The 121896-nt window shown below is 30.7% G+C and overlaps 15 protein-coding genes across 24 annotated transcripts; 9 read left to right on the plus strand and 6 right to left on the minus strand.

Moving 5' to 3' along the window:
* Positions 1 to 5268: 5268 nt before the first annotated feature.
* Positions 5269 to 10323, plus strand: LOC124847975 (ribonucleoside-diphosphate reductase large subunit). Its single transcript, XM_047325573.2, has 17 exons — positions 5269 to 5770; positions 5855 to 5916; positions 5997 to 6084; positions 6373 to 6636; positions 6753 to 6993; positions 7077 to 7153; positions 7285 to 7455; positions 7557 to 7649; positions 7746 to 7895; positions 8005 to 8091; positions 8217 to 8381; positions 8470 to 8589; positions 8749 to 8951; positions 9027 to 9176; positions 9255 to 9402; positions 9713 to 9796; positions 9875 to 10323. Exons 1-17 carry the CDS (start codon positions 5543 to 5545, stop codon positions 9971 to 9973), a joined length of 2430 nt encoding a protein of 809 aa, XP_047181529.1. The 5' UTR covers positions 5269 to 5542; the 3' UTR covers positions 9974 to 10323.
* A 3384-nt stretch (positions 10324 to 13707) lies between these two features.
* Positions 13708 to 16254, plus strand: LOC124847985 (ethylene-responsive transcription factor ABR1-like). The gene is made up of 2 exons (XM_047325586.2): positions 13708 to 14632; positions 14802 to 16254. Exons 1-2 carry the CDS (start codon positions 14257 to 14259, stop codon positions 15449 to 15451), a joined length of 1026 nt encoding a protein of 341 aa, XP_047181542.1. The 5' UTR covers positions 13708 to 14256; the 3' UTR covers positions 15452 to 16254.
* A 141-nt stretch (positions 16255 to 16395) lies between these two features.
* Positions 16396 to 22160, minus strand: LOC124848013 (26S proteasome non-ATPase regulatory subunit 12 homolog A-like). 2 transcript variants are annotated; one of them, XM_047325618.2, is made up of 12 exons: positions 22047 to 22160; positions 21611 to 21796; positions 20901 to 21008; positions 20713 to 20817; positions 20553 to 20609; positions 20260 to 20456; positions 17999 to 18098; positions 17788 to 17900; positions 17532 to 17682; positions 17365 to 17442; positions 16848 to 17096; positions 16396 to 16694 (listed from the first exon to the last, which is right to left on the minus strand). In XM_047325618.2, exons 1-11 carry the CDS (start codon positions 22047 to 22049, stop codon positions 16878 to 16880), a joined length of 1317 nt encoding a protein of 438 aa, XP_047181574.2. In that variant the 5' UTR covers positions 22050 to 22160; the 3' UTR covers positions 16396 to 16694; positions 16848 to 16877. The 2 variants fall into 2 exon arrangements, with proteins under 2 accessions (XP_047181574.2, XP_087959488.1); XM_088103362.1 differs by having other exon boundaries at positions 17532 to 17900; positions 22047 to 22136.
* A 717-nt stretch (positions 22161 to 22877) lies between these two features.
* On the plus strand, positions 22878 to 27461 carry UBP27 (ubiquitin-specific protease 27). Of its 3 annotated transcripts, none has more exons than XM_047325611.2 (10): positions 22878 to 23318; positions 23423 to 23540; positions 23696 to 23796; positions 24007 to 24237; positions 24846 to 24914; positions 25026 to 25154; positions 25288 to 25425; positions 25530 to 25592; positions 25829 to 26161; positions 26929 to 27186. In XM_047325611.2, exons 1-10 carry the CDS (start codon positions 23112 to 23114, stop codon positions 26944 to 26946), a joined length of 1407 nt encoding a protein of 468 aa, XP_047181567.1. In that variant the 5' UTR covers positions 22878 to 23111; the 3' UTR covers positions 26947 to 27186. The 3 variants fall into 3 exon arrangements, with proteins under 3 accessions (XP_047181567.1, XP_047181554.1, XP_047181562.1); XM_047325598.2 differs by having other exon boundaries at positions 22892 to 23318; positions 26925 to 27461; XM_047325606.2 differs by having other exon boundaries at positions 22892 to 23318; positions 24136 to 24237; positions 26925 to 27461.
* A 6826-nt stretch (positions 27462 to 34287) lies between these two features.
* On the minus strand, positions 34288 to 34865 carry LOC124847908 (uncharacterized). Its single transcript, XM_047325502.2, has 2 exons — positions 34716 to 34865; positions 34288 to 34621 (listed from the first exon to the last, which is right to left on the minus strand). Exons 1-2 carry the CDS (start codon positions 34855 to 34857, stop codon positions 34470 to 34472), a joined length of 294 nt encoding a protein of 97 aa, XP_047181458.2. The 5' UTR covers positions 34858 to 34865; the 3' UTR covers positions 34288 to 34469.
* A 6410-nt stretch (positions 34866 to 41275) lies between these two features.
* On the plus strand, positions 41276 to 48739 carry LOC124848023 (uncharacterized). The gene is made up of 12 exons (XM_047325629.2): positions 41276 to 41641; positions 42033 to 42512; positions 42595 to 42674; positions 42900 to 43046; positions 43130 to 43283; positions 43455 to 43564; positions 45186 to 45361; positions 45946 to 46009; positions 46117 to 46235; positions 46599 to 46688; positions 48128 to 48242; positions 48429 to 48739. Exons 1-12 carry the CDS (start codon positions 41386 to 41388, stop codon positions 48600 to 48602), a joined length of 1965 nt encoding a protein of 654 aa, XP_047181585.1. The 5' UTR covers positions 41276 to 41385; the 3' UTR covers positions 48603 to 48739.
* A 90-nt stretch (positions 48740 to 48829) lies between these two features.
* LOC124848122 (putative serine/threonine-protein kinase At1g54610) lies at positions 48830 to 56011 on the minus strand. The gene is made up of 7 exons (XM_088104633.1): positions 55583 to 56011; positions 51968 to 52252; positions 51570 to 51887; positions 50859 to 51080; positions 50225 to 50319; positions 49944 to 50061; positions 48830 to 49456 (listed from the first exon to the last, which is right to left on the minus strand). Exons 1-7 carry the CDS (start codon positions 56009 to 56011, stop codon positions 49127 to 49129), a joined length of 1797 nt encoding a protein of 598 aa, XP_087960759.1. The 3' UTR covers positions 48830 to 49126.
* Positions 56012 to 59212: 3201 nt separating this feature from the next.
* Positions 59213 to 63670, minus strand: LOC124848044 (TSL-kinase interacting-like protein). Of its 3 annotated transcripts, none has more exons than XM_047325655.2 (8): positions 63541 to 63670; positions 62520 to 62734; positions 62129 to 62340; positions 61785 to 62023; positions 61516 to 61690; positions 60627 to 61019; positions 59965 to 60084; positions 59213 to 59867 (listed from the first exon to the last, which is right to left on the minus strand). In XM_047325655.2, exons 2-8 carry the CDS (start codon positions 62647 to 62649, stop codon positions 59778 to 59780), a joined length of 1359 nt encoding a protein of 452 aa, XP_047181611.1. In that variant the 5' UTR covers positions 62650 to 62734; positions 63541 to 63670; the 3' UTR covers positions 59213 to 59777. The 3 variants fall into 3 exon arrangements, with proteins under 3 accessions (XP_047181611.1, XP_047181619.1, XP_087959489.1); XM_047325663.2 differs by having other exon boundaries at positions 63590 to 63659; XM_088103363.1 differs by lacking the exon at positions 63541 to 63670 and having other exon boundaries at positions 62129 to 62333; positions 62520 to 62652.
* Positions 63671 to 65036: 1366 nt separating this feature from the next.
* On the plus strand, positions 65037 to 66827 carry LOC124847918 (uncharacterized). The gene is made up of 4 exons (XM_047325513.2): positions 65037 to 65278; positions 65538 to 65651; positions 65755 to 65825; positions 66355 to 66827. Exons 1-4 carry the CDS (start codon positions 65153 to 65155, stop codon positions 66635 to 66637), a joined length of 594 nt encoding a protein of 197 aa, XP_047181469.1. The 5' UTR covers positions 65037 to 65152; the 3' UTR covers positions 66638 to 66827.
* Positions 66828 to 69464: 2637 nt separating this feature from the next.
* LOC124848065 (uncharacterized) lies at positions 69465 to 71968 on the minus strand. The gene is made up of 3 exons (XM_047325679.2): positions 71710 to 71968; positions 71273 to 71353; positions 69465 to 70106 (listed from the first exon to the last, which is right to left on the minus strand). The coding sequence occupies exons 1-3, from the start codon at positions 71866 to 71868 to the stop codon at positions 69696 to 69698; spliced, it is 651 nt and encodes a 216-aa protein (XP_047181635.1). The 5' UTR covers positions 71869 to 71968; the 3' UTR covers positions 69465 to 69695.
* A 6019-nt stretch (positions 71969 to 77987) lies between these two features.
* LOC124848078 (small nuclear ribonucleoprotein SmD3b-like) lies at positions 77988 to 79923 on the plus strand. Its single transcript, XM_047325695.2, has 5 exons — positions 77988 to 78271; positions 79090 to 79142; positions 79275 to 79341; positions 79427 to 79483; positions 79617 to 79923. Exons 1-5 carry the CDS (start codon positions 78113 to 78115, stop codon positions 79674 to 79676), a joined length of 396 nt encoding a protein of 131 aa, XP_047181651.1. The 5' UTR covers positions 77988 to 78112; the 3' UTR covers positions 79677 to 79923.
* A 4180-nt stretch (positions 79924 to 84103) lies between these two features.
* On the plus strand, positions 84104 to 87698 carry LOC124848087 (UDP-rhamnose/UDP-galactose transporter 4). 5 transcript variants are annotated; one of them, XM_047325715.2, is made up of 7 exons: positions 84104 to 84437; positions 84771 to 84831; positions 85224 to 85392; positions 85603 to 85787; positions 85871 to 86071; positions 86592 to 86753; positions 87243 to 87698. In XM_047325715.2, the coding sequence occupies exons 3-7, from the start codon at positions 85257 to 85259 to the stop codon at positions 87567 to 87569; spliced, it is 1011 nt and encodes a 336-aa protein (XP_047181671.1). In that variant the 5' UTR covers positions 84104 to 84437; positions 84771 to 84831; positions 85224 to 85256; the 3' UTR covers positions 87570 to 87698. The 5 variants fall into 5 exon arrangements, with proteins under 5 accessions (XP_047181671.1, XP_087959491.1, XP_047181663.1 ...); XM_088103365.1 differs by having other exon boundaries at positions 84771 to 84813; XM_047325707.2 differs by having other exon boundaries at positions 84104 to 84416.
* A 643-nt stretch (positions 87699 to 88341) lies between these two features.
* LOC124848102 (mediator of RNA polymerase II transcription subunit-like protein) lies at positions 88342 to 91269 on the plus strand. The gene is made up of 4 exons (XM_047325726.2): positions 88342 to 88481; positions 89048 to 89238; positions 90673 to 90785; positions 90878 to 91269. Exons 2-4 carry the CDS (start codon positions 89061 to 89063, stop codon positions 91010 to 91012), a joined length of 426 nt encoding a protein of 141 aa, XP_047181682.1. The 5' UTR covers positions 88342 to 88481; positions 89048 to 89060; the 3' UTR covers positions 91013 to 91269.
* Positions 91270 to 92101: 832 nt separating this feature from the next.
* LOC124848116 (neutral/alkaline invertase 3, chloroplastic-like) lies at positions 92102 to 97935 on the plus strand. The gene is made up of 7 exons (XM_047325754.2): positions 92102 to 92317; positions 92840 to 93613; positions 94170 to 94335; positions 94424 to 94635; positions 96412 to 96905; positions 96986 to 97034; positions 97339 to 97935. The coding sequence occupies exons 2-7, from the start codon at positions 92906 to 92908 to the stop codon at positions 97654 to 97656; spliced, it is 1947 nt and encodes a 648-aa protein (XP_047181710.1). The 5' UTR covers positions 92102 to 92317; positions 92840 to 92905; the 3' UTR covers positions 97657 to 97935.
* Positions 97936 to 113092: 15157 nt separating this feature from the next.
* On the minus strand, positions 113093 to 115072 carry LOC124826279 (putative WRKY transcription factor 13). The gene is made up of 3 exons (XM_047299068.2): positions 114574 to 115072; positions 114191 to 114415; positions 113093 to 113522 (listed from the first exon to the last, which is right to left on the minus strand). Exons 1-3 carry the CDS (start codon positions 114861 to 114863, stop codon positions 113351 to 113353), a joined length of 687 nt encoding a protein of 228 aa, XP_047155024.2. The 5' UTR covers positions 114864 to 115072; the 3' UTR covers positions 113093 to 113350.
* Between the last annotated feature and the right edge of the window lie 6824 nt (positions 115073 to 121896).

The raw sequence follows: 121896 nt of genomic DNA on the forward strand, positions 1-121896 counted from the left end.
AAGAGAGTTAAAGTGAAAAAACATAAAAAAATGAATTAAAATAATCAAATTTTGTGAAAATTGTGACTGATACAACTGAGCGATAAAAATGGTGTCGAGCACCACAAAAGCAGTTAAGGAAATCCTCGCAAAGAGAAAACCTCAAGCACCCACTTTTGAAAAATTTGGAATGTAATTTTTATAGCTCGAGCCCAAAATGTGCAGCTTAAGCCATAAGAAAGATTATTTTGAAAGCTCTATGACAAAACCTTTGCAGTTGAGCATCGCCTTATATCGTTTATAAATACAAACCTCATGTCCTTATTTTATGCATTGAATGGAGAATAAAATATGTGATAGTAGAATATGAACACAGTGTTGGAGGCTCAAGAGAGATGTTTTTATTGTAAATCTTTTGTTTAGATGTTGCTGGATTGGAATTGCAATATTTTATGAGTAATTGAACTATCTCGTGTTAAGGTTAGATGTAATCAATTTTAATTCTATGTACTTCTACTTCTTGGATATTTATCTATACTTTCATTCAATTTGTTTGCGATTAGCCCATCTTCAAGTTAGAACTCCACGTGCATGAAAATTGAGGAGTCACTGGAAGTATGAAGACGTGAAAGCAAGTAGAATGGAAAATAGATGATTCATTGATGATGATTTGGAGTAGCTCTCAAGTATGGTTAAGTCAGTAATCAAGAAAGGAGGTTATAAAAATTTGTGAAGGGAAACTTTAGCTTGGACTAACTCGCAAAAGGAGAGTAATATGAAGTCATCTCAACTTAATAACTCTACTATGTTCATGAATGATTTTACATGGTTTAGATACCTCTAATTATAGGAGAAAATGAGAGCAAGGTGTCTAAAAAATGGGAGGGAAAAATGGTATAGAAAATTGAATTTTAGAGCTGAAAGAAGTCATGCCACAAGTGTGACTTGACACATAAGCAAGTCACATGTTCTATGCTTGTATGCGCACAAGAGTAAGCATTAACCTTAACTTGCTCTCCAAACTCCATTTTAGGCCCAAAACTCATCAAGGCCCAAATACATGGCCCAAATAAAGTCTTATGCTATTGGGCCCAAAATACAAAGCTTGTAATGAAACCTACTCTAATTTTTACTATTACAGACTTTTAGACTAGGTATTCACATCCTTCTTAGCTCCATATGAATTTTAGCTTAAGCTTATCATGCTCAGAAGATGTCTAATCCTATTGTATCCTCCTAGCCATAACTTTGGTTATAGTTTCCTTGGCTAAAGGTATGTGTTAAAGGGTTCGACAAGTGCACCAAATCGTTTCAAGTAATAAATCATGGTAAGACCAAGTATCATTTTCCCAAGAGACTCGTAATACTAGAGAATTGTGCGATTAACAACTCATCTAGACTCAATAGAACAACATTAATTGAAAAACAAGTGCAAAGAAGATAAAATTTCAACTATACAAGTTTGGACTTTGGTGCTTGAAGACACTTAAGAATGGAATAGATTAGAAATTATATGAAATGACATTGCTAAGGTTAGGTTTCACCAATCTACTCTTGTGCATGCACAATTTCATCTCCTATCTATCGATTGACTAAAGTCAATCCACAAAATTACTATAGCCCTAATCACTTAGGTGAAAGAGCCTAGCTTTTACCTATTAACTATCAATCCCTTGTTTAATTAACAAGCAAAATCCGCATTAAGAACTAGGATCTAAGACAACATGTGAATCATCTTCCATCCCTATAATCAATGAACCATAAGAACTCTTGTTTCAGTTCTAGGTTCCATCTTATGTCCCCATAACCCATGAAACCCCAAAATCAAGACATGAACGTCCCCATTACATGCAAGCTTTAAGATTATAAACAAGAACACTAGCAATTGATAGAAAAGGCACATACACACACACACACACACACATATATATATATATATATTCAAATCATTCAACAATTACACAAGATTCAAAGGCTACAACTAATCCCAACAATATGGGCTTGGCTCTCCATTTCCATGGAAAGCCTCCAAGTTTACAACAATGGAAGATGGAAGAAAAAGGAGACCCAATGGGGAGAAGGAGATGTTCCCACATGCTTCACGCAGCCTCCAAGAGCTCCAAACAGTGAAGTCGCGCCTCCAAACCACCAAAGACCCAAACCCCTTCGCGTTTTAGGGTTAAATAAGCTCAATCTGCCACATCAGCGAAGGTCGCGCTCAGCCCCCTTCTTAGGGCGCCCGGGCGCGAGATTTGCGCAAAGACTGGCGCTCAACCCCCTTCCTTGGGGGCTCGGGCCTGATTTTTCTTCACTGCATCTTTTTCTCTTTTTCTGCAGATATGCTAGCTTCTTATGGTTGGTTCAGCTCTATACATTGTTGGAGATTCTTCCAAGCACATTATTAGTTACAAAATAAGGGATTAGAGATTAAATTACATCAATGTAGCCCAAAATATAAATAACATTAAAACAAGATAAAAGAGAGGATTTAAGCAAGTAAAAAGCTAAAGAGGAGTTGATTTTGTCTCTAAAATGAACCTCAGATAATGGTAAGAATTGTCGTTATTAGTATGTCATCATCCTCTCTCCTTTTAGAAGGATTTTATCTTAAATTTGAAGGGTCTGTGTAAGACCCTTGAAAATAATTACATTTTTTTAAGATATTTTTAGAGTGTTGTAAAGTGCTGCAATAAAATACATATAATGCTATAGTAAAATATGTATAATGATATAGCAAAATACCTCGTGAAACACGTGTTGCTACAATATTGCAACAGTAAAAATATAGTATAGATACAATAAAGATGTAGTACATCTATAATGCCACTACAATAAAATGTAATAATGCTATAGTAACCCTAATTTCAACTATAAATCAGAATGGTGAAATGAAATTTTTCATCATTGCAGTGAAAGTAGTGAAGATAAAGCAAAAATTTAATAGCAGATAATGAGATTTAAGGGTTAGAATTTAAGTTATGGAGAAGTTTGTGAGAGCTTCTGAAAGGGTGTTTAGATTGAGTTGAAAGGAGAATTGTTTATAGAGAGGGTTTGTCTTTGTGAGTGTAGAAGGTTTTAAAGGGTATAAAAGGGAGGTGATGTCCATATTTCGTAAAGAATGGATCAAAGTATTTCATTAAGAGGTAAGGGGAGCTAAATCATGCTCTTTATTTTTGTGAAAAGATGATGATATGAGCTTGTTACTTGGACATGAATGTCTGTTGTTGTTTAGAAAATATACCTTGTTAAGTATGATAAATAAAAATTATGGTAATGTGTAGAAGTTTGTCCACGTGGTCATACAAAATGAGTTTGAAATGGAAAATAAACAACTAAATGAGTCTTTGGTCCATAAATCATGTATATCATAAGAGACTAAATGGAAAATAGACAACTAAATGTTGGATTACTATTGCTTTATCCATAAATTGAATATATGTAAGTAAGAGACTAATATATTGGTATGTTATTTGTTGAATCTTAATTTTGAAATGAAAAATTGTTCATTTATGAGTACGTGATGTATATATTGTGATGTTGGAAAAGATGTCAACCTTTGAGTGTTTTTTGTTGAATGTTTGACATAACCAATGTTAATAATCTTTGGTAAGATTGATGTTTTGACAAAAGTGGACTATTTGAGAATACTTGTGTGTTATTTGGATGGTTACCTTGGATTAACATGGAAGTGACTAAAGATGAGATATGCATGTGTGAAACTATGCGTATGGATTTGATGAATTAATGTTATTGTGATTAGTAACATGATAATGAGAGTGATATGTCTTTTCAGTTGTTATCGAGGAATGATTCTATATGGTGTGTTATCATGTTGATTGTTGAAATCATAATTAAGTATACGATGAGTATGTATATTGTCCGAGTTGTGGATTATTGATAAATTGGATGATCTATGTCAATGCTATATATTAAATCAAGAATAAGTATTATTGAGTTACAATTTATTCAGAGAAATGATTTTCATATGTTATGACTGTATTGTCGCCGTGGAGTTAAATTTGTTGGAGTTTTCTAAATAGTGACTCCAAAAAGCTTAGTATGACCATAAGGTTTATAAAAAAAATGTATGAAAAGAATGTATCTCATCTACTTTTACCAGTATATGAGAAAAATATATTCTATCAATTAAATGTATTTTACTGGAACCAATTTATGCCACAAGAAAATGATAAGAAAACAATTCGTTATATTCACATTATTTTAAAACATAATTATGGAAAAGTTTGATTTTTTTATATACATTAGGAAACACATGAGTTATTTTTAAAATAATAAAAGATTAGATTACAATTATAAAAATAAAGCAAAATAATTTTTTATAATAAATGCCATATGTTATTTTTTATAATAATAAAAATAAAATTATAATTATAAAATCAAGTATAAATAATTTTTATAATAAATTAATGAATATTTGTTGTTATAATAATAAAATTACTAAGCTATAAAATAAGTGTTAATTATTAAAAGAATATTAATAAACTATAAAATAGTTTTTATAAAAATTTAATTAATTTTTTTTTCTTAGAAGAAATTTTTATTATGTTAATATTTTTTATTACGACTAATTATTTGAATTTAAAAATTAATTATTAAAAGGATAGAAGTGAAAAATATATTTTTATTAAGTAATTATTTAAATTAAAAAAAATTAATAAGATAAAATTAAAAAAAACTTGTTTAGATAAAAAAATAATCCCTTTAACAATAATTTTTAAAAATATTTTCTTTTTATTTTATAGGTAAATTTTTTATTATAGATATTATTTTAATTTAAAAAATAACTAAATTGAAAAAAAAAACTAAATGAAATGAAAAATGATTACTTAAAAATAAAACTGATAAATTATTTATTTTAATTTAAAAAATTATTATTTATTAAAAGACAAGCTTGAAAAATAAAATATGAACATGAATCCTCTTTAAATAATGGTATAAAATTAAAAAATAATTACTTATCAAAAAGTAAAATTAAAAAACAAAATATGTATAAATGATATAAATTAAATTATTAAAAGGTAAAATTGAAAAATAAAATAGGTATAAAATGATATAGGTAAAATATAAAAAAAACTAAAGATAACCAAACAAAAGACAGGACAGAATAAAAATATGGTAACAGGGATAATTAATTCTCTACCTTCCCATCCACGCTAACCCTCATCACTGATGAAACAGCATTTCAGTATCCAACGGTCCTCGGTAGATAGATAAGCGGGATGAAGAAGTGTATAAAAGATGGAAAGGAAATGAGTCCAAGAAAACAGCTTCCCCACTTTATTTTCAAAAGAACGTGGTCCCGCATCAGGCGTAACCCGCGCTGTGAAGCTCCCACCATTTCATTCAAGTTCCAAATCCAACTTTCTCGCGGGAAAATTTCGAATCCAACACATTTGAGAGGGAACCATCATTATTTGGTAAAAACAAATCAAAAACCCAAACAACTATCACCCTATACTCATCCTATTTATACACTTGTGCCTGCGTCGAAACTGTTCGACGAAATTCTCCACTGACAAACACAAAAAACAGAGTAGAAGAAATGTATGTGGTGAAGAGAGACGGGAGGCAAGAGGCTGTGCATTTTGATAAGATCACCGCTCGCCTCAAGAAACTGAGTTACGGTTTAAGCACAGAACACTGCGACCCCGTTCTGGTGTCTCAGAAAGTGTGCGCTGGTGTCTACAAAGGCGTCACGACCAGTCAGCTCGATGAGTTGGCTGCGGAAACCGCTGCTGCCTTGACTGCTAACCACCCTGATTATGCTTCTGTCAGTTTCCTTTTCTTTATCGTGATTTTTGTAATTCCTATGCCTTGACTAAAGGCTGACATCCGTGTTTTGTGATTTTGTCAGTTGGCTGCGAGGATTGCCGTTTCTAATCTGCACAAGAACACGAAGAAGTCATTTTCTGAAACGTAAGTGTGATCGGGAATTGTTTTTGTGTTTTTGTTGTGATGATTTGTTCTTTACAGTGATTGAATTTTGAACATTTCAGGATTAAAATCATGCGTAATCATTTTAGTGAAAGATCTGGAATGAAGGCTCCTCTGATTGCTGATGACATCTATGAAATTATTATCAAGGTAATTATACGTTTGTTGCCATTCGGAATTTGAAACTTGTCTGTCTGAATGTTTTATTTGTTTAACTGTTTATGTATAATGGATCTGCTGTTGTAGTTGGGTCAAGTTTCAAAATTATGAGTTGTAGGCTATTGAGTGTTTTAGTATAATCACTTATTATGGCTGTTATACTGTGTGCATTTTCTGATTTGGTTTGTATTTCTGATGTTATGTGCTTTAAATTTTGTCTGGCTATTGTTTTGGTATGACGGGATTTTCACTTTTGTGTTGTTTTCTGTTATGCTTCAGAATGCTGCTCGATTGGACAGTGAAATAATCTATGATAGGGACTTTGACTATGATTATTTTGGTTTCAAAACCCTTGAGAGGTCCTACCTCTTAAAGGTTCAAGGCAAGGTTGTGGAAAGACCACAACACATGTTGATGAGGGTTGCTGTTGGAATTCATAAGGAAGACATTGATTCTGCTGTCAAAACTTACCACCTGATGTCTCAACGGTGGTTCACTCATGCATCTCCAACTCTTTTCAACGCGGGAACACCTAGACCACAGGTACAGTATATGCTAATGCTCTATATCTCCAAATCTTCCTCTTTTTGTAACCATGCGTTGTGATATTTGATAATCCTAGTTCTCATTTATGTGGATCTGCTCATGTGCTTTTGCAGTTGAGTAGTTGCTTCCTTGTGTGCATGAAAGATGATAGTATAGAAGGAATATATGACACTTTGAAGGAGTGTGCTATCATTAGCAAATCAGCCGGTGGAATTGGTGTTTCTGTTCACAATATTCGTGCCACAGGCAGTTACATCCGTGGCACAAATGGGACATCAAATGGTATTGTTCCAATGCTGCGTGTGTTCAATGATACTGCTCGTTACGTGGATCAAGGGGGAGGCAAAAGGAAAGGTATATTGTTTATACTTTATTGAGAACACATTAGTGAATATTTATTATTTGCCTCTACTTACCATGTCACATTCTTCTTGTAGGTGCATTTGCTGTGTACCTGGAGCCATGGCATGCTGATGTATTTGAATTCTTGGATTTAAGGAAAAATCATGGAAAGGTATGACTGAAGGGATTCTAAAATGTAGTAATTCACATCATATGTAGTTATGGCCCTAGTTTTTAGTTCCTGATTGTTAAAAAGTAGTCCTATTATACTGATATAGCCATGTGTTAATGCTATCTGTGTAGGAAGAGCATCGTGCTAGAGATTTGTTTTATGCTCTTTGGGTGCCTGATCTCTTTATGGAAAGAGTTCAGAGCAATGGGCAATGGTCTTTGTTTTGCCCCAATGAATCTCCAGGTTTGGCTGATTGTTGGGGTGAAGAATTTGAGAAACTCTACACTCAGTACGAAAGAGAAGTAAGCTTGGTCTATGTTGTTGGTTTGTTTTGCATGTTTTGAATGCCTTCTTGGTTATTTTTTTCCCTACTTTTTATTTTAACAAATTTATTTGTACACAGGGAAAAGCAAAGAAGGTTGTTCAGGCACAGAGCCTCTGGTTTGAAATTTTGAAGTCCCAAATTGAAACTGGAACCCCTTATATGCTTTTTAAGGTGGTTTACAAATGCTTATTTGACTTTGTTTAACTTTCTAGTTTAACGCATTTTAGATATGTTTTTCATTGAATCTTTTCATTTTCAATATCCTAGGACACTTGCAACAGGAAAAGCAATCAACAGAATCTGGGAACAATCAAGTCATCAAACTTGTGCACTGAGATAATTGAGTATACAAGTCCAACGGAAACTGCTGTGTGCAATTTGGCATCAATTGCTCTACCACGATATGTAAGAGAGAAGGTAGGAAATCCTTGGGTTATTTTGTGTGTTAGGTTCGCTTATATTTGATTTCTGTGTGACTAGGCTAACCTGTTATTTCTGTTTTTGAATGTTTATCTGATCACCAAAGGGTGTGCCCATGGAATCTCATCCATCTAAGCTTGTTGGGAGCAGGGGCTCAAAGAACCGATACTTTGACTTTGACAAATTGGGCGAGGTACAATATCTAGTTATTTCCGAACTATGCACAATGCTGGATGTTTTTAACATGTTTCAACATATGCACTTATATTGGTATTATCATTATACGGCTATGTTTGTGATGGTTGCCACTAATTATAGGTTACTGCAACGGTGACAACAAACCTTAATAAAATAATCGATGTTAATTACTACCCAATTGAGAATGCTAGAAGATCAAACTTACGACACAGACCCATTGGAATTGGAGTTCAAGGTCTTGCTGATACTTTCATACTACTTGGCATGGCATTTGATTCACCAGAGGTAAATAATTTTAGTTGGATTGCACATTCGTTTACAGCTTAAGCTAGATGTTCTTCAATTTGATAGGCTACATGGTTATGTGATGCAGGCTCAACAGTTAAACAAGGATATATTTGAGACAATATACTATCACGCACTAAAAACTTCTTGTGAATTGGCTGCAAAAGAGGGTCCCTATGAAACATATAGTGGGAGTCCGATGAGCAAGGTATATTGTTGTGAGAGTCTTTTCTACTCATGCCTTTTTGTCTGAGTTATATTCATAATGCAGTGAATGTATATTGAACTTAATTTTTAGGATTTCAGTTAGAAATCTAAACATCAGAGATTCTTTTATGTTGTGACTTAGGTGATTTTGTATGTGCAGGGAATTCTTCAGCCAGACATGTGGGGTGTGATACCCTCAAGTCGTTGGAATTGGGATGAACTTCGGGAAGTGATATCTAAGACGGGTGTGAGAAATTCACTTCTTGTTGCCCCTATGCCAACTGCATCCACTAGCCAGATTCTTGGCAATAATGAGTGTTTTGAGCCATATACTTCTAATATCTACAGTCGCAGAGTTCTAAGGTTTACTCCCATGCCATTTTATTGTAGTTTGATAACTTGTTGATCTATCTTGCGTGTTAACTGTTTGTATTTTAGTGGTGAGTTTGTTGTAGTGAACAAGCATTTACTTCATGACTTGACTGAAATGGGACTTTGGTCTCCTACAATCAAGAATAAGATAATCTATGAGGACGGTTCAGTTCAGAAAATTCCAGAAATAACTGATGACCTAAAAGTCATATACAAGTATGGGAATTGTTATTTTGTAAATTAGCTAAACATGACTCTTAAGAACTTCATGCTAACTCTGCCTTAAATTGTCAGGACTGTTTGGGAGATAAAGCAAAAGACATTGGTTGATATGGCTGTTGATAGAGGATGTTACATAGATCAAAGCCAAAGCTTAAATATTCATATGGATCAACCCAACTTTGGAAAGTTGACTTCTTTGCATTTCTATGCCTGGTCAAAGGTATCAACCTTTATCTTGGAGCGAGTTAAAATTCTAGCCTCATTAGATTATGTTCACGATTTCTCTATCGGATTGTGTTAGGTGATGTTCTTTTAAGTTAGATTTATGTTTGCTTTTACAGTTGGACTTTTAAGTGATAATTTTAAATATATAAATCTATACACTGCCTATGGCTGTGTTTATTTCTCGGGTTTCCTTTTGAATTCAGATTCACCACTAGATTAACTTTATCTTGCTAGAAAGTAGATCTCTTGTGTGAATTTTTATACCAACTGTTTGATGTTTATTGGCTTTTGCTTTCAAACGAAAGGGTTTGAAGACTGGGATGTATTATCTGCGATCACGTGCAGCAGCTGATGCTATCAAGTTCACAGTTGATACCTCTCTGCTCAAAGTAATAAGAATTTATTGTCATCAATCTTGTTCATTTTGTTTATACATTTGATATTGACCATTTCTATTGTCTATGCAGGAAAAACCTACAGTTGAGGAAGAGGATGATAATACCAAGATGGCGCAGATGGTGTGCTCTCTAACAAACAGAGAAGAGTGCTTGGCTTGTGGAAGTTAAGGGCATTCAAACTTAAAGTTGCATTCTTACTGATTAATTTTGTGCAAGCCTCAACAAGTTATTCTGAAAGAGCATTACTAGCAGCGCAGGCTTTGGCATTTGTGATACAAGGTCGAATCCATACATGACTATCTCAATCATTCTAAATTATCTTTACTTTGTATAGTAGTTGTGATGTTAAGTTTCATTTGTATTATATGTTAAATAGTTGAAGAATGTTAGGATAGTGGGATGTCTTTCTATATTTAGATTAGATTCGTCATCGAATAGATTAAGTTAATGTTGGTTCAATGTTTAATGATTGAATTAAAATGTTTTTATTTTATAAATGATTATAAGTTTTTATTTTATTTTAAGCTCATGTGGTGTATAAACCAATAATTTTTAAGATTCAAAATTGGAGGACGACATAAACCAATTTTATAATTTTTTATATAAAGTATAATAAAAGATTTAATAAAATGTTTTAAATAATTTTTAACAAATAATATATTTGGGATCCCATTCAAAATAAATAAAAGAAAAAAGAATGTGAAAAGTGATTTAACTTGAACTAACTTTGTAAATGAGAAAAATGAAGAAATGGCGTCGGACACAATATGTGGTTGATGCCTAACCAGAATATTGAAAACTTCAATTCTCAATCTTATACACAAATTTTGTATAAACTTTATTTAAAAAAACAAAATGATGCGTTGAAGAGAAACAAAAATATATTTATATATATATAAAAAGCAATAAAGATCTTTGGTCCAATATATGATTTTGACGGTAATATTATCTCCCCGAATATTTAATGTAATTACATAATTAAAATTAAAACTCAAGTGATATGGTTGACTGTTTAGTTTTTCATTTAAAATGAAATGCGTTTGAAAAAATGAAGTTACAATCATTTTAAAAATGAATTCTGTTTTTAATCAAAACCAGATTTTTACCGGTAAAGTTAAACTAGATGGAATGTAAGATTTAAGCTTTATTTCTTTCATAGAAAAAATAAATTAATAAAAAACACGAGGTGCTCTAACTCTTTCATAAGAATACTATATACAAATCATATCTTGTATAAATTTTAATGACTAAAAGATATCTAAATTAACTCTAAATCATATTAATTTGTTTATGAAGTATTTTCCTTCTAATATAGATTTTTTTCATAATGTTACATTTTCTTTTAACAGAAAATAACAACTCGTCAGTTCTAAATTTAAGCTTTCATCATACATATATTACATAATAATAATAATAGAAAAAATATTATATAATTATTTAATACACTTAGGCTAATTATATAGTGGCATTTGAAAGATGTTTAACTGAATAACAGATTTTTAAACAAATTCACAAACTAGATTATCATGCATCTTAGGTTGAGCCTAAAAATATTTATGAAAAGTAATAAATCGGATTTAAACTTTATTTCTTTCAAATAGGCCTCTAAATGTCAATTTAATTATTTTATTTCAACTCTAATAATCATTTTAATATCATTATTTTTATTGTTGTTGTTACAACTTACAAGTACAATTAGTATGAATATTATCTCCACTTTAACCACCATCTCAATTTTCTCTTTAACATTTCATACTTCCCATTAAATTCAAAATACATTTATTTCACATTACTTTTATTACATATTATTCAATCTTTCATTTTTTTTTATTTTGCTAATACAATATGATGTTTTGAATTTTAATTTCTTTAATAAAATATTTCAATTACCACAAAATATAAAACTTTATTTAGTATTGAAAAGTATTTCATAATTCAAAATATTTAATTATTACTTCTATAGATATGGGGAACTTCTACAGGGAATATCAAAATTTAAATTCGTATTAATCAAAATTTTGATATCTAATTAATTATAACCTTTCGGACTGTAATCAAGAGTTATAAACTTTATGACATTATTTTCAATAAAAATAGATAAATATATTCTATATTAAGAATGTATATATTATATTTTTTTTATAAATATCTTAGGAGTATATAATTACTACGAATAAGTATATGAGATCTAATTGTAAAATATTATTGTGAGAAAGAAAAAATAATTACAGTAATAGTTAAAAATATCACATCACCCGAAATTTATTCTTATCCGTGTAAGTCTATTCTTTATTTTCATCAAACTTTATGCATCTTCAAATTCATTTTTATCTCTTTTTCATAATAAAACTTTTGGCTTTTTTCTTTGTTATCAAGGTTTCTCATCCCTCTTTTATATAATCTATATTAAACAATACTCTACATTATAATAAGAATAATAATAATAATAATAAATCTTATAGTAAAAATATAGCTTTGTTTTAGCAACCAAATAAATAAAACACACGATACAATGTTCTACTTTTAAACATTTGTTGGTTACACTGTATTTATTCCTTTTAAATATCTTCAAAAATATATCACATATATTCTAAAAAATTTGTTCTAAATAACTCATTCTATTCTATAACACGTTTATGTATTTTATAAATTTTATCCTGAAAATCTTATAACAAAATTTAATCTAAAAATTATGTTCTAAAAATTTAAAAAACTTGTTGTGAAAGATTTTCAGAACAAAAATTATCCAAAAACCATTTTTGTAAAAGATGAAATGATTATTTTAAAAATTATAGATGTGGAGTTAAGCATTGTGAAGGTGCAGGAAAAAGAAAATAAAGAAGTATTTTCTTTTACAAACACATGTTTATATTCATTATAAAAAAGTAAATTTTTGTAATTTTTAAAATAATAGAAAAATATAAAAAAAAATAATATCTGTAAAAGATTCATGAATGTCAAAATTTTACGTCAGTATTCGGAATTTTGATAGATAAATATCTTATTTTTATTTGTCGCATTCTTTGATCTAACATAGGCTAGTGTGCTGTGACAATTGACCCACGTGTCGATTCTATTTCATTAAAGTTTGTTTGAATTCACAACACGACAAATGATAACGCGTTATGTCTTCCGAAAAACAAAGCGTTGACCAAATCTTCTCAAACCTCTATCCACTTTTCACCAACAATAAATAAATAAGGCTGCAAAATACCAATTTTTCTCTACTAAGTCGGCAAAATTTAATACCAAATTATTGTTTAATTATTTCTTAATCACTTACTCCTATGATAAAAAAAAGTTTAAAAACCCTGCCGATTTGAAATTTTAAAACTTTTACCGCTTGGCTTAATTTTATTTGTATCCCATTTTTTTTTTAAATTTTCTACCATATAAGGGTGATGTAAATATGTTGGCGATTAAAAATAAAATATGTAAAAGTTAAAAATTAAAACCTACTATTTTAAAAGGAAGTCAAAAGTAATAAGTTAGTAGCTGACTTTTATTAGATTCGAATCTCTTAATTTAGGTTGAGTTTAAATATAGTAGACAAAAAATCAAATTTATAAAACACTTCACATGGAAACTATAGTATACAAAAATTACCAATGTATAATTATACTTTTTTTTTTTCATATCCAATGCATATAATATAAAGAAAGCGACAGTCATTGGGTTATTTGTGCTGACATAGTTTCCATTATTGGTCAACCATGCGGCATTACGAAGTAAAAGTATAGGATTGAAGGAATGACGCCATTTAATGTAAAAAATGTAAATAATAAATTAAATGGCAAGCTGCCGCTTTTACGACAGTGAAGGAAAAACATTAGATTAAATATATTTGAATTTATTATCATTAATATTATATGTAAACAGCTAACTAATATTGTTGTCTTGAATATTTTCTATTAGAAATAAAATAATCTAATTTAATATAAAGCAAATAAATTAGATATTCTGGAATAAACCATGGACGGTGGTGGTCCCCAGTTTGGTTTTGGATTAACGTACGGCATTGTGTACGTATATATCCAATAGAGAAGTTGGATTTGAAAACTTGATCTGATGGTGTAAATAATAATATCGTATAGAAATACAACTTTTCAATCCGTGGATAAGATAAATAAATTAAGATTTTGTGTTTTGAAGTCGGCCGTCGCTACTGTTACCTTTTTTAGTCTGAGCACCGTCAACTTGGTTCTCTCCACACATATGCAACTGGGTTTTCAGTTTCACACCTTCACCCTTTGACCCATAATTAACCCATCAACCTCCATCTGTTTCAACTCCTTGGATCCTTTTTTCTTTCTTCAGACAGTCGTGTATAAGTTAGTTCTTCATTTCTTCCATTGTTTTACGAGTCTTGGTTGCTACCACGACCAGTTCGAAATTTTGGTTGCTGCGAAGGGTTGGGTTAAAAGCATAGAGGTAAAGTTTTAAGTGTAAATATGGCGAATAATAGAGAACAGGGTAACGAGGGTGACCGGAGTTACTTGGGTAAAGCGAGAAACTATCATTCGTTGTCAATGCCGATGATGTTTTCGGGATTGGATAGGGAGAGGGAGATGTCAGCCATGATCTCTGCTTTGACTCAAGTTGTCACCGGAGAGGAACATGATCACGATCACTCGCTTCTTCATCAAAACAATGATAAAAGTGGTGGTGGTGATGGTTTTACTATAACATCAAACATGGATTCTGGTTCCATCGCACCATCTTCTGCATGTTCATCTTATTGTGGAAACTCTGTTCCAAAGAGAAGGAGGGAAGGTGACGATACAAGTGATCTCCCACGTGGAACTTCTTTCCCTGCTATTTCAACATGTAAGCACCAAAATGAGTAATAAAATCCATTTTTCTTTCTTTTTTTTCTATTAGTGATGTGTAATATAATATAATTTATACAAGATAGGACGTTACGTGATAGAAAAGTGGAAAAAGATATATATTTATTGTAATGTCTTACGTTGGATTTGATTTGTGTGGAATACAGATGGAGTTGGCGAAAGTTCAAGCAGGATGAGGAAGGAAAGGAGAGAAATGGAGAATAAGGTATACGATTACGAGTACAGGGCAGAGAAGGTGGGAATGGAAGAGGAACCAAAAAGGAAATACAGAGGAGTGAGGCAGAGGCCATGGGGGAAATGGGCTGCGGAAATAAGGGACCCATTCAAGGCTACCAGAGTGTGGTTAGGAACATTCGAGACCGCTGAAGATGCAGCCAGAGCCTACGATGAAGCTTCCTTACGTTTCAGAGGCAACAAAGCCAAACTCAACTTCCCCGAAAATGTCAGGCTCAGACACCGATCACCGGAACCACCACCAGCCGCACCCCTTTTCTCCATTCCGTCTACAACTGAACCCATTGTTCACACTCAACCTCAGGGTTCACATGATTCCGGCAACTTTTATGAATATTGTTATTCGCATGTACATGAGTTTCCCGTGAGCCTCTATGATCAGGTTGCCGTCTCATCATCATTCTCTGTGGCGGCTTCTCATCTTCAATCTTCACCTTCATATTCTTCTTCCTCAACTATCTCTTCTTCCCAACCGTCTCTACTTTCCCCTCATGCTACGCATCTATCCCCATGGTCTTCTGCGCCTGATTACACTAAGACCTCCCATCCTTCCTCCTCCTAGCTATATACTCTTTATTCATTTGTTCAGGACGTTAATTACGAACAATTTCACTTGTCACTATTTTTGCGGGATATCCCTTTCCAACAAAATTTTATTTAACACGAGTGTTAAATTTTAGAACTTATTTTAAATAAATTTGAAGTGAGTTGTTTGAAATTGTCCATGTAAAAAGTCAACGAATAAACGTCGTTTGCATGCGTTCTAAACTTCACCTTTTTGATGCACAAATTTGGAACAGGATATGATCAAAGTTGATAAACAATGCATTCCCAACGTTGAAAGCAAAACGCATCTTACGGAGGTTTGACCCTCCTCACACGAAACCATTGTCAAACTGTGTATAACATACAAAAATATTGCGCCGACACGTTGACATTTTATTAGCGATGCCGGAGTTGGTTAGCAACTTCAGAACAAGAAAAATACAAAAGGTGAAACCTGGACTCGCACGTTTCTAAAACCCGCTAAATGATATGGTGTACGATCTATAGAGGTTCTAAATTACGAAAATGGAGGTTATAAAAAGATTTCCAATTTAATTATGACTTCCGTCTGCGCAGGGTAATTTCAATTTATTTATAACTGATGTATTCTCCAAACGAGGAAATGATGCAAAGCCACATCACACGTTTACAAAAAATTCATATCCGTGATAGCACCAGAAAAAAGTATTCTGCAACAAAGAGCCGTTAACCAAAAGACTAGATCGTTTCATGATAATTTGATAATTACTTTTCCCCTTCTTTTTCTAATCCAAACAACAAAGTGGGAGTTTAATACTATCTTCCCCCGAAACTCATCCACCGACGTAGCCTTCGAAGATCCCCAAATTTACGTACTCGAGCAATAGATGCATTGCACGCAGCTAGCAAATTGTCATTCAAGAATATCATGTCTAAATTGCACCCAAAAAAAGTAATTTAAAAAAAAGTACAAAAGGGAAAAAAATCAACCAGGCAAAAGAATATAAATGAGCAAACAATCAGTTTCTAGCCACTGCTTCAATCAAGATCGTTCAGGATCCTGTCTCAGGCAATGGTGAGGTATGAACCAGTAGTATACAACATTGCTACTTACTAATATGCATATATCCAGCTCTACCCTGAACGCATGCACCACAAAAATATAAAATTAAAAAGGAATCGCGTTCTGTGAAATTCCTCACCAACTCGGTCGGTGACGATTTAAAATGATTCCTGAAATATGCAACTTCAGTACAAAATCACGTCTATATTAGAGTGCCCTGCAATTACCAGAAACCAGAATTATGGCAAAACATACTGAGTCGAGAACAGTCACGATTCTACCATTTTCCTTATACAAACTCTCACTCCCGTGTCCCAACCATTTCTTAAAACTGCGATAAAATAATTTTGAAGGGAAAAAAGGATCTTACCTGTGATTGTAACTGCTGATATAGATCTTCTTAAACCTTCAACACAGCTTTATGGACCATGGTTTCCTTGTGTATTTGATGACAACTCTTCTCCACAAGATCAAGAAGTTTATCCAGGTTTGCTGCCCATGAGTTAAGAATATCATTGCTATCCTTTGCGGTTTGGAAACAGACTATTCCCATTGGCCTATCAATCTTTGCCACCAGCGCCTTAGACACTACCATATCTGAAAGATGCTTCTCAGCTTCCTGAATTTTGCATGAAGTATAAACTAGAATCATCACACTAAAAGAAATAGCATTTTAATAAAATGAAATAAATTTGGTACAGCATCCATATTCGTAAGCAACAAAATAAACCACAAGAGGTAAACACACTCCAGCAGCACACCAAGATCATAATTTTTCCTTTGAAACACTAGCATCCAGTGGCAGGTTAGGTAACACCACAAACATTCAAAAAAATCTCCATGGTAACACTAGACTCAAAAGCACAACCACGACTAGAATCACAAACCTGTACACTGAGACACAAAAGCTCTGCAAGTCTCTTCAAGGTAATTCTTGCGTAGTATTTTGAAACAACAAGAATGTTCTGAAAGGAAAAGGTTCCGTATTAATGCTCGCAAAAAGTACAAAACATAAAACATATCACACAAGACCAATCAGTTATTTTGTATTTACATGTTCAATTATTCGTTGCTTCAGATCCTCTGCTGCTTTTTCACCCAAAGATTCCCCAGAAGCTTTCTCATTCTCAAAATCGTTCTTATATGTATCCCATAGAGTTGTCCATTGGATAACTTCCATGGTAATCAGCTGTTTCAAAAGTAACCTAGGCACAAAATATACATGAACAGGCACACCAAATGACAAGGAAATCATAAAAAAAATAAAAGAACATGACTTGGAAGACATGATAAAACTGGGGATGGCATACTTGAAGCTTGGAATCTCAGATAGATTCTTATCCTCCAGAGTGGAATTCAGAAGGCTTGACTGCATCGGATCATGTGGTGCTAGAACCAAGTACCAGCATATTTTCCTTAGGATCTACATGTACAAAGTAATATTAAGAAAAACATAACATTACAAAACATCTCACATTAACAAAAAGGGTAAAAATAAACTAAAATGAGGAGAAAGCTTACAGGAGTCCACTTTGCAGGGTCTTCTTTGACAGATGGAATCTCATATATTGATTTGTAGCAACGGCAAATCTCAAGATAATCATTATTGTGGGAATAATACCTTTAAATACAAACAAAACCAGCATTAGAAAACTAAGATTTTGAAATATCATCAACAAGCAGCTTCATAAAATAAGTAGTTAAAACATAAGTAGCATTAAGGTATATCATTTCACATTACTTAAGTCTGAAAGTATATATTAGCGGGTACAATGTCCCAACTATGGCAATTCCATACACTTCACTACTGTCTAATTTTACAAGCCATTTACCAGACACATTCAAAATCTTAATTCATATGAACGATAATTGATAAATAAAGCACCGAGCATTACACATTAAATCTGCCTATGGTATCATAGCTCGTCCCAAACCCATATAAAAGATGGTCTTTTAAACCCCTGGCAGCCAACATAAAGCACATTGATATACTGAATTTGGATCACTCACAACATCACACAAAATTGTTATGAACATTAATGCGAATTACAAAGTTAATTTATCAGAGAAACGAACATAATTCATAGAAGCCAAAGTAGGCCCATTATTATAAATTAATTCAGTGCAAAACACACTATCAAAGAGGAAAAAATATGTTTTTTTCACAATATTAACTAACAGTTAACTTTGGGGACAATTGCATACCTAACAATTTAAGTAAAATATACAGATTAATACATCTTATTTCTGTATTTAGGACTGACTTGTTTGAGTTTTAGAACAAAAATGCTCGAACAATGCTTCAAAAAAATTATAATAATTAAGAAAACCTCTACAATTATTGTTATAGTACTTTTCTAATTTGTGAATTAACTGTGGAAAAGGAATAGTTTAATAATTAATTATCAATTATTTTTATAATACTTTACAAAAAATGTTTAGTGTTTGGATATGCTAGGCGATAAGTAATTTTAAGAAAATATACTTCATTAGGATTGTCTAAAATATCACTTTTTAACAACAAAATTACAGCAAATGGGTAATGAAATATCATGTAGCTTATTAGTTGATTTTCTATTTGAAAATATTAATTGTTATTAATAATATGGGAAAACAAAAAACCTAGGCAATGATCTCATATCGTGCAAATTGCACTAATGAAATTTTTTTTTTCCACTTCAGTTATTTTACCAAACACTCAGGAGTTTTAAATGGCTCTACCACCACTCCAAAGATCATCCTATCTAAAAATGATAATAAGCTAAAGATAGTTACAGAATTGAATCTGAAATCAGTTACGAATCCCAAAGGCAGTTTAGCTTATTCACTATGGTGGGCACAAAGAGTAACGTTGCACTATTTTGAGATTATGGTACAAAATAAATAAATTATTTAACACATAAATGTTCGATAAAAAAAAACCCCAAAAATAAAGACATTCATAATTAAAGTAGAAGTTATAAATTTCAAGCTAAACAGAAACATGGCAATGTCACGAAAAGGAAGGGAATAAAATAATTTTAAACTTCTAACAGAAGGGTAGAAGAGGTGCCACCACTGCTGTAAAGTTAGAATGCCACAAATTATGGAAGAAATGTGGTTTACCAAAAAAAAAAATACATGTTAACTAGAATTGGAGTTTCAAGTTCACCAGAATTGGATCGTGTAGTTATTTGTGTATGTTCTCTTTACAGAAAGAGACACAGGTGATTTCTCTATACTCTTCCATTTCAACTTACCAAATTTAGTAACAAGACTGGTTTAACCCTTCAACAAATTATTTTCCTTTCCAAACCATCACAGAGAGAATAAAATCTAAACATGTTGCAAAAGAAAAGAAGGCCGTGTTTACCAATCTGCATTTTATCTTTAAATACCATTGAAACAAATCACTAGAATGGTCAACAAAAGTTAGTTCCATAGATATAGTTATTAAAAAGGACAATGCATGAATTGTTAGATGCACTGATAATCCAAATTGTATTTAAAGAAACTGGAACAAATGCAAGCAAGAGATCTTAAGAGAGTGTGAACACATATTGCAGGTAAACAGTCATAGCAAATATGCCTTATTTTGGAGACCTAGAATGCACCTATTGGACTGACTAGCAGCAATGTTTCTAGAAGCCCAAACGAAATAGCAATTTTCACTTTTTACTTGATTAGACTTATCTCAAATAGAAAGGAAAGAGATATCAAATATACAAGGGAAGACATAATATTTGTAACTGCATCATGATAGAACGAAAAAGTAGGGTAACATAAAGCACATACTCAATTACCTAATCATTAGCTCATAGTAGATCTGCTTCAACTCCAGCAAAGAGGGTATATCTGCAGGGGCCTCTTCAACAACATTATCACCTTCTTTAGGCTTTTTCTTTTCCTTAGATGTATCGGCATCAAATACTCTTGGACTAATTTTTCTAGAAAGTATTTGTGCACGAACATAATCCTCACGGTCCAGACACAAACGAACCTATAACACATACAATATTCTTATGTCAGCTACTGAATTGCAACACAAAAAATGAATGACCTGCTATTGCTCTAAGCACAGAAAAATGTCTCATACTTGTTCGAGAATGAATGCAATCTTCTCAGTCTTGGCCATGGCACCAAAAGTTTCAACCTGTTAATATTATCCATTCTATTAGTAAACTGAAAACTAATTAGTTATGTTAAAAAAATTCAGGTCACATAAAAGCAATAAAAAATAACACATCACCACTGACCGCAATTTCTTGCATCAAATCAGCAGCTTCAGCTATATGCCCTTGATCTTCCTTGATCTTTGCAAGTTTCTTGATCAATCGTGCTCTCTCTATTTCCACGTATATCTAAAAACAATACAACATTTTAAAAAGACATGACGGTATAACAACAATGATTAAAAACAAACAAAAGGTTCAAAATTACTCACTTTCCCTGCAGACACACTGTTTAATGTTTTGATGAGTTCTATGCGAGTTTCAACATCTGGTGTCTCATCAATATATTGCATAGCTTGCTGTACCATAGCTGTTACAGCCTGCAAATATAGAACCATCTCATTAATGACAAACAAATCCATGCTTCATGAACCAGTAATGGTTTTAAAAAGAATTACGCCACAACATTACGATTTTGGGACCCTCCGTGACCGCATTGTCACTAATTATGATTGCATCTGTCAGCAATTTTCTACAATGTCCAACGATCACGACGAATCTACGACCCCAACTTAAAACCTTGGTCCGTTTACAAAAACAAACAGAAAACATCTGAACTGTAGACTCTTATCTACGAAGAAACCATACATGTGGTTTTTAACACAGCCTACTCCGCCGAGACTAAACAGCAGAGAACTAACATTCCCATAAAAACCGATAGTTCATATACATGCTTTGTGTTCAAAATTAAACTTCCGCCACTCATTTGCCCAAATTTACTTAAAACACATTTATATGTAGACATCTCCCATTCTAAATGCATAAACAACTACCAATATTTCAGAGCCAAGTAAAACCCTAAACCTCCTCACAAAAACACACCACTGCGCGATCACGAAACCTAAGAGGTCTTTCCACACACGTGGAAAACAAAATAAAAATAGCAACCGAAGCTCAGAATAAAATCAGCGGAAGCGAGAACCTGTTTAAGCTGGCCCCGGCGTTTCGACAAAACGACAATCTGGTCGTTGAGGGTTTTCCAGGCTCGCGCATCAAAGCAGAGCTGCAGAATGTCAGTGACCGCCTTTCTCGTTCCTGCCACTTCACCGGCGAGTCTCATCTGCTTCTCCACGTTCAGCAATTGCTCTATCGCCGCGTCTAAGTTCGCCTACATAAATTTTCAGAGGAACCGTCAGCGCAAAGAATCATTGAATTTCGGTTCAGAGATGAAAAATTAGCAATAACATTGGCAGAGCCATTGAAGGAAAAAAGCAAGTGCGAGGCAAAATTAACGATGGAAGTCTGGGAATAAGAGTAGAAGACGCATGCGGCAACAAATAAAAGAGAGAGATCTGAAATGGCTTCGATCCATGAAAGAAATGAGTGAAAGGGGAAGAAGCGTGAAGAAGAAAGAGTACCATGGTAGGATTGTGGGCGAGTGAGAGATCTCCGAAGGAGTTGTCAATAATTGAAAATTGAAAATAGCACGAAAAGTGGAAGAAGGTAGAAGAGGGTGGAGAAATAGATGGATGCTCATCTTATACACTGCTAAGGCCCACCCCGGCCCAGCAACGATCTTAATTCACTGGCCCAATCCGCTACCGTGTTTTTTTTTTTTCATTTTTGAGTTAATTAATTTTGTTTGAATAAAAAAAAATGCATATAGATAAAAGATGAAAATTTGTACAAAGAAATCACAATTACAAATATTTAGATTCATAAACGAAAATTTTTTCAATAACATTTTTACAAATTTAAATTAGTATTTTGATGTTTAAAAATATATTAATTTTTTTTAAAATATTGATATTAATGTATCTTAAAGCTTCAACAAAAGTAGAACAAAAAAAAAATCAATAAAACACTACACTCACTATAGGTTAAATTTACATTGAGGGGTGAAACAACAACCATATTAGGTTAAAAATAATCATTTGATAAATACTATAAGTTTATTATAGTTTTAAAATAGACCTCTTGTTTAAACAACCATGTATTTTCATTTTACTTTTGCTGTTGCATCATTCCTTGATTTCTTTCTCCCATCATTCATATCTGGCATCACCATATAGCTTCTTTTTACCTTCTACAAGAACTAAAAGGTTGGTATTTGAGAGTGATCACAACAACCCCATATAATTCTCATGGTTAATTTTTGCAGATGTTTTGTTTTTAAAAAATAGCTTATGTAAATATGAAATTGGAAAAAACGTTTAATTATCCCTCAACATCCTTAAAAAAACAACATTTTCGTATTTTCTTAAAATTTAAACACAGTACTTATGGTTCTCACGCAAGAAAAGAGGCTCCACAGAGAAGATTAAAAGCAAGCTGAGATGAGTTTGCTGAGTCTAACTTGGAGACGTACATAATATCTTGGAAGATCATTTCCTTTCACTCTTCACTATTTCTCTAACCGTTTGGTTCTGAAGCGATCGCTGGGCGCGGAAAAATCCCAAACGGAAAGTGGAATCTGAAAAAGGATGAGGTTTAACGAGTGCCCTATGAATTGGATTGGCGTAACGGTTGGTGGTGTCGTGGGGGTAGTGGGTGCGATATTGACACTAAAAGATGGCAAAGTGGGGATTCCATTAACCTTCGCTACGCATAATAGTAGCTCCGACAAGTCTCTCTTTGTTCCCGGTTTGCAAAACCTCCAAAACAATTGCTTTCTCAACGTAGTTTTGCAGGTAAGCTCTCGATGTTGTTTCTCCTTTTTCTTCAATCCCCAAATGATTGTTTATGCTCGTATTATGCAAAAGATTATATTTTTATTGTTATTTCTTTGTTGCAGGCTCTAGCCAGCTGTTTTTACTTTCAGGGCTTTCTTCACGTCGTGATGGGAGAGTGTGGGAATAAGGACCTGGATGAAAACATGCCTCTTTCGCTTTCTTTGGCTACTTTATTAGAAGGTAGAAGAAATTTGACTAAGTGGATAAACTTCTCTTTAAACATTTACAAAAGTTAATGAGTAAGCTGAGCTGAAATTAACAGATGGATAAACTAAAGATTTCTTGTTATAGTTTCTCTAGAAGATTATTTTTGTGATTGTGTTATATATGTGCAGAGTTGAGTTCAGTTAGTGGGGAAAAAGTTACACTGAGTCCACGAAAGACTATGCTCGCCATGTCGAATTACATTCCAGACTTTAGTCTGACTAGTCAGCAGGTAGGATTGTGTGTTTTTATGATTGATTTATAGTGTGTTTGCAACTGCATCGTGCCAGCTAGTACTCAAGGTGGAAGCTACTCTCAGTAGATTCTGATTTCCATGTTTTTAACGCAAATGTTGAGCTTTGGATGTGGAACCAAACACATTGATAGTGGCTTATTGATGTTTTAATTCTGTATCAATTGTGTTTGGTTTTTGTTATTGTAGGATGCTGCTGAAGCTTTTCTCCATCTGTTATGCTCTTTGAGAGAAGAATTTGGAGATTGTTATGCTCCAAAGATGAGTTCTTTAGCAGACATTTTTGCTTCTAATTATAGAATTCTTACTCCAATACAGAGGGACTGTCAAAGTGAGCAGGACCGATGGCAACAACACTTCCTTGGACCTTTTGATGGGATTCTTGCAAGCAGCTTGACCTGTCAAAGTTGTTCATCTCAGGTGCATGAAACTTTTCTCAATGCAGTACAAAAAACTTTTTCCCATTAGTTGGACATACACTGCATGGTCTTTGTAATTGTAATGTGAGACTGACTAAAGAAGATCGTAATTGATGAGTACCTAAGCTCTTGGGGAACCCACCCTAAAAAGCTAGCTATTAAAAGAGGGGAAGAATCAAAGACTTTAATACCCAGACAGGCATCTCATATTACTTAATTAGGGACTTAGGCACCCCATAATATCCAAGTTCTTGTCACTAATTTAAAATGGTTAGCGATGAAGAAAAATATTGGAAATAAGGTTAGGATGTGATGACTTGGGTTTTAGATGCCACTAATGACTTACTTTGACATGCAAGTTATGGAAATGACTAGCGCCAACTAACTTAATTACTCCAAACTTGCAATAAAGTTACTAATGATTTGATAATGTAGTTATTGGCTGCATGTTTAGCTGTGTTTACTACTATTTAACTTTACATAACATCTATTTTGTTTTTAAAATAACTTACCAGTTTCCTCTATCATTATTCTCAGTGTCGTTGTGATAATATCTCCTTTGTAACATTCATTTATTCCATTTTTTAACTTTATATTTATTCCGTGCAGATCTCAATTAACTTGGAACATTTTGATTGTTTGCCTCTTTCACCTGTGCTCAGTGATAGTTCCAACATAGTAAGTTTTGAAACTAATCTAACTCATATGTGGCTGCAATGCTATTTCTTTTATAATTGAAGTGCTGCATGCCTACTTAGCTCCCTGATCATTAAATGTGACATGTTACAGAGATTTGGTTGTACACTGGTGGATTGCCTGAAGCAGTTCATTGTTGCTGAACATGTTGAAAATTATCGGTGCAGCTACTGTTGGCATAATGCTGCAATCAAATATCTTTCTGTAATGGAAGGAAATGAGGTCCTCCCTGTGTGAATATTTTATTCATTTAGAGATTGATAAAGGCAGCTTAGGGATGCATAGTTGGTGGTTGCCGAATCCAACAACTAATCTTTGTGTTGTCCAATATGATTTCTGTGCCATTGTTACTCAGGTAGAGCTTGAAAAACTAAGGAGATGCTCTGAGCCAGAAATCTGTGATTGCCGAAAAATGTATAATCTTGATAAACTACCTTGGTCAAACAGGTTTTCACATACGCTGAAGCAGCTAAGTATTGCTAGGTGTCCAAGGGTATGCATACTATGTTTTCTGATCAAACATTTCTAACTTTCTCTAGAATCTTTTCTTTTGTAGTTCAATGTCTGAACTACTGAAACATGATTGCCTGGTTGCAGATTTTATGCATACAATTGAAAAGAGTTTCAATGAATGCCTTTGGAGAGCTAGTCAAACTACAGGTACTTGAATCTCTGACATTGGATTTATCTCAGTTTTTGTCTCCCCTTCCAAAAGGAAAAGAAAAGTTCCCTGGACGTAATGCCAATTTGATTGTGTTTTTATTTATGACGTAAACTTGACTGTTATTCTATGGTATAGATTCAATGAACTGAACAAAAGAGGGTAATAACTGAGTAGCATATGAATCTTCATTGTGTTTCACTATAGAATTTTCTGTCACGATATGGTAATGCAGGGCCATATTTCTTTTCCGTTGATTTTGGATATGTTGTCATTCATGACAACTTGGCTGGGAGTAAAGACACAGGACATAGATGTACAAAGTTTGTCATTAAATTTGAAGTACAACAGAAGAAATATTTTGCCAAATCACTCTGATATGCAATCTAGAACATTGAAATTTAGTGGCCTTTATGAAGCAAGGAGGGAGCAGATAAATTCATATGCTCTTGACGATAGATTTATCTCCTCTAAAAATGGACTGGAACTTCACAGTGACACTGTATTTCCCTGCTCTGGCACTTCAGAAAGTACTCACTCAGATGCACATATGCAATCCAATGACAAGGTTGGTTTAGGGTTTTTTTTTTTCTTTTTTTATGTTGATGCATTTAATTTACACCGAACCGTGAAATCCCATATCCTTGCATCTTGTTTCTGTCCATAATATGCCCCTTTAAAGAAGCTTCATGTATCTATCCATCAAGTTGGATGTTGGGCACATGAGCTGAAATTTTCATTTTTTTTTCTGTCAGCTCTTTACATTCCCTTCTTTGTAAAAGCTGATTTTTTTTTGTTGCATTTAACTGAAATTGAGTATCGTAAAACCATTTCTTAAACTTACCCAAACAAAAACTAATTCTGAATCAGACCAAAAGTCGTGGTTGACCTAAGCTGAAGTTCTTGAGACGAAGGTTCAGATGAATCGGCCAGGACTGAAGGTTGAGACAAACCTATTCACACCGAAAGTCGAGAAAGACTGGTCTAAACCGAAGGTTTAATAATATATTTAAAAAAATTAATATGTTTTTCATGTTAAAAAAAACTTAAAGAATGGTCCTGACTCACAAGGTTTTTTTGAACATTTTGACTCTGTAAAAAGTCTTTTTGATCTTCTGGACTTTTTTAATATGGAACTTTTTGACTATGTGGGCTTTTTTAGTGTCGATCCACATTGATCAGGGTAAGTCCTATGGAGCGGGACAAATTGACAATTCTAATTCTAGTTGTAATCAATTATAAAAGTAATATAATTTTGGCAATTGTTCCCGAACACACCCCAAGTGGTTGATATGCTTTTCATCTTTCTCACTCTGTTGTGCTTTATGCAGGCAGATGCTTCTTGTGATTTAGTTTCTCAAGAAACATGTTTGTATCAACTTGTTTCTGTTGTTGAACACTTTGGCAAAGCTGGAAGTGGGCATTACACTGTTTACAGAAGTGTAAGAGGGAAGTCCTCAGAAGATGAGCTCAATCAAACTCCAATGCATTGGTTTTGCATTTCAGATTCTCAAGTGCGTGCTGTTTCAGTGGGAGATGTTCTTTCCAGTGAGGCCAGCTTGCTCTTCTACGAGAGAATTCCAAGGAACTGAATGCAAAAAAATCCTTTCTTTTGCTTTGGGAAGTTCTGGGTTCACAACATGCATTAGTTGCTATTTCTGAATCATAGGAGTTCATGGTGGGCCATCTTAACTCACCCGAGTGGTATAAGAACTGTGCTGAGGATGTTCCAAATTGCATTCATAATCTTTTGAGCTGGGTAATGAAAGAATGAGTAACTATACTTGGAACGGTTTTCAGTTGTTTTTGCATGCTCAGCTCATTTTGTTCCCTTGTTGTGGTTAAGCCCATCAAAAGCTTTAGTTGCAGACCCATTATCTCAACAGCTACAGTAACATTATTGATTTTCTGTCCAACAACATATGGATAACATATAAATAATAAACATAAATTATCTGATTTGAGATAATTGGATGATCGATTTCGTTAAGCATTTTTACACTAAAAAAGACTAATTTAGGAGTGGTGCGATATAAACTAACTACTTTTCTAATTTAATTCTAATTTTAATTTTAATTTTAAAATGAGCTACAAGAAATATTTTAAAGTTTATTAATAATTTACATATTTTGTTAACTTAAAGGAATAAATCACTTCACCGTAAACGTGTAATTGGGTTAAAATTTTCATTTTCTTATATCATAAATCACCTTAAACATAATTTAATTGTTCTAAATCCATTTTACAAATTGAAATTTTTTTATTATTTTCAATTTGAATTAAAATAATGACGACAACTTTCTTTTCCTTTTTTTTTATTTAGTTTTGGTTTGTAGTCTCATTACCATTGCAATAACACACTCAAGGATGCAAAATTATCAGTGTTCATGTATAGTTATCCAACACATATTGATTCAATTTTTTTATTGTTTAAAGAGAACCCATCTCAACTATACTTACTATTATTTAGGTGAGGTATATATTGAGATTTAGTATTAAATTAATCCTACCTACTAATTAATATGATATGGATTTAATTTAGTTTATTTTAATTGTAATGTAGCTAGTTTTTTTTTGTCAATTGATTTTGCTAACTTAACATTTTTATAATTTAATTTTGACATTAATTATATAACATTATCCTACTTCACCTTGTCACCTTGTCACCTTGTCAATTCATTCACATATACATCCACCAACCATATACATTGTTTTCGGACTTCACATATCAAAGTCTTCCTTCAAATATTTTCATAATTTACATTTTTCTATACTACACATCAACCTTGTTTATTAAGAGCCCTTGTGGAGATTACAAGTAACATTGCAATAAAGATTATACGAAGACAACAAACAATAAAATCAAATTGTAATCAGTCCCTGGTCCGCACATTAAATTACTAGTTCGTATTTAATTTTTGTAAAAATATTTAATTTTCTAATAGATATATTAAATAATACTATTAAATAAGGTTCATTAAACCTTTTCATTTTGAAAGAGTCCAAACTTATATTTATTAAGACAATATTAACGTATTATACTTAATTTTGATAATTTAGTATGATAATATATATATATATATATATATATATATATATATATATATATATATAAATCGTTTAATGAAAATGCTTATAAGATAATTTCAACAATATTTCGATTTTCGATATCGTCGGTGCTCCTTAAAAGTATTTACTAGGTACATATGATTATTTACAATTAATTACAAATAAACCACTAGTCAATTTTTGTTCATACTTTATTATCATCAAACTTGTTTTTTTGTTATGCACAATTCAACGTATAGAAATAAAAGTGTCCACCCTAATATCTATTCAGTTCAAAAATTTCTATAATGCCTTAATTAAAATTCTCTTGTTTAAAAATTATAACAATTTGTATTATAATATGTTTTCATGTTGATATTACTATAAAACTGTAAATGGTATCAAAAGAATCATTATAAATAAGTTGTGTTGATTTTATATTATGATATTGTTTCAAAACTAATTATATCACTCATAAAGAATAAATAAAAATGAATATCCAAAACAAAGCAAGAACGAATCACCACAATTTCAGTTATATTATATATCATGCAAGTCATATATACCAGTTTTAGAGCAGAGAGAGAACACCAACTAAAAAAATATAAATATTCCCTTTTATATATTTACGTATGTTATTATATAGACTTAGCTTTATTTTCAAAGTTTTAATAAATTTAAGTTGGACTTCTTTTTTAAGAGGTTGAAATGTCACAGTTTTTGTAAAGACATTTTGACCTTCCAAATAAGCGATATCTAAAAGATAATAAACACAGTAATTAATGATTAAAAATCATACATTGTGAATAATGATTTTTTATACAATTTTCAAAAGGTCTTACTTGAGTGAGTAGGTAAGACTTAGTCTAAGTGATATTAAAGTATTCTAAAGCAAAATTGACATATTCATATTTGTGTTTAAATCCTATAACATCCTTAAAAGCTTTACGATAATTTGACAAATGGATGGGTTATTGGATAGTAATTGGAAGATCAAATAAGCATATGATGATAGCTTACGCGATCGACAAAAGTTTGCAATGGAACCGAAGCGCTGCAGTGAAGATGATGGTGCAATCACAGAATGCTAGATGGAATAACTAAGAAAGACCAACAATAACGACTAAATGGGAAAGATGCAGTTTAAAGAGGTTGATTTATTAAAATTGTAAAATCATGTCAACGTTACTTTTGATGGAGAGAAAATAGTTTGTGCACGATATTATCGTCCAAACGTGGTTGGTGCACAAGATGGTCCTAAGAGCTTTTATTAGAAAGTGGTTTTTAAGACGGAATAACTAAGAAAAACCAACAATAGGGGTTAAATGGCAATGAAAACCAAAGGTTATTGGCAAAAATGCAGTTTAAAGGGGTTGATTTATTAAAATTGTAAAATCATGTCAATGTTACTTTTGGTGGAGAGAAAATAGTTTGTGCAAAAATATAACGATATTATCGTCCAAATGTGATTGGTGCACAAGATGGTCCTCAGAGCTTTTTAGTTCAGCGGTAAAGTTTGTGACGAACCATGTGATGGAGCTTATGATGAAGCTTATGGTGAAACTGGTGATAGCCTATGGCAGCAATTGTGATGAAGATGTAACATATTGTTTAGTCATAGTTTAAGTCATTTATGGGTAATCATGATAATATTTGTGTTATGAATAGATCTTCTCTTGTTAAGAATTTAGATGATGGTGTGCAAGTGGAATTTGATTCCTTGACTGATATGTTTTCATTGAAAGATGTGACCCTATTATGAATAATTTGTTGGATTTACAATAAAAGAATTGAAAATAGCTTCTAAAGAGTTAATATGCTTGATGAGAAGAAAAGTTATAATACTAAGAAGATGATAAATTGGTTTAAACTATAAGAAAACTTGATAGAAATAGACAAAAAAAAGTTAATACTAAATTCTCCAAAATAAAAAATATACAATTTTTTTTAATATGAGAAGATTAAATAATGATAATTTTTTAATATAACGAAGAATTTATCTTTTTCTCGAGTTTAAAATATAAAATTATTTTCATAAAGGAAAATTTGAATTTTTTTCATAATAATATGTTTTTAACTATATATTGTAATTTTTTTTTATGAATTTGGTATAGTCTTCTAAATTTTTTTCTTTTTTACTTTTTTAGTAAAGTATTTATGTCATGCATGCGAACTTATTCCTAACTGTTAAAAGACCGACGTCTCAAATTTAGTGTAAGAACCGGATAAAAAATAGTTACAAAATATTTATCAGCTGTTTCGAAGTAAATTTCAAGGACCAGTTTGGTTGTTTATTTATACATGTTTATTTTTTTTTTTCAAGTTGAATAACTGTGTGTATGTTTTAATATATATATATATATATATATATATATATATATATATATATATATATATATATATATATATAAACGATTGTGTTTTTAATTTTAGGACTTTCCTATTAATAATAAAAAGTTTTACGTTAAGAAATGAAAAAATTAAATACTGCATAAAAAAACAAGATATGCATAAATTTTAAGCCCTAAGATTTTATATTAAAAGTGATATTATGTTTTTTTAATATAAATAATTCACGTATCAGAAGTGATGAATGACGTTAATTAATTTATCCTAATAAAATATTTTGAAAAAAAATTGCATTATTTGATAGGTAACTAAGGAAGTAGCAATGATTGAATTGAGTTGGGCATGAAGATGGTGGTTTTTTTTGTTTGGTTAGATTGTATTATTTTGCTAGGGTTAGATTGCATGCATAGGAGATTTGATTAGTTAATGATGGAGATGACAGTCTTTAACGAAGGGAGGGAAAAAAGCAGACATTGGTGAAACCTCCATCGTTTTCAGACAAGACAATGGACAATGTTTTTGGTTTTTTGTAGAGGATTAGGATAATAGACAATGTTTGTATGGATCACATGGGAAGAATCCATTGGTTATGAATTAGGTTGGCCTCTTTTGTCCCCTCTCTATTGCTCATCAACCAACCTCATTTAGGGCTATTAAACCTTTGAAATAGACACTCTTCAATTCATTCAGAGAATCAAACTCTAGCTAAAGCCATTCAAAAGAACTACATTTCACACTATTTCTCAATGTCTATATAGACACCAATATTGTATGGGGCCAAAAACCTATTATTAGAAAGGAAATTTTATAGCTCATTGGCGAATATTTTTTGACAAAAATGTTATTAATTTTGGATCAATCATATGATTATAATGAAAAGAATAAATAAAAGTTTGGATGAAATAAAAAATCAACTTTTAATAAAATTAGCATTTTAAAAACTTTTACCTAACTCAAACATATTTAAAAACTTTTACCTAACTTCTTTATTAAAACAATGCTTTTATATATCAATAATGTTTTTTTTAAGAAACACTCGTTAAAAATACCTTTGGAAATTTAATCTCTTGAAAGATACTACATAACCTTCTATTGGTCTTTTCAAAGTGCAACAACCTGACATCCTAGTCTTATATGAAGAAGATTTTCATCTCTTATTTATCTAGTTGGTGAAAAGAACAATATAAAAGAAACAAGAAAAAAAGTACTCGAAGGAAGACAAAATAAAGTGAAGAAAAAAAAGTTTTTTGAATTAATAGTAATAAAAAAGAAAACAAACAAGTTTGTTTGGATAAGTGAAAGAATAAATTAAATAGAATATATATATATATATATATATATATATATATATATATATATATATATAAATTGTTTATATAGAAGAGTGAAAAAAATGAAAAAAAAAGTGATTTTGCACATAAGAAAAAAAAAATAGAAGAATTCTTATGAAATAAAGCATATTCCTCGGGTGGTGAGAATTTTTTTATGTGACGTGAAAAAAAATGGTGCTCCAAATTAATTAATGAGAAGTTTATTTATTTTCATTTTATTTCTATGTATTTACGCACTTAAATACCTAGTATGTATATATTGTGCACTACATGGGTATTTTTGCAAAAATGAAAAAAAAATACTTAAAATTTTAATTTAATTCATAAAATTATTTTTGACATTATTTCATAAAAACATATAGAAACAAAATAAACTAAAGTACATATTAACATACTTAAATTTTATTTTTTTCGATATATAAAATCAAATATAATATATTGCCAAGACCGAAAAACGCAAGAAAAGAGTTGAATCAAAGTCTTTTAAAAAAATCTTTCTCAAACGTATTAAAAACAAACGATATAGAAACTTTGAAAAATTTTAGCAACAAACAATACACAAGTGGTTGAAAAATAGTGTATCTTGATTCAGTAAATTAATGAAAAAAAAACACACACACACAAAGCCTTTTCTTGATTCGTCTAAAAACCCGAAATCACCTTTACTCGTTAAAAAAAAAATTAAGATTCACGAAACAAACAAAAAAATAAATTGAAATATATAAATGCAAATATTCAATTTTTAAATTTTAAAAAATGATATAATTATTTTGAAGACAAAGAAAACACGAGAGAATAGTTAGAGTTCTTTCAAAATCTTTTCAAAAATCGCTCTCAAACACGTCAAAACTAAAGAAAGCAATATATATAAAAGCTTTAAAAATTTTGGCAACAAAATAATAAATCCAACAGCTTGAAAACAGTGTATGGTCTGATGAATGTTTTTTCAATTTTAATGAAACTTTTTTTAAGTTAAAGCTGGGAATAATTTTCTCATGAAAGAGATAAGAGATAAGAGAATTTTTTTATAATAACTATTTTAAGAATGACGTCATTAAAAAGTTGTTATAAATGAAAATGTAAAATTGTTTATTATTTTTAATATATACAATCTAACTCTATTATTGTTATTATTATTATTATTATTATTAAAAGAAATTAAAATAGAGATACATGTCAGGTCAAACAATTAATCCCATTCATATTTACTTATGCTCATCTGCAAGATGAGGAGGTATAAGCTTTGATTACAATAGCAGAAAATGTGTATTACATATTAACATGTGTGAATGCCATTTATGGAGTAAAAGAATTATTCATATTCAGATATAACTATTGAACTTTTTGACATTTTAGTTTCTTTTTCCTCACATATCATGTCCTTCACACTGTAGATGCTTATTTATGGCTGAAGATTCAAGAGAAAATCAATTGTATCTGCATATTATCTAAGTAACTTTATTTCATTCACCAAAATCCATTTTCACACCTTCTTCTAACATGTTCCTTATTAACTTCAAACATTTCCCGGATGCTGAAAGTTCTTCATCAACATATGTCATAATCAAACTTTTAAGTCTCATATATATTCTGATTTAACTTGTTCTCCTAACATGACAAACCTCTTAATAAATTGCCTGCATTAATTATTCTGGAAAAAACATATACTCCTGTAAGGTCATAGGATAAGGTGAGTATTAAGCATCTCTCTTGCTTTATTAAATATTTGTTGTGGCTTGAAACTTTGAAAACTATTAAAAGTATTTTCCTTTACCACAAGATACAATATCAATAATGAAATATGAAACATAAATTCATTTTGTTTAAGAAATTGATATTACTTCGATATTGTAGATCAGTCTTATTTTTTATATATTTTGTTCAACTTCGTCATTTTTATTCATACGAGACTTAAACTCATATTTTCAACACTTTTAAATATATATAATACGATTTGGCAACATGATTGGTTTTAATTATGTCAACACACAAGTTCATGGTTTAAGTGTGGATTTCCTAGCTTCAAAGTACAAACAATATCTATACATTGAAGGCCCCAGAATATAGGACTGCAGATTAATAAACTAAGCACTGTGAGAGATTGATGCCCTTTCTAACAAAAAAATGAAGAAAAAAAAATGGAAAACTTCAATTATGAATGGGTGGGTTCCTTTTTGCAGGTGTGTAATCCATTGTATCCAACTCATCATTGCTCTCTTGTGCACTTTCATGTTGTGGCTTAAACAAATCATTTTGACCCTTCTTAACTGCATCATCCTTAATCTCCCTCAAACTTCTGGCTGCAAGAAATTAACCAAAACTAGTTAGAATATGATATGCAGAATTAATACTAATCCTGATTAAAGAGTTGCAAACATAAAAGTAAAGTATTACCTCTGGCTGTCATGGTGGTGAAGCTAAGCAACAGAAAAAGAAGAAGTAAGTGCTTGTAAGTTGGTGATGTAGCCATTAACTTGGGAGTGTCTTTGGTATGAAAGTGTTTGTGTAATGATAATTTTGCACTTGCATAAGACATGGCCTGGTTGCCCTCTTTTTATAGGAGTATAGTTACCCTTAAGAGGGTACAACCCTTGACGACAAGGAAAATATTGTTGCCATTGTGGTTCTAATCTATGTCTCCTGCTTTGTCTTCCTTGAAAGGGACAACACTTTGCATGGAAAACAGGATCTGAGTTAGGAGCAAAAGTGGTTTCATTTCTTCAATGCTACTTGTTTGGCATTTTGTGTCCCTCTACTCTTGGCACTGTAAATTAACCAAGATGCATGATCTACGACCAAAAAATAACCCTTCATGGAAAACAGAAACTCCATAAAAGACAAAGAAACGTTCTGGGGAAGGAGAGGGACCCCATTCTCCTTTGTGGAATACACTATTTGACCATAATTTAAGGGTATTGTATGCTTATGAAACAAGGACTCAACCAAACATTTGGCTATGGCCCCTATCCAATCTCAACATATAGGTGAATTTCAACATATATAGTAATCTCAGAGACATCAATGCTAACACATGCAATCCATGAAACATCAATTTCTTTCATTTATAACTTGTACAATCACACCTTATACATTTCTACATACTTTCTACACCATTCTACACTAAATATATATATATATATATATATATATATATATATATATATATATATATATATATATATATATATATATATATATATATATATATATATAAGAGATATAATCACTGCATCAACCCATCAATTTTTTAAACATATTTCCTTCATAAGATAAATCATTTTGTTCACCAAAAATGAGTCTTAAATTTGTATCATAATACAAATATTCTTTTATTTATTTAAATTAATAAACTTTTCTTTAATTTTTTTAATGGGGTTTCATACTTACAATCTTTTTCATCTTTCATTCTCTTCTTACGACCAAACTTATAAGAAAATAAGAAGAATATCTTAGTTTTGTGGAAGAATATTGCTACAACACTCAAGAAATATAAAAAGACGAAGTTATAAGTTATGAAGTTAATAGTCACGTATTCATGTGAAAAAATAAAATTTAGATTTTCATAATTCAAAATTTCAAAAAGTTATTAGAAAGATAAAACTCAATCTTTTCAAACTTATATCTCTCCTTATATTATAAGTGCATCATTTTATAGGGATCAATTAGACAATAACTTCTAAGTTTCACTTTAATTATCACTAAGTAATATTTAATATTTATTAGTAATTAACTATCACTAGTAACTAGTAACGTCCTTAATTCACATTAATCATTGTTTTTTAGAATGAGAACGTCAAGTATTCACCTTCTTGGGATTTTTATCTCATGTGACTATTCAACTATTTAGTTAGAAATATAATAAAAATTACAAAGAAAAATTGAAATTGTATTGCTCCCTAAAGATCACATCACATAACTAGATAGAACACAAGGCTTAAATGTGCTCATGAAAAGAAAAGAGTTAAATTTATTTGTTCAACAGAGTTTGTAAAAGATTGTGGCTAATATAATAGAAGTACAATTACATGTGGAAGTTTCATGAGGTGTTACTTAGATGTACCACTTACTTATAATGATAATAATAGGTTAAATGGTTAGATTTTAAATAAAAGATACAAAAACCTAGTTATGTTATTTCTTTCACTGTAAAAAAAGGTATAATTAATTTGGGAATGTTTGAATTATCACTTAAGATGAGAAAACTACTTTTCTATGATTTTTTTTTTCGAATAATTTCATCTTATCTAAAATTTTATAATTCTTGAGAAGATACTTAAAGTTTATCAAACTTCATTGTTTATGATATCTATTTTTATTTTTATTTTTTCGTCTAATTAAAATTCTACAAGTTATAAATTTTTGTTATTATTTTTTGTCTAATTAAAATTCCACAAGTTATAAATTTTATGTTTGTTCATATAATTTTTTTTATATATTTTGCATTTATACTTTAATGACGAAAATTCATTGACATTAATCCTCTTTACAAACTGATCATAAACTCTAAATCTAACTGAAACTTGTTTTTAATATTTATCATTCATAATTTTAATAAATGTATTAACTAGTACAAAGTTGTTCTAGCTAGCTTTACCTATGAGTTTTTAATAGCATTAAAATGAGTTTTTGTCTATCTAAAATATATAGTATAAATTTATAATGTCCACTTTTAAGAATGAAATTTGAGTAAGTCCAAAAAATAAGCATAGAATGTACCACAATCTTAAAGGATATTTTCGTTTATCAATGTTGGTCTTGTAATTTGTATATTAGTTTCACCTATAAGAACGTTTTAACATTAAGTTTCTATAAATCAAAGTCAAGAGATGAGAGGCTACTAAGTTTAAAATATCCAATCTCAAGAATTCATTACACCTTTTATTAGATCAACAATTACTTTATAATATATATTTGATCATTTTATACCATATAAATTTATATTATTTTTTATCTTTATATATTTCGATATTTTTAATTTAAAAAAATCACCAATATAAAATTCGATAAACCTTTAAATATTCTCAAGAGTATCAATACTTATTTTTCAAATTGTTATCATCTAAAGTTTTTTTCCTTTTCAAATTAAAACCAAATAGATTAATCATGTTTTTAGTTCTAAAACATATGAAAAAGTGAAATGAAGTCTTTTCCTCAAATTTTAATACATTTTTGTTTTCAAATTTTAAAAATGAATAGATATAATCATTTTAAAATAATGATGTTAATTTCTTTTAAATTTTTTAAATAGTGATTAAAATTAACATTTGAGTCAGAACACATGCAAACAACTCAAGTATCATCATAAAATATGTTCGATATACATAAAATATATATTCGATATACATAAAATACCAACAACTCAAGTTTCATTATAAAATATGTCTGATATATAAAAAAAATTTAATTCAACTAAGTTAAGATGACTATTATTTTTTTAAAATTTAAGACTAAAATGTATTAAATTTGATGACACTGGCCAAATCTAGTTTCGTTCCAAATTTAAATATTAAAATCATATTTAGTCCTTAAATTAATTTATCATTGTAAAAGTTATTCAAATGATTGAGTTTGAATAAAAATAAATAATTCATACAATAATAAAAATCAAACGTATACAAGTCTATATTTTGTGTTTGAAGTCTTATAGGTGAATCCAAGTGTAAATCAACAAAAGTTAATTTAACTAGATTGAACGTCAACTCTTCCATCATCTTTTTATATCTCTAATTAATCATGCCAGCTACTTGTAATGAAGCTAAACATAAAAGGAAAAGATGCATTAATGATTAAAAATAGAAAATAGATGTGACTCATATTGATGCCCTCCAATCATTTTTAGATAAGTTATTGAACACTGTTGACTGATGAAAAATCACCACATTAATCTAATCGTGGGGCTCCAACGTCCCTTTATTTCCCATGCATAAACTAAATATTTACCTAACTTTTGGCTTAAGGAGGATAATACTGATGGAAAAAAGGCATTAGGAATAACCACGTTAATTAAGTGAAAATGTTAGTAATATTTTATGGCTTAAATTTTTTTACTCAATGTAGATATTTTCAGATTTCAAAACCCTTCTAAAGTTTTTCTAAGTATACTTGTATTGTTCAAATTTAGTTATTTTGGGACACCAAGTAGGAATGATAAAATGAATTGTGAATTATTTTCATATATACACTGAATTTATATTTTTTGTATAGATTTTAACAAAATTTTAAAAAATATTAAAAATAAAACAATGTATTGTTAACAGTGTTGTGTCTGTCAAAATCTGACTGCTAAAGTTACTGATCAAATGTGACAGCTAGTAGTAGTAGTCTCTGAGTGGTGTGAAAAATGTATCCAGCAAATCTTTTTGTCCTTTTTCTTTTTTGTTTTTGGAACAGCGTTAAACAGAAAAAGAAATTATGTAAATTACTGATTTTTTATGAAGATAGTAATTTTACATATTTGCAACGGATACGGATAACATAATAGTATAATTATTTTATTTTATTTTTTCAATGAGGTAAAGTACGAAACTTTGTTCTCTTCCCTTATATAGAAACTTATAGTAATAATATTTTTTATATTAGTTAACACAATAATTTTCTTACAATAAGATCATATATATATATATAAATATTAAAGATTATAATAGTTGAGATAATATATATTTGAGGTGATGGTGATGATAGCATGTATGTGTATGTATATGTCCGGATTTTGGGTAAGGTGAGAGAAGGTGGGTCATGCATTGTTCCATGAAATCCAAACGCGTGGATGCATACAAAAGGTGAGATTGATGTATTGAGATGGTGAATGATGAATGATGGATGGGAATGCATGCATATTTGCTTTTACTTGTCTGTGTTGCATACCCATTTAGGGCACAAACTCACATGTTTTGTTCCTCCTCCACTAATCGTCCACGCCACCTCAATGTCAGATACATCAACTTAACATTTCAACCACACCACTCCTTCCACGTGATGAATTCACATCATATATATATATATATATATATATATATATATATATATATATATATAATATTATAATAACTTTTTTAATTGAGACTTTTGTTCCAATACATTCAATAATCCCGTTATTTAAGAGTCGAAGCTAGAATGATTTAAATACATCTTTCTTTTTCAGTCTTACGAGCATTTAAGGACAAAAAAATAATAAATATTTTAGACTCTAAGATAGATATCACCTTAAATAAATAATTAATTATAACTATGTTATCTTAATACACTACGTGTCAAAACATATATTATTCATATTTGTCAACTTATTTATAATTTAATTTCAAAAGTTTGTCTCGTTCAAATATTTGAATGTAAACAACTTGATTACACTGCAAAAAAAAAGAAAAAAATCTTTCAAAGTGAAATTTATAAGTAGATGAATAGGATTATTATGTTAAATGGATTTATCTAATTTCAATATATATATATATATATATATATATATATATATATATATATATATATATATATATATATATATATATATATATATATATATATGAAGATTTATTAACTTTGTTAAAGTTTACCAAATTTGAATTAAAAAAAACTCTATTCATTAAAAAAATTTAGTATTTTAATAATTTTTATTTTTAAATTAAAATAAAAAATAAATTAAAAATTATTTAAATACCTTTAACTTTAAAACTTAAAATTTATCTACTAAAATTTAATATATATATATATATATATATATATATATATATAACTATGTTTTTAAGTTAGACTATTTAAATTTAATATATACAACTCAATTAATTGAATAAAACATAAATATAAAACAAAAACAATTAAATATTTAAATATAAGAATTAAATTATTAATTAAAAACACAAATCTATTTCAGAGTGTAGTAGAGTTGCTCAATTTTGTTCTTATCATAATTTATGATATTGTCTAAATCTAATCAAAGTCAAAACATAATAAATTACGTAACTTCAGTTTTGTTTAATTAATTGCTAAATATTATTTTTAATAATTATTTTAAAAAATCAATTGCTAAATATTATTCCTAATAATTATATGTAATTCTAAATAATAACTAACTTTCTATAACTTTAAAATCCATAATTATATGTATTCTTATGTAATTATTAATTTTCACATTTTAATCTATTGCAAAAAAAAAACAAAGTTATTAAAAGTTTGAATACCACTGTTAAACATAAATATATATATATATATATATATATATATATATATATATATATATATATATATATATATCTTTATGATTAACTCCAAAATAAGACAATACTTGATAAATATATATATGTTCAAGTAATTATCAACTTTATATCCTAATTTATTATAAAATTTTATTACATTAAAAAATAGAATAACATTGTTAAATTTTTTTTCTATAATTCTAAATTAAACAATGCTTCATAAGTATATGGATATTATAATAATTTTTACTTGATAGAATTACAAACGAGTCACAAAATCTTTTCTGGGCTAACAATGAAGCACTCTTAATTTTGCATCAAACAGTTACATCGTACTTAATACAAAACTTCTCATTTTATTTTCCTTTTTTCCCCCTTCATATCCTAATTCAAACATAGTGGTAAAGTTTTATTAAAATAAAATTGAAATACTTATTAATCTTAAACTATACACACTTCTTGTATGTTTTAAGTAATAGATACTCAATCTTCTCATTTGTAAATAAATATTTAGATCTTCTAGCTTTTAACAAATGAAAACTCATTTTCTTTATATTTTCAACAAATTTATTTTATTTAAATTAATATATTTAGTAAAACTTAATTAATTTAAATTTTTAAAATATAAAAAGTTAAAGAATTTCTGTAGAAAAATGGAATGACTTAATTATAGAAAAATTTCTCTCACAGTTTCCTAATATATTGAATTAATGACTTATTTTTGTTATTTTTTTTTACACTACATCAAATTAACATTTTGAAAAATGTTCTAGTAAGGATATGATATTCAGGGAAACCAAACACGCCGTGGAGACTCTGATGCCGCGCTTATTCGAAGACGGAAACAACCAGACACTGTGGCAGAACCGAACCCAATAATGGACCCTATCATCCTTTCTGATGAAGAAGACCCCTCAACGCCGTTCCCCTTCCGTTCAAAGAAACGCCGAACCGAACCGGACCCAAACCGCACCGTTTTTGTCATCGAAGATGACCCAACCCCTAAAAAATCCGTCACCCCTTCTATCGTTCCCGAGACTCCAATGTCTGCGCTATTCGGTTCCGAGGTCGCAATCGTCAAATGCACCATGCCTTCCGTTCCTACCGCTAGGGTTTCGCCTAACAAAATCTCCGGTCAATTCACTTTCTCTCACTGCTACCACTTTAGCTCTATCGCCCTCTCTTTTCTGTGCCCCATTCTTTCTTTTCAAGATGCATTTTCCGTTATTTGTTTTCGTCTGGAACTCGAGCAATACTCATTTTCAGTGGTTGTAAAATGTAGCACTGCAGTTACGTTTTGTAAGGCTAATTAATTTACTATTTAATCATAATTTAGACTTGCATTGGTAGGGTACTTGTTTTGGACGTGCTAATTTATCTTTGGGATTTGTAGTGGAGTTGAACTTTCTGTGCTTTATGATTGTTGTATGTTCTCTGCACGTTTTTTTTATTGCTTGTTTTCATTGTTGTGTGAGAACGAACATTTTGAGCTGAACAGATTGGATTGTGTTTGTTTGTTGTTCAGGGATTAGTCAAATGATATGTTTGGAGTCAGATAATGAGTCCGAACATTGTGGAATGGGCAAACGGGATGAGACTGAACCGAGAGATTCTAGAGGGATTTCGAATTCAGTGCGGTCTGGAAGTTCTCCTGGTGTATTATTGGAATCAGGCAACACGTTGGGAAATTGTGGAATGGACAAACGGGATGAGACTGAGCCAAGAGATTCAAGATGGACATCAAATTCAGTGAGATCTGGGAGTTGTCCTCATGTATGTTTGGAATCGGATAACGAGTTAGAAAATTGTCGAACAGGTGAATCCGATGAAAATGAACCAAAAGAATCAAGATGGACTTCAAATTCGTTGGGGTCAGGAAGTTCTCCTCGTATATGTTTGGATTCGGATAATGAGTTAGAAAATTTTGGAGTGGGCAAACGAGATCAAAATGAAGCTAGGGATTCAAGATGGACTTCAGATTCGATGGGGTCTGGAAGTTCTTCTGGTATATGCTTGTTGATCAGTTACACTTGTTCTTCACTGCCTGGAATGCTTTGTTTATTTGTTTATGTAATTGTAAATTACAGAGAGGCACATTTCGCATGAAAATGCTACTCAAACTGAAATGCTTGGGAACGACCTTTCAAATCCAACTTCTTTACGAGTGGTTAGTTTAGTTATTTTATCATTATTTTCTATGTTGTGTTTTTTCACATGCTTTTAATTCTTTATCTTTATTTTACTTTCATCAATAATATGAAGTTTGTTTATCGTACTTGTATTTGCTTCAAACGAAAAAGTGTATTCTGTTGATTTCCTGTACTTGCGTTTTGCTCCATGCATCTTAGAGAATGTCATGCTATTTTATGAGTTTTATGGTTGTTGTAATCAGGAAAAAATGGACATGGAGAAGGAGAACACCAAAAATATGAAAAAATCCAAAGTTCCTTCAAAGAACACAACCAAGGCAGTGGGGAAAACAAAAGTGACAAAAGAAGAAAGAAGTCGCCTGATGGAGGAAAAGAAACTACAGAAAGAAGTGTGTTTCGGTCTATAGCTCTGATTACATTTTATGAATTATATCATTCAGAATATGATAGCTCATGAAAATTTATTCTTCAGCAAGAGAAGTTAAAAAAAGCTGCTCTAAAGGCTGAAGCTGCAGAACTGAAAAAAATTGAAAAAGAAAAGCAAAAATGGGAAAAGGGGAAGTTTGCAATAAAATCCATTGTGGCAGAAATTGATGCAAAGGTAGTTGAAACAGGTTCGATTGGAGGTAGGTTATTAATATCTGAATACAAAAGTACATGATAACATTTCTACGTAGTTTCTTTTTCTCTTAAAACTAATGTTCTCTTCCGTATCTAAATTCATAACTACATAACAAAACTTAGGCATTTCTTAGTTATGACTTTCTTCATACAAAATTACTATTCCCTTGCTTCAGGACATCTGCTTACTAGGTTTGCTGAAAAAGGGCTTACATACCATATTACATCAAATCCAATCTCAGGGTCCATTTTGTGGTCTATGAAAGTTCCTGAACAAATTTCACAGGTAAGAAATGCCCTCAGTATTTCTCTACCCATAATCTGTATAATTTTTTTTATCTATTCTATATCCATGTCAGTTGCTTGCTGTATAAACTTTTCATTTCACTGTCTTTTTTTTGAAGTTCTACGTTATCATAGATCGTAGTTAATAGTTTTTTCTTATCAGTATGATAGTAGTTGACAGTGGATAATGCCGTGGAGCAGCTGCTCCCAAAACACTGTAGTGATAGTGCAATGACCACTTTTTTACCCTAAGTAGGTTTATATTACTCTCTCTCTACACACACACACACACACACACACACACGCTTTAAAATAAAGAATAGACACTTAAATATAAAACATATTTTGATTAATACTTAAAGCTTTTAACCTGTTTGATGATTACAATTAGGCCTCTTAAGCTTAAAAATCACCTTCTTCAGCTGAATTTTGGCCATTTCTTCCTTATATACATCAATTTCACCTCTCTTGTAAATCTCTTCCTCCTCCTTTTTACTTTCATTTTCGTCTTCTTCTTCTTGGGAGGAGCTCCCCAAGTCAAATCTTTGAACATCAACTTATCTTCTTGGACAGTTTCCTCATCTTCATTAACCATTTCTCCTGATAGCCATTAATTTTTTTCATCAACATCATTAGACCATGGCATCTGTCAGATCATGGTTATCAATGCTCTCTTTAATTGCTTGGGTGTATTTTATATAAACCAACTCTTGCAACTTTTGATGCTCATGTCTGCATCTCTCTTTAGAATACATATATTTTGTAAAAAAGATTGTTAGTTTGACATTCTTACATGAAATTCTGTAAAATGAAGTAATTTGATAATTGACAATTACTTACATGCTCAAAGATATTCCAATTCCTCTCACAATAAGATGAACAAGTTGAATTCAAGTCTTTAATGGCTATTTTTATAAATATGGACTATGTGATCCCTAATTATTTCACCATTCAGCTTTGATACACTTATGTAGCCCTCCTTGTTGCACTGTGTTCGTCATCCTTGTTTGCAGATAGCCTCTTGATACACTTATGTAGCCCTTCATCATTTCTCAATCATTTTCAAGTCTAGGATTGCCCTAAGTGTACTGGAAATGGAGATAATGACCAGTTGTATGCAATTGAGTGATGAAGTTGAAACTCCTATCCTCAACGAATTATGGCTTCTTTTCACTTGTCTACAACTTCATAATGCCCATTGCAGGTACTTTTCTAATTATCAATCAACCTAAGAACTGAAAGTTCCCATAACATAACCATAAGTCAGTAAATCACACTGGCCCAAAAACTAGGCATGAGCACCATGTTGGTTTCTCTTTTACCTAAAGTTATTTTAACTTCAATTACTCATAATAAGTAAACACCTCTAAGGTTTTTTTTTTTTTTATATGCTACCTTTTTAATGCGGGGAAGGTTGTGGCAAGTCCATATCTAACCAACCCTGCCTTGTTGGTGAACGTCCTTACAGTATTCAATAGATAAACTTTTAATCCTGCGTAGTGAGGACTTATATTTATTATCTGATTAAAACTTTTTTCTTTATATTCCAAAATCCAAATTTGATGAATATATTTGTGAGGATTTTTTTTTCTACTGATATCAATTTCATTTATCATGTGCAGCTTTCTACTGAAAGAATTGAGATTCCATATGTCCTGCTCATTTATGAGGCTGACAAATTTTGTAATCTCGTCATGAATGATTCTCTTTTTGATCAACTCTCTAGCATTCGTAGTCTTTATCCGTCTTATACAGTTTGTTACCTTACCAATAGGTTGTTGGCTTACATTAATAAAAGGTGAGTGATATATTACAATTTTCTTAATACTTCAATTCTACCATCAATAGGTCACATTTCTGTTTTGCTTAGTGTGCTGTGTTGATATAGTGTGTGCATATTATAATGTTAATTCATCTCGAGGACCAGACAACTTAATTGGTTTTAATCAAACTCCCGAAACTAATTAAGGGAATATAATGTAATAAAAAGGTTATTAGTACTTAATTCCTTTTTTACTGTATACATGCATTTAGATTTACTTTAATTTTGCCTAATTCATAGTCATTTATTGCCCTAATTAAGAAAATGGTCAGGCAGCCATCTGTATTCACTTACACCCTTGTGAACTTTTTTAACTTGTAAATAACATTCGTGTAAACCGTTACTTTTCTATTGAAATTTTATCCATAAAATAGTGTAGTTGGAATTTGAAACTTGTTTTACCTGCCTTTCCTGCATGTGAACTGAGAAGCTTGAAAATGTACCTCATTTTCTATTCTCAACGTATATTTTAAATACAAGATTGACTTGAGTTGCTTGCAGTATAACATTTTTTATTTCATCATATTTTATTGAAACTTTGTTTTTTTATGATTGGCCAGGGAACAGGAAAAATATAAGAACCCAGAAAACAATAGTTGTTGGAGACGTCCACCTATCGAGGAGGTTGAATAACTGGCCCTTTCATCATCAAATTACAAGGAATAGTTCATGTTTAAATTTCTTACCTTCTTTAACCATGTCTATCATTTTTATTTTAAATTGTCTTGTAGGTTCTGGCAAAACTAACGACTAATTTCAACAAAGTACATTCCAGGCTGTGTGTAGATGAGGCTGAACTGGCTGAACATGTTGCTGGTTTGACATGCAGTTTGGCATCATGTCAGTTCAGGTACTTGATGCCAGTATTTCATATATCGAATTGGTGTCTTGTCAATCTTGGAAGGAGAACAGTTTATATGCAATACTTCTACACGTAAAACCAGTTATGCAGAATTCATTGAAGGATAGAATTTGATATGTCTACTGATTATTTGCTGTTTCTATCTTATTAAAATATTTACTGTTATCTTTAAATTTGCATTAAAGCATTTACTTTTCCAGTTTTCAAGAACAACTTAAATGTACAAGAAGTGGTGGTGTCTGGAAGACATAATACCTGCCTGCGTTTTCTTTAAGACTGAATATATGCTCCTTACTTGTATGATTTATCTGTTTTTCCTGTTACACCAATTTTTGTCTGTTTAAACTGCAGAAAGAAGTTAACCCGGTTATCTGTATATGCAAATGGAGCCCTTATTCCAAAGGACTGTGTTGACCGGAATTTAATAAAGAAATCTTTGTGGTGAGTGATTTTGACGTTGTTATATTGCATAGAAAAAGCTAGCATTTAATTACTTAAAACAGAAAGTGTGAATTGAATTTAATAATTTTTTTTAGTAACTAGGAGAATTTATTTGGCTGAATCATTCAAAGGATTAATAATCTTTTTCTATTGCATATATTCTTCGAAACCAATACCTGATTATTTCTATTACTCAATACTCATTACCAGTAGTTCTTACCTTGTTTTCGTTGATTGATTTTGTTTTTATCTACTCATGTACTTGATATCTGTATATCTTGTCAACTTGTTTGTTAAAGAGTTAGATTGTCTAGATACCCAAATTAATGGTCACTGTTCTTTCTTTCTCAGTTTTCTTTTTTTATTTATTTACAATATTGACACAGATTGAAATTGGTAATAAGTGATATGACTTCCAAGTTGGTAATAATTTAAGCGCCTGTAGTTTGTGCTACGGCGTCTATTGTTTGAATTGAAATGACTTCATAACAAACTTCACATTTGGACTCTATGCTGTCAGATTAAAGGCAAGTAATTGTTTAGCTAAATAACCGTGCAGATAATGGTGAAGGGCAAATTGAAGGAATTCTTTAATTATGTTACTCGTTCACAATTTTTTATAAGGAACACTTGGGATCTTTCGTTACTTAAAATATATCTAACAGGGTATATGCAGATGGGCTTAGTGTTTGATGAAATTTGTTTTAAGGGTTAATGAGCTAGTTAGAAAAGGGCGGTCTTTTAACCTATTAATATGTTTAATGACTTGATGTTTTTGGTAAGAGGAGAATATGAACTAGCTTGTTATTTAATTTTAATTTGGGAGAGAGAGTTCTTTTATTACTTTGCGGATGAGCGTTGGTGCGATAGTTAGGTTATTGGAGGTAAAGTTGCGTACATCTACCCTCATGGCCTCACCGGATAGGTTTGGTGGGAGCCTTGTGCATTGTATGGGGTTTATTACTTAAATTAAATATAAGGTGAAGACCCTACTTAGATAGTGAGATTCTTCAGCTTCTTTTTCATTCATTCAAGATCAAGTATAAATGTTCCTCACTTTTGCGATCCGTTTCTCTTTTCTATCAAAATGTTGTTTCCAAATCTACAAAATAGAAAAAGAAGACGAAAACCAAAGGAAATTACTGCTTGGTGGCCTGTGTTATTTTGTATGTGATATATTTGTCATTTCTTCCACTCACTTATTTGATACTGAATTTTTCGTAGAAGAAATGTTTTGGTATATTATCCGGTTGACCTAAAATATTTGGTTTTTTATTGTTCAGTGTACGCAGTCAACAATGCTCTAAAACATTTATGTAGTATCGATACTTATAAGTCAGTCTCTTTGATTGTTGAGTAAATGTGGCCTGGGCAATAAATATCTCACTCAGCTCTTGCTGTCCAATCCTTACATTCCTCACCTTGACTTCCATGATCAGGTTAAAAGGTTTGGTTTCTATCCCCAAGGTTCAGCCACGATTTGCTATTGCTATCTGGAAGAAATACCCAACCATGAAGTCCCTTTTAAGTGTTTATATGGATCCTAGTAAATCGGTATGCGTTATTAAGATTTACTTTGTTTTCTTTTGACCTTCTTGATTCGATTGCAGTAAATTTGGCCACTAAGAAATGTCATCTGTTTGACATCTTTTAGTTGCTTTATTTACAAATAATTGCTGATGAAAGAACGGATGACAAGTTATGAGAAGGAAAAATAAGATTCTGCTTTTATTGCCACAGGAACATGAGAAGGAGTTTTTACTTAAAGACTTGATGACAGAAGGTTTGGTTGGTGGTGACCGAAGGCTAGGTGAGGTTTGTTCAAAGAGGGTATACAGAATTCTAATGGCGCAAAGTGGATCCATTAGAACCGATGATGTCGAGAATGGTGCCGATTTCTTTGAACGTCAGTGATGAAGAGCTTTCCCTTGTATGTTAACTCTCTCTAAGATAATGTGAATATGAAACGTGTCAACCTTTTAGATGTTTAATTGATTTTTACATGTACAAGAAACTTAAATATATTATTAATATTTTACATTTGTGATAAATTATGTCACATTTTCTCATCACTAATGAAGTTATGGTGCTGATTATTATCGGGTGATAAAATGAAGTTAGTCATAAAAAATGAACATTTAATGAGCGTCTTTATATCTATTATTACTGTATTTTTCTTCTTAAAAAGGTACCTTTTTATGTAGTGATTGTATATATGTTCAACATAATTTACTTAATTTTTTTTACAAAAACAGTGTAAAGTAGGAAGAGAAAGAGAAATTTAAGATAGACGATGACAGACAGATAATGAAAAAAAAGATTGTCCGCTTATCTTCATCATGGGAAAAATTATATAAATAATTATAAATACACAAGAAAACATTCAGACTTAAGTCGACAGGAATTATAACAGAAATTAGAAAATCACATGTGGTGGCTCAATTTCTGAACTGGGAGTAGAGGCTTGATAGCTTGTCTGGAGGAAGGCGAAAATCCAACGCAGAAAAGGACTTACGCAACGGACCAATTTCATTGCCTTCATTGCGATGGATCATATCAATTATTGAGGCTTGTAAGAGTGTGTAGTTTCTTATGTTCTTAAGAGCATTCGGATGGCCCTCTGTTTTAGGGGATTTTCTCACACTTGAGAGAAAAACTGGGGATAAAGATGCATTCATGCTCATACTCCTCTCCTTCATAAAAACTGACCATGTGTTGCTTTCACTTTTTCCAATTTCTTCACCTTTCGTGTCTTGTGCCACACTCTTCTGTTGTCACAACCAAAACCACATAAAAGTTATAATGGATAGTACAACCATCATTATCATTGTGATTTGAGAAAGAAATAGTTTCTCAATATCTAAAACACTGATTTTTTTTTACTCTTCAAAGTAAGTATGCACATTTATCACACTATACATCACTAATCATCTGCAGCATACTTAGATTAAGTATTATTAAGCAAAAGAAGGAAACAAATCTAAGATTGTGAACTAAATAAAACTGATCAACAAAAAATATATACAAACCTACAAAAAAGTAACTGATATCTATCTGTAAAATTTCCATATACAAGGAAGACAGATATAATTTGAAGTTGAGTTCAGACTTACTATCTTCATTATACATAACAAAATAGTCCCTTAAATAATCAAATTAAAGCATGATTTTTGTTAGAAAATGTTAAAAAAGGTATATGAAACAAATATTAGCAACATGATCAAAGTGTTTAGTGGGATCTGTTGTGAAGTTTACCTCTTTGAATGATTCTGAGTCTCTCCTGCTTTGTTCAGAAGTATTGTTGTTAAGTGATTGGTTCATATTGCATGCACATGTTTGAACTACATGCCCTTTGTTTTTCAGACCCTTTCGCCTTAGTTTGTCATGAAAAAACAAGTTATCAATTTCAAGAGCACATAATTAGTTCTACACTTGTTGTCTAGCACTATTGATAATGAATTATAAATGATACCATAAGGCCAACCAATCTCATAAATTCTGATAACATCTTAATTTCATATATAGATAGATTGTACCTTTTTCTTCTTTTTGTTTGTGAGGATTCATCCTCGTCTTTGTATGTTACTGTCAAAGCTGAAACGTCGCATGCTAATGGACTTGACTTGAAAAACTATATACAATGATAATCACTTATTATATTGCAATTTCAGATAATAAGATTTTAGGACAAATTGATGTAATATATAGGAAATTATATTAGTTCTTATTAGATAAGGAAATTTGAAGTATATACAGGTATGAGACTTGAAAATTAATTTATATAATAAAAAATCCTTGCTAACTGCAAATATCAAGAGACTAATTCAGGACTTGATCTTGTTAATCAATAATATATGCAGCAAATTTAATGATGAAGATCTTTATACTTAGTCTTCAAATTTAAAAGAAATTGTGAATTTAGTTTATTCTCTATCTATTTCTGGGAATGCCAAAACCCAGAGATCTGAAATTTGACTAAAAGTATAATGATCACAAAAGCTAGAGATATTTTTTAAAGACTCCCTTTAACATCTTAAATATTAAGAAAATTGACAAATACATTAACATCTTTTAAGAGTTATTGTATAAGTCATTCAGTATAAAAAGGTAGATGAAATAAAATTGATCAAAGTGCACATGCAAGAAGCAAGGTAGAGAAAACTAACTGACTTGGCTTTGAAGAGCAGAAGCAGCTGTGGCACGTGCATGAGAGTCTAAATGAAGAAGTGTAGTCAAGAGAGCAGAAGCAGAGGAAGGAAAATCCTTAAAGTTTTCATCATAATTAGCTTTGTAATGTAGTGGTGGAAATAAGCTCGTCGTTAGCTTCCTTCTCAACCAATAATCCGCAGAAGGTGTACCACAAAGTTTGAAGATCATGTGAAGTTGTTCAACCTACATGCACAAAAAGTTTAAGTCTATTTCAATCCTATAAAATCGACTAAAAGGTGAAACTTGTCTTAGTTATAATTGATATGAAATTTCTAACACACTCTCTTATATCGAAAACATCATGCGTGAAGGTTTGATAGTAAATGACACAATATGTCCAAATCTCAAACAAGATAGACTCTTATGATTCTAATACCATAATAAGAAAATGAGTTTAATACTCAACCCTATAAAACCAGCCATTAAGATGAAATTTGCAATCACTTATAGTCGATGTAGGATCTCCAGTATTATTAGTTGCTTTAGTTAATTGGGAATCTACCAAATGCATTCATGCATTAATTCAAACAATTCATATTCCATAAATCAGACTTAGAATATGCAAATGATATTTTAACCATCCAATCTGCATCCAACATTGTGATTTATGATTTCTTGAATATATGAGCTAAAACATGTCACCATTTTCTTACAATGCAAGTGAAATCTTACCTCTGTTCTCCCAGGCATAAGTGGCCTTCCAAGGAACATCTCAGCCAACAAGCATCCTGCACTCCAGAGATCAATTTCATATCCATAATCAGTCGAACCCAAAAGAAGTTCAGGAGCTCTATACCAAAGTGTCACCACTCGATTAGTGAAAGGCCCTTCAGGTTTTATAGCAAAAGAATTTGCTAGTCCAAAATCTGCAATTTTTAGCACCCCGTTTTTATCTACTAACAAGTTGGAAGGTTTAATGTCTCTATGCATAACTCCTCTCTCATGACAGTGCTGTAGCCCCAGAAGCAGTTGCTGCATATAACACTTGATCTGCATAAAAATCACAATACCAACAACATAAATTACAATAGCATGATGCATCAAAGTTAAAGTTTGGATGGAAATGGAACCTGTTCTTCAGTGAGTTTATCCGTAGGACGAGAGATGATTCTTGTAAGATCAGAGTGCATGTAACGAAAAACAAGATAAAGACTATATTGCATCCTTGATGTTGCAAGTCCTTTGAGTTTGATGACATTGGGATGATCCAGCTTCTGCAGAATCATTATCTCTCTTGCCATAAACTTTATGCTTTCAGGGTCTGATGTGTCAAACCTTACCTTCTTCAAAGCAACAATCTTTCCACTCTCCTTATCTCTGGCTTTGTATACATTGCTATATGTTCCATGCCCCAACTGCAACCGCAAATCACAACTTCAAACAACTACAACTAATCACAAACAGAGCCGACTCAAGGCCAAAACACGTAAAGTCTTTGTTTTAGACCTCAATATCTTTAATACTAATTGTTTTAGGTCTCCAGAACAAAAAGGACTCAATTTTTTTTTAATTCGAATTGATTAGGCCTCCAAGAAACAAAATACATTATTCTTAAATTTGCTTTAGTCTCTCAAATCCTTGAACGGTCGTGATCACAAACTATTGCATACAACACAGCATCATTAGATTTCCATGCAATGAATATGAAGAAACAATGTTGTTCCTCAGAAGAATTCTATCGTTGATTTGGAAATCACAGAATAAATAGAGTGAGATCAGGAATGAAGAAAAAATAATCAACAAGAAATTTTGGGTTGGAGGTGGTATAATGTTTCTTAATTAATTCTTTTTTGTTAAACAAAATGTTAGTAAAAACAATAAATTGATTTACTTCGAATGTGTATTTCATGTAAACTGGACATTACAAACAAACATTTGGCTTTTCATCTTCAAGCCATAATGTCTCCAATTGTTACAAAAACTCAGGCATTATAATGATCATTAATATCCAAAACATAACACACTAACCTCTTGGTTTTTACTCTTGTAAAACATTAAAATATTAATGCTCATAAAAGTTATTAAATAACCCTAAATTTAAGTTTATCCTAACAAATCTCTTCCATAAACTTAAATCCTTTCATCTCCATCTTCCTAATTATTGAACAACACAATAGGCAATGGCTTTGTGAACTTATCAGCAACTTGCATTCACTTCCCACGTGTTCTAATTCCACACTTCCTTCTTTTACTTGTTCTCGAATGAGGTGAAACCGGACATCAAAATGCATCAATATGCTTGTTGCTCTCATGATTAATCGGGTTCTTCGCCAATTCTATGGTCGACATGTTATCAACTCGAATCACATTCCCCTTCTCTTGCTTCACCTTCAGCATGCTTAGAAGGTTCCTGAGCCAAACGACATGACATACACTCCAAGATGCTACAATGTACTCAACTTCGCAGGTTGACAGTGATACAAGATAATGTCGTGTTTTCCATGAAAAAAATGTATCCTACCGTGCTCTTCGATCATCAACATCTCCACACCAGCTGTCATAGTAGCCAATAAGTCAGCAATCATCCAACTTGGTATACAATAGGTTGAGTGACATTGTTCCCCTCACATGCCTTAGTATTCGTTTCAGAGCATTCTAGTGAGAGTACCTCGCCTCTCCCAAATACTTGTTATCCCAACACTTAATATCAAATTTAGTCTTGTATTTGTCAAATACCTTAGATTTCCAATTAGACTTTGATATTTTCCCGCATCAACTCGGTCTCCATCTTCATACTTAGACAATTTTATACTGGGTTCCATTAGAGTGGAAAGTAGGTTACATTTTGTCATTTTGAATTTCTTCAAAATCTCCTCGGCATACCTTTCCTAGGACACAAAGATGCCTTCATTTCCTTGAATGACCTCTAGACCGAGAAAGTACTTCATAAGACCCAGATAGGTCATATCAAACTCCTTCTTCATCACCTCTTTGAATTTTTCAACTAGCTCAGTTTTGCTTCCCATGAAGATTAGATCATCAACGTATAGAACAACAATCATCATATCTCATATTCTTTTTTATGTATAGAGCATGTTCATATGAACATTACTCATACCCATTATTCTTAAAATAAGTATCAATTCTTTCATTCCATGCTTGGGGGACTGCTTCAAGCCATAAAATGCCTTCTTTAATCTCGACACTTTCTCTTCTTCTCCTTTTCGCATGTAGTCGAGTGGTTGTTCAATATATATTTCCTCTTCCAGGACTCCATTGAGAAATGCCAACTTCACATTCATATGTAAGATCGTTCATTTGTGTTGGGCTGCTAAGGAGATCAGCAGCCGAATTATTTCCACCCTCGTCATTGGGGCGAATACCTCGTCATAGTAATTCCTTTCTTTTGCTTGTATCCCTTCCCTACGAGCTGAGTTTTATATCGCTAACTTCTCCTTCAACGTTGTTCTTTTTCTTATACACTCATTTTACACCAATGGGCCAAGCTGATTTGCCACAGTCTTAACCCGAGTTATGTACTTGGCTATGCCCTCCATCTCCTTCATCCTCAAGCTCTCAAACTCACCTCTAAGAGTTTGAAGTCAGACTTGCTTTACTCAATCATCCCCTTTATATTCATTCTTCAATATCTCTCACGCTTCTTTTGAAGATGTAACATTTGTTATCTTTTCAAAGTCGGACTCATCCACATCTTAACAACCTGGACAACCGTCTGTTATTCATTGTTTGTTGGCTCTTGGTACCCATTATTAATTACATCCCACATGTCTTGGGAACTAAGAGCCATCATTTGCATACTCTGGTTGTCATGGTTGGCTTTCTTTGTCAACCGGGACAAGGACACACTGTTTACAAGGTTGGCCATCTCACTCAAGCTTTATCTTTTCTCAAACACTCAGACACTCAGGCTAACTAGCTCTGGTACCAATTTGTTAGCAAAATCACTCTCTTGTGTATAAAATGATTTACTTCATCTATGTATTTCATGTCAACTGCACAATACAACTTATAGGACAAACATTTTTCTTTTCCTCTCCAAGTCATAATGTCTCCAATTATTAAAAAAATACAACAATGATCATTAATATCCAAAACATATCACATTAACATCCTGACTTTTACTCTTCTAAAACATTAAAATATTACTACTCACAAAAGTTGTTGAATAACTCCCAATATAAGTTTACTACAATAATCGCAATTAAAATTAACATGAAAAATTCAGTTACTACAATGAAGATTCTCTTTACATAATGATCTGGCTTTCAATCCAACCACACACGAATTTACTCGAACGTGCTTTTGAAATGTGAACTCTATTAAAACAAAACACAGAAATCAAACGCCTTAAAGAAAGTTTTGAATAAATACTAGAATAAAACATAGCTGCATCTTATAGTACGAATTTGTTAATATTATCAGCTAATTAATCAATGATTCTTACATGCAACTTGTGTTTAGAAAACGAAATGTAGATACGTTACCTTTTATTTACCTTTTTTGTGTAGAAAGTAACAAATACGATCAAGTTTATTCTAATAAAATAGTTGCAGAATTTCTTATTTCCATCCTATAGTAAAATATTTAAAAATCATATACTGATGCATATATATAGTTGATAAAAGTGTAATTAATGTAATAATGCAAATGATAGATAACTTTTTCAAAAGAATCCACACTTAAGAAGAAAAAAGAGATATTATAATTTAGAAGTGTATATCTACCTTTCCAAGTTTTTCATAGGAATCAACACTCTTGGGAACCAAGCTATCCAACACGTTTGGTGGGATATTATCAACTAGCCATTTTGGCCACCCCTCCACAAACTCAGAGTGTGCACCAATATTCTTCTTTTCCTGAGATCTCTGAGGAACATTCTCACCAACCTCATCACTCTTGTTATCGTTTCTAGCAACACCCTTTGCCTCACTATTACTATTATCTCTTTCTATCTTTTCTTTCAACCTGTTTGATGAATGGTCTTTGTTGTGGTTGTGGATCAGTGATTTCGTTGCATCTTCTTTGTTTCGTTTGAACCTTCTCTTAGCGTTCCCATCAGGAGAATATGTGGAGTTAACGCATCCCATATCTAACGATGAACTCAAACTGCAATATTTCTGTTTCCCTCGTAACAAGAGATCACAATATACCATGTAGTAGTATATAAGTACAAACTTAACTAAACACAATAATAATAAAAAAATTATAAAAGTATATGCTAACCAAATTATTAATCTTTTATGCAGATATCCTTATATCCCCTAAATTTAATAAAAAAAGAATTAGCCTTTTAAATTTTGAAAAAGTAAGTTTTTAGTTTTTTTTTAATTGGTGTGAAATCCCTGAGCACTAAACTCAAAAAGAAATCAAACTTTAAAAAAAATGAGGAAATGAACGATATAAAATATAAGAAATTAAATATTTAAATGAATAAAGGGAAAAAATGGTTGATAGAATTACATGGAAAGAGTTTTTGGCCGGCACAAGAGTGAGAATTGAAATATAGGAAGTAACTATGTTGGTGGTGAGGGATCCATAGTTTTCTCCGTCAACAATGATTTTGGTTCAGACTACTCCTTCATCTCCAAAGCTACACCAATTTTTACATTATTTTCCGTCTTTTTATGATGCACACTATTTCTCTATTTTAAAAAATCGTCATTCTTCTGGAATATATGCAATAAATTAAAAAAACATAAACAAGAAAAAAAGATTAATACCACAATAAATTATTTATGCATAAAGTAATGTGTCTTCTAGTTAACAACTTTTTTCGATTTTATCCATCCATCGTTTATTTATTGCATGTGTAACTACCTCTTTTTCATTGAAGCTCCTTGTATAAAAAAACCACAGATCTTTTAGCTGTTGTTAAAAAATACTTCACAATTTTATAATTGTGAACCTTGTGTCAGTTATTTTAATAAGAACAACTGTATTATCTATGAATGCTAACGTAGCTATCTTTCTCAATTTATTTGACTGGTGTGTGTGTTTGTGTGTGCTTGTGTGCGTGTGCTTGTGTGCGTGTAATTTCAGTTGGTAAATTTTAGTAATGTGTATATCATAGATTCTAAGTTTTAAGGTTAATGGTTTTTTAATATAATGAGTTTTTATTTTATAATTTTTGTCTTATGTAATTTTATCCAATTTTCACAAGAAGGAATTAGTAATTGACCTAAAAAAATCAGAAATACTCGATGTTAAACAATTTCTTACATAAAATGATTTTATAATGAGTTTTCATTTTATAATTTTTGTCTATCTAATTTTATCTAATTTTCACAAGCATAATGACATCAACGAAAATGGTAATTGGCCTAGAAAAAATCAGAAACACTCGTTAAACAATTTCTTACAAAAAAAAATTATTTTATAATGAGTTTTCATTTTATAATTTTTGTCGTATATAATTTTATCTAATTTTCACAAACATAATGACATCCGAACGAATTAGTAATTGGCCTGGAGAGTTTTTTTTAGAGATGATAAAATTAAAGAGGATAGTGAAGATGATGAAATTGAAGAAATCTTGAATTAACCTTTGCCTAAAGGTGAATATGTCAATGACTAACTCTTTACAAAGGCAAATTGTTTAACCGCAAATGTTTATGATTTTTTCAATTGTGACTAGAGTAGGGATCACAGAGAAAAGGTTGGAGTGAGAGAGATGAAAGAGAAAGGGTTGAGAGGAATGAGAGATGTGAGTAAGAGTTTGGGGTTTCTTTGTTTTAGTTTTGAGAATGAAAATTATTAAAATACCCTCAACTTTAAAACTTAAAATCCATGATATATAAAGGTATTTTTGTCTACTAAAATCCGATACACATTGCTAAAATGTATCAACTGAAAAACAGGCGTACGCACATTAACAAACCCCATATATGTGTGTGTATATATATATATATATATATATATATATATATATATATATATATATATATATATATATATATATATGTGTGTGTGTGTGTGTGTGTGTGTGTGTGTGTGTGTATGTACATGTGTGTATATATATATATATGTGTGTGTGTGTGTGTATGTACATGTGTATATAAATGTGTGTATATGTACATGTGTATATATATGTGTGTATATGTATATATATATGTGTGTATATATATGTATATGTGTGTGTGTGTGCGTGTATATATATATATATATATATATATATATATATATATATATATATATGTGGGGTTTGCTAACGCGCGTACGCCTGTTTTTCAGTTGGTACATTTTAGCAATGTGTACCGGATTTTAGTAGACAAAAATACCCTTATATCATGGATTCTAAGTTTTAAGGTTAAGGGTATTTTAATAATTTTCATTCTCAAAACTTAAAAAAGATCTCTCTTACTCCAACCTTTTCTCTGTCATCCCTACTGTACCCCAATTGAAAAAATCAGAAACACTTGCCTTTAAAAAAATTGCCTTTGTAAAGAGTTGAGTCATTGACATATTCACGTTTAGGCAAAGGTTCCTTCAAGATCTCTTCAATTTCACCATCTCCACTAACCTCTCTAATTTTATATGTCATCATCTCTAAAAAATCCCTTCAGGCCAATTACTAATTCTTTCGGATGTCATTATGTTTGTGAAAATTAGATAAAATTATATACGACAAAAATTATAAAATGAAAACTCATTATAAAGTTATTTTTTGTAAGAAATTGTTTAACAGTGTTTCTGATTTTTTTCCAAGCCAATTACCAATTCCTTACAAAAATTATAAAATAAAAACTCATTATAAAATCATTTTTTTGTAAGAAATTGTTTAACAGTAGAGTATTTCTGATTTTTTCCAGGTCAATTACCAATTCCTTTATACTTGTGAAAATTGGATAAAATTAAATAAGACAAGAATTATAAGATGAAAACGTAAGATTGTTTAAGGGCAAGTGTTTCTGATTTTTTCAATTGGAGCTACAGTAGGGATGACAGAGAAAAGATTGGGGTGAGAAAGAGAAAAAAGAAAGGGTTGAGAGGAATGAAAGAGGTGAGTAAGGGTTTGGGGGGTTTATTTTTTTTTTTTTAGTTTTGAGAATGAAAATTATTAAAATACCCTTAACCTTAAAACTTAGAATCCATGATATATAAGGATATTTTTGTCTACTAAAACCCCGTACACATTGCTAAAATGTACCAACTGAAAAACAGACGTACGCGCGTTAGCAAACCCCTATATATATATATATATATATATATATATATATATATATATATATATATATATATATATATATATATATGTGTGTGTGTGTGTGTGTGTGTGTATGTGTGTATATATATGTCAATTGTGTTAATTTTTCTAACGAGATAAGAAACACATAACAAAACTTAAAATAAAGAAATTAAACAAAAATAAATAAAGCTACAATACAATAAAATAAACCATACATATTATCTTAGTCATGTACAAACCTGAAGCTTATAATGCAAGCTACTCGAAAATATCAGACCTGAAATTCTTGTTTGGATTTGCAAACCCAAGCAACCAAATCTACTTTTGAATAGCAATCACTTTCTTCCCACTTGGATTCTTTCAATTCGCACCAAATAAGGTATAGTTTATTCAAGGGTAAGATGAAAGGTTCAAAAATACAGCATGACCATTTTAGTTACATTTCAGCACATCAGCACTTAGGATAGTTGAAATACATAACCAAATCGTTGATGAACTACTTCAAAATTATAGGACTGCGGCGAAGCCACTGCAAAAAAGCTGGACATTAGTTCCTCCAACGGCTGTGGTTTTTAATCCTGACAACTCGGTATTAGTATTCTATCAGGCTTGTATCTTTCTTTCCTTTTTCTAGTTTTTCTATTATGTACAGAAAATCTCCTTTTTCTTCTTTTTCCTAAGAACGTTTCCTCAAACTAGAATAATTTGGTCAACAAATTCTGCATCTAAGCTGACTATTTAACTAATCCGCCAATGCTGACACTGTCTCCGCCAATAAGCTTTTGAGCGGGCATGCCAAGATCAAACGGTCCCATAGATTCATTCTGTGTTCAGATAGAACATTACTCAAATCAGAAATCAAGATATTAAACATAATAAACATTATAAACATTATAATGCTTCAATGAGGAAATTAAATACCCAGTTGATGTCTGTTAACCCAAGACTTCTTTCATCGTCATATGGGCGTGAAGAAAGCAACAAGTCTGTCTGAGTCTTCCCAGATGGAGGATTTGGTGAAGGTTCATCTTGATCATTGACCTTAACAAAACCACGAGATACAATGAGTAATGATGGACAACGAAGCATCTTTACGACTCCAAATAGTCTGCTATAGAAACATAATCTCATTCCCACGTCAATTTGAAGTTCAATTTCCATCCCAGACCCAATGCAACATTTGAAGTTACTTTATTAGCAAAACAAGTTTTTGTGAAGCCTTAGGTTCACTTGAAACTGCAAATTATGTTCATATAAGCCCTGCTAATACTACGTATTTATGAAGCTGCCATAAAATATATCATGATATACATTGCCTCCTCAAAAGCATCTTTTATTTCAAAGTTACTCATAAAATTCAGGGGCTGTTATAAATTCCTTTATTTCGAAGTCAGTTATTTAAATTGGTCAAAAGCTCCCAAAAAATAAAAAAACTATTACCTATCTTGTGACCTGTCTCCCAAAAAAAGATTTTAAAAAATTAAACAACTTGTTTTGTGGGTTATCTTACGAAAATGGTAGCTTTTGCATCAGACACGAGAGCTACATGAAACTATTTCACATTTCAGTGACGGATAACTGACCTTTTCTGCATTAGACAACTTTAACAAGTTTGAATCAACATCCGGACTGCATGCCACTGAATAATCCTTTCTACGACTTGTCAGCACATCTGTTGGGGAAGATAATTTCTGAAGAGGAAATGCATGACATGTTTCTTCAGCATCCAATATGGATGGGCGCAAGTCTTCAGCGGATAGTCTTGAAACTGGACGATTATTGATTTTGGCGGCAATAAAAGCATCCAATGAATCAGAAGTTACATCACACGGCTGTATGCCAGCAAATGATTTTGGATCAAGCCCACCAAACAATGATGTTTCAGAGAGGAAGGCCCCAATGCTTATATTGCTTAGACTATCAAGCCATGGAGATGATGACTGTTGAAGACCACTACTTACTCTTGGTTCATTATCCTAGTTTAGAACAAACATTTATATTTTAGAAAACAAATATTTATGGTGAAATGCAATGGAAAATAGGCTTCTATTAGAACAAAAGAACATATTAAAAATGTCAGATGATTGGCTTTCAAAATTCATTTTAAATTCAGGACCAACCAACCATGGATTTCAAAAGCATCCTATCAAGTTTCAAAACTAGGAATTACATATGCACGAAAAGTGACCAAGTGATTTTATAAATTTTTATACCACGTTCCAAAACTTTTCCAATACTTATGATTGAATAAAGCAAACTATCATAAAAACCATTTTGATGCTCTTTGAATCACACATAAAACGAAAATTTGTAAACCAGATCAACCATAAAACCCATATCTCCTGCAATAAAATTGTGTACGACGTATATAACTATCAACAAGTTATTATAATGCACAGCAAAATATCGAACTCAGCTTTTCATAGGATCAACAGCTGCATTTCCTACTTTCTGAGCCACAGTTTCACTTACCGCAATGCCCACATCAGTTTCTCTGTATTCTTTGCTCACCTCAACCATGTCCTGTTCACCACATAAAGTTTCCTCTAATTTAGCAGAGGCGCCTCCAGCTACAACAGGCTTATCGAGAGTTGGTGTTGAAGGTATACCAGAAGATCTGGGTTCGTGTGCATAGAACCAGCCATACCTTAGAGAGAGAACAAGTAACACAATAATTATAAACAACCTAATTCCCACATAAAAATAGGAAACATGAGATAGAAGATGATCAGAGATAATACTTCAACCGAAAAATTGCAGGGCTTCCTACAGCAGCATAAACAGCAGAGGCAGTTGTACCACTGTCATAAATGGTCCATCTTCTGCAGTCAGATAGAGTTTCCATAACATCATATGGGAAAAGTATAAGCTCCCCTTCGGCTATACTTGAACTTCCCCACTTCTTTCCAAGGTGTTTTAATATTGAAGATATTTTCTTTCGACCTCGAAGTGTGAGTTCCAAATAAGGATTATGCCCATCCTAAAAAGAAAAATAATTGAAGCATCAAGACCTGCTGCATGTAGACTACGACAGACATAAATTATATCCAAATCTGCCAAAATGTTACACAAATCACCCATTGACCTTTTCAAGTCCTATGCGAGTTCCTTCATTAATTGGGAAAAGTTGTAACTTTATTTTTGAGGAAGTGAGCATTCCTCCAGGATGAAGTTCGATAGACCCTCTATTTTCTGTGATAAAGATATTTTTGTTCAGAAGTTCTGAGCACGTACTCATAGGTTCCTTAAACACAAAATGTCGATTCTCTTTATCATTCAACAACTCTTCACTGCATCCTAAAAAGTAAAATATTTAACTGTTAAACAAAATGAACAAGATAGTGACAACTGAACATTTCTATGAAATTGAATAGTGTCCCCACGTCCAAGAAAATAAAATGTTCATTTCTTCTAGCACAGCAAACCCAGTGCATTAAGAGGGACGAAAATATGAAACCAAAACAAAAATGCATCACCTCTTGCTTTGAGGTCCAACTTATTTGTTCTCTTAGGAGAATTTCTCACTCGAATGGATCCTGTCTTTAGATTGGACTTTGCAGAAGCCTTTGCAACTTTGCTTTCTTGTGACCTACCCTTTTTCATCATAGCTGAACCCTCCCAAAACCGATGGTAATGAAAATAATCCTCGTTGTCAAAACAGCAAATATTGGCAAAAAACAAAGAGAAGGCACTGAAACAACAATTTAGATGAAGAGATTCAATGACTCAAGAATAGTGAAATCAAGTATTACCATAAAATTCATAAAACAAAAATCATTCAGGCTTGCTTTCAGTACCCACTATTCTGACGTCACAAAACCAAACAGATAACATTAATTTAAGTCAGAGGATACTGATCCTGACATGTTATCAGATTGCACTCCTGTACCCAAAGTTCACATACATAATCGCCCTAGAGAAATTTCTTACTTTCCATGTTAGAATCAAATATAACGTACATGTATAATTAACTATGCAGACATTGTATCACCTTCAAATTAATAAAACAGATTCAAAATTCAGGCTGACACTAAAATAGGAATTGCAAATGAAATTCATCATAACCAACTAACCAATCATCGGACCTGTCACGCTCAACAGAAGCTAAGGAAGACAAAATTTCAAGACAAACAAGATCCAAGAGTTAATCACACAGTCCTAATTGAGCCTTGGATCACAAAGAAAACCATAAGAACCCTCACACTATCATCGCAACTTCATACTATCAACAAACCCTAATTCAATTACAAGGCAATACAAATTACAAAAATAACAAGCATTCCAGCATGCATGTAAGAAAACCATATTAAAAGGTTGTCAGATCAGCGAAAACAACCATCATCAAAGAAAGTAATTGAGTGAGAAAAAAAAGGTTAAGGAGAGGAATACATGCAGAGATGCAGCAATGAACACAGAAAACACTATTAACAGATTAAATGATAAATTTGATGCAGCGAAGTTAAATTCAATAGTCTAAGAAAGGTTTGGGCTTAGAACCTTCGAGAAGAAACAAACAAAGAAGCTAAGAATAACTGAAGGAAATTACAGGAAAAAGGAAGGAACAAGAACTGAAACTGTGTGCGCGGGAATGAATCAATGTTAAAACATTGATAAGGGAGGGAACCAAAAGAAAATAAACACAGATTTTTTTTTTTTTTTGGATATATCTATAGTTTACTTCCCGTTTACGTTTTCTCTTCTAGGCCTAAAAGTATAGGCCTCAAATAAATGAAGTCAGTCTTTGCTGCACCCCATAAATTGTTTTTTGTACCTCCCCAAATATCAATATTTTCTTTCTCTGCTATTTCCAAGAGTGATAGAAACAACTCTAAAATGTAGAATCCAAAATCACTTTTTATCATTTCAAAATTACTATTATGTAAAAATGGTTTAGATTTATTTCAAAAAGTCAAAAATAGTTTATGTATTAATTATAAATTATATAAAAGAATTTATACAGTTTAGTTCATATATATTAATCTATTTTAACTTAAACACTTATTTTCTTAAAAATACTTATACAAGAAATCATTGTGAAACAAATATTTTTCTCCAAAACAAATAATTTAAATTAACTATTCTGGATATGAGAAAGTAGCAACCAAAAGATAAATAATTAATTTTATAATCTCATATTAAGAGACAACAATAATAAATTAAATTTTTTATTTTGTAATAAATTTAGTTTCAAAATGCAAAGTTGAACATATCAATATATATAATAAACTCTGATAATTTCATTGTGAATATAGTTATTAAATATATTTTCATATCACATCATATATTAATATACATAAAATAATTCATAAATTTCAAGATATTAATATTTTCTTCATTCCAAAGGTTTACCTAATGCTAATTATGCTTTTTGTGTTTATATAAAAAAAGTAAATTATACAAGAAACTAAATACTCGTTATCCGTTATGTTTATATTCTTTATGTATTAAGATAAGAAAATATTCATAATAAATAAATCAAATTCATGGTAATTTGTCTAATAATGGAATCTCTGGTGATACGAATGAGTTTGTATACATTTTGAAGTGATATGAAATAAATTATTTTTATTATTTACTATATTTTTGTAAATTCTTTAAGTTTTATTTATTGTTATTTAACTTCTCAAATGTACCACCATATCATGCATTTGAGATGAGTAAAACAAACTTTTCGGTGTAATTAGGTAAATAATAACTTTTTAGTTTACAAAAATTTGGATCAACACAAGTAGAAAAAGTAAAAAACAAAATTAAATAGCAGTTTTATAACAAATATTTGAAATTATTAAAATGTTCCTTTCCCAAGATGATATAACATAACTCCCAAACCCCTATTGGAAGGGTATAAAAGTCTTTTCATTCAGGGATACAATCACATACTTCTACTTCCACCACCTTAGCGAAAGGGACATCTTCTGTTCCTCAGTAGGAGCATGGCAGTTAAACAAACAACCTGAAATGTTTTTTTTTTATCATCCTCGGCATGTTTCAAGAGAAGAAAAATACTCATGAAGAAAGACAAATGGCGATGAAATTGTGTAACAGTGAATGAGATTGAGAAAGGTAAAAAGGAAACGATCTCGTCTAATCTAAATTTAGATAATTGTTCATGGCCACAGAAATAAAAAACAGCACTGTGAAGCCCAAATCGAGTGCCCCAGATGGTTCTTCCAAGGGAAAAAAGGATTCTTCAGCTGTCAAGAAGAGAGTAGAATCTGCCTCGACAAAATCTGAGGTTCCAATCACTCTTCAACATTTACAATGTGAAAGTTTGAGCTTTTAAGTTGTTTTATGGTTTAAGAACATTCTGGGTACCTGTGATGTTGTTGCATTGCATTGATAAATGCTTTCAATATGTGTGAAATTCTGAATTTGTCAGGTGGGTTTTCAAGGTGTTGAGCTCAATTTGATTACGATGATTTGATTACATTCAATTTGATTACGATGATTGTTTGTTTAAGTTGTATTTTTTCTTTTCTGGGAAATGTTTGAAGGTTAAATCCAAATCGACTTCGTCGTCTTCAGAGACAAGAACGAAGACAACTATAAAAGTGAGACAGAAGAAAGTCTACACTCTTCACGGGCAGAAACATGATCCTCCCGAACAGGTTTGAGCCCGTACATTGAATTTCTAGAATTACAAAACAAATGTCAAAACATTGTAATAAACTATAGCTCATCTTTGTGATTTGTTATTGCCTTTGTTAACAGAAAGAACCGCTGCGGGTTTTCTATGAATCATTGTCAAAACAGATTCCAACAAGCGAAATGGCTGAATTTTGGTGAGCATTCTTTCGATCTTACAGTTGTTTATCTGACTTTCATTTTCATGAAGCATCATCGGATGCATGATATTGCCAATTTAAAACTTGAAATATGCTTTAAATTCGTTAAGCTACATTTCTTATAGCTGAATACTGTCCTGTTTTCTGGTTTGTCAGAGAATTCTATTGCCTCAGCAACATTCCTTGTACTTTTTGGTTTGTCAGATTCTCCAGTTGATGCTGGTACCATATATGCTACAAATGCAGATTCAAGAAATAGATTAATAATGATCCAAATAATACAAACCCAACTTATCATAATAGTTGTGTAACAACAAGTCTACAATTGTTGTGTTTCAATTATTGTCTATCGTTGTCAAGAAGTGTTTTGTTGCAACCTTTGATCAATGTTTCCCATAGATAATATTTTCTTTAATCAAAGCGGTCAATTAACATTGAATATTTATGCATTATAATTTATTTCAAGGTGTAGAGTAGAACTTCTCAAAAATTACAAACTAAGGCTTATATCCTGGAATGTGTGCAGGTTAATGGAACATGGTATGCTGTCTCCAGAAAGTGCTAAGAGAGCATTTGAGAAGAAGCAAAGGAAACAAAAGGAGCTACGGGCAGCAGCTCCAGTTAAGCCATCAAAGCCAGAAACTAAAACTGAAACTTCCCAGAAGCAACAACAGGCATCCAAGAATGGTGACATAAAAGCTAAGAAAAAAATTGTCGAAAGTGATGATGATGATGAAGAAGAAGAAGAAGAAGATAATGATAATGATGATAATGAATTCATTTTAAGTCATAAAAGAAGAAAAGGGTAGTAAGAAGAAAAGCTTATGAATGGCTATAGCAGGGTTCCATATTGCTTCAGAAAACTTACATTTAACTTAGAAAAAATCAAAGATGTCAAAAAGACAAAAATAAGGAGAAGAGATTTGCCACACAACCTAACAATTGTTAGATGAAGACATACTTTATATATCTAACAACACTTTATATTAGATCAAAAAGGAAAATAATTTATGTGACTTTGGCAATCTACATAATGACCATTGAAACTAATTTTACCTTATATATATTTTTCTATGAAGTTAAGATATGTTGCCCTCCTTACTCATTCTCTTTTTTACTTTCTCTCGTGTATTTTGGTAACCTGGTTGAACATCACTCAGGTTGTAAGTTGCTATATATTAAAAAATAGTATCTATAATAAATTTTACTAAGCTGTTAATATTTTTCTCAAAATATATTTATCATAAAACAAAATGTCCTGTAATGAAAAGTAATTAAGGTATTTTATTAAAAATTTCGTTAGATGAAATAAAAATAAATAAAATTTGATTACTTATTAGAAAGTGTTTTCTTATAAGCGAAAAGGAAAGTATGTAAAGGATATTATTGCAAAATAACAGCTTCTAACGGAACTATTTTTTAATTGCCTGAACCGTTTATTATCAAACCGGTTCAAGAAAACATTAGACGAACCGTTTTTAGAAGTAAAATTTATTTATTTTTCTTCATTTTCTGCTAATATTTAAATAGTAATAAAAATATGTTTAAAATAATATGTTAACAATATATATTATTAATATTTTAAGTTCTTTCGATTTTGTTTTTAAGTTGGACACCACCGATACTGTCTTCCACACAGGAAGACTGAGAATAGAGGACGATAACTAAAGAATATTTTAATTTTTTTTTTTAAATAATAGCATGCTTCTTAATAAAACTCTCTTTAATAACAAACAATATTATACCCCTTCAAAACAATTTCCAACAAAAATAATGTGCATCAATTACGAGATCAGAAAAATAATCACATTCATTCGTATCATATTTATAAATTTTAATGTAGGAAATTAGCCTGGGTTTATGACATTTATAAATTTTAATGTTGGAGCTTGTTTGGGAATATCAATAAAAGGGATGACAATATGGTTTACGCCATCTCGATTTGTGTCACCCCAAATTTGGTCCGCAAAGGCGGGTTCGGCTGGATCGGGCCGTTCCATAAGAAAATACCCGCTTCATATATATATATATATTTTTTTGTCTTAGTTATAACATGTAATATAATATATTATGATGTAGAATTTCGATAACCTTATTTTTAATTTGATTAATTTAATAAGATAATAAATTTTGTAAACATAATTTTTAAGTAAATAACATTCAAAGTTTTATAATTTTATAATAGATATATATAATTAAAACAATAACAAAAATTAAATTTCAAATAATTAAAGTTGTCAAACATAACTAAAAATAGATGAAAAAACCTTTTGAAAATAAAATTAATAACAAATCCACACAATACTTGTATAAGTAAACATATTATAAACCATGGACACATTTAAATACAAATTCACAAAAATATGAAAGTTACATGGACCTGGACCAAATACTTAATCTATCTCGTACTTTTTTCTTTTTGAATTAATCCATATAACATAATTTGTCCCACATTACCATCCTTAAACACGGACTTATTCCACATTATCATTCCTAAACAATATAACAAAATAAAACATTATATCAATTATCATCCTAAATGGACTTGTCCCACATTATCCTTTTTAAAGAATATAACAAAATAAAATATTATGTTAATAAGAGTTTGTTGACGCTTTATTATATAATAGATATTTTATTTAATATTTGAATTGATGAAATAATATTAATATTTGCTCATAACCTAACGGTATAAGTCCAAAGACTGATCAAATGTTGACAATTCATTTTATAAAACCTAATGGTTAAGATCAATTTGCGGGGTATTTTTTCGTGAACTATTATAAACAATAGGATTTGATAAAATTAACCGTTAGGATTTAGTGGAAATGTATTTTAATATGAGATCTTAATTTCATAATATGCAATGGATTGATAACCAGTCAAAATTGTAATTATTTTTTGTTTTACTTTTAAATCAAAACGTTTTAAAAGAAAGAAAAACAATAAAATCAAAGCATAATGAATGTGCACCTTAAAAAATTGACCTTATTTGAAAGATTTTGATAAAAACTTCACTAGATACACATCACTTCAAACCTCTATGGTTAACTTACAAACCCCATTTGATTACCAAAATCTACTAAATTAAAATCATAATGAAATATAATGGTTGTTTTGTGAAAAAAATCATTTGATAAGTTGACAAAGTATAATTCCCTTTAATTATCGTGTCATCACTTTCTCTTCCATTACATCCATATCATTCCATAGTATAACATCTCCTGTCATCATGATCACTTTCATCTTAATATTATTTCGACGACATTTTCATCATAAGCACTATCATCTTCATTACTTTTATATTACTATTTTAGAATTATCTTCGTCATCATTGTTAATACCACTATCATTTTTTCCTGATTACCATTATCATTAGTTATCATTACCATCTTGTTCCTATGGCTAGTAGTATGGTCACAATTACTACCATTAAAATTACCACAATCCGTTATCATCTAGTTCTTATTATATACAGTGTGTGCACCAAATATTATTTTATCCTATCACGATATTATCTTATTTTTACATCTAATTTATCATATGCAACAAAAGAACCCCACAAGATCTTCAAGTATAATTTACATAACACAAACATTATACATACACATATCAATAAACTTAGCAAAAATCGCATGCAAACATCACACACTGGTATGACTATATATTGCTTGGGAAATAACCAACATTTTTCAAGACGATCTGTTTTAACATGTAAGCTGATGTTCAAGCTTCAACCTGGACGACAATGCTACACAAATAAATTGAAGTCTATCCACAATAAATTTGACATTTTTCACCACACATTTATGATCATCAATTTCATAAATGACCTCTTTTTCTCTCCCTATTCTAACTATGACAGCACTAGTATGAAAAATCATGACCAGGACTATCTGAATGCATGTCCATGCAATCACTAGAGTTAGAAGGATTTGAGTCCCTGTTCTGGCCATTAGGATAAGTCATCTCACTGTTCCGGGTTCCATTTCCAGTTCCTGATGACATGATATTACCTGAAGGAAAGCTCCCCTGAGCCAGATGATATGGCTGAAGGCTGCGACGAATAGGGCTAGAGAGTGCATTTGAGAACACTGAGTTCTTTGCTTGTTGATCAGGTTGCCCAGCTCGTATCCCCTGCCCTGCCACAGTCGCTCCAAATGCATTAGACGGTGTGCTGCCACCAAAGTTAGCGTGCATTGCAGTCTGGGAGTTCTGTTGATGCATTGGCTGCCTTGGGGACACTGGTGCCTCCTCTCCCCCATATTCGAGCTCATTCTACAAGCACACGCAACGCACATCATTATATCTATATTCCTTTATTCAGATAAATCCAAAAAATGGACTCATCTATTTTGATGGATATCCTGAAATAACACCATTGTAAAAAATACGAAGGAAATTCCGGTTCAAGTGAAATGGAAAAGATAAAGACTTTACTTTTCACGCTCTATCTGTAATCCAACAAGCAAGATCTGATTGAGACACAGCCAAAGACCCAACTCTTACACGAACAAAACATTGGGGCAGTATAAAGGGCAGACAGACAGTCATTGTATTCCTTGTCCAGACAAATCATAAGTATAAACGTTTTCTGATATATCCATGAGTCCTTTTTAGGGATTGTCCTTATAAGATGTAGTTTCTAAGTGTTGCATGTTATTTTCCAATCATAACAAAATTAAATACAAGTAATTCTTGTAACAAAAGTTTTCTATTAAAGATTACAATAGATTATTGAGGTGAATCTCTATTTCTACTTAGAGACCGGTATCAAAAGAGCTTTAAGATTCTAAAATCAAGACTTCAGGGATCATGTCCCTTAAAATAGTTTTAAGGTGAACATTTGCAAGTTAACTTAAATGAAATTAGCTTTACAAAATTAATTACAAATTGAAGAGGATTATTTTGGATTTTTTGGTCAAATGACTACTAGTAAAACTCCCTACAACATTCTTGATCAAATGCAATAGCCACTTAAAGAGTTACTTGAACTCAAATACAATGTTGGAGATAACAACGGTGTTAACTAAAAGTTATAACATAATGTGGCATAAACCTCTCCACCATAGGGGAGGGCGATAAGCAGCCATAGTGTGTTTATATGGTGGAATGTTGGCCTTTTGCCATATCCTGCGGTCCATAATCTGGGGAGCAAGAATCAAGTCTTGAATGTAGAAATAAACATGTGAAAATATATACCTAAAGTCAAGTCAATCCGTCAATAGTTGTATGTGAATCCATAAATGCAGTGGATGGAAATTTCACACTAGAGGCAATTGACATGGGATCCACAAGCTATACGAACAGATAGAGTACACGAAATATCCTTAAAACCAGTCGGGTGGTAGAAAAACTAATAAAACGAGTATTTCCATTGAAACAAAAGGCAAACACAACACACAACAGAGCAAAAAACATTGCATAAACATAAAAATAAAAACCTGCAAATGGGTAACAATATCAATCGTGGTCACCCTAGACCCTTCTTGCTGCTGCCTGAGAATCCACTGGTACAATTTCTCCTGTCAGGACGAGACGAAAGCAGCATTAATCACACAAGAACGAAACAAAGAACCAGATTCCTATCAACGCATCCAAAGTCCAAACAAAACAAACAGCAATCTCTAGTTTCTCGGAGAAACAAACAAATTGGAAATCGGACCAGTGCTCAAACAACTTCAGACAGAAATCACGAATTAAATCAAAATCTGATATCGTTCATGGTAACCCTAACACAATAAACAATAATTAAAACAAAAGGACCGTGCTTTCGTTCAAGGTGCGCGCGTGCGCAAATCCCATTTAATCGAAACCGAAAAAAAATAAAAAATTAGGGGAAAAAACACGAAAGGTCGGAGTAGGAGAGGAGGGGTCTCACGAGAGCGTGTCGTTCACCGGCCTGGAAAGAGAGTTTCTGTTGGTTCATGGCGTGGGTGTAGAGATGAGAGAGGGAGTTGGCGGTGCTGCAAAAGGTGGAGTACATGGTACGATCCACTTCGTCGAGGCGCGTGGCCACCGACTTTCGCTTCTTCGCCATCGAAGGAGAAGGAGCACTGCGAAGTTGGTGGTGTGTTTTATTTGGTGCTGTGGGTGTGTTGAGAGAGAAAGAGAGACGGAGAGAATGAAATTAAGAAAAAAAAAAGGAACAGAACGCGATATGATATGATATATGAACGAATGAGAAAAATAAAAGAGAGAAGAAAAATACGGTGTACACGACACGAATTGTACAAGTGGCGTATACGTGGCGCGTGTGGCGTTTTTCTCTTCTTTTTCAGTGAAAATCGAAACCACCCTTGCACAGCGGCACCGTCAAAAAATTGGAACGTCTGGGTTCTGTTTTTTTTTTTTTTTTTTTTTATGGACAATTTTCTCATCGTGTAAAATGTGAAACCTGCTTTTAAATAGACTAACTAAATGGTAAAAATTCTAAAATCTGTATAATGTTTTGAAAAATATTATGTAGATTAGGTCATTATGTCATTTTTTTGTTACTTTATACGTGAAGATGATAATAATAATAATAAAAATATAATTAATATATGGGTAAATATTTAGTTAATACATCATTGATTTAGTATAAAAATATTGTAGTTTTATTATAAAGTTTTAATTTCATTAATTTTATTGATAATTGACGTAGTTAAATATTTATTTAATTTTTAGTATTTATTGCATGATAAAGAAAACAAAATATCTTTCAAAGTTATTAATCTCATTGGTTTTAGTTATTCAAATTGAAGGACCATTTGTTTTTCATTGTATAAATTTAATATAATATTTTTTTAATAATCACATGGTAATTATTAAAGATGCTACACATATTTAATATGTATTTAACTATTTTAATTATTAAGAGAGTTCGTATAAGGAACTCAAATTTTTATATTAAAACTATAGGCTGTTTTACTGTACTAAAAATTAAATATACAATATTTGTTATATTAAACTGACTGTATATGCTTAATGTATTATGAATAAAACTATTTTTTAATACATTTTATATTATAGATTTTTTTTAACGAAAGCGGTTATACATTAAAAATTAAATAAAAAGATTAAATATGATTTTTTTTCTATAAAGTATTTTAAGAATTGTATTTCTTTTAAAATTAAATTATATATCTATTTTGTGGTAATATTTATAAAAGTCGTGTTATAGAAAATTACACACAAAAGTTACATTATAATCTATTATAGAACTTCATTAGAAAAAAGTTAATGTCGTGTGTTTTATAAAATGTTTTATATGATTTTGATAACGTGCGAAAGATGAAATAGTATGTAATTTAAAATAAGACATAATGAATGGTGTTATTGAAGTATTGAAATAATTTATAGAAAAAAAAAACAAGTAAACCAATTTAGAGCGGTTAATTTCAAGAGGTGGAAAAGAATTTTAACATATCGATATCATTTATAATATACAGGTGACATAAACATAGATGTACTCATCAGGATTAGTGTTACCATCATATCAATTTTATGGTTAAAAAATTTTATTTACTTTGATAATGGAGTTTTCATGATGTCATTAACAAAGATGTTTTCGACTCCTTCTCAACACAGTAGAGTTATTGCATGTGGTGTTATATGTTGGATAATGTTTTGTTGACCTTTTTCTTGTTCCATCTCCTTAACTCTTCTATTTAACGATGTATATTCTTATCTTGGTGTATCCATCTTCTTAACACTTCTAATATTGAACTTAAAAAGTTGTATTTGCATCTCTAAGAGCATGACTATTTCATTTGAAGTATATCAATTTTTTTGTCACTTGTCATCCTGCTTCTTCATCGAGTATATCTCGATCTCACGATGGGTGCCAAATATTTTTACATGACCGAAAACACATTTTAAATACTCCACAAGAAGTTCTTTCATTCACTCTTTTGTCTCTAACCCGAGATGCTCTCAAGTCCTTACATCGTCCTCAACCGATAAGAGGTGTGCTTGTAAAAGACACTTTGATGTTCAAGTTAAAGGTGTACATGAGATGATAATAAATGTTGTTCCAATGAGTAAGTAATAATTACCTCGTGAACAATGGCTACACATGTAATTATTTTGGTTAATTTGTTTAATGTTTTGCTAATACATTTTAACTTTTAACCTCTTATAATTACAACTTATTCTCGCTAATCTTGACTAACATGATGTGATGTTGCCGAAAAGATCTCGATCATACATGATACAATATAGGATGACATCAGACATGTACTTATAATAGTTTAAAGTGATTTTGATATCGATTATATATGTCAAAATTATCCAAATTCACTGGTCTAAAATATGTCGAATATATATAATGCAAATTTAAATATTTTCATTACAATAATTATCTTAATTATTTTTTTTAGATCAAACTAACTATAAACGTAGAAATGATTAAAAGTTAACCCTACATGTCAATATCTAAGTTAAAGCTACACTAGCATCAACTTAAAGCATTCTAAACCTAAAATGAATATTTTACCATCACCCCAGATTGTATAGTAAATAATTTGTTGTGGTGAAAAAAAAATTGAAATTCAATTCCATATTATTATGAGAAATGTTTCATTATGTAGATGTAATACATTCATTTATGATTCTGGTGTATTGAAATTGACAAATGTGGTAAAAGATAAATACCACGTATTACATTAGGCTAAATTTAGGAAAATAATAATATATGTTGGAATAAATTTAGTTCGGATATAAAAATGGGTGTTGAAAATAATACACACAATCATATGTAGCAAGTAATAAACACCAAATCAATATCCACACTAAAGCAAACTAAACACCAAATTCAAAGAGTCACCCGTTCATAAACATTCATCCTTTAGGTCTTGTTCACTTGAATGGATTTTGGGAAAAGTAATTGAGGGGATTTGAAGATAAATTTTGTTGTTGTTTATTTAAGTGAATTTGGAGGTAAATGAGAATGAATTTGGAAGTAAAGTTTGTGAGAATTAGTGTAGGATTTGATTGACGTGACAAATTAAAAAATTTTACTTTCAAATCCACTTTCATTTACCTCCAAATTCACTCAAATAAACAACAAAAAAATTCATCTTCAAATCCCCTCAATTACTCTTCCTCAAATCCATTCAAGTGAACAAGACCTTAAACTAAACACTATAAGAACCCAACATATAAAGCCAAACACTAATCCAAGGACTTACTAGTTGAAAGACATCATCAAAACTATTCACTTTAAGGACTTTCACAAACAAGTCTCAATTCATAGAGTTCTCAAAGACATCGTCCTTTAACCTTGACACTCAATAACTAAGTATAAGTATCAAACAATAGTCAATAAAGTTCTTTGTCGAAACAAATATCCTTTGACTTTGACACTCTAAAGACGTTTCACAACCAAGCACACTCAAACATAGTTAATTGAGTTTTCTGTCTAAACATACATCCTCCAGATTTAACACTATAAGAACCATCCATTCCACCTGCAAAAAAGGTACCCTCTCCAGATTACCCACTCGAGGAACACTCTCTGAATAGAACCCAAATAACACTCAAGAGAGATTGACACTTACAAACAACTCAATTATAAGAAAGGATCACACATTATTCACATGGAGTTACTATGTGCATTCAACCAAAATTACAAACCAACACAACTCACACAAATATATAATAAAACTCAATACAATTACCTATCTACCCAAACTTATTTGAAAACACCATTTTAACATCACAAAAACAAAAAGGCATGCTAACTTCCAAAAACCTTTCACAAATAATTACATTTTAAGATAACTAACAGTTTCTACTAGAGTTGTCAAAATGGGTCATAACCCGCGGGCCAATCCGGCCCACCAAGGTTTCGAGCCGGGTTGGGTTTGAAAAAATTGTATTTTTTTATGTGGATCAAATTTCAACCCAGCTCATTTAAACCCGGCTCATGCGGGTTGAACCCATGGTGGGCAGGGTTGGCCACCAACCCACCTACCTAATTTTATTTTATTAAAATTTAATTTTAATTTTATAAAAAAATATTTATTCTTTTTTTTTTCCTTGAAAAAATTATTTAAATTCCTTATTTTCAAAATTAATTAAACATCCATGTTGGGAGTGAAATTTGTTTAGATTTGAATTATAGAAAGTTTGTAATTTTTTTTATTTAAAAAAAATTGTAATTAAGTGAGCCAGTGAGCAAACCCATTTATCCACCAACCCGTGGTGGATCGGACCGGATTCGAATTTTTTTTGGCTCGTTAATAAATGAGCTGGGTTGGGTTGACTCACTAAGTAACCAACGTGTGGTGGGCCAAGCTAGGTCGGGCCGGGTGACCCGTTTTGACAACTCTAATTTCTACACACAAGAAAAAAAAAGTTAAATCCCCTTTCAATGCAAGTTTTGGACAACAACACCATCTATGCAAATGATCATGCAATTAGTTCGGATGTTGTATAGCACATCGAGTGGATCGAGAGAGTTGAAAAATTTATGGTTGTTTAAATAAACTATTTTATATGGAGTTTTATTTTATAATTAAATTAAAATTTTGATTATTTTTCTTGAATGGTAAATACGCATTGAATTTGGCTTTTTACAATAATAATAATAATAATAATAATAATAATATGATTTTAAAAATTTTAAATCTTCACTCATGTGAGATCGAAAACTGAAGTATATTCAATAAGCAAAATTTCAACTCATCATATTTATACTTATAAAAATAAGAAAACGAAAAAGAAAAACAACTCCCTTTACAATAATTTAACTAGACAAATTTCAATTTTAAAATAATAATTTAAAAATTAAAACTTTCAACATCTTTACCACAATGTATTTCATAACAATAAAAAAAATTAATCTAGTTAGTTTTATAAAATAACTATTTTAATTAAACATTTCAATATTCAAGTTAAACTCTAGGTTTCTTTTCAATTTTTTTTTCTTTAAATAATCTCACCGTTACCTCAACTTTCCATCTACAATACAGTATTTTACAATACAAGATAAAAAAAACAATGTCAAATAATTATAAAATATACAAAAAAAACGTGGTAGTTTTTTTCTCTTAACATAATGATACATGTTAAAACTATGTAATTTTATTTTAACTTTAATTTAGGGGATTTACTCATACCATATAAAAAATATGATTAGAACAAAGTATAACAATTATTTCCATTGCTGGATTTTTTTATGGATAAATACATAAGCACTTAAGATTGCATAAAGAACGATATAATCCATTTCAACATACAACATGATTGCAATGAATTATAACAAAAATGATGCTTGTTGACATGAATATCTCATGCTTTAGTGACCTATTATTCTCCCTCGTAATTATTATTTTCTTCAAAGCTTTTTAAGAAACTTATTAGGAACAATTTAGTCTTCTACAAAATGAAAACTAATATATACCTGTATTATACACTTTTACAAATAATTATAAATTACACCATCTTAAACATTTAATCATGAAACAATTTTTTTATTATAAAAAATTCATAATTAAATAGCAAGAGTTTTAAAAAGTTAAAGTCGTTTTTAAGTAATGAAAATATTTACCGTAAGTACAAAATATTATATATATATATATATATATATATATATATATAATTTATTATTATTATTCATTAAATTAATACATATAGTTACTAATTTTATATAAATTTACCAACTATGAGTTAGAAGGAAAAAAAGCACACACATATTTATATAAAATACACTTAGAATTGTACTTTTGTTTTAAAAATTAGGAATTAAATTTATTTATAAGAGTGAATAAATTCATCTAATTTTAAATTTATAAAAGAATTTTCTTACCATCACAATAATTTCAAATTACCAGAAGAAAAATCTTTTAAATTTATTTTATAACAACAATGAAAAATTTCATTGAATCATGAAACGTAAAAAAGTTGTTTAAAGTAACACTCAATTTAGATAACTAAAAGCAAAAAATGGAAACAAAAATTGTTTATAAAATTAAAAATATTATAATCCTTTCAAATTTTTGAAATTGAATAATGTAATCAGTCAAGAGTCAAATTAACAAATTTAGAAAGTAAAAAAAAAAGAAGATAAAAATAAGAAACGGGCTCGGGTAGCGGGTACCGATAATACCCATTTTTTTATTGGATCCCTTGGAGTGAAATAAATTAGTATATAAAAAAATAGTGTGGAGGGTAGAGAAAAAAATTAGGGTATAGTGAATAGTGATAGACAGTGGATGCAATACAAATCTCAAATCTCGTGTTTCAGTGAAGTAGGGTTTTTGAGTTGGTTTGTTTGAGAGAGAAAGCCAAGAACCATCATGAGCAGAAGTTTGGGAATTCCGGTGAAGCTTCTCCACGAGGCTTCGGGACACGTGGTGACGGTGGAGCTCAAGAGCGGAGAACTCTACAGAGGGAGCATGATCGAATGCGAGGACAATTGGAACTGTCAACTCGAGAGCATCACCTACACTGCCAAGGTTTTTTTCTCCTATTTTGCTTTTATGCCAAAAATGGTTTAATTTAGGGTTAGACTTGTTATGATGTCAATTGAGGTTAAGAAATCATTGTTTGAATAGGGTTTTTAGTTGTCTTTGTTCTATTATGTGTGAGCCTTGGAAAGGTGGTAATCGTGGGAACGAGAAAAAAGAGGGTATTTTGAGTAAAATTATGAACATTACAGGGACATTTATAGAGCTAATTTTGAGCTTTTTGGGGGTAGTAAACCATTACGAAGTTCATAACCCTGGAGGAAGGGGAGCATAACTGGCCAGGGAGAAGGATAATTGACTCTGGTTCCTTTTGTTTGACAGTTATCCTTTAGTTTGACAGTCTTATGTATTGGTTGTTGAATTTCTTTGAAATTCCATTCAGTATGGACAAATGCAGATTGGGGCATGTATGTTGGGAACGAATAATAGGTTTAGGGATTGTTTATACTACCTGTGTATACAAGCATCCATGAGACCTATGGAGGCAACATTTTCTCTAGATATGTTGTGCTATATATGCCTGTCCGTGGGTCTCTATTATGGCCCTTACTTGAATTTAAGGTTCAGGTGGGATTAATTAGGAAAATTTCCGACTATTAACCTTGATCCGTACACCTTATACTATTCCATTTTGAAATATGTATTTCGTGGGGTACAATGATTCTTGATACAGGAGGAGCTTTTGAAATTTCATTTTTGCTATTTTTTTCAATGTTTTTGGGATGCGTGATACAACTAATTTAAAGTATATTTGTCAAAACCCATAAATTTACTTTAGTTGCTAATATTGGCTAAATGTTTTTCAGGATGGAAAAACATCGCAACTTGAGCACGTGTTTATTCGAGGAAGCAAAGTCAGGTATGAATCATATAGGGCTCAGTGATTTCATAAATTTTATATACCAAGTAAAATTTTATATCATGAATAGGGTTGAAATTGTATATTGCTTTTTCTGTAAGGATAGCGCTTTGACAGGTTGAGAATTTGCAGGTTTATGGTCATACCAGACATGCTGAAGAATGCTCCTATGTTTAAGCGTTTGGATGCAAGAATCAAGGTATCTTCGTATTTCCAAGCTATAAAGTACTCTCTGGTTGTTTTATGTTTGCTTTAGTGTTTTATGCATTCTGAATCTCTTGAAGGGCAAGGGTGCATCACTCGGTGTTGGTAGGGGCAGAGCAGTTGCAATGCGAGCAAAGGTTCGTACATTTTTCTTTTATTTTATTCATCATTAGTTTGTTGGTAAATTTAGCATTGAAAAATGTTTATTTGGTATCTTCATAGTTAAGGACATACCATGTGACACATGCTAACTCCTCATTGCTTGTGTAGGCTCAAGCTGCTGGTCGTGGAGCTGCACCTGGAAGAGGTGTACCACCAGTGAGGAGGTGATCACCATTCATATAGTCTGTATTCTCTCTGAACATGATATTTAGATTCTTTTGTAGAAGTTGAGAGAAAGAAATTCGAACACAAATTGCCTATCAAGTTTACGGATTACTCTTTATGGATGGTACTTAATCTTGTTCTCATCACCTCCAGTGTTTTGTGTCTGGTACTATGTATTACTTGGCTTGTAGAAGAGATTTGTAAAAGGGGTATGGAGCAACTTTCAAAAGTAGTTTAACTTGTTACAAAATGGTATCAGTTGCACATTGGTAGAGTAGTTTTACGGGAAAACTCTCAAAGCTGGTTTCGAAATGTTAGTGATAAATTGCGGCTTGTTTGAAACTGCGGAGATTTTTTGTTTGTTTCTAACTATAGTTTCGTTAAATGGTTTTGAAAAAGCACTGTTTAGAACAAAAATTAAGAAGCAACTGGTTGATGACAGTTATGGAACAAGTTTAGAAATGACAGTTTTTGTTGATTTCAGCTGGCTGTGTTGAACTTAGTCAATTTCATTTTAGAAGAAAATTAACTTGTATTAGGGTTGTCAGCTCATTTAATCTATATCGATATACAAAGTGAATATAGATTCATACGTATTTATACATACACACACATATATGTATGTGTGTGTGTATATATATATATATACACTTTTTTTATGCATTTTTTCACATTCACAATATTGTTAACATTTTTTTTATATGAAAACTGTTTCTCAACTGTTATTTTATTTTAGTTTCATTAACATACAACACATTTTCATTAGTGTTGTTGACAATGTTTTTATTAAGGTTGTGGAAACTAAAATAGGTGTCTTTTTTTTTTAACTTTAGTAAAATTATAAATCTCAATCATTGAAAATTTATACTTTATTTTTCACTCGTACAAAATTCACATTTGTATAGTGTTTTATAATATATGTACTAGTGGTGTGTAGTTTCTTAATAAATAAGTTGAAACATTGATAAGGTACTTGGGTTGCTTCAAGTTCTAAAATTTCCATTCTAGAAGAGATATTCTGTTTAGTTTCATCTCAATTTTTAACGTGTATTCCTATAAATGATATATATTCACTTGGCAATACCTGTAGAATAATTGTTTGTCGTACGAAGATTTCATTGTCAATTTATGTATAGGCTTAATGAAACACGTTTAGGAATGTTTAGGACACAAATAACAAAAATTAAATGTTGTAATTATATAATATTTTTCATTTTGCAAGGTTTTAAACACATTTTAATTAATAAAATCGGTTACGCCTTTTCTATTTCCAAAGCATTATGGCATACAAAACAGTTTAAAAATATAATTATATTTTAATATACTATTTATTCATTTTCTATAGTTTTTACTATTTCAAATTGAAGATAAAAATAAGTTAACAGAAACAAAAATTAATGTTAATAAGATATAAAAATGTGGAATAATTTTTAAAATAAATTTTAGAGTTATTTAGTAAGCTCTTATTACATGAGACTTGTGTTATAAATTTGACCCTAAACCATTTTTTCTATAAGACCATAAAGCATTAAAGTGAGCTGAAAAAATAAGCTATGTTTACAGTGTATTTAAATAAGTTAAAAATAATAATGAAAGATTATAAATTATTTTCTTAAATCAAATAAACTTTTATTACTATTCTAGAAATTTCTTCCTAGTAATGAAAAAAATATTATAAAAATTGATCTACTAATTATTAAATAAGAGTTAATCAATTTTGTATAATGAGATGGTTGGGGTGATTTAATATCATCATATTTTGTATCAAATAAGATTATAATGCAAAAACGAGTCAATTACAACAATTGCATTATAATGATATACAACCAAAATTCATATATCTATATGTTATTCATATTATCACAAATTCTCATTTTAGGGAAAACAACAACTAAGTTACAGCCAATATATAATTTAAGACTGCAAAACCATTTATTATATTTTTTATGAAATTAAGATAATTTGTCACACTAGATTATTATATCCCACTACATGCTAGCACTCAACTCATAAAAAAATAAAATTAAAACTTATTTCAACTCCCTAAGTTGAGGTGATTCATTGCACTTATTCTATATAACATTATATGCACGTGAATTTCTTTTACCTTATCAATGTTAACTTCTTAAATGTTTATGTGTTATCTTAACCCATATAGTTTAGATTATTAATGAAATCAAAATACTTTTTCTTAATGAGTTTTTGAATTTAATATGTCATGGTATTTTTAGAGTGCCACACAATATTATAATTTATCACAATATCATTTTAAGTGTTCACATATCATATACCTATATCATTCAACCCAAAATTAATAATTCATTATTCATTATTCATTACCGATAATTTTATTTTGATCTTCTAAAAGAAATACCAAAATAAATATCATTGACAATGTACATTCATTACTATAACTATCATTGTATCGTGAACCATTAAAATACTTTGTTGCGGATTTTATCAAGCAATATGTGGTGGCTTAAATTCTTTTCTCATTCCTAATCAAACAGTTATATCACTAATAAACGTGATTGACCCAATATATATTAAAAGCACAAAAGGTATATTATATATTTGTCCGAGATGTTATGATTTTAGTAGATTTAGTTATTTAAATTAAAAAAATATATTTACATTAACATTCAAAATAAAGTTCTTAATAACAACAAAAAGTTATTAATATAAAAATGAACTAGACAAAGATAATAAAAAAAAAAATACAATATTTAAAATAAAAATAAAAAATCACCTAAAAACTGAGAAAAGTATATCATCTAAGTAGGAGAACAATACACATAATCTAAGAAAAGATATTATTCGCCTTCACATATTTGTTTTTCATATTATTTCAAAAAAAATTCTTATTAATGAAAATATTTTATGTGTATATAAACATATATCAATTTTTTATTTTATTTGATAAGAAATTTATTTGTATTTCAACATATTAAACTTTTGATTATGAAACAAAATTAATTTTCATTCTTATGTGCATTTAACTCTACATTATTTAATTAAAAGCAAAAAGAAAAGCAAATGATGGCATGATTGATACATTGTAACTCTTTTTTTAACCTTTCTGAAAATTTCTTTGCAACCATGAGAAAAACGCAGTTTGATTTGAGAAAAGGGAAATAAAAGGACAGAGGAATTCACGGTGGCTAATGAAGACGCCATGGACAAATTAAAAAGGATGCAAAGAAAATGACTCAAAATCTGTCATCACTCCCTTTATGGCACTGCCCAACGCCCCAACCTCACACCAAAACCAGACAAATAGGTTTTCTATTTAAACTGCTTAATTAGACTTTTTCTTTGCGTTTCTATCACCTTTGATATTCTTTGGTTTTGCTCTCAACATTAACAGACATACAAAACTAAGTACAGATAATTAGACAACCCAAGATAGAAAAGAAAAGTTTTGATCAACCATTTATTTCTTTTCTTCCTTCTCTCTCTACTCCATTACCCACAACTCATGTCCCTACCCAACTATACAAAACAACAAAAAAAATAATATGTTGTTTACGGAATGATTTTTCTTAATAGGTAGGTATATGTTTAACGACACTTAATTATAACTTAATTATAAGATGAAGAATACATTTAACTTCTATAGTATTCTTTAGTATTCTTCTGATTCATAGTTTGTCGAATGACAAACATGAGAGTAGACATTAATGAGTGGTCCAATAAGGATTCGATAAGGAGTGGAAAAACATATCCAATAAAGAATAGACATTGTTTGGATAGACTCTAACCATAACTCTAATAGTATGATAAGGAGTGAACTTTGAATCTAACTCAATCCTACAAAACTGGTTTATAAGATGATCTACTCTTTCTACTTTTTACTTTTAAAATACATTTATTATAAATAATTTTTATGTTCTAAAATATATTAAAAAAATTTCAAAAATCTAAAAGTTTACATAGATAATAAAAAAAACTAGTAAACTAAGATATGATATAATAACTTTAAATAACAATCTCATAAAAATAACTTATATAAGATAAATATTATATTCGTCTACATATTTACATTTATCATTAGTCGATAAGAGTTCTAATAATATTTTTTCAAATAATGAATAAATACAATTTTTATTTTCTATTTTTCATTAATACATGACAGAAATATGGTAACATTTTGGACTATTTTATAATATATGTATATATATATATATATATATATATTTAAAAGGTATAATTTTAAATAATCGAGCATTGATCTACATAGTTCCTATTCCTACCAATTTTTACCTTAATCATTATTTGTGAGAGAAGCAGAATTATTTTTGTGACAGGCCATCGAATTTTGGGATGAAACTAACCTTAAATTTATGGTAACAATAAACTATCAACGGTGGAGATGTAACATGCAAATACACATTCTTCGACAGAAATGATTAATCAACGCATTAAACTTTGTGGTACTGTGACAAAATAGACCATTGTTCTTCATGACATTGCGTTTACGCTGTTGCTCCTTCCCTCCCCAACCTCACTGAAACAGAACGTTACAAAAAGCACCCGCGCCACAGTCATGTTTTAAGAACCAAACAGAGTACAAGGAGAGAAGAGAAACAACAAAGTACAGAAACGCCAAACACAACCGAATCAAACCGAACCCGAACCGAACCTTGTTGTCTCTCTCTATATGTGATTTTTCTTCTTCCATAACCTCCTCTCACCACCTACGTCGTCGTTTTAGGGTCTTCTTTCAATTCAAGAACAACCAAGGTTCCTGCCACTGTTCCCATGGTTTACTTCTTCACAACTAATCGCGTCTTTTTGAATTCCGTTTGGAGTGACATTTTTTTTTCAAGTTATTGGTATTGTTATGTGTTAGTTGTGTGTTTTGAAATTATTGCAGTTTCATGATTCTGTTTCGCGGAACTGAACTCTGTTGTGAGATGAGGGTTCTGTTTGCCGTTTTCAAAAATCACATTTTTTTTTATATTGAAAATTCTAAGACGAAATTCTCACAAGACTTATCTTGTAATCTGTTACCTCTTTTTCATAAAAGATGAAATTATATAAAAGGGTATTGGATTTGGTTCACATTCATGCTTAATTAGTCTTTTTGTTTTCTAGGTTTGTTGATCGTCAGGAAGAGCTCCATCTTTGTAGTGGTCAGGTACCTGCTGCCATTCTGGTAATTGAACAGAGCAATCTTCATCAGCTTTTTCATTTATGTTTTTCTCTTTCTGTGCTGGTTTTACATGCTAAGACACCTGGAAACCAGATGTGTTTGTTCACACACTTGGTTTGACACTTTTCGGCAATCAATTCCTGGAACAAGTTCCGAAGATTGTTGTCGAAATAAATAAGTGTTTTGAATTTGAAAGCCAACAAACAGAAACAGTACGAAATATTTTGTCGTTCTCTTCTTTAAATGTTCTGTTAAAGTGTTTATGGGAGATATTTATAGAAAAAACATATGTAACAGATCCAACTGTTTTTAAATGTAGTAAAGAAAGATATGAGAGAGTTTAACCTGTTTCGTTGGAATCTGTGCCACTTCTGATGATATGTGTTCGCATGCAGACAAAGTCATTGGATTTCAAACTTTGTGATACAATGAGTATGTCTTCTGCAACCAAGGGTGATAGGAAGGCTGCAATTGATGTGGCGTCGTGGATGTTCAATATAGTCACATCTGTGGGGATAATCCTTGTGAACAAAGCCCTCATGGCTACATATGGTTTCAGCTTTGGTATAACGTTTCTCTACCTTTCTCTAGCTCCAGATAATTTACCCTCCTCTTTCATTTTAATTTCTCTATAGTTCTTTGCTTTGAGTTAATGCTCATGTGCAGTAGATATGAAAGTATTTAGTATATTGAGAGAATAATGGTAATATAGTACTTTTGAGGTTCCCTACTACCCGTTAGCTTTGACATTGTATATGGTATACTATTATGCAGCAACAACGTTAACTGGTTTGCATTTTGCCACAACTACCTTGCTGACTCTCTTTCTTAAGTGGCTGGGATATATCCAAAGCTCTCATCTTCCCTTACCCGATCTTATCAAATTTGTCTTATTTGCAAATTTCTCTATCGTCGGAATGAATGTGAGTTTAATGTGGAACTCTGTCGGTTTCTATCAGGTAATGTCTGCAATTTACTTATCAAAATTTAATACTGCCATTTGGTGTTGACAGTGTTTCTTCCCATGAAATGAAAATTTCAGATTGCTAAGCTGAGTATGATTCCGGTATCTTGTTTCCTGGAAGTTATCTTGGACAACGTACGATATTCAAGGGACACAAAGCTTAGCATTTCTCTAGTTCTCCTTGGTGTAGCCGTATGTACTGTCACTGATGTGAGCGTCAATGCTAAGGGTTTCATAGCTGCTGCAGTTGCAGTTTGGAGCACCGCACTGCAGCAGTATGTAAGTAACATACTACTAACACTATATATATTTACCCTGAATCTTAATTGAGGCATTGCAGTATACCAAAATTGAATTCCTTTTCATACAGGTTGTTATAGAATTGGTGAATGTGCACTTATAGGTGCAAGAAAATTGTTATTAACATTCATGTATACTACAGAGGGGCTGATGTTAATGTAGTGTATTAAGTTTGGAGAGAATCCATAGTTGAGAATAATATCTGTAATATTAATATTCATTAAAAGTACAATAGGTACACCGAGGGAATATTTTGATTATAAATGGTACTAGATAAGAATTTATTAATCTTATCTTATTGTATATCTAAAACTGACAAAATAGGAAGCCTGCAGAAAATTTTCTTTGTAAAGTTGGGTTTTGATCATGGGTTTGATGCATATTTTGGGCAGAATTATGTAACTTATATCAGATCATTCCAATTATAACTCTTGCTGCTTTATTTGACTTTCATGAACTATAAATTTTGTAGCTGATATTGCACTTCTGTTTTTTGCAGTATGTGCATTTTCTTCAGCGGAAGTATTCTCTTGGATCGTTTAACTTGTTAGGTCACACTGCACCAGTACAAGCCGCAAGTTTACTGCTAGTAGGTCCCTTTGTGGACTATTGGTTGACAACCAAACGAGTGGATGCCTACAACTATGGTTTGACATCCACTGTAAGCTTCTCTTTCTATCTGCTACCTAATTACATGCTTTATTGATTCTTGATACATATCTAGTGTTAACTGCTATGTTGTGGATCTTATCTCTGTTTTGTTACGTGAATGTTTTTGATTCTCTGTAGCAATGTTTTAGTTCAACCATAACTTTCCAGCACTTCTGGTATCACCATATAAAAATGTTGTGCACCTATCAATTCCAGCTCTCTTCTAGAATGTTTAAGTTGAAAGATATGTTATAAAAACAAGTTGAAAAATCAGGATCCTGCAAACAATACACCACCACATAGTGCCTAAAAAAGACACTGACATGATGGATGTTTTCAATGAAAAACTATGTAGTTTCTAATTTGCTCCAGATAAATTAGTTTAAAACGTTATTTCATTAAAATTGTTTCAACAAGTAACATAGTTGTTGTTTGTTTGCAATTATGTCGAAACCGAAGTGGTATTAAACTAATCTACATCTACTCCATGTTTGTGCAGCTGTTGATCGTTATCTCTTGCACCATCGCAGTAGGGACAAACCTGAGCCAGTTCATCTGCATTGGCAGGTTCACAGCCGTATCCTTCCAAGTGCTTGGCCACATGAAGACAATTCTGGTACTGGCCTTAGGATTTGTTTTCTTTGGAAAAGAAGGTCTGAATTCACAAGTGATTCTGGGCATGGTCATTGCAATAGCGGGAATGATATGGTATGGCAATGCATCTTCTAAGCCAGAAGGGAAGGAGCGTGTCAGTTTGCCCGTTAGTTCTACCCCCAAGACACAAGACTATAATGTACTATCAGTATCTTCTGAAACGGATCATTAAACATAGACATAAGTTTATGTAAATAAAGTGGTGTTACCATTTGCATGGTAAAACCAGGTTCCCTTTTGGGTCAGATGATTCATGTTCTTGTTTAAAAACTAGAAGCAAATTATTTCCCATTTAGTTCAAGATTCAAAGTCTGTGCTTGCTGTGTTAGCATGTTGGGGGAGGATACACAAAATAAAAGAATTTTGAGAATATATTTTTAATACAAGTAAATTATGTTTATCTCTAAAATTACTCACATGTAAAAGAATAAATTCAATTTATTATTTGAAAATACATTTATTTGTAATATAAATTTTGATATTTAAATTGCAAATTCCGATAGACAACTATTTTTTATCTATATCATTATACCATCATATTATCATTATACGGAGAAAATTTGTAATTTTATTGTACACTTTTTCTTTAATTTTAAAATTTGCATGTTTTTTAAAATTAATGTAATATTTTTATCAATTTTATCCTTCCATTTTTTAAATTTAATCATTCTTTTAAACATGACTATTTTTTAAACTAAAATAATTATCTATAATAGACAAATTACTAATAAGATAAATAAAAACTATATACAGCATAGTACATATTTTTCTGCTGGTAAATACTTCTTTTAGAAAGTAATTTACAAAGAGAAGTAATAAAATAATTTTATTTTCTACTCAACATCAAAAAATAATATTTTCATTTTAAAATATAAAATAATTCGAAATGAATTAAGTATACAAATATTAATCTTTTTATTAGTTATTAGAAAGATGTAGAAAATTTGAAGCTGTATCAATAAAATTTGAATTAAACTATTAGGTTTTCCCAAAAGAAGCCAAATTAGGTTTATGAATCAAATATGAAAACCCAAATGCATCTCTAGTCTTCACTCACGCGCGTCATCTTCTCAGTCGCTACCACGTGAGTTTCCTAGTTTCAATTCCTCTCTACGTGGTGTTGCCATGGTTACTCTTAGTTTTGCTGAAACTGCAGTTAAAATTTTCGTAGGTTTCATTGCTATTTATCTAGCTTGGGTTGATTTTCCTCCACGAATTTTATTTCCTTCGTTTCTTGTCACCGAATTTGTGGATTGGACTTTTTCACCAATGATGCTTGTCGAGGGTAGCATTTTTCTTCTTGTTCATTCGATGGGGGGTTTTCTCAGAAACGTGATTATTCTCTTTATTAATAAAAATTGATTGAAATTAGAAAAAATGTTATTGAAATCTGAACTTTACCCAGCAAAATATTTATTTATTTTTCAATCGGTTTCTTTTATATTTTTTATTTTGAAAAATTGAAGTTGGTCATTCAACACATGAAAATTAAGAGAAATTACGTGACTTTTCTCGGTAAAAGGTAATTGAATCCACCCCCTAGAAATGAAGCCGTTATTAATTACTCTTAATATTTTATCTTATTCCATGAAATTTTTATGTAGTGTGGCTAGGGAGAATTTTCGTTAATTCTATCTTTCTCCTTGGCAGGGTGAAAAGGAATATGGGTGATCGGCAAGGAATTGAGCAACAGCACATAGGTGATCCCCAACTGCCATCTTCTCCTCCCTCAAAGGATGATATGGTTTCCTGTGTTATGGCTTTGGAAGCTGCTTTGCTTCCCTGTTTGCCAGCCAGAGAACTCCAAGCAATAGACCGTTCTCCCCACCCTTCACATCAAAGTGAGTAGCTGCAAGTCTTTCAGATTTCTTGCTTTGTTTTATTAACTGGCTGATGTCCATGCTAACCGAGATGGATAACTATGCATCAACCATCGGCACCAAAAGGCCTTTGAAACTTTATTTAATTACCTACTTTCTGGTTTCTATCTCAATTAAAGTTATCAGGGATTGCAGTTATTAATTTTTCTGCATTAATATACAATGCTTAAACTAACAATAACATTGCTTAGGAGATCAAAGAAATATATGTCTTCCAGTATAAAAAGGATATGGTACAATCTAAAATTTCTTCTGTTATTTCTGAACGCTCAATACATCTTTCTCTTCGTTCTTTGGATTGATGTGGTGCGAAGTAGAAATGATTGTTTGGTTGAATATTACCAGTAATCTCTAATATATGCTAGAAGTTTTGGAAGGTCAATGTATCCTTTTCCCCCCTTTTCAATTGAATTTATTGTGTCAATTTTTCTTTTCAAAATTATGTACTTTTTACATTGAAAGGAAAATATAAAATGTTGTATGTTTATTGTTTTATCAGAAGTTTTCGAGTCATTTTCCTGTGAAGTAATTGTTGAGTTTCAGTTACATGGAACCTTAAAGCACCATGTATCTTATACGATGCTACATATACTCTCAAGTTGAGAGGAAGCATACTGTCTATTCTGTCTAGCCTTGACGCAATATTAACTCGAAGCGTATCATGTAATGATGAGGGGATGCATATTTTTGTCAAATTTTGCTATTAGGTTAACCTGTCAAAATAATTTGCCCGACGTTTAAATCTGAATGAACGTCCTGTTAATAATTCTCCCATCTGCAATTTAGTTGTTGATAGATTGTACAATGTTCAAGTATGCACGCATTGATCATCTAGGGCAGAAAGATGGGGCAGGGAGTGAAGAAGGGTGGTAAAAAAGTTCACATGGATGATTTTGTAGCTAACTAAATTTTTAAAGAACCATGTTTTCATCAAAACCATGAATATGTGCAATCTTTGTGTGTAATGAGTGGTAATGCCATAAACTGATGTCTTATCTTTGTGTATTTTTTATGCATGTCATATTTCTTAATTCCATATAGGGGATAGGTTATTAGGTCTGCATTATTTAGACTTAAGTAAGGTTCATATGGATTATGACACTCTTCTAGTCTGAATGCAAAGTTAGAAACTTTTCATATGTAACATCTGCAAGCATAGTGTTAAACATAGCTATTGAAGTTAGTGGAAAATGGTCATGTAACCGTGGCATGCATAAAGTTTAACGGCAGTTGCAAGACTAATTAGGTTCACTTATGTCGTTGGACTTACAGTGAGAGCAGAAGTCTTGCTTTTGTTTGAAACTATATTTGCAAAATGACTTTCTTTTGCAACGCTTAGTAAGTTTAACCAATTATCCAACTGAACTTTCCTGGTTTTGAATTTTTTTTTTTCAGTTGATGTGGATAGGTATGCAAGAGACTTTATGGAGGCTGCCAAGAAGCTCCAGCTTTATTTCATCAGCCTCCAACGTGAGGATAAGCCAACAAAAGTTGAAATGCTTAGAAAGGTATGGCGTACACTATGAAATGATTTTCTACCAGTCATGGATACTGTAATTTGTCATCTAAACTTCTGCTGTATGTCTTATCTTCTACGCAGGAGATTGCTCTGATGGAAGAGGAACTTAACATAAAAGACGAGCTGATAAAAAAACAAGAAAATTTAATTCAGGAATGGAAAAAAGAGTTGAAAGATCAGTTAGACAAACACAAGACTGAGTTGGACAGGGTTTAGCGTATGATTAATGCTGCTGCGCCTCTGCTGTTTAAAATGTGGCTTATGTTCTATCTCACCTCTTCCTTTAGAATATTGTTTAAGTTAGCATCCCTTAGCATGAAATTCCAACCATACTTAAATGGCTGAGAGTAGCTGTGCATTGGATTGAATTAATTTAAAGAATATTATAATTCAAACTCATGTAACTTAAAAAATATGGCTAGTTGGTTGATTTTATTTAAAAATTAAATGAATGAAATTATAATTGAATCATATATTACCAAATTATGGCTTTCAACTTGAATCAACTTGGTCACTTGATTTCTTTTTGAGCTTTATTATCTGGATCTTTCCATTACTTTTGTTATATTTTACTTTAAATTTAAACCGAACAAATTATCTCAGTAATCAGATTGTCATTTTCGCATTGAATCAACTTGGCCAACACTTTTATTTGGAGCTTTCATTTTCAGAGATAAATAAGCTGTAAAGTTTGTAGTTGTAGAAAAAATGTATATATATTAATTAAAAAATAATATCAATGACTGGAATCGAACTAATTAGTGTCCGGAATACTGAAGAACAGCGACATTTTTAAGTTTGCAATAACAGATTTTATATAGAAAAGAGATAATATGTGAGAATAAAAGAAAAGAAAATGCAACAATTTATTTGTGGGTCTGATTCCACAATCTGAAATAAATAAAATCAATTTTAATTAAAACGGTTGGATTCTGGATTAATTGAAAATGGCTTCGAAAATTAAATTAAACGCGGTTGGGATTAATTTGTCATGGAAACTTATATAGTGAAAAACTAAAAATAAATAACTTTGTTGACGAATATTTTTAGACTACTAATTAATAAATTAAAAGAAAAAATTTCTATTACAATAAGATGCTATGAAAAATGATAAAAGAATAAATTTATATAATCTGACAAAACCTTTTTCTTTTTATTTCTTAAGAAATTGTTTCTCAAAAAAGATTCTATTGGTGAAGGAAAATAAAAAAGACAGCCGAAAATTTGTTTTTTTGTGGTGCACACAATCTCCGTTTTTCTCATTTGCTTTGCGAGGAGGCGCAGAGGTCGCGTTCGAATATCACGTGTCATCGATAAAAAAGCAAAGGCATAAAAGAAAAATTCATAATTGCAATTGCGCGAGAGAAGAGCAATATAAGATAAGAAGAAGAAACTGAAATATCATTGGGACCAGAACAAAAAAATAAAAATATAATAAAATAAAACTTGCGAAGTGATACGTTGTTCTCTGTTCCACTAATTTCAAGATCCGCGACACTCCCAGTACTTCTCCGGTCATAGGTTTGTTTTCTGGGAATCCACATAGTTTGTTTGATATTTTTGTTAACTTTGCTATGCATTTGCTAAGCTTTGGTTTGCTATGCTTTATTTGTTTTTATTTTTTCCTGTTAAATTTTCTGAGCTCCGAGCACTGGTTAAATAATTACTTGGAATATAATTTTGTTTTTTGTTTTTTTTTTTGTTTCCGTTATTGAATTATGTGTATATGAATATATTGGACTGATTTTAGGTTAGTTTCGGTTAAGTGAATGTTAATTCTCAAATGTTGTGCTTTCCGAAAGCTGTTTGTTCTGATGCCAAATTGAGCATTGGTTTTGTTATCCTTGCTTTTATTTTGTTCTAGAATTTCTGGGTTTGGTAAAGCAAATGAGTTAAATTTCAGATATGGTTTCATAATAAACTATTTCTTCCCTTCTTCTAAATTGCAAGCTGCTGATAATGTCTTGCAATCTTTATTTAGTTGAAATTGCTGTGTTCATGTCATTCATTTATGCTGATTTACTTAGTTTTTCCTTCTCACAGGTGTAATCTAAAGGCATTAACAGGAAGCAAATTTAAGTGGGTACAGTTTCCTTTTTGTAAAGCAGCATGTCCCTGGGTACTTCTAAAGTAGTTTTTCAGGTTCTGTCCAGGACCGTGCCTCAAACTGGGTATAATGAGCCTCGTATGAATTCTTCAGATTTAACGTTACATTCCCGGTTTGGAGTAAAATGTATGAAGAAAAGGTCCTCAAGGCATAGGGATTTAATTGTGTGTTCTAGCATGCTCCAAAGCCGGTTAAGAACTCATCAATTTCAATGGATGGGTGTCACTTTGCATGACCACAACAAAACCTATAGTCGTCCATGGTTAAAGACATGCAAATGCCAACGGGCTGAAAGTGCGAGTGGCGTAACAGCAGGAGATGGAAATGGATCAAGACTTTTGAATGATGTTGAAACATCAAATTCAGCAAGCAATGTGATGAGTACAAAGCATATCCTAGAGTTTGAAGATGTCCAAGTCCATCAGTTGAAACAGGAAGAGGTTTTGGCATCTAATGTTTCAAATGGAGCTATTACTGACGGCTTTGACACCTCCATTGAGGAAGAAGCATGGGACTTACTTAGGGAGTCTGTAGTTTACTATTGTGGCAATCCCATCGGAACTATTGCTGCAAAGGACCCGACCAGTTCCAATACTTTGAATTATGACCAGGTCTTTATTCGTGATTTCATTCCTTCAGGAATTGCCTTCCTATTGAAGGGGGAGTATGATATTGTTCGGAATTTTATCCTTTATACACTGCAGTTGCAGGTAATTCTTGGAATATTGGTCGTATAATATATAATGTGCGCTTGTAACATCAAAATTTGATACAACTTGGTCATTTGCACGCCTTAGACATGTATTTTCATTTTTAATTGGTTATTCCAGAGTCATGCAATTGCGATTTGTGTTATTCCTTTACAGAGTTATTCCTATTTCATCATTCATTACTGTTTTTAATCCTACAAATCTACCTCGCTGTTTCTCCATTGACTTGGAACTTTTTTGGTGAAGGAAGTAAAATACTGATTTTCTTTTAATGAACACGCTGAAAACGCTTGTGTTTGACAATTAATATTGATGTGAATTGGCTACAGATAGAGCACCACTGGTCCCATCTTCTGCATGCAATTAATGAAAAGTACATTAAATAATACTTTTCATTAGTAATATTCTTTTGTTAGCACTTCAATTGTCCTAACTTTATTATAATTAATGAAAGGGAGGAATCAATCATTTGGGGGACGGGGGAGTCCTTAAATTCTTATCAAGAAATACTTTGTTGTTTCTCATACCGTTTTAAACGAAAAGATCCATATTTCAGAGCTGGGAAAAAACAATGGATTGTCATAGTCCAGGACAAGGTTTGATGCCTGCAAGTTTTAAGGTTCGGACAGTTCCTCTAGATGGTGATGATTCTGCAACGGAAGAAGTTTTGGATCCTGACTTTGGAGAGGCAGCCATTGGGCGTGTTGCTCCTGTTGATTCTGGTAAAATAGAAATACTTTTGCTACATTGCAGAACAAGCTTTCTATAATTCTTCTTGGTTTGCTGAACGTATTTCACATGTGATCTCAGGATTGTGGTGGATTATTTTATTACGAGCATATGGAAAATGCTCTGGTGATCTATCAGTTCAAGAGAGAGTTGATGTGCAAACAGGAATTAAGATGATTTTGAGGTTATGTCTTGCTGATGGCTTTGATATGTTCCCCACCTTATTAGTAACAGATGGTTCTTGCATGATAGATCGGAGGATGGGAATTCATGGGCATCCTTTGGAGATTCAGGTAAATAAGATTTTATTTCTTGAATTGTTTGATATTTAGAAATTTGGATTTTATAAGGTCAGGAATGAAAATTTGCTGTTTATTTATGATTGATTATACATTTGCTTAGATTAGGAGACAATTTGTACTTAAGTGCACCATTTTGACCAAAAGTAAGAAGAATTTTTGTTGTGATAGATTGAGGACCTTCATCATTCCTATACCTTATTCTTATTGATTGAGCTTCTTTTACTTTTAAGAGGGGGGTGATATTAGGTATTTATGCGTTTGAAAGTAGTGAATATTTTCATATTTTTATGCTTGAAGGATTCAACTTCATCTTAGTTTTTTAATAGGGATGAAAAAATTAGTTATATTTTCGTGAATAAAGGGATTATGGCCTAAGAGTTTGAATTGATTGATGATACCAGTCGATAGTCAATGACAGTAAAGGCATTTTATGCGTAGGAAATCAGTGCTTGAAGAATCAATTCTTCATTAGAAACCCCTAGATGGCAGTTATGTGTAGAAAATGTCTGCTTTTAGTTAGTTTTGTACTAGAAACTGAAAGATGAAAGTTTTTGTGTATAAAATAATTGGCGGTAGTTATGTATTAGGAGTTTCTGATAGTAGGTTGTGTCATCAGGTGTGTCAAGTTGTTTTTCTGGGACAGCAAGTGTATTGCAAAATTGTGTGATTTCAGTGTTAAATATTATTATTGAAACTAGAATGAAATATTATGCATTTTTTTGTTTAGCAGTTTATAAGAAACTAATATCTGATTTAGAGGAAACGAAATGTCCTCTAATCATGTGTAATTAATATAATAAAGCCTATATAAACCAGTATCTTGGGTGTATTTGCACAGATGGTTTCAACATCTTTTTGCCTACTGTTTTTTCTCTTCAACAATTATCTTTTGTTAATTTTATCTGATAGTGTTGTAATAATTGAAGGACAAGGTTGGAGTGCTGGCTAAGTTCATACTTGTAGGCAGAAGCAACAGTCAAACTATCAGAGATACAGTAGAGTTCATAAATTAATCATTTTTGGAAAGGAGTGGTGTTAAATAAACTAAAAAAAATATTAAGAGTTGATCAATATGAAGTGATATGTATTCAATTGCTGTTGGGCTTAAAAATTAAACCATTAAGTTATTGAATGAAATTACAAACAGGACACATCTCTTTCCTAGATTAAGAAGGCAACAGAAGTTCTCCATAGCTTTTATTATTTTGGATTTGCATTTCAATAGCAGCTATTGATACTACTTGATACCTATTTTTATAATGCTTAGACACATTCTTTCTTTCTTTATTTCGACTGCCCTTATGTTAGTTGAGAGAAGTGTATTCTTGTAATAAAGTTGTGTAGTTTCTCCTTTCTAATAATTAATTGACTGACAAAAGTTAAGACATCATACCACTAGCTCTGATCATATGGAATTACCTATGTCTTTCTAAAATGCCTTGTTTAAGTCACACGAACGTGAATAATTTGAATTTGTTTCTCTGTTGCATTTTGTAAATACAACAATCTCTTAATACATGTTTCTCCCTTTTGGAAACTGAAGGAATTACTTGATGATATCACGTAGAAGGTAAAAACGAATCTTTGATACAATTTTACTGAATTCACTATTACAGTTTACCTGTTCTGCTTTTAAATTTTGTTTGTAATCTCGTCAAACAACTTTCTATATTTTAAGAAAAATTTGTAGTCTGAGATACTTATAATTAAAGATGAAGTTAGTGTTCTTGTATCTTTCTAATGTTTATTGTCTTTTTCTATTTCTAGGCACTGTTTTATTCTGCCTTACTTTGTGCACGTGAGATGCTTACTCCAGAGGATGGATCAACTGATCTTATCCGGGCACTGAACAACCGTCTGGTAGCTCTTTCATTTCATATCAGAGAATACTATTGGATTGATATGAAAAAATTAAATGAGATCTACCGCTACACAACAGAGGAGTACTCCTATGATGCAGTTAACAAGTTCAACATATACCCAGATCAGATTTCTCCTTGGTTAGTGGAATGGATGCCAAACAAAGGAGGATATTTAATTGGTAACCTACAACCAGCTCACATGGACTTCCGATTTTTTTCCCTGGGAAACTTGTGGTCTGTTGTAAACAGTTTGGCCACAGAGAAGCAATCGCATGCCATATTGGATCTTGTTGAGGCCAAATGGTCGGATTTAGTGGCAGAGATGCCATTCAAGATCTGTTATCCTGCTCTTGAGGGGCAGGAGTGGCAGATAATCACAGGCAGTGATCCTAAGAACACGTATTGCATCTAATTATCTGTGTTTGTGCCTTTTTGTTATTCTATTTAATTTTACATTAAATGATTTTTTGTTTTGGCAGGCCTTGGTCCTACCATAATGCAGGCTCCTGGCCGACACTGCTCTGGCAGGTTTGTTACAGCGGCAAAGTTTGACACACTTGAATTGAATCTCTCTAGTTGAAGCAATACTGATTTAAAGCTTCTATTTCTATTTTCTCCTTAGCTCCTTTATATATGTCCTATGTGTATTTTCTTTCAGCCAGACATGTAACCGAACCAGTTTAGTTCTCTTCGTCCAGCCACTGATTTCCCATTTATTTTATTTACATATAAAATCCTTTTCTTAATGTTTTTGGTTTGTTTATATTTATACGAGTTTTGCAAGTTGGAAATATCAGGTTCAATTCTTTAACATGAAACATTCCTATTGCAGCTCACAGTTGCATGCATAAAGATGAAGCGAACACATATTGCTGCAAAGGCTGTTGAGATGGCTGAGAGACGTATAGCAAGAGACAGGTGGCCAGAATATTATGACACGAAGAGATCTCGACTCATTGGAAAGCAATCTCGACTATATCAGACATGGTCCATTGCTGGATACCTTGTGGCAAAGTTGCTGCTTGCAGACCCAAGCAAAGCAAAAATACTGATCACTGAAGAGGATTCTGAGCTTGTGAATGCTTTGATTAGTGCCAATCCTAGAGGAAAGCGTGGACGCAAAAATTTGAAGCAAACTTACATTGTATGAGTGTTCGATTGCAACTCATGTCAATTCATTTTTCTTCTGATTGATAGCACTTCAGCAGATGTTATTATAGGCAGGAATGTGCGAAAATATGCAGTAGTTTGGCTGGTTGTACTGAAATTACAAAATACTAGTACTAGTGTATATGCATGTATTACTAAACGATGATGTCAGTAATTCAAGTACAGGATTGTAAGTAGCACACACACGATACCATTAACCATAGATTTGTGAGAGCTTTCATGCTAAACATTTTTAGAAAGAAAAACCTAGTTTTGCCCATCTTTGCATATCATTGGATACTTTGGTGAATGAATCTGTAATGGTAGAAAAAGTGCAGTGGTACCAATAGATTCAAGGATATGCCACTCATTATTTGACCATTGTTTTTGTGAAGGTAAATTGCACTACTCTAATCAGAGATCAAATGGATGTGCCAACTATGACTAAGAAACACAGAAAATAGAGCCACTTTGGGAGTCTCTTGTGGTTATGCAAATTGTGCCCAGCAGTCTCTTTACCTCCCCTTTTTCTTCCACTTATTTTCAAATTTTATTTTAAAAAAATTTATCACGGTTGAACAAATTCAACATATAAGTAGAATGTATAAAGATTGAAACCTATGATTATAAAAGGTGTAAAAATTGAAATTAGTTAGTGGAAAGAGGTTGTTTTGAGAAAAATAATTCAATGTGTTTTAACATTGAAAAATAGATTAAAAGAAAGAGAAAATATGAATAATAGTGTCTTTTATTGGTTAAAATAATTTTTAAAAAATGAAAGAGTTCGTTCTAAAAAAATCATTTTCTCTTAAATTTAATTTTTATTTGCTTTTTATTTAGTAAGGGCATTTAGAAGTTGGGTTAGAATTGACTAAATGTAAGACTCATAAGACTGAGCGCAATCAAAATTGGGCAATTTATTTCTGCACCCCATCAATTACTTCATGCACTCAGTCAAATTTTCAAAATAACCATTTTACCTTGTTAAAGTGACTTTCGTATTATTGGTTCCCAATAATTTATAACCATTTTACCCTTGTTAAAGTGACTTTCAGATTATTAATTCCGTAACGAAATTTTCTAAACAAGGTTTTGTGAAACAATCTTTCCAAAATGTATATAATACCTTTCGAGATGAATTTTCTGGAATGCTTTACATGAAATGTATTTTGATATGAAATCTTTCCAAAGAATATTTTTGATATGAAATCTTGACATGATATGGAATGCTTTACATGAAATGCTGCACATCCTAGTTATTCCAACAGATGCAAGTACTGATGAACCACATGTCAATAACAATCCAGTTGAAAGGAGAAATAGACGAGAACCTAGCTGGATGCTTGATTATGAAATGATGAAGATGCTTTAAATGTTATGATGACAGTAACTAATCCATTGTCATTTGAAAAAGCCGCTAGAAGCAAGAAATGGAGAAATGCAATGATGGAAGAAATGGAGTTAATTTGGAATTTTGATGCACCGCCAAGTAATAACCAAAGCAGGGTGAAGAAGAAGGTGAGTGAAAAAATTAGGGTTAAATTAAATAACCTATAAGGTTACAATTGGAATTTTACAGCAATGATGGGTGCAGGAAAATATTTTTAAGAGGTGCAGGAAGCAATTCCCAAAACTTAACTCAATTTTGGATGTTGTATCACTTGAATCGGAATATTTAAATTTACTTTAAAGTTTATAATAAAATATTATGAAACTTGGAATTTAAGATATTAAGGTAGAAATGCTTCCATATCTTATGTATACTAGCAATTTTGACATGATCATTCAATTCTAAGATACAAAACAAGTAAAAAAAAAACGCCAGCTTTCTTATTCTATATGTATTGTTTTAGTTTTAATTAAACCAAGTTTGCGAGTGATGAAATATTTCCTTGAACACCCTTATTATTTAAGATAAATGTGATTCTGAGATATATTGAAATGACTCCTAATAAGTATATGAAAATTTTATTTTATTTACAATATTGAAAAGAATAATACATTTATATATATATATATATATATATATATATATATATATATATATATATATATTAAAAAGAAACTTATGACTCAAAATAAAAAAAACGTCATATTTATGAAAAAAAGCTAAACATTAAACTAAAAATTGATTGATGACTACTTTAAGAGAGGTAAATTTGATTAACATCAATTGATTTTTCTATGACAAATCGTCAATCTTTTAGGAGATTATTAGATTACGAGAACTTAACTTGAAAAATTACTTCCAATTATATCTTATGTTTTAGTTAGATTTCTTCTATATTGATTCTAGTTATTGACCACCTTACACTCTTCGTTTCGTTCAACTATAATAACTTATATAATTGCTAAAATCTTATAATAATTAATAAATAAATAATTAGAAAATAATCTCTTCCTTTTTTGATAAAGTCCCTTGCACAATAATTCTTACATTTTATTTAAATCGTTAAATGTTGATGATTGGTTGTCAATTTTTAGTTGATAAATATTAGTCATAGATTAGTTTTTTTTCCTATAAATGTGTCACTTACTACTTTATAGCATGTAAATATATTACTTTTGGAATTTTTCAAAGGCTTTGAAGATATTTTTAGAACGTTATTGTTGTTTTGATGATATATCTTTGAATCGTTACAAATAACCAAACTCATTGTAACTAATTTTCTTATTTTGGATCATAAAATTTTGGAAATTAAGTTGACTTCCAAATATAACATTTTAAATGTCCATTACTTGTGAGTTTTTTTCATGTCTGTATTTAACTTAAATTCATTTCTTTAAATAAATAAATATGTGCATATATATTGTGCATTCCATACCCAAGATTCACCTTATTAGTTATATATAATTATGAAATTAATTATTAGGTTTTGAAAAATTATTAAATACAGGATATATTAGGTAATAGGAACAGCACATACCAAAGAAAATAAGGTGTTAATGAGAATAATTAATGTTTTGCATCTTTAAAATTTTAATAATATTTGAATTAATAGATTAACATATTTGATTGTGTTGTGTTGTAGAAATATAGTTGGTGTGTAGTTTTGAAAAATGTTGAAAATTATGAAGTCGTTGAAGTTGCAACTTTCAGAGACATTGAAATCCATGAAGCAACAGGTTTTATTTGATTATTAATTTCCTCAGAAATTTGATGTTGAAAGTGAGATTTTCTGCAATGAAGAAGTTGTCTGATGTTTGTTAGGGTCTGGTAGATGATCAATTCTTTTTAGTGTACTCCTTGAAAACGAGTGTAGAAGATCATTTCTTCATCGAAATTATATCAGAATTTTGCACTTGTGCCAGAGAAGACTTCAAACTTTTAACACAGATAATGTACTTTTCACTTTTCCTTCTTCATACAATAATCTACTGTTTTTTCTTTGGTTTAATAGCCAATTTAGTCCCCACTTTGGTTGAAAAATCTCAATTTAGTCCCTCGTTATAAAAGTGTTTTACATTAGTCCTAACTTTTAAAATAGTGGGTCAGATTGGTCCCTTTCGTTAAATATAAGTTAACGAAATTAATGGATGATAATGTGACACAGCTTAAAGCTGATGTGTTAGATTGGTTCCTCGTTAGCTTTAAGTTGTGTCACATCATCATCCATTAATTTTGTTAACTTATATTTAACAGAAAGGACCAATCTGACCCACTATTTTAAAAGTTAGGACTAATTCAAAACACTTTTATAACGAGGGACTAAATTGAGATTTTTCAACCAAAGTGAGGACTAAATTGGTTATTAAACCTTTTTCTTTCCTGTTTTTCAGTTCAAATATATTAAAATTTTATGGTGAAAGAAAATAGTGTTTTTTATATAAATTTGATTAAAAAGTGAATTTTAAGTTTAATTTAATTTTATTATATTAAAGTTTTAGATTGAAAGTATATTTTATTTTCTTATAATTTTTGTTAAAAATTAAATTTTAAATTTAAATTAATTTTACAAAATTAAAAGATGAAATTTACATTCATTTATATAATTTAAATTAGTTTTATTTTTAATTAACGTAAAAGTTTCAATGATTTATTAGTGTTGAATGTCTTCTATATATTTTCTTGAAAAATATGAGAATATGCATATTACATTATTTGTTTGTGTTTTATTTCTTTAGTTTGAAATTTGGTAATTTGTTTAATGTAGGAATGAGGAGGTTTGGAACTACGATCTGATGAAAGAGTACGTTTATAAAGTTAAAGGCAGTTCTTCAAGGTAGTTCTTTAATATTTGCATTAAATCTGAGAGATAAGTCTCTAATATTTTCTATATATTCACACTTTTCCACAATATAAAATTTCAACTCAAAATATAAAAGTATATCATTTTCTCCAATAAAATTCAAAAGATTTAAAATTAAAACGCTCACACACAAATGGAAATGAAAATAAAAAATAAAATTCAATTCCAATTCCTAGAGTAGGAAAACTCGCAATCATTTAACATTTTTTAACTAAATTATTCACATAAAACTATATATTGCTATCTATCCTTTAATTCAAATGATACAAAATAGACGGCAAGAATCTTAAAAATAAAATAACAACCTTTATTAATTAACACTATAATATTATAAACATAATTTTAGAAAATACACTTATTTCAAAAGAAGTTATTTAACTATTATTTTTATTATCTATACTATTAATTAAAAAATTCTCTCACGTTATTGTTTTATTATTTTTATTCTTTAAATTTAATTATTTTTTAAACTAAAATGATTATTTTATCATTTTACTTTTAAAGTGACAGTTTATTTAAATTTAATCATTTTTAAACTATACTAATAACTTAAAATAAAACATAATAAAAAGAAACATAGATACACATAAAGTATGTGTTTCTACTAATATTATATACAATTAATTAATTTTTTTTTGTTAGTTATAAAAGATGAGAATAAGAAAATAAAATTTTATTTACATTTTAATAGTCGCAATTTCGCAACAAGGGATAATTAGGTTTCAAAATGGAAATGCGTGTTTTTTTTTTTGGAAAAGTTAAATAGAATTTATTATATATAGATATTGTCTATATTTGTATAATCAAATTATAATATACGATTGAAATGTTATAAGATTAAATTAAACATAAATTATCAGGAGTTTTTTTTTATTATTATTATTATTTATCAACAGAGTATCTAAAGAAGTTGATTTAATTTCCATGCCTATCTCCTTATCATTCCAAACTTTTATTGATTTATTTATGTGTATCTCAGTTTTGGAGCATGTACAATGGCAGCAGCACTTACTGCCTTTGAACGTGCCATTGATTCTGCCTCTAAAGAAGAGTAATTAACCTAATCCAATGTTAATTACATAAACTTAAACCTATATTTAACATCTAATCATCAATTAACAAAAATCTCTTTGCAGTTGTCTCAAGGCACTGAAACAAGCTCAGCGTGAATTTAATGCTCTACAAGAAAAACTTCATGCTTGCCTTCAGGTATATATATCTAAATTAATCAAAACTTAATTAAAAATATCTAAATTTGTGAAATTTTTAAATTTAATTAATCGTTTTTTTATTCTCTTTAGTACTCTTTTGGTTGATTGCAGTGATGTTGTATAAAGTTTACGATGTTCTTATAAAACTTGTTTTTTGAATCAGCTTGAAAGAAGGGTTGTTCTCTCAGCTATTGAAGGAGCCACTTTGTGAAAATAAACTTGTTCTTTTCTTGCTATCATATTTTTCTGTAAATCAATCTCAATAGATTGATTTTCGCTTTTCTTCTTTGTTTCAACCATGTTGTTTTTACTTTCAAACATCTACTACATCTTTAGTACTATGTTTCAACTCAATCTCTATATTAATTATTTTATGTTAAGCTATTTTCTATTTTAGTTCACAGAAATTCCATAACTTTGTTACTTTTTCCTTGAAAGTATCAAATTTATAAAAAAAATATCAAACTTAGTCACTTTGGAAACACTTGATCAATAAAATATTTTTATATTTCGGATTCAATGTTATATCATTTTTTAAAAAAAAATAAGTGTTCGAAAGTCATTTTTAAATCTGAAAATACTTTTGAAACATCTAGTTTGAAAATTTTTCAAATTCATAAATTTTTTTCCAACACTCAATCTAAAATATAAAAAAATATATTATGGATTGATGTTGTGAAAGATATTTTTGAGTCTAAAATTACCTTTCGGAATATCCAATCCAGAAAAATTAATAAAAAAGGAAAAAGGTGAAAAGATTTTTATTATATGAGAGGTACTAGTTTCGGAATTAAAAGTTTTATTGGTGTGAAAAAAGAGAAAAGGGGTGCAGAAAGAAATACTCCTTAACCAGCATCCTTTTATAATCTTAGAACAGTTAAACACAGTAGATAAAACTGATTCAATTCTAAAAAAAATAAGCAACTTATTTAAATGGTAAAACTTTAGTTATTGCTAGAAAATAAATTGTTAATATGCTGTGCATTCAATAATCATACATACGCTAATATTAACTTTTAATTTAATATTTTTTTTCATGTATAACTAAAATTAGTCACTTCCTAAATGAATATCACTTATTCTACACATTCAAATGACAAATGATGTAATTTGTAATTTTGATATCTAAAATTTCAGAGTTGATTTATGGGTAATAAAGTTATTACTTTCTAAATATATATTAAAAAAAATTATCGTTTTTGTATCTATATTATAAAAAGGGAAGTTTTTGGAATTTTTTTATTAAATTATTTACTTAATACTATTCCATATTATCATTACAAAAATTAACCATGTTCAACCTTACATTCACTTTTTTTGCTCTGATATTATCATAAATGTTCGTTCCATACATTACATACCCTTGTCATACCACTTATATATAACCAAATCATTATTTTTTTTCTTCATTATATTTTAGCCTCATTATTTATTCATTACATATAATGTTATGTTAGTATTAATATAAATAGTCTAGTTCATTCGTTAATATCGAACCGGTACAACTTAAACATTTTTACTTTTTAAAATCAATACATTTTTGTACCATCTACTTAAACTAAATTGGTATTATATATTATTTTTTTTTATGAGTCATAATATCACTAAAAGACTATTGTTACTAATTAGCTACGACTTTTTAGTGATAGTTCGTTTTTACTATTTAATATCACTATTTTAAGCAAATTTATAGTAAATAAATAAATTAGATCAATTTAAAAAACAAAATTTAAATTAATATTTTTGTTACTAGTATGATGAAATCGAATAAAATAAATAAATAGTAGAAGAAAATGAATTAGACCTTCTTTTTAAATATGGGATATTGGCAAGGATGAATTGATCATGTGAAAAATTCTGATGTTGAACTAATTAAATAACAATCAATTTGAAAAAAAATAATAATTATTGTAATGACTAATTTAGATATCAATTTATAAATTAAAACTTATTGGTATCCAAAATAGTCTATATTATGAATATAAATTATAATTGATTTATGAATTAGAATTTAATTTCTCTAACATTAACTACCAAGATTTTAATAAATTAGTCTCTAATTTTAAATAATTAGTCACTCTATCAAGATTTTAGCAAATTAGTCTCTAATTTTAAATATTTAGTCACCTAGAAACTAATTTAGACGTTAATTTTTTAATGACTAAAATCTTGATAGCTAATTTTAAAGATAAATTTAAACTCTAATTCACAAATCAATTATATTAGAAACTATTTTAGATATTAATAATTTTTTATTTATAAACTTGTATCTAAGTTAATTTATATTTTTTGTCTGTAAAATTATTTTTTAATATTGTTGTAGTGACGATTTTCATCAAATATCCATTACATTTGGTTCAAGGTTTTTCTTTCTCCACCCATCATTACTAAATGCACAGGATACTAAAAAATAAGAGTAAAATCATTTTCTTCACTGCATTATACCACCACTGCCGAGGAAGAAAAAACAAGAGAAAACGTTACAAAAAAAAAAAACTATTCCTGTTAGTATTTTGAAGGTTGTGAAAGGAGTAGTTGATGTGGTAGAGAAAATGTAGAGATAGTAGAATGTAGAAGTAGTAGTTGGAAGAAGTGTTGTAGTTGTCTTTAGTTGTAGTAGATGTTGGTTCATACAAATGATAGATGTTGGCTACATACAAATGATAGATGTTGGCTACATACTTCAAATGGTAGAGTTCATGGGTATTTATAGACCCATAGATTATTCTAGAACATACTAGCCACAACTTATGTGGAATGTTCTAGATTTTTACTTATGTAGAATATTCTTGATTTTTCTTCCTATCTTAGGTTTTTCTAGAATATTCTAGAACTTGTATTACATTTCAATTCTTCTATCTAAGGAGCTTCTATATTCTTCTAGAATTTGCATTACTCTTTAATACTCCTCCTTAATGCAAATTCGGTAACTCCAAACATTGTGCATAGTAGTTCAAATCTTTGTCGTGGTAACATATCTTCAATTTGATCTTCTTCCTCCATTTCCTTGACCATACTTCTTGCTTTGATGCTTCTTCATAACAGTTAGGCTCAATCACGGCCATATTGCAAGTTTCATATATGTCTACCAAAGATCTTACTCTTCTTGGACTAGATTCAGGTGAAGAATCTTGTTGTGGAGGTGAAGAAAGCGTACCTAAATTTTCTTCCTCTTCTTGAGTTTCTTCTTGAGATTGTTGCACTGGAAGTAGAATGTTGCTTTTAACAACTTTTTCTTCTTCCCAATTCCAAGAAGCATTTTCATCAACTTCAACATCTCGACTGATGATGAGCTTTTTAGTTTGTAGGTTGTAAACTCGATAGCCTTTTGACTGTGTGCTATATCCCAAAAATATTCCTCGTATAGTTTTGTCTTCAAGCTTGTGCCTCCTTTGATCAGGAACATGTATGTAGCAAATAGACCCAAATACTCGTAGGTGTTTAGCCGATGGCTTTCTCCCACTCCAAGCTTCAATAGGAGTCTTATCTTGGACTGCTTTAGTTGGACATCTGTTTAGAATATAAACTGCAGTGTAAACTGCTTCAGCCCAAAAAGTATTAGGCATACTTTTCTCTTTCAGCATTGATCTTGCCATCTCCATAACTGTGCGATTCTTTCTCTCTGACACGCCATTTTGTTGTGGAGTATATGCGACTGTAAGTTGTCGCTCTATGCCTTCATCTTCACAGAATTTGTCAAACTCGTGAGATGTGTACTCCTTGCCACGATCACTTCTAAGTACTTTTAGCTGTTTTCCACTTTGCTTCTCAACAAGGGCCTTGAATTTCTTGAATACTCCAAAAACTTCTGACTTTGCTTTTAAGAAATAGACCCATGTCATTCTAGAGAAGTCATCAATGAAGAGGATGAAATACCTGTTGTTATGATGTGAAGGTGTTCTCATCGGTCCGCAAACATCGGTATGAATCAACTCCAATAAGTCTTTTGCTCTCCATGCTTTGTCTGTCGAGAATGGTAATCGATGTTGTTTTCCGAGGAGACATCCTTCACATGATTCATTATTCTCCTTCAAGCATGGAAGATCTCTCATCATGTTTTTCGTATATAGAAGTTTTAAGGCATGTGTGTTGAAGTGGCCAAATCTCCTATGCCAAAGCCATGAGTCATCAACTTCTACCTTCATGGCAATATTAGTTCCAGGTTTGAAGCTTATAGGAAAGCTTCTATTTCTCTTCTCCATTTTTACTTGGCCAATTTCTATCATTTTATTGTCATAAATTTTGCATGTATCTTTCTCAAAATGAAGAGAATATCCATTCTCCATCATTTGGCCAATACTTAAAAGATTTTCTTTAAGATTTGGAACTAGTAAAACATCCTTGATGAATTTCGTACCTTTCTTTGTCTCCACCATGACAGTTCCTTTGCCTCGAGACTCCACTGTGGTGCCATTTCCTAGCCGAACTTTGACATTGACAGATTTATCAATGTCTTTGAAGATGCTTTGATCTTTCGCCATGTGATTGCTGCATCCACTATCCAAGTACCAACTTCCTTCTCTACCAGAAGATTCTTGATTGGCGTAGAATAAGAGTTTCTCTTGATTATCTTCTTCCGCAAAGTTTGCTTGATACTTATTTTTATTACGACAATACTTTTCTACGTGACCAAATTTCTTGCAATAGTGGCATTGAGGTTTTCCATGATGCCAACAATCTTTTTCCAAGTGACTTGTCTTTTTACATATGCCACATGGAGGATATTTTTCTTGACGAGTCATAGAGAAGCTTCTAGGATTTTCTTTATTTCTAGAAATTTCTTCTCTACTTTTATTTCCTTCATATTCTTTATTCTGAGACCGTAATTTTAGTTTTGATTGAAAGGCATTTTCAACCGAGTCTTCTTCATGCCTTTTCAATCTTTGTTCATATGCTTCAAGAGAGCCCATTAGTTGTGTGACTGATAATGTAGCCAAATCTTTTGTTTGTTCAATCGCGGTTGCGATTGCATCATACTTTTGGGGAATAGAAATTAAAATTTTCTCAACGATCTTTTTGTCAAGAATATTTTCCCCATAGGCTCTCATCTGACTAACTATTTCTTTTATTCTAGAATAGTAGTCTTTAATGGTCTCAGATTCTTTCATTCTTAATAATTCAAACTCTCGTCTTAGAGAATGAAGTTTAATATTGCGTACCTCGTCACTTCCTTGAAACTCCTCTTGTATTGTGTTCCAAGCTTGTTTTGCACTTGTAGCACCAATTATCCTTGGAAAAATTGTGTCATCAACTGCTTGTTGAAGAACAAATAAAGCCCTTGAATCCTTCTGCTTATTTTCTTTCAACTCCTTCTTTTGAGCTGCAGTAAGAGTAGAGGTGTCTTCTGGAATATTGAATCCCTCTTCTATGATATCCCATAAATCTTGAGAGCGGAAGAATGTCTTCATTTTGACACTCCAAAAATCATAATTTTCTCCTTTGAAAATAGGTACTGGAATTGATGATGTTTGATTAGTAGTAGCCATGTGTTGAGAATATATTTGGAAGTAGTAGAATGAGTTATAGTTTTGTTTGAGGTAGTTGAAAATTTTATCTACGCCCAGTAGATGACCGAACGTAGCTCTGGTACCACTGTTAGTATTTTGAAGGTTGTGAAAGGAGTAGTTGATGTGGTAGAGAAAATGTAGAGATAGTAGAATGTAGAAGTAGTAGTTGGAAGAAGTGTTGTAGTTGTCTTTAGTTGTAGTAGATGTTGGTTCATACAAATGATAGATGTTGGCTACATACAAATGATAGATGTTGGCTACATACTTCAAATGGTAGAGTTCATGGGTATTTATAGACCCATAGATTATTCTAGAACATACTAGCCACAACTTATGTGGAATGTTCTAGATTTTTACTTATGTAGAATATTCTTGATTTTTCTTCCTATCTTAGGTTTTTCTAGAATATTCTAGAACTTGTATTACATTTCAATTCTTCTATCTAAGGAGCTTCTATATTCTTCTAGAATTTGCATTACTCTTTAATAGAACTATATTTTATGTGATTTGGAAAAATTATTATGGAGTATATATTAGTCTTCAAAGTTAAGACTATATATTTGTTTGGACAAATATATTTGGACAAATCCCTATTCAATATATTTGTTTTTATTGATAAAAAAAATATATTCTATGGATATAAGTAACTTCTTTAGAAATTCACTTAATTCCCACAACATTGGCACATTAAAAATTGAGATTTTTTTTTAAAAGAGTAAATAAATAGTAAAAATAGAAAGTAGACCTAACTTTACTTGTATTCTGATTGATTATGAAAAAAAAATCATTTCTACACAAACTTAGGTTTGAGAACTCCACAAAAGTTCTTCAATGGAAGGTCCAACATGGTTGTTCCGAACTCATCTCAATCAGCTAGTACACATCACATTATCAGTACACATCTTACTGAATGTGTAAATTAAAAAAAAAAAAAAAAAAGTAGCAGTTTTCATTAGAAAGTGTTTACACTAAAGTAAATAGAGAGAGATGAAGAAGAAGAAGAAAAGTAAAGAGTGTTAGTATTTTAAGGTTGTGAAAGGAGTAGTTGATGTGGTAGAGAAAATGTAGAGATAGTAGAATGTAGAAGTAGTAGTTGAAAGCAGTGTTGTAGTTGTCTTTAGTTGTAGTAGATGTTGGTTCATACAAATGGTAGATGTTGGCTTCATACATCAAATGGTAGAGTTCATGGGTATTTATAGACCCATAGATTATTCTAGAACATACTAGCCACAACTTATGTGGAATGTTCTAGATTTTTACCTATGTAGAATATTCTTGATTTTTCTTCCTATCTTAGGTTTTTCTAGAATATTCTAGAACTTGTATTACATTTCAATTCTTCTATCTAAGGAGCTTCTACATTCTTCTAGAATTTGCATTACACTTTAATACTCCTCCTTAATGCAAATTCGGTAACTCCAAGCATTGTGTGCAGTAGTTCAAATCTTTGTCTTGGTAACATATCTTCAATTTGATCTTCTTCCTCCATTTCCTTGACCATACTTCTTGCTTTGATGTTTCTTCATAACAGTTAGGCTCAATCATAGCCATATTGCAAGTTTCATATATGTCTACCAAAGATCTTACTCTTCTTGGACTAGATTCAGGTGAAGAATCTTGTTGTGGAGGTGGAGAAAGCATACCTGAATTTTCTACCTCTTCTTGAGTTTCTTCTTGAGATTGTTGCACTGGAAGTAAAATGTTGCTTTTAACAACTTTTTCTTCTTCCCAATTCCAAGAAGCATTTTCATCAACTTCAACATCTCGACTAATGATGAGCTTTTTTGTTTGTAGGTTGTAAACTCGATAGCCTTTTGACTGTGTGCTATATCCCAAAAATATTCCTCGTATAGTTTTGTCTTCAAGCTTGTGCCTCCTTTGATCAGGAACATGTATGTAGCAAATAGACCCAAATACTCGTAGGTGTTTAGCCGATGGCTTTCTCCCACTCCAAGCTTCAATCGGAGTCTTGTCTTGGACTGCTTTAGTTGGACATCTGTTTAGAATATAAACTGCAGTGTAAACTGCTTCAGCCCAAAAAGTGTTAGGCATACTTTTCTCTTTCAGCATTGATCTTGCCATCTCCATAACTGTGCGATTCTTTCTCTCTGACACGCCATTTTGTTGTGGAGTATATGCGACTGTAAGTTGTCGCTCTATGCCTTCATCTTCACAGAATTTGTCAAACTCGTGAGATGTGTACTCCTTGCCACGATCACTTCTAAGTACTTTTAGCTGTTTTCCACTTTGCTTCTCAACAAGGGCCTTGAATTTCTTGAATACTCCAAAAACTTCTGACTTTGCCTTTAAGAAATAGACCCATGTCATTCTAGAGAAGTCATCAATGAAGAGGATGAAATACCTGTTGTTATGATGTGAAGGTGTTCTCATCGGTCCGCAAACATCGGTATGAATCAACTCCAATAAGTCTTTTGCTCTCCATGCTTTGTCTGTCGAGAATGGTAATCGATGTTGTTTTCCGAGGAGACATCCTTCACATGATTCATTATTCTCCTTCAAGCATGGAAGATCTCTCATCATGTTTTTCGTATATAGAAGTTTTAAGGCATGTGTGTTGAAGTGGCCAAATCTCCTATGCCAAAGCCATGAGTCATCAACTTCTACCTTCATGGCAATATTAGTTCCAGGTTTGAAGCTTATAGGAAAGCTTCTATTTCTCTTCTCCATTTTTACTTGGCCAATTTCTATCATTTTATTGTCATAAATTTTGCATGTATCTTTCTCAAAATGAAGAGAATATCCATTCTCCATCATTTGGCCAATACTTAAAAGATTTTCTTTAAGATTTGGAACTAGTAAAACATCCTTGATGAATTTCGTACCTTTCTTTGTCTCCACCATGACAGTTCCTTTGCCTCGAGACTCCACTGTGGTGCCATTTCCTAGCCGAACTTTGACATTGACAGATTTATCAATGTCTTTGAAGATGCTTTGATCTTTCGCCATGTGATTGCTGCATCCACTATCCAAGTACCAACTTCCTTCTCTACCAGAAGATTCTTGATTGGCGTAGAATAAGAGTTTCTCTTGATTATCTTCTTCCGCAAAGTTTGCTTGATACTTATTTTTATTACGACAATACTTTTCTACGTGACCAAATTTCTTGCAATAGTGGCATTGAGGTTTTCCATGATGCCAACAATCTTTTTCCAAGTGACTTGTCTTTTTACATATGCCACATGGAGGATATTTTTCTTGACGAGTCTTCGAGAAGCTTCTAGGATTTTCTTTATTTCTAGAAATTTCTTCTCTACTTTTATTTCCTTCATATTCTTTATTCTGAGACCGTAATTTTAATTTTGATTGAAAGGCATTTTCAACCGAGTCTTCTTCATGCCTTTTCAATCTTTGTTCATAAGCTTCAAGAGAGCCCATTAGTTGTGTGACTGACAATGTAGCCAAATCTTTTGTTTGTTCAATCGCGGTTGCGATTGCATCATACTTTTGGGGAATAGAAATTAAAATTTTCTCAACGATCTTTTTGTCAAGAATATTTTCCCCATAGGCTCTCATCTGACTAACTATTTCTTTTATTCTAGAATAGTAGTCTTTAATGGTCTCAGATTCTTTCATTCTTAATAATTCAAACTCTCGTCTTAGAGAATGAAGTTTAATATTGCATACCTCGTCACTTCCTTGAAACTCCTCTTGTATTGTATTCCAAGCTTGTTTTGCACTTGTGGCACCAATTATCCTTGGAAAAATTGTCTCATCAACTGCTTGTTGAAGAACAAATAAAGCCCTTGAATCCTTCTGCTTGTTTTCTTTCAACTCCTTCTTTTGAGCTGCAGTAAGAGTAGAGGTGTCTTCTGGAATATTGAATCCCTCTTCTATGATATCCCATAAATCTTGAGAGCGGAAGAATGTCTTCATTTTGACACTCCAAAAATCATAATTTTCTCCTTTGAAAATAGGTACTGGAATTGATGATGTTTGATTAGTAGTAGCCATGTGTTGAGAATATATTTGGAAGTAGTAGAATGAGTTATAGTTTTGTTTGAGGTAGTTGAAAATTTTATCTACGCCCAGTAGATGACCGAACGTAGCTCTGGTACCACTGTTAGTATTTTAAGGTTGTGAAAGGAGTAGTTGATGTGGTAGAGAAAATGTAGAGATAGTAGAATGTAGAAGTAGTAGTTGAAAGCAGTGTTGTAGTTGTCTTTAGTTGTAGTAGATGTTGGTTCATACAAATGGTAGATGTTGGCTTCATACATCAAATGGTAGAGTTCATGGGTATTTATAGACCCATAGATTATTCTAGAACATACTAGCCACAACTTATGTGGAATGTTCTAGATTTTTACCTATGTAGAATATTCTTGATTTTTCTTCCTATCTTAGGTTTTTCTAGAATATTCTAGAACTTGTATTACATTTCAATTCTTCTATCTAAGGAGCTTCTACATTCTTCTAGAATTTGCATTACACTTTAATAAAGAGCCAAAAAGTAAGGCAACTAGTATCTTAATCAGTTTTTTATGAGTACATGACAGAAGGAAAAAACGTGGTATACAGAACAAGAAAAAAATCAACAACATTCTTATGGTGTGCTTGGAAGTGATGAAAACAATGGATTGGTTGATAGAGAAGATGATGCATTTCATGAATACATGATCAGCATTCTCTATACTTATTCAATTCTCATCTCAACAAAGCACACCCTCAAGCATTATACACAAATATTATGTTCACTTAATAATACTAATCTACCATAAGAAGTTCCCAAGTTGAGATGGAGACGAAGAATCTTCAAGATCATTTGATGGAGAGTGAACATGTCTCCCTTCATATGTTGTTATCACCATTCTCGGATCCTCCGCTAAGCGCTCCACGCGTTTCTTTACACGACAGTTATCTTGTGTGCAACGGTAATAGCTTCTGCATGCAATGCAGACCAAACACAGTATAAGAAATCTTTTTTTGAGTTTCTCGATCGATCATCATCATCACATTGTAAGAGAGTAATTTTGTTCATGTACACATTAATGACAATTTAATAACAAAACATCCTCATGTTAATTATAATCGGAATATGTAAGAGCCATCAATTCACCATCATAAAGGCACTATAATATAAGGACCATTTATTCAGGAAAGTGCTATAATGGGTTTGTGAGGAAAAGTCTTAGCATGAGTGTCTGGAAAAAGTTCTTTCAGACATGTAATTTTCACATACTATAATTAACATCAGAGGGGTCATAATTAACATGTAATTTTCTTTCTAACCTTAGAACATATATTTTATATACACATTTTGAACTTGATGTATAAAGTGATGAACTTTTGCTTTTACATATATCTTTAACTCTTGTAGGCACCACCACATTATTCAGAAAAAAAGTTAAGATCTTGCCGAAACCAGTAACAAAGCTGAATATACATGTAATCATGATCAAAACAATAATGAGAGAGAGAGAGAGAGAGAGAGAGAGAGAGAATAGATATGTTTGCAATACAATGATCATGAAAGTGTTTGATGAATTGAATATTCTTGAATCAACTTTTGAATTAAAGCAAAAAGAGAGGAGGTTTGAACTCGTGAATACCTGGGGTGCTGCGTGTTCTTCACAACTTTCTGTCCGTACTTCCTCCACTTGTAGCCATCGTCCAATACATCCACATCGCTCATAGTCTTGAAGCAAAACCTAGGCTCTCTAACCTTCCTTCTTGCCTTCATTTTCTTCATCTTCATGGCTGAAATTCCCAGATGATGATGATCATCAAATCCACTTCTTTTACTGCCGAAGCAGTCACTCACTTCTCCCAGTGCCCTAAATTCAATCGTAACCAAACACCAACTCTCTTTACTTACATGATAATTTAATACTGAAAAAAAAAAACACTTAAATATATATGGATGTATCTATCTTGATGATTAACTAATATATTTAACAAGATGTTAATAGAGAAAGTGAGAGAATTGTCTCACCATGGATTTAGACTGGATCTATGCAAGGACAGGAACTGAGCTCCTCCAAAGGTAGAAGTTGAGTTGTGAAATAGGGTTTCTGTTAGATTTGATGTAGAAGAATCCTGTTGAGATATGGCAAGTGAAGAAGGTGTTGTTATGGAGGTGAAGGCTTTCAGAGAGGATTGATGGCAACCCAAAGGAGGCAAAGTAAGGTTTGATGGAAAGGGAAAGAACCCCATCTGTGTAGGAATCTGATCTTGCTCCTCAAATAAGCTGTGGTGAGCAATGGTATGTGAAGTTGTTGACATCACTTCTTCTGATCTTTTCTCCTTCTTTCTATATAGATATTCCTGATGATGTTTCTAAGAGCTTTGCTCAGGCTTCAATAAATGCTTTCTCTCCAACCTTAGAGGTCAGAATTACACCCTAATGGAATGCAGAAACTTATAACGTTGCCAAACCAACTTTCCCTTTTTCTCTTTCTCTCTCTCTCTCTCTCTTTCTTTCTTTTCTTCCATGATTTTCAAAAATGTTTGTCATATATTGTTTGTATTTGGAACATGTGAACTGTGGAAAGTTGAAATAACTAACTACATGGATGGACATTCATTCAGTACAGGTGGAATAAGCAGAAATTTTAGTTAAATAAGTCTAATAAATAAATAAAAGGAATAAATATTTTATTCTTAATATAAATATTTTAAATTTTGATATATTTTGGTTTTAAAATTTTAAAAATGAATAGATATAATCATTTTTAATCTAACAAGTTAATTTTCTTTTGTATTAAAAAGTGTTCTAAACTAATATCTAAGCAAAAATGTATTAAATAGTGTAACTCTCAAGCACTAGGATAAAACGTTATTTAATAATTAAGTTATGAAAATTTTATTTATTTATTTCTAAAGTTTGAAAACCTAATTATATTTGAAATAAATAAATTTCAATTTCGTATATAAATTTACAAAATAAAAAAATATTGGGTTAAATATGTTTTTGATCCCTTAACTTTCAGCGAAAATTGGAATTAGTCCCTCTTCAAAACTTTGGACTAATTTAGTCCCCAAACTTTAGAAATGTGTGAATTTAGTCCTTTTAACCAAATTTTGTTAACTTTATTTGATGTTTTGAACGCATTTCTCAGTTAACATTGAAGCAAAAATGTGTCAAACAATATAAACAACTCAAATACTATCATGAAACACACTTGAAACATTAAATAAACCTAACAAAATTTAGTTAAAAGGACTAAATTCACACATTTCTAAAGTTTGGGGACTAAATTAGGCCAAAGTTTTGAAGATGGATTAATTCCAAAAAATATTTAATCTATAAATAAAAAGTATTAAATATCATTTTTATTCATTTAAGTTTTTTTATTAAAAATGTGCCAAAATTTGTAGATTTTAACAACTGATAAATGTGCCAAAATTGAGAATTTTATAGTGGCATAAAAAAACGGAGATTTTATGGTAGATAAGTCTGTAGAAGGGAACTAAAATGTGGAAAAAGTATGCGAGAAATATGGTAAAGGTTAAGGTGAGAGAGATAGTTGTACGTAGTAACATTTCAACATGATAATGATGTTTGACAATATTTTTTTATAATATTTTAATATTATTTACGTGTTATTTTGTGATTGATCCAAAATTATTCCACAGTCAATAATAATAATCATAAATATTACCATAAATCAATCACAGAAATAAATCAATCACAGAATGATACACAGATAATGTTAAAATGTTGTTAAAAAAATATTATCAAAATATCATTATCTTTTCAACGGTTGGCAGTTTGCTGAAAACAGTGATGTACTGTTGGGCCTAAAAAGCTTGGAAATTCCATGTCCTTGATGGTTAGTGGGATTTTACTGTGGCATGGAGGTCAACATTACACGACAAATAGCTCAACAGAGAAGTTCATTGCTATCTTTGCCTCAAAAAATGTCTATGAAACTTCCATGCAACATCCCCTGGCTGTAGATAATAATTATAATATGTGCAAAAGCAAAACCCGTTGAGTGCACAATAATAGAAATAGATACCTAGCCATAATCAAATGTAAGTGAAAATTTATCGATCATTATATTCATCAATTCACCATAAAGTATCTAAGACAACAAGACTTTCTTTAGATTATTTACAAAAAGATTATTATTTTGAAAAATAAAAAATAAAAAATGGGAGGAAGTGATGATGATTATTGGATGCATTATCAATCACACTCATCTCTGCAACTGTGGTGAAGTATCATTATGATGGGTGATTGCTTATTTGACTTTATGTGGCCAAAAAAGCCTCTTGCCTTTCTCACACCCCTTTTGCTCTTTTAACTTTCTAAAACTCCAACCAACCCCACAACACCAAACTTTTTTCTCAATTTCCAAACCAAACTTATAATATTGTTATCATGTCTTCGATTAATTTACTCTCACAATCATTATTAACTTTATATTTTCCCATGCCTAAAAATCTGTGGACCTGTATGCCCATTCAAAGCATATAGTTCATCTACCCTCTTCACAATTTTGCCATAATTCAATAATTATGTTTTCTTTGTACTTCATATCATCAACTTCGTTTGTAGAAATTAATCAATCAGTCAGTGTTTTTGTTGTTCGGAATGATTCTTTAAACATGATAAATTATATTAAGAAAGTAACTGTTTACCATGCAATTAATAAATATAAACCATATAGTAACTATTCATCAAAATATAGTGTGTATTTGTTTCACACTAAAATTAAATATTTTCCATTTGTATTGTATATTTTTGTTCGTGTTAAATAATTAATAAATCATAAGGATCAGTGGAACAAACATAAGAGAGAAGGTTCTTATCTATATTTTTGTAATATTCTCTTGTTAAATATATAATTAAAATTATAATATATAAATTCGTATAGGATCTTTGTCATGAATGTAGGAATAAAAAATATCCATAACAGGTGATATAATAAGTTTAATTAATTTAATTAAAATTCACTAATAACTCTAAGACAATTATAATTTTAACCTTGGTAAGATATTAATACTCACTTATATATTACAGTTTGGTGGTATAAATATAAAAAACCTTAATTAACCATCTGATCATAATTTTAATTAAACTTGAAAACCCTAAAGGATTAAACTTTGGATCCAGAAAGAAATGTACATTGGCCACCTATATATACTTTCTTTTTTGACATCGTTATATACTAAATGTTGAGTGACTTAAAAAGTGCATTCAGTGGGGAAATATATTTCAATGATGTGTGGCTGGGATTATACATCCTTCAGTTGTAATTTAAATCCAAATAACATTAAAAAAGTTTAATAATTAATTTAATTAGAAAAATTATTAACTTAATTCTAAAAGTAAAAGCCATTCATACTTTTTCATAATCCAAGGACTTCAAATAAGTAACTATTTGTTTTTTCTTAATTTAATAAGCTCGTATAATTATTCTTTAATAGTCAAATTAAAATAAAGGTATATAAAGTAATTTAGTCTATAAATACTTTATCTCTGCGCATTTAAGTATTTTTGTAATATAATTAGAAAAAAAGGGGGTAAGTAAAATGGGTTTTGCTGGCGTTAGGCTAACGTAGTGATGATGTGAGAGTGAATACGTACTATGGGAATAATATAATGCTTAGTTTATTATTGATTTAAATGAAGATGCTTTTTTTTTCGTTTGGTTTGAGCCCTAAGTAAGGTAGAGAAAAGGCATAGGGGTGGCAAACATACATCATTTCTTTTTGTCTCTGCTTATAGGTTGCCATTATGCCCTTCAAATTACCCCTATTATTAATCTATAGTACATCGTCTCACTTTTATATATATATTGTTTAAGTGTTTATAAAAAATAATTTTAATATATATTTTTCTCTCAATTATTTAAAGTATCTTTTAAGAGTAAAAATATGAAAAAAAAAATTTAAATATTTAAATTGTTTCTGTCACACCTAATTAAGAGTCTTATATAGTTTAGTAATTGAGATGAGATAAAAAAAGAGTTTAAAAATTCATTCTTTTTTCTACTTTTTAAAATATTTTATAAAAACAAAACTGCAATAGATAAGACTCTAAAATAATTAATATCTCAAAATTATAATAATTGATGCTAACAATTTCACTGTATATCATTCATTCGAAATATTTTAAATAAAAAAAAATGTGTAATAATTTATTTTAATAATATTACCTCAACACATTGAAAAGTTATAAACTTTTCATTTTTCTCTTTAATACATATTCACTTAATATATATATATTAAAAACATAAAAACTCTATGTCAGTTTTTTATGTAAGTTTTTATGTTACCATATACATATATAATGACCATTTATAAATATTGTTTTATGTTTAATTAATCACCGACGTTAAATTCTATCTAATTAAACTTCGATTCTAGTGGACACCTAAAAGGGAAAAGTGTAATGAGTGAGTGAGATTACTAAAATGATTAGAGTAATTTGATCTTATTCACTTTATGTCTGTAGATTATACTTACTTAAGGTTTATATTGCATTGGGATCATTTATAGTGCTTACTTTCTGAAATATCATTGTTGATTCACATGATAATTAATAAATAGTACTTAATAATTGATATTAATCCTAGGTTACCATACCCCATAATTTATCACTTTATTGTCTACTACCAATATATCTCTATCACTCCTCAATTATAAATTAAATTTCTTTAAATATCACATATATTAAGCTAGATGTACTACAATTGGAAAAGAAAAATTACAAAAATAGAAAATATTATTTATTTCTTAATATGACTCAAAATATTATTTCTTTGTTAATATGACTCAACATGTTCGTGAAATTGAATGTCCTAACTTAATACATATGCATAAAATATTAACAACTCCGTTTCATTTTATAAAAATGATCAATAACATAATCAATTTACACACATCCAAATAATTTAAATTTCAAATAAAATTTGTTAAAATAATTAGGTCCATAAAACTTGAATCAAACATACTTAATATGGACTAATTTTCTTTCTTTCATTAGAATAGACTTATTGGACAAATCAAAATTTGCTTAACTGATTAAATTGAAAAATTATTCAACTATTCTAAGGGTACGTAATATTCGAAGAAAAAAATTCTCTTGAATGAATTTTTTATTTATTAGACAAAAATAATTCAAAAATTAACTTTTTTACTGTTGGATTATTCACTCAGCAAATTCTCGTTTGAATAACGTTATGCATAACCAATTTGTTTTTTTTGGAATAAACCAACGTATCTAAAATCCAAAATAAATAATTCTAACTTTTATATCAAATTTCAAATATCAATTTAAATATGCTTTCTAATATATCAGATCAAACTTAGGACTATTCAAGACTAAAAATATATATAACTTAAAGCAACATTAAAGTGATTTAACAAATCAATTAAGGCAAATAAGTCTTAACCTTTTCATATTAAATTAATATTAAGCTTTTGATTGTATTGTACCATTTTGTTTACATCTGCCTTCCTGGTATGTTCATATGAAGAACTCATTAACTGGTGTTATTTTACACTGATACAAAGTTAAATTACCAATGAAATTTTACAGACAAAATAAATCTGTCAGTAAAATAGATATTTTTGACAAATTTTAAAATTTTAATTATTAAAAAATTTAACTTGTTTCAACAAAAATAATAACACAAACATAATCAAATTTAAACATTTAAAATAAGTAACTTCAAATATTTTATTCTATTTTGTTTATAAAATGGTTGCAATAATTTTTTAATTAAACAATATTTATCACATATTAAAGAAAATACCTAAGTTGTAATCTATTTTAAAGACTAATTATGGTCAATGTAAATACTAGTTTATAAAATAAATATTATTAGTATATAAAATAATTTTTATTTTGAATAAAAAATTATAATTTGTTTACAAATTGGTCTCTAACATTAAATATCAATGTTTTTTATGATCAAAATAATTAATAATTAATGTCTAAATTGTTTCATAATTAATTAGTAACCAATATAGACACTAATCTTTTTTGTAGCTAAAGTTAGAAACCAATCTAATAATTAATTCATAAATAAATTATATTATTTTATTCATAATAATAAGTACTATTTTAGATATCAATAATTTTTAGTTTATAGTTTAATATTTAAACTGCTCAGTGATTAATTATTTTTTTCTCTAAAATTAATTGTTATTTAATATATATATATATATATATATATATATATATATATATATTTAATTGAATAACTTCATTTTATTTTATTTCTTATTTCTTTTTCTTTTTCTTTTCTTTTTTATATCTCTTGTTACTTTTCTCTCTATCAAATAGTACGACAAAAACAGCTTGAAGGTGTGATTCATAATTCATTCTGACAACGATGAAGTTATAAATCATCTACAGGGATCGTGTGTTTGGTTAATATAATCCAAAATTAAATAAAAAAGTTGAAGAATTTAATTGAGTACGGATTTTGGGAAACAAGGGCACCAAAATTTCACAAAAGGGTTTTCGCATTCCAAAAACATCCAAACTTTCATTATTACTATTTCTCAAAGCTCAGTCACTTCACAATCTGATCAATCACATTATTTTCTTTCTAAATTTCATTTCATTCCAACTACCATAGTTTTCTAATCAACAATTTGGTCACAACAATTATCATATGTCTCTCAAATCTTATTATACAATTAAGTTTCATTAAAAAAAACAAACACTCTCTCAAACTTCCAACAACACAACAACCAAAAATATCAACATCACAAGAATAAAAAATATCTATACAACACAAAAAAGTTCTTCCAAACTTTTAAGAATAAAAAAATAAAACATAACAATAATCACAATAAATAATATCAATATATTTTAATATTGTTAAATCTTTTTAATGTAAGAAGTAAAAACTCATCCACACAAGTTCCTCAATTAAGCTTCATTAAAATCAAATTATGAATACAAAAGAGTGAGATAAAAAAACAAACAAATATTTATAACTCGTCAATACATCAAAGCAATATAGTTCTCGTAGAATATAAAAAACAAAAGGAAAATTTAAAATTACAACAATAATATAAGATTGACAAACCTTGGTCCCCATTTACCACGAACCGACGTCAAAATTTCATTCTAATTCAATTGTGAATAATAATTTTACTAAAATTGTTCAAAAAATATACCAATAATTTTTTTTCTCTTTTTTAAAACTTAAAAAAAATAACATTATCTTAAGCGAGATAAAATAAATTTAACTAATTTAAACTTTTTAAATACCTAATTAAAAATCAAACCCAATACTTTTAAATAAAAGTTGGATAACATCGATTATCACATGTCTCTTATGCTATG

Source organism: Vigna umbellata, chromosome 1 (genome assembly GCF_029865625.1).
Source record: "Vigna umbellata cultivar VRB3 chromosome 1, Vumbellata_1.0, whole genome shotgun sequence".
NCBI classification, from domain to species: Eukaryota; Viridiplantae; Streptophyta; class Magnoliopsida; order Fabales; family Fabaceae; genus Vigna; species Vigna umbellata.

Coding starts and splice junctions, on each gene's coding strand:
- LOC124847975 (XM_047325573.2), top strand. CDS start 5,543: ATGTATGTGGTGAAGAGAGACGGGAGGCAAGAGGCTGTGCATTTTGAT. Junction 9,177..9,254: donor GACCTAAAAGTCATATACAA/GTATGGGAATTG, acceptor TTAAATTGTCAG/GACTGTTTGGGAGATAAAGC. Junction 9,403..9,712: donor ATTTCTATGCCTGGTCAAAG/GTATCAACCTTT, acceptor TTCAAACGAAAG/GGTTTGAAGACTGGGATGTA.
- LOC124847985 (XM_047325586.2), top strand. CDS start 14,257: ATGGCGAATAATAGAGAACAGGGTAACGAGGGTGACCGGAGTTACTTG. Junction 14,633..14,801: donor TTTCCCTGCTATTTCAACAT/GTAAGCACCAAA, acceptor TGTGGAATACAG/ATGGAGTTGGCGAAAGTTCA.
- LOC124848013 (XM_088103362.1), bottom strand. Junction 17,443..17,531: donor AGCAACGAATAATTGAACAT/GTAAATACAAAA, acceptor TTTTCCTTTCAG/AACATTCTTGTTGTTTCAAA. Junction 17,097..17,364: donor TTTTGTGTCTCAGTGTACAG/GTTTGTGATTCT, acceptor TGCAAAATTCAG/GAAGCTGAGAAGCATCTTTC.
- UBP27 (XM_047325598.2), top strand. CDS start 23,112: ATGAGGTTTAACGAGTGCCCTATGAATTGGATTGGCGTAACGGTTGGT. Junction 23,541..23,695: donor TTTGGCTACTTTATTAGAAG/GTAGAAGAAATT, acceptor ATATATGTGCAG/AGTTGAGTTCAGTTAGTGGG. Junction 23,797..24,006: donor TTAGTCTGACTAGTCAGCAG/GTAGGATTGTGT, acceptor TTGTTATTGTAG/GATGCTGCTGAAGCTTTTCT.
- LOC124847908 (XM_047325502.2), bottom strand. CDS start 34,857: ATGTCTTATGCAAGTGCAAAATTATCATTACACAAACACTTTCATACC. Junction 34,622..34,715: donor CACCACCATGACAGCCAGAG/GTAATACTTTAC, acceptor AATTTCTTGCAG/CCAGAAGTTTGAGGGAGATT.
- LOC124848023 (XM_047325629.2), top strand. CDS start 41,386: ATGGACCCTATCATCCTTTCTGATGAAGAAGACCCCTCAACGCCGTTC. Junction 41,642..42,032: donor TTCGCCTAACAAAATCTCCG/GTCAATTCACTT, acceptor TTTGTTGTTCAG/GGATTAGTCAAATGATATGT. Junction 42,675..42,899: donor ATCCAACTTCTTTACGAGTG/GTTAGTTTAGTT, acceptor TGTTGTAATCAG/GAAAAAATGGACATGGAGAA.
- LOC124848122 (XM_088104633.1), bottom strand. CDS start 56,011: ATGGTATATTGTGATCTCTTGTTACGAGGGAAACAGAAATATTGCAGT. Junction 52,253..55,582: donor CCTATGAAAAACTTGGAAAG/GTAGATATACAC, acceptor TTGCGGTTGCAG/TTGGGGCATGGAACATATAG. Junction 51,081..51,569: donor TTATGCCTGGGAGAACAGAG/GTAAGATTTCAC, acceptor TTGTGCATGTAG/GTTGAACAACTTCACATGAT.
- LOC124848044 (XM_047325655.2), bottom strand. CDS start 62,649: ATGATGAAAAAGGGTAGGTCACAAGAAAGCAAAGTTGCAAAGGCTTCT. Junction 62,024..62,128: donor CTCGCATAGGACTTGAAAAG/GTCAATGGGTGA, acceptor TTTTCTTTTTAG/GATGGGCATAATCCTTATTT. Junction 59,868..59,964: donor GGTTAACAGACATCAACTGG/GTATTTAATTTC, acceptor ATCTGAACACAG/AATGAATCTATGGGACCGTT.
- LOC124847918 (XM_047325513.2), top strand. CDS start 65,153: ATGGCCACAGAAATAAAAAACAGCACTGTGAAGCCCAAATCGAGTGCC. Junction 65,279..65,537: donor CTGCCTCGACAAAATCTGAG/GTTCCAATCACT, acceptor AAATGTTTGAAG/GTTAAATCCAAATCGACTTC. Junction 65,826..66,354: donor AGCGAAATGGCTGAATTTTG/GTGAGCATTCTT, acceptor GAATGTGTGCAG/GTTAATGGAACATGGTATGC.
- LOC124848065 (XM_047325679.2), bottom strand. CDS start 71,868: ATGGCGAAGAAGCGAAAGTCGGTGGCCACGCGCCTCGACGAAGTGGAT. Junction 71,354..71,709: donor CCGGTGAACGACACGCTCTC/GTGAGACCCCTC, acceptor TCGTCCTGACAG/GAGAAATTGTACCAGTGGAT. Junction 70,107..71,272: donor ATATTGTTACCCATTTGCAG/GTTTTTATTTTT, acceptor GTGTGCTTGTAG/AATGAGCTCGAATATGGGGG.
- LOC124848078 (XM_047325695.2), top strand. CDS start 78,113: ATGAGCAGAAGTTTGGGAATTCCGGTGAAGCTTCTCCACGAGGCTTCG. Junction 79,342..79,426: donor GTTTGGATGCAAGAATCAAG/GTATCTTCGTAT, acceptor AATCTCTTGAAG/GGCAAGGGTGCATCACTCGG. Junction 79,484..79,616: donor CAGTTGCAATGCGAGCAAAG/GTTCGTACATTT, acceptor TTGCTTGTGTAG/GCTCAAGCTGCTGGTCGTGG.
- LOC124848087 (XM_088103364.1), top strand. CDS start 85,203: ATGATATGTGTTCGCATGCAGACAAAGTCATTGGATTTCAAACTTTGT. Junction 85,788..85,870: donor ACTCTGTCGGTTTCTATCAG/GTAATGTCTGCA, acceptor TGAAAATTTCAG/ATTGCTAAGCTGAGTATGAT. Junction 86,754..87,242: donor ACTATGGTTTGACATCCACT/GTAAGCTTCTCT, acceptor ATGTTTGTGCAG/CTGTTGATCGTTATCTCTTG.
- LOC124848102 (XM_047325726.2), top strand. CDS start 89,061: ATGGGTGATCGGCAAGGAATTGAGCAACAGCACATAGGTGATCCCCAA. Junction 89,239..90,672: donor TCCCCACCCTTCACATCAAA/GTGAGTAGCTGC, acceptor TTTTTTTTTCAG/TTGATGTGGATAGGTATGCA. Junction 90,786..90,877: donor AAGTTGAAATGCTTAGAAAG/GTATGGCGTACA, acceptor TCTTCTACGCAG/GAGATTGCTCTGATGGAAGA.
- LOC124848116 (XM_047325754.2), top strand. CDS start 92,906: ATGTCCCTGGGTACTTCTAAAGTAGTTTTTCAGGTTCTGTCCAGGACC. Junction 93,614..94,169: donor TTTATACACTGCAGTTGCAG/GTAATTCTTGGA, acceptor TCCATATTTCAG/AGCTGGGAAAAAACAATGGA. Junction 94,336..94,423: donor TGTTGCTCCTGTTGATTCTG/GTAAAATAGAAA, acceptor ATGTGATCTCAG/GATTGTGGTGGATTATTTTA.
- LOC124826279 (XM_047299068.2), bottom strand. CDS start 114,863: ATGTCAACAACTTCACATACCATTGCTCACCACAGCTTATTTGAGGAG. Junction 114,416..114,573: donor AGATCCAGTCTAAATCCATG/GTGAGACAATTC, acceptor GATTGAATTTAG/GGCACTGGGAGAAGTGAGTG. Junction 113,523..114,190: donor AAGAACACGCAGCACCCCAG/GTATTCACGAGT, acceptor CATTGCATGCAG/AAGCTATTACCGTTGCACAC.